The sequence below is a fragment of the Brienomyrus brachyistius genome, chromosome 20 (genome assembly GCF_023856365.1).
Source record: "Brienomyrus brachyistius isolate T26 chromosome 20, BBRACH_0.4, whole genome shotgun sequence".
Classification (NCBI taxonomy): domain Eukaryota; kingdom Metazoa; phylum Chordata; class Actinopteri; order Osteoglossiformes; family Mormyridae; genus Brienomyrus; species Brienomyrus brachyistius.
Genome location: NC_064552.1, coordinates 1,481,845 through 1,590,090, shown reverse-complemented (window position 1 = coordinate 1,590,090; position 108,246 = coordinate 1,481,845). Strand labels below are relative to the sequence as shown.

General features: G+C 46.7%; 9 protein-coding genes and 1 long non-coding RNA gene across 26 annotated transcripts; 7 read left to right on the top strand and 3 right to left on the bottom strand.

Moving 5' to 3' along the window:
* Nucleotides 1-32,703: 32,703 nt before the first annotated feature.
* On the top strand, nt 32,704-48,101 carry LOC125716035 (sodium/potassium/calcium exchanger 1-like). 4 transcript variants are annotated; one of them, XM_048988265.1, is made up of 12 exons: nt 34,758-35,392; nt 36,672-36,708; nt 37,661-37,789; nt 37,882-37,959; nt 38,194-38,270; nt 38,418-38,516; nt 38,606-38,653; nt 38,839-38,919; nt 39,107-39,232; nt 39,406-39,465; nt 39,635-39,715; nt 47,971-48,101. In XM_048988265.1, exons 5-12 carry the CDS (start codon nt 38,265-38,267, stop codon nt 48,004-48,006), a joined length of 537 nt encoding a protein of 178 aa, XP_048844222.1. In that variant the 5' UTR covers nt 34,758-35,392; nt 36,672-36,708; nt 37,661-37,789; nt 37,882-37,959; nt 38,194-38,264; the 3' UTR covers nt 48,007-48,101. The 4 variants fall into 4 exon arrangements, with proteins under 4 accessions (XP_048844219.1, XP_048844221.1, XP_048844220.1 ...); XM_048988262.1 differs by lacking the exons at nt 34,758-35,392; nt 36,672-36,708; nt 37,661-37,789; ... (6 more) ...; nt 39,406-39,465; nt 39,635-39,715 and adding exons at nt 32,704-32,785; nt 33,191-33,460; nt 43,683-43,988; nt 44,074-44,151; nt 47,796-47,876; XM_048988264.1 differs by lacking the exons at nt 34,758-35,392; nt 36,672-36,708; nt 37,661-37,789; ... (6 more) ...; nt 39,406-39,465; nt 39,635-39,715 and adding exons at nt 32,704-32,785; nt 33,191-33,460; nt 43,683-43,988; nt 44,074-44,151; nt 44,510-44,590.
* On the top strand, nt 46,268-47,640 carry LOC125716037 (involucrin-like). Its single transcript, XM_048988266.1, has 2 exons — nt 46,268-46,478; nt 46,845-47,640. The coding sequence occupies exons 1-2, from the start codon at nt 46,349-46,351 to the stop codon at nt 47,303-47,305; spliced, it is 591 nt and encodes a 196-aa protein (XP_048844223.1). The 5' UTR covers nt 46,268-46,348; the 3' UTR covers nt 47,306-47,640.
* Nucleotides 48,102-49,553: 1,452 nt separating the features above from the next.
* Nucleotides 49,554-51,030, top strand: LOC125716032 (involucrin-like). Of its 2 annotated transcripts, XM_048988256.1 has the most exons (3): nt 49,554-49,764; nt 50,131-50,543; nt 50,646-51,030. In XM_048988256.1, the coding sequence occupies exons 1-3, from the start codon at nt 49,635-49,637 to the stop codon at nt 50,994-50,996; spliced, it is 894 nt and encodes a 297-aa protein (XP_048844213.1). In that variant the 5' UTR covers nt 49,554-49,634; the 3' UTR covers nt 50,997-51,030. The 2 variants fall into 2 exon arrangements, with proteins under 2 accessions (XP_048844213.1, XP_048844214.1); XM_048988257.1 differs by having other exon boundaries at nt 50,131-51,030.
* Nucleotides 51,031-52,848: 1,818 nt separating this feature from the next.
* LOC125716065 (uncharacterized) lies at nt 52,849-54,581 on the top strand. The gene is made up of 5 exons (XM_048988299.1): nt 52,849-53,051; nt 53,418-53,830; nt 53,933-54,010; nt 54,371-54,451; nt 54,546-54,581. Exons 1-5 carry the CDS (start codon nt 52,922-52,924, stop codon nt 54,579-54,581), a joined length of 738 nt encoding a protein of 245 aa, XP_048844256.1. The 5' UTR covers nt 52,849-52,921.
* Nucleotides 54,582-56,128: 1,547 nt separating this feature from the next.
* Nucleotides 56,129-57,605, top strand: LOC125716034 (involucrin-like). Of its 2 annotated transcripts, XM_048988260.1 has the most exons (3): nt 56,129-56,339; nt 56,706-57,118; nt 57,221-57,605. In XM_048988260.1, the coding sequence occupies exons 1-3, from the start codon at nt 56,210-56,212 to the stop codon at nt 57,569-57,571; spliced, it is 894 nt and encodes a 297-aa protein (XP_048844217.1). In that variant the 5' UTR covers nt 56,129-56,209; the 3' UTR covers nt 57,572-57,605. The 2 variants fall into 2 exon arrangements, with proteins under 2 accessions (XP_048844217.1, XP_048844218.1); XM_048988261.1 differs by having other exon boundaries at nt 56,706-57,605.
* A 1,809-nt stretch (nt 57,606-59,414) lies between these two features.
* LOC125716033 (involucrin-like) lies at nt 59,415-60,891 on the top strand. Of its 2 annotated transcripts, XM_048988258.1 has the most exons (3): nt 59,415-59,625; nt 59,992-60,404; nt 60,507-60,891. In XM_048988258.1, the coding sequence occupies exons 1-3, from the start codon at nt 59,496-59,498 to the stop codon at nt 60,855-60,857; spliced, it is 894 nt and encodes a 297-aa protein (XP_048844215.1). In that variant the 5' UTR covers nt 59,415-59,495; the 3' UTR covers nt 60,858-60,891. The 2 variants fall into 2 exon arrangements, with proteins under 2 accessions (XP_048844215.1, XP_048844216.1); XM_048988259.1 differs by having other exon boundaries at nt 59,992-60,891.
* A 4,845-nt stretch (nt 60,892-65,736) lies between these two features.
* On the bottom strand, nt 65,737-76,822 carry LOC125715916 (vertebrate ancient opsin-like). The gene is made up of 6 exons (XM_048987987.1): nt 76,444-76,822; nt 75,196-75,388; nt 74,927-74,974; nt 67,830-67,899; nt 67,003-67,242; nt 65,737-66,401 (listed from the first exon to the last, which is right to left on the bottom strand). Exons 1-6 carry the CDS (start codon nt 76,796-76,798, stop codon nt 66,165-66,167), a joined length of 1,143 nt encoding a protein of 380 aa, XP_048843944.1. The 5' UTR covers nt 76,799-76,822; the 3' UTR covers nt 65,737-66,164.
* On the bottom strand, nt 67,985-73,853 carry LOC125715915 (uncharacterized). Of its 11 annotated transcripts, none has more exons than XR_007384220.1 (3): nt 73,488-73,853; nt 73,138-73,217; nt 67,985-68,869 (listed from the first exon to the last, which is right to left on the bottom strand). XR_007384220.1 is itself a non-coding variant. In XM_048987984.1 (3 exons), the coding sequence occupies exons 1-3, from the start codon at nt 73,762-73,764 to the stop codon at nt 68,484-68,486; spliced, it is 1,071 nt and encodes a 356-aa protein (XP_048843941.1). In that variant the 5' UTR covers nt 73,765-73,853; the 3' UTR covers nt 67,985-68,483. The 11 variants fall into 11 exon arrangements, 4 of the variants coding, with proteins under 4 accessions (XP_048843941.1, XP_048843939.1, XP_048843942.1 ...); XR_007384219.1 differs by lacking the exon at nt 73,138-73,217 and adding an exon at nt 69,892-69,971; XM_048987984.1 differs by having other exon boundaries at nt 72,810-73,217.
* LOC125715917 (uncharacterized) lies at nt 67,985-74,926 on the bottom strand. The gene is made up of 2 exons (XR_007384221.1): nt 74,603-74,926; nt 67,985-68,109 (listed from the first exon to the last, which is right to left on the bottom strand). It is a non-coding gene; the product is annotated as an uncharacterized LOC125715917 (long non-coding RNA).
* A 9,630-nt stretch (nt 76,823-86,452) lies between the features above and the next one.
* On the top strand, nt 86,453-107,127 carry LOC125716021 (serine/threonine-protein kinase 32C-like). The gene is made up of 12 exons (XM_048988237.1): nt 86,453-86,993; nt 94,372-94,427; nt 98,224-98,375; nt 100,092-100,265; nt 100,998-101,035; nt 101,562-101,651; nt 101,934-102,037; nt 102,196-102,312; nt 102,799-102,924; nt 104,232-104,360; nt 104,738-104,805; nt 105,105-107,127. Exons 1-12 carry the CDS (start codon nt 86,912-86,914, stop codon nt 105,256-105,258), a joined length of 1,290 nt encoding a protein of 429 aa, XP_048844194.1. The 5' UTR covers nt 86,453-86,911; the 3' UTR covers nt 105,259-107,127.
* Nucleotides 107,128-108,246: the final 1,119 nt, after the last annotated feature.

The window sequence follows — 108,246 nt, the reverse complement described above, 5'->3', positions numbered from 1 at the left end:
TTTGGGACATACTGAGTAGGCTGAGTTCCTCCATGAAGCCTCAGAACGCTGCACACTGTCCTGGGCGTGTCAGGCATGGCGCCGGTATAGGGCAGTTACTGGGACTTTCTTATACCTTGATTGCCGGTATGGGAAGCGCAGCTAAGCGATCCAGCCGGTCATGTTCAGGGAGACCTGCACGCATGCACACACGCGTGTGACGCCGCTTCTTCAGCGTGAGCTGCGCACCTTGCATGGCAGGTCTCCACAGCGATGCATTGCGTCATACATGTTCATGTGTATGACGCAGCTGCAGTAAAGGGTTACCTTCCTTGATTGTCTCCATGGTAACCTGCTTATTAGGTCGTGTGACTTGGCAGCCAGTGCCATTAGTTAAATGCTTGTGAAGAGGTGTCAAATTGGGGGGGGGGGGGGGGGGGGGGGAGAGCGTGCACTCTGAGTGCGAAATCATCAAAAAAAACTAAATATATTTGTTTCTTTTATCACGTTGCTGTATTTTTAACTGCAGTGCTGCACCACTGATACAGTCAGTAGAAGAAGATTACTGCACATACACTATATAAGTCAGTTCATGATATTTCTTCCATGCTAGATGTTCCATGGTCAACTGGAAGTGGTATTATTGCAAAGTGGAAGCATTTAGGAGCAATAGAAACTCACATGAAGCGGCAGAGCAGGTCACCGAGTGCTGAACACATGGTGTGTAAAAGTCGTCGCTCCATTGAGTCCATAACTGCAGAGTTCCAACATTCCTCCGGCGTTAAATCCAGCACAAACACTGTGCACTGGCAGCTTCATGGAATGGGCTTCCATGGCCGAGCAGCTGCATGCAAGCCTCACATCACCAAGCGCAGTGCCAAATGTCGGATGGAGTGGCGTAAAGCAGTGTTTCCCAACCTTTTTTGAATTGTGTACCCCCTGAGAGATTTTCTCATACCACAAGTACCCCCTTTGTCAAATGTGTTGATGATTCAATAAAAGTAGAACGTACAACTGATTATCAAATTTAAAACATTTTATTAAATCTCCATAACTTGAACATTTAATTCATTAAGCAACACATCCCAGATAGATTTTCTTTCTATACCAGGGCACAGCTAATGGAATGGCTGATAATATTTACCCATCATCAGGGAAATTAAATATAAAATTTTTTTCCACGTACCCCCTGTAATGTGCTCGCGTACCACTAGGGGTACGCGTACCCCCGGTTGGGAATCACTGGCGTAAAGCACGCTGCCACTGGATTCTGAAGCAGTGGATATGTGTTTTGCGGAGTGATGAATCACGCTTCTCTGTCTGGCGTTCTGATGGATGAGTCTGGGTTTGGTGGTTGCCAGGAGAACGTTACCTGCCTGACTGCATTGTGCCGACTGTAAAGTTTGATGGAGGAGGGATAATGGTATGGGGGTGTTTTTCAGGGGTTGGACTGGGCCCCTTCCAGTGAAGGGGAGCCTTAATGCTTCAGCATACTAAGACATTTTTGACAATACAATGCTTCCAACTTTGTGGACCAGTTTGAGGAAGGTCCTTTCTGTTCCAGTATGACTGTACCCCAGTACACAAAGCAAGGTCCATAAAGACATGGTTGGGTGAGTTTGGTGTGAAAGAGCTTGGCCGGTCCACACAGAGCCCAGACTTCAACCCCATCGAACACCTGTGGGATGAACTGGAATGGAGACTGCGAACCTTTACATCCCACATCAGTGCCTGACCTCACAAACGCTCTTCTGGATGAATGGGCAAAAAATCCAACACACTCCAAAATCTTGTGGAAAGCCTCTCCAGGAGAGCGACAGCTGTTATAACTGCAATGCGAGGACCAATGGGATGTCATACAAATTTCTGTGGGTGTAATGGCCTGGTGTCGCAAATCTTTTGTCCATATAGTATTTAAAAGAACTGATATAGGCTTCATGCTGCCCTCATTCAAGAGTTCCATTTGTATTCATTCAAGATAGATACAGGACACATGACGTACTCAATCAGGACTCATACAGGGCTCATGGCGTACTCAATCAGGACTCATACAGGGCTCATGGCGTACTCAATCAGGACTCATACAGGGCTCATGGCGTACTCAATCAGGACTCATACAGGACACATGGCGTACTCAATCAGGACTCATACAGGGCTCATGGCGTACTCAATCAGGACTCATACAGGGCTCATCCTGTACTCAATCAGGACTCATACAGGACACATGGCGTACTCAATCAGGACTCATACAGGGCTCATGGCGTACTCAATCAGGACTCATACAGGACACATGGCGTACTCAATCAGGACTCATACAGGGCTCATGGCGTACTCAATCAGGACTCATACAGGGCTCATCCTGTACTCAATCAGGACTCATACAGGGCTCATGCTGTACTCAATCAGGACTCATATAGTGCTCATACACTCTGTTCATTCAGGATTCATACAGGTGTCATGTTGTAGTGATTTCACTCAATCTGAGTGCTACCCAGTACATCCTGCCAGTGGCGAATATTCATTCCTACTTACAAGGATGCTTAAGATACTTGTATGAACGATACATTAATCCTCCAGACAGTTGGAGCACTTTAACAATTGTGCTAAATTTAAAAATGTCCGACTTATGGACAACTCATACTGAATCAGATGTATTGATCCCAGCTCCCCCAGTCGCTGGGACCCACCCCCTCTACAATCATTCTTCGTTCTGGCCCCAGAACATGTTAGTGTACAGCTTCAGCGATTCATCGGTTCGAGGTACAGTACTGCATTGTAGGTAGTTATTTTTATTATTACAGTATAGTAATTATTTTTATTATGTAGTACATTATTATTTTTCCAGTCTACCTAGAAATTTAACTTCAATACAGACAGGCAACGCATCTTGTCCGTAACCCGAGGGCTGCCTGTCTATTGACTACGATGTCACTATTACGATGAATTATAGGTTGAATTTTAACAAGTGGGGTCACAAAGGGAGCCGGTTTACTGAGAAATGAGTCACACTGAGTAAAAAATAAATAAATGGAAAGAGCCTCATTCGGGCGCCTTAGAATAACTCACTGTGTGGAGGTGCCGTGATGGGGGGGTGTGGCTTTATAGCTGCACTAAATGTGTCTTCAAAACTGAACACATGCAATAACATTTTCAGCACAATTTTCTTCACTGTTTGACAATTTAATTGTTCTCTTGCTTTTATAAATTTCAGGTAAATGTGGGAATATCTGTTGAATGTCTGAAGGGTATTCCGGCGGGCATCTTAATCATGTTTGATAGCTCACTGTCTCTATTCTCATGAGCTGGGTCATGATGTCATGAATAGAAACGCTGGTGTTTCTAAGAAGAAGGAGGTTACAGCTCATCCACATGGGCAACGATGGCATTTTGAAGGTTAGCAGACCTGCTTTTATTTGTGCTGTGTCAGTAAGATAGCCTGCCTGGCCTACAATGGATGTTTAGATTAGGAAGAGTGTTTGAGTAGGGAGGTGTTGTGGCTCTCTGGTCATTGGTTTGATTCCCAGGGTCAGCAGAGTGATGTCACTGGTGGGCCCCTTGACCCCCAGCCTGGTGACCCTGCTTCCTTAAATACGCATGTCACTCTGGATAAAAGTGTCTGCTAAGCCTATGGACACAGAAGCAATGGGGCGACGTTAGCTTCAGCGCTAACAGGCACTGCACCGCCTCTGTCAGCATGTCCCGATTGGGACGTTATGCAACAGTAACAAACGGCTGAGTTATCCAATCATGCTAGTTACCTGGCTTAACACAGCTGAGTGCTTATATATCCCGATTTTTTGTGCTGCTGCCTTTGGCAGCATGTGTTAGGCTGGCTGGCTGGGTGGCTGGGTGGCTGGCTGGGTGGCTGGCTGGGTGGCTGGCTGGGTGGCTGGCTGGCTGGCTGGGTGGCTGGCTGGGTGGCTGGCTGGCTGGCTGGCTGGCTGGCTGGGTGGCTGGCTGGGTGGCTGGGTGGCTGGCTGGGTGGCTGGCTGGCTGGCTGGGTGGCTGGGTGGCTGGGTGGCTGGCTGGCTGGGTGGCTGGCTGGCTGGCTGGGTGGCTGGCTGGCTGGGTGGCTGGCTGGCTGGATGGCTGGGTGGGTGGCTGGGTGGGTGGCTGGCTGGCTGGCTGGCTGGCTGGCTGGGTGGCTGGCTGGCTGGCTGGTTGGCTGGCTGGCTGGTTGGCTGGCTGGCTGGGTGGCTGGCTGGCTGGGTGGCTGGGTGGGTGGCTGGCTGGGTGGCTGGCTGGCTGGCTGGCTGGCTGGCTGGCTGGGTGGCTGGCTGGCTGGGTGGCTGGTTGGCTGGCTGGCTGGCTGGCTGGCTGGCTGGGTGGCTGGCTGGCTGGGTGGGTGGCTGGCTGGCTGGCTGGCTGGGTGGGTGGCTGGCTGGCTGGGTGGCTGGGTGGCTGGCTGGCTGGCTGGCTGGGTGGCTGGCTGGCTGGCTGGCTGGGTGCGTGGCTGGCTGGCTGGCTGGGTGGCTGGGTGGCTGGCTGGCTGGCTGGGTGGCTGGCTGGCTGGCTGGGTGGCTGGCTGGCTGGCTGGCTGGGTGGCTGGCTGGCTGGCTGGCTGAGTGGCTGGCTGGGTGGCTGGCTGGGTGGGTGGCTGGCTGGCTGGCTGGCTGGGTGGCTGGCTGGCTCGCTGGGTGGCTGGCTGGCTGGCTGGCTGGCTGGCTGGGTGGCTGGGTGGCTGGCTGGGTGGCTGGCTGGCTGGCTGGCTGGGTGACTGGCTGGCTGGCTGGGTGGCTGGCTGGCTGGCTGGGTGGCTGGGTGACTGGCTGGCTGGCTGGCTGGGTGGCTGGGTGACTGGCTGGCTGGCTGGGTGGCTGGCTGGCTGGCTCATGAAAGTGAGAGGGGAAGATATACTAAGGTGTCTTTTTGTTTATGTAGCCAAATTTGTTTTAAGTCACTGAAGCCACTGTTCAGCTCACGCATTAAAATCGAATCATAATTTTCCAGATTCATGAATTATCAGGCCTGCCGGCCTAGCTGGCCATTGCATTCCCATATCATTCTGGAGCTTTGTGTCACTCCGCCCCCCGCAGGTGACATCTGGAGAGTACGGCCCGAACTCTCCAAAGCCTGAGCTCTCAGTTTCTGCCAAGACAGCAGGGTGATTTCTATCGAATGGTTAACAGCCAAACCGAACATCTCTGCGAGTCACTCAGGCTATTTATTAGCAGTTTAGACAGACTGCAAAATCGAAGGCTGCCATCAATAGTGTTACTTCATTTAGCTAATCTTTCCGAGCGCAACGCGCACGATACTTTGGACAACGCTTATCTCATCAGGTGTTAACCTTCCCCAGAGCAGCAAGTGTGACTCCCTGCATCCGCCACGATGCCCCGGTTCCGCACATGCTCAGTGGCTCCCACTCTGATGTCACATGGCTGTGAACCAGGGTTGGTATGATGTCACCAGTAATGACATGATGCACAATTTTTGCAATGATGTTTGCCTTCGTTATGCCTCAGGACGCAAAGAGACCACATGTTGCAGTGGACCAACCCTTTGTGGTGGGGGGGGGGGGGGTGGGGGATCAGATAGGGAAAATGAAAGATGCCCCACCCAACCCCCTGCGCAATGGAGCCAAGTATTCACCTTATTTGCTCAGCTCTGTGTGTGTAGAATACAAGTGTTGAATGTGGTCCTGACGAACCCTTCTCATTGGTGTATCTAAGCCACGCCCCAGGCTTCTCCCCTCCCATTTGGGTCAGCCTGAAGCATGGTAAATCACAACAGGCCTCAAACCGCCGGCACACTAATTGTCATTCAATGTTCTGTTAATACTTTCCCATTTACATTATGCTCAGCAGAACACAGAAGGCTGTCCGTCGTCATGGTGACAAAGCAGCAACTTAATTGTGCTAAGCTAATCTCGCAAAAACAGGATGCTACATTGTGCCGGTGAAAGGCAGAGGCCTGCGGTGTTGAGCTCTGGAACAGGATTTGGGCAAGATAATTAGCCCACTTGGTGGAACCTTACGTCAAGCATAGCATCATGGAAGCACACGCACAGATCAGCTAGCGTACAACAGAACTAGCCAGCTGCAGACACTGAGCGCTGATGACTCCCCTAACTCACAGAGGACAGCAAGTCAAATGCGTCTGCAGTCACATAAGGGAACATCTGCTTCTTTAATACCTGTATCCTGCATGAGATGCCCAGACCTCTTTGAACGCTACACAATATGCATACCCAATGAGGAATACGTGTAACCTTAAAAGATTTGCGATGTATAATTCATTCAATCAACAGCTCAATCAAGGCTAATTAATTAAGAGCCCCGCAGGAACAAAAGGCTGGGGGGAGAGAGAGCAGGCTCCCGTGGCCAGAGAGCCCAGCACTGGTTTGCTCGCACGCAGTGAAAGGTGTGTGTGTGTTTTTGTGTGTGTTTGTGCGCTGGAAGCGCACGGCTTTGGTGTAACTAGCCATGTGTAGCACGTAGTGTACTTCCTCCCCCAGGCAGCAAAAGGAGATCAGTTGCTCGCCAGAGATTTCATTTTCAAACGAAATGCCATCGGCTTAGTATGTAAACGATAAACGATCTGTGGTTTATTAAGGAGGATTATCAGGACAAACAGGCTATGACTAGTAACCCCCCCCCCTCCCCCCACCAAAGGCAGCCAGTAGGAGAGGATTTTGAGTAAACAAGAGGCCAGAAGTACACACTGTTCATTCTTACCACTCGCCCTCATTCATGTCCCTTTGAAACATTAAATTTATGTTTCAATGGCCTATGAGGAGGTGCAGACTATAATGAGGTTGGGAAGATCAGGAGGCACAGACATTAATGATGTTGAGGATGAGAGCAGCAGGAGGTGCAGACATTGATGGCACTGAGGACTGGAGCAGCAAGAGGTGCAGACATTAATGACATTGAAGATATAACTAGCAGGTGCAGACAATATTGATGTTGCACACAGAAGTAGCAGGAGGTGCAGGCATTAGCAACACTGAGGATGGGAGCAGCAGGAGGTGCAGATACTAACGACACTGAGGACAGGAGCACCAGGAGGTGCAGGCATTAACGATGCTGTGAACAGGAGGATCAGGAAGTGCAGACATTAACGATGCTGTGGACAGGAGCATCAGGAGGTGCAGACATTAACGATGCTGTGAACAGGAGGATCAGGAAGTGCAGACATTAACAATGCTGTGGACAGGAGCATCAGGAGGTGCAGACATTAACGATGCTGTGGACAGGAGCATCAGGAGGTGCAGACATTAACGATGCTGTGGACAGGAGCATCAGGAGTTGCAGACATTAACGATGCTGAGGTAATGTGCCTGCAGTCACGTGCCTTACTGTTGGAAGATGACACGCTCACACACAGATGTCACGCTCACACACACACACACACACACACACACACACACACATGTGTGTTCAGTCAGAGCGCATTAACACATGGAAGGAGAAATGAGTCAGGACCTGCTGTTTGCTTCATTCCCCTCATCACTCAATCTCCTTACATATTCAGCACTTATATTCTGCAGTTATATGTTCTACATTAATAAATGCACCCCCTTTTACTGGGACACTTTTTTGTTGCTCACCCTCTTCCCTCTTCTCTCTGTTCCAGACATTTATATTCTGCAGTTAAATGTTCTACATTGACAAATGCCCCCTCTTATCTGTCGCCCACCCTCCTCTGCTCCTCTCCGCCTCCTCCAGGGTGGAAAAACCATGCCGGTAATTACAAAGGATCATAAAAACAATAAAATGCTGAAACACTATGGCACCAGAATGGTGTATGGAATGTAAATTGCAAAACTACAATCAAAGGGAAAAACTCAAGCAAAAACTGACAAATGTGACCCATCACCATGAAATGAGTCTTATGGGTGCAGTTCTACCAGTGCGACTTAAGACTCATTTCATGGGGATGGGTCACAAATAGGTTGATGATGGAATAATGGTGAAAGCTGCTCCAGCCAGCCTGATCCCCGGAGCTCCTTCAGCGCTGGCTTCCTCCTCGACCGATGGGCAGCTCTCCCATGTCTGTCACAGCAGCAGTGAGAGATTCCCAGCATCCGTCTGTCATTCAGGGTGAAACCGTGAAGGAGATTCGCTGAAGGCGTGTGCCAAACCCCCAGGGGCCTGTTTGCTCCTCACAGATAGAGGGGGGTGCTGTGAGGTCACATGGGGGAAAGATTCGAGGATTTCATGAGGTTTTCTCAGTATCTCGGAGGATCTGCGCAGATGTGGAGTGCTGTGGGGCTGTGTGAGGTTACAGTGTAGTGTGCGGGAGCATGTTGTCATATGGGGGAACATGCTGTCACGTGGGGGAACATGCTGTCACGTGGGGGAACATGCTGTCACATGGGGGAACATGCTGTCACGTGGGGGAACATGCTGTCACGTGGGGGAACATGCTGTCACGTGGGGGAACATGCTGTCGCATGTGGGAGCATGCTGTCACATGGGGGAACATGCTGTCACATGGGGGAACATGCTGTCACGTGGGGGAACATGCTGTCACGTGGGGGAACATGCTGTCACATGGGGGAACATGCTGTCATATGGGGGAACATGCTGTCACGTGGGGGAACATGCTGTCACATGGGGGAACATGCTGTCACGTGGGGGAACATGCTGTCACGTGGGGGAACATGCTGTCACATGGGGGAACATGCTGTCACGTGGGGGAACATGCTGTCACGTGGGGGAACATGCTGTCACGTGGGGGAACATGCTGTTGCATGTGGGAGCATGCTGTCACATGGGGGAACATGCTGTCACGTGGGGGAACATGCTGTCACATGAGGGAGCATGCTGTAACATGGGGGAACATGCTGTCGCATGTGGGAGCATGCAGTCACATGGGGGAATATGCTGTCGCATGAGGGAGCATGCTGTCACGTGGGGGAACATGCTGTCGCATGAGGGAGCATGCTGTAACATGGGGGAACATGCTGTCGCATGTGGGAGCATGCAGTCACATGGGGGAACATGCTGTCGCATGTGGGAGCATGCAGTCACATGGGGGAACATGCTGTCGCATGTGGGAGCATGCTGTGTGACTGATGATCTACCTGATCACATAAGGGCCATACTAGAGTCTGGGGACAATCAATCAATCGAAATTTCATTTGTCACATACAGGGTTATGCTCAGTACAGTGTGCAGTGGAATGCATGGCTGTCTAGACTGTGAAATTGGAGAAGTAACATGAAACATGACATAACATGAATCAGTAATGATAAATATCCACAATGTGCGGTAAAGTAACAGGCAGTACTGCAAACAGCATAAAGACTTAATAGGTATTTCCGTAAGAAAGCTGAACATGTGTAAACTGAGGATGTGTAACATGAGCGTGTGTCAGATGAGTGTAAGATGAGTGTGTGTAAGCTGACCTTGTGTAGTGTGAGTGTATGTAAGCTGACCTTGTGTAGTGTGAGTGTATGTAAGATAAGCTTCCCATCATTGGAGCCCAGCGAGATGCCATGTGGGTTATTTGGGAGAAAAGACTTTTGTGTTCTGGCACCTAGTAATGACTGTGGGGAGGGACGGTGGGCAGTGGGACCAGCGTGGGGACGTCACCGAGCATGACTGTGGGGAGGGACGGTGGGCAGTGGGACCAGCGTGGGGACGTCACCGAGCATGACTGTGGGGAGGGACGGTGGGCAGTGGGACCAGCGTGGGGACGTCACCGAGCATGACTGTCCTTGGCCACGCTATTGTTCGGCCAGCAGCCATAATCTAGTCCTCCTTCCTGCTGCTCAGCTTCCAGCTATGCTGGTGGAACAGGGACGGGTGGGGGGGGGTCTGCTACTGCCCCCCCAGTTCATCTGAACCGGAATGCCACACCCCCCCGGCACTGTGTATACTGCCGCTTCCGATCAATAATGTTCTGTTAGTCTGTCCCATTTATTCTGGCTTCCTCTCTGCCCTACATGGACCGTACTGCCTTCTCCATCTTCTGCCTGCTTCTGACGTGGATTCTGGGTCCAGTTCCGCCCCATGATATTCTTCTTATTCAGCTTCAGTGTCACCAGCAGGCTGAAGATGCCCTTGAGTAGACATAATGACCTGCTACACGCTTAAACACTCTCCCACACACAGTTGGAGGCCATCAATAGTTCCCTTTTAACACATATTCTGGTTCAATTCACACCCAGAGTAGGCAGGAGATGTAACTCTCCACACCCCCGGCTTTGTGCTTGAACTTGCATACCTCAGCCTCCGAATGAGGGAAGATTTCCTGATCCCAGAAAAACCATCTTGTTCTCCTTTATTACTGGCCGTCTCTAAGGAAAGGGGTTCAAAGTACTGGGTGAGATGTTTTCCAAGAACGGTCCATCCGAGCACTGGCCAGCTCCCAGGTCACATGACCCAGTCCCAGCCCACCTGACACCTTGCTGCTCCCATGTGACACCACACAGGTCCAGCTGTTCTATGAATGTCCTGCCTCAAGCATGTTGAAGACCCACATAATTTTTCATGTGTGATGCTATCTGTACAAAAGAGGAATCGGACACCCTTTCTCTCAAGAACTAGAAAAGTAAAACAAAGCACACTGTGCTTCATTAGTCTTTATTATTTATCGTTTTCCTTTTCCTCACATGTCAGCTGTAGACTGATGCTGGGCCAGAGGAAGGACGTGGTCCGTCCCCACTGAGGAACAGCCCAGTTCCAGTGTGATCAAAACATTCAAAGGTGCAGTGAGGATTTGACTGACTGGGACTGGGCATCTAGGGCTCGGTGGGCGTCTGGGGAGAGCAGCGGTTATCCTCCCCCCCAGCCCCCAATAGGTCTGCCCCCTGCAGGAGACAGGCATCAGCAAGAACCATCAGGTGACCCCAGCACCGGCAGGTGGCACAATCCACCATCGTCCCCAGCAGGCTGCCTGGCGTGTTCCTGCTCTGCTTTTTGGCTTCCCCCACAAAGCACTTAAATGTTAATAATACTAATAATAATTCTGGGTGCTAATTTCCTGGCCTGCCAGCTGAATGGGAACAAGCCGGCAATTAATCTCAGGTCTGACGGGCTTCTCCTCTCGAAGGGCACCCCCTACTGCAGCACCGTCGGGGATGAGTCATGGGGTCCTCCCTGCTTGCCTATTGGTCCGAGCCGAACTGAGCTGAACTCCGATTGGCCAGACCGATGCTGGAGGAGTCCACTGTTCAGCATGTAAAAGCAGTGGACAGCGGCTCAGCAGAGGGATCCTGGAGCACATTAGCGAGCTTTCCCTGACGGGCAAAGACATCATAAACAGTTCATTACCATCACCCAGATGATAATGAAGTAAAAAGCTTATTGTATGGGATCAGAACAGAATGAAAATAAGCACCTCAATAAGAACTTGGAAATTAATGCAAGTATTACTGAACAGCAACGCTATCACTAAATCATCAAAGATTTGTCATGATGCCACATTGCTATATAATGACGAAACAAACATGTATGTTGTCGAAGTCTCCTCTTCTGCATATCTGGGCATGTTAGGGGTCACAGGGAGGAGGCTGACCTGCTTCCAGGCTCTGGCCTGGGCTCTGGCTGTCAGCGTGAGTAGTCAGTGGCCTGGACATTCAACTGGCCGGCCCAGGAAAACGGCGTGTGCTTCTCAGTGATTACAGCCTCTCATTCTCCCTTTCGGCGTGGATAAGGATTTTCAAGTTTTCAAGATCAGTCTCAGACCTGATTTTATAGCGCCACCTGGTGTCGAGTCGGAACACTGCTTATGTTGACATTAATAACTACCCATGTTTACAGCTTGGCAAACCATTCATTGCTGTGGTCAAGGATTGGTTTAACACGTCTCCATGGTGATCTCTGCACCGGTGACATGGAGCTAACCAACCACTGAGTGACTCAGACAACAGTTCGTAAAACACAGACTCTTAGTCTTTCTGCTGGCTGCGAGTCAGAGACGTAGAGACACAATTAACAGGCCGTTTCCATGGCAGCTGTCCATGGTTCATTGTGCTTCCCTTTGCTCTATTGATTTTGCTTTATTTTGGCATTTACTCTTGTTTTTACTCTGTAAGTGCTTTGTACAGATGACAGCACTGCATTACAGCATAATAAGGTGATAATAGTGATGACTGATCCTGAAACGTCACTCATAGGATCGGTGAATGCAAAGACACATCCAGGCAATCCCACGATGCCACTGGGCGTGGATACTGTCTGCAAGACAAACCGGGAAAGTCCTGGTCATTCACAGGGATGCTTTAATTTCTGCGCATTTGATATCCGAGGAGTTCACGTTTATTCAAGTTTCAGGCAAATAAAATAACTATTACAGGCAACTGAGATATACAAACCTAAAAAAAACAAACTTAAAGCAAAACAAAAAAAAACATACAACATTAAAACACAGTTTTAAAAGTACAAACAACCAAAATATCAGCACGATAAATTTCACAAAGGCTACTGGAGTGTTACAGTGGTTCTGAGTATACAGGCTTATCGACCTCTGGGAGTATGGGTCATACCTCTCACTCTGAGCAGGACCAGCAGCTGGAAGATGGATGGATGGATGGATGGATAGTACTGGAAGAGAAATGGCCATTGCAGGAACAGGAATCATGTCCTTATGCTGTATTTGCTGCACCCTTTTGGAGGACACGCCCCCCTAAGACAGCCCCCAGTCCTTCAAAGGGGGGATACCTTGAGGCCCAACACTCACAACATTAAAGAGGAGACTCCAGTGCAGTGTCATTTGAAGCCAGAAGGACTGGGAAGGATGAGACCTTGGCAGTGTACACTGGCTTTGGAGAACTGGAGCATTACCAGTTTGCCTATAGAGAGAACTGATATGTCACTGATGGAGAAAGTACCAATACAAATATAAAGGAAGAGTGGGTACTCAGGTGAGTACCTTCAGAGTACATACAGAAAGTAACCCCTATAGCACCACATGAGTATCTCTGCAGCAGCAAATGAACACAAATCGATTCAGAGATTCTCTGGAAAGTGTCACATGCGGGATGTGTGTCCAGGTTAACGGACAGAGTGCTTCTCTTCAGTTCAAAGTGGAGATTTGTCTGGCATGTGTACCTGGGAGAGGTGGGGGTATGTCCACCCCCGCGCCCTGGTACCACAGCAGCGCTCAGCAGCACAGCACCAGCGGCATCTTCAGGAAGCTCTGCTTCTCTGTCCTGGGCTCATCGTCTCCATCATCCTGCTTTCCATGCCTGTCACGCCGCGGCTTCACCTTACGCAGCTGCGGCTTCACCTTACGCAGCTGCGGCTTCAGCTTACGCAGCTGCGGCTTCACCTTACGCAGCTGCGGCTTCAGCTTCACCTTACGCAGCTGCGGCTTTTAGCACGCTTTTGAAGCTGGCTGTAGAGAACAGAAGAGCGACACTTTCTCGATCTCTGTGGGAAAGTTCTCTTTTGCATACCCTGTCTTGCCCTGTATATGAGACACAGACTCATACACAGGGCAGCGTAAGCTTGGGGGGGGGTCACAATACAGGGTCAGCCAGTGTGCAGCGCACCAGGGGCTGGGGGTTAAGGGCCTCGCCCCGGGGGCCAGCGGTGGGATCGATCTTCCAGCTGCAGGATTTCAATTGGCAATTCTGGTCCTAACCTGCTGAAACTGTAGTTTATTAGCAACACCGCACACTTCATCCATGCATTGTAAGGTACGCCCACAGTCATTTTCATACATGTATATGAACTAGCAAACTTCCAAGAATGATTTCCTTTTACACTTCAGCGTCCTGCTGAACCATCGCCGTCAGAAGCAGAAGCTTACAGCCGTCAAGCAGATTCTTATTACTGCAGCTATTATGGGATGCGGGAAGTCCGTGCCAGCTGCTTATTTACAGGATCATTTTTAAAATCGCTTTATATAACAATGGATGGATTTCAAACGCAACCTCCTCCCTCACACTTCCCATCCCCTGCTCTCTCTATAAACAGCAACACAGGCAGAAAGACATCAGCATGGACTAACTCAGAAAGGCTGTACTTACAGCTCTCCATCTGCTGGGTGCAGCTCTGCTTGGTGATGTTAAATCGCAGGCTGCCATCGTGGTGACACGCAGGGCACACACCTTCAGCTCATGGGTGAAACTGCTGGACACATACATCACAGTGCACAGACAGCAGTCCCACTGCAAAATATTCAAATGAGGCAATTCTGAACCATGATATCCCTGAGGAACAGATTCAAGATATCAAGCTGCATGGTGCTCAGAGCAGATCCACAAGTCTTCCCTCCATACAGACAGAAATAAAAAATGTCGCAAAGCAGTCTGACAATCAGATGTCTACAAAATCACTGTGCATACCTACACATACATCAGAAGTCTGCAAAGTCATTGTACAGACCTACAAGCACATAAATTACACATCTGCAAAGTCATTGTACAGACCTACAAGCACATAAATCAGAAGTATGCAAAGTCACTGTACAGACCTATAAGCACATAAATAAATCAGGCATCTGTAAAGTCACTGTACAGACCTACATGCACGTAAATAAATCAGACGTCTGCAAAGTCACTGTACAGACCTACATGCACATAAATAAATCAGACGTCTGAAAAATCACTATGCAGCCCCACATGCACGCACACACACACACACTCTCTGCACACACTGGGTGTGTGAACTGCATGCTAAGCGCTTTGGCTGCGCACTGCCTTGATTTCAGAGATGGTGTCAATGCTGGCAGCATCCAGGCTCCTTCCCACTGTGACCGGGCTGCCTGACAAGGCGACCACTAGCAGGCAAGGCAGCTCCTGGGCCGCTACAGCGGCTCGCTTTGTAGCTGTAATGCTGTTCATTACATAAGCAGCACCACGGGCAGCCAGGAGAGTAACATGTCAGGAAGCTAATCATGAAGAGCAACCGCTACAGCACTGACTCCGAGGGTCACTGTGTGTATTATTATGGGGCTCTGCTATTGTCATCACTGTTGTAGTCATTAGGGGGCGCACTCTCAATGCCCTCTGTCCCATCCCCGTTAGATGATGTTTCCCCTCTGGAGAAAACAGAAGCATCAAGTGGTTTCTCATCTAATGGAGATTAAAAGAGGTCCTCCTCCACACTGCACCAACAACAGACACCTTCACGCTGGCCAAATGGCGCCGTGTCCACATGTACAGATGAGTCAGTCTTTAAGGAGATAATGTCTCATCACTTCCCTCAGATAATGTGAAGTGGCAGGCAGTGCAGCAACTCATTTATATTGTGTTTTATGGTTCTGAAGAGCTGAGGAGCGCGTGTCGGTGCCGGAAGGGGGGGTAGGTAGGGGAACAGTGCAGCACATGGAGTCGTGGATGCGGACAGAAGGATCAGCAGTTCAAACAATGCATACGGGTGCTTACTGTGAACCTCACAATAAAATGGCTTATAGAACAGCAGCTACAGGCAAACAGCACTGGGAAATGAAAGACAGCAACAAGCAAAACATCACTATGAATTATGTAACACCTAATTAACATATACTGGCAAACAAACAGCACTGAAATTAAACACCACTGACAAACAAACATCAATGGGAATCAAATAACACCTAATAAACAGACGCTGGCAAATGAACAGCAGTGAAATTAAACACCAGCAACAAATTAACACCAGCGGGAGTCAAATAACACCTAATAAACAGACACTGGCAAACGAACAGCAGTGAAATGAAATACCACTGACAAACAAACATCATTGGGAACCAGACAACACCTAATAAACAGACACTGGCAAACGAACAGCAATGAAATGAAATACCACTGACAAACAAACATCACTGGGAACCAGACAACACCTACTAAACAGACACTGGCAAACAGCACTTAATTTAAATACCAGCAACAAGTATCACTGGGAATCAACAGCATGGACCATGTTTGTGCAAGACTGCACAAAAAACAGCACTGCGATTAAAACACTGGCAAGCAGGCCGTGCTGATGATGATACCTCCTGGTGTCGGTAATTTGAGGAGGACACGCTGCCATCTAATGCTCATACCCAGAGCTGCAGAGAGCACGTGGGAGGTGAGGTAGATGGCCACGCGGCGTTTGCTCCTTCACTCCAGCACTGGACAGGAAACGCACAAGACCCTCCCCGCCAAGTCTCCGCACTTGACCTTACTCACCAATCTCTCGCTCGTACCAGCAGACCAGAGAAGAAGCCAAGTCGCTACACTGAGTGAAAGCAAAGTAAGAGCTCTTCTGGGAATCATTCTGAAATCACTCTGCTTTGCAAAGCACAGCTAGCTGTTGTTGGGTAGAGGGTCATGCAATCTGTTTGTTTGCGTACGTGTTACATAAAGCCCAGAAAATATATACTTCTACCATAACGAGTTCCGGCTGCATTTACCTGTCTATATTCACTTTCAAAGACCAATATGTAATTCTGAGCGTGCAGTCAGTCACCTCAGGTCTCGCTACGCCTACCACACATCCATCTCTCTACACTCTTTGTTTTTCACCACATTACTTATAAATAAAGTGACTTAATACAACCATGAGTATCACAGGTTTTGGTCTTAAATGTCTGCTTAATGTTCTGCTTTCTGCAGAAGATGCTTCAATTAAATAATAATAATAAAAAAAACTTTTGTCAGAAATCTGTACAGTCAGACACACACCTCCTGCCTTAGCCGGGCTTATATAACACCCAGCATATAACCTGCCACCCCAAAAACACACGTCATGTCGTGCAGGTCTGTGTTTCACGGGAGAAACATGGTTACTGAGGTAATGTCAAAATGTAGACTTTTTTCAGAAATTTTTGTGTACTCTGCAGGATCATTGCAGAAACTTGTGAAAAAAGCTGTGGGACAGTGATTCTCCACAATGCCATGATTAAATGTATACTCAGAATAGTGGTCCTACACAATGCCTGATTAAATGGTCACTTAGAATAGTGGTCCTACACAATGCCTGATTAAATGGTCACTTAGAATAGTGGCCCTACACAATGCTTGATTAAATGGCCATTTAGAATAGTGGCCCTACACAATGCCTGATTAAATGTATACTCAGAATAGTGGCCCTACACAATGCCTGATTAAATGTATACTCAGAATAGTGGCCCTACACAATGCCTGATTAAATGTATACTCAGAATAGTGGCCCTACACAATGCCTGATTAAATGTATACTCAGAATAGTGACCCTACACAATGCCTGATTAAATGTATACTCAGAATAGTGGTCCTACACAATGCCCGATTAAATGTATACTCAGAATAGTGGTCCTACACAATGCCCGATTAAATGTATACTCAGAATAGTGGTCCTACACAATGCCTGATTAAATGTATACTCAGAATAGTGGTCCTACACAATGCCTGATTAAATGTATACTCAGAATAGTGGCCCTACACAATGCCTGATTAAATGTATACTCAGAATAGTGGCCCTACACAATGCCTGATTAAATGTATACTCAGAATAGTGGCCCTACACAATGCCTGATTAAATGTATACTCAGAATAGTGGTCCTACACAATGCCTGATTAAATGTTCACTCAGAACACGAGTGCAAACTTGCAAAGCCAAAAAAATGCATTTTAACTATCTATGTGGCTATTAATGAAATGAATAATAGAAATGAAGATAAATAATGAACCCGGTGAACCCATACAGACAGTCAAATGGACTGCATTTAATCGGTAGTCCCTCTAGATTCTTACTACAAATCTCATACCACCGGCAATTTCCCTCCAAGGTCACACATTCAGTACAATGCCGACTAAGCTAGCTGCACACTGATATTGACACAAGGTCATCTGTTTTCACAGACTAGCTCAGTTGTGGCTGCTAATCCACTGACACAGGCTAACGCACTGACACAGTCTAACGCACTAACACAGGCTAATCCACTGACACAGGCTAATCCACTGACACAGGCTAACGCACTGACACAGGCTTACCCAGTCTATATAATCATCCTCTGCATGTTGCTACATGCAGCATAGCATAAATGCTAGACTCTAGATACGGAGGGACTTTGAGACTATGCTTAAAGGCCAAAGGTCAGGTCTGATACGACATCCCTCGGCTCAGTCATCCCTGTGGTGATGTGTAGCAGAGCACTGGCCTGACGAGGGTCCAGACACGCCGCCATCTTAACAGAACCCAGAAATTCTGCCGAATCACTGATCTATTGCAGGAGGAGAGGACACCCAGCTCCCCATCTGCTGCCTCGCCCCCACTCGGCCCCGCCCCAAGGCCTGCCTCAGAGAAGCTCCTGGCCCAGTTGGCGTGTTACTCCCAAGATGTCCGCTGGATAATGGGACAGATAATGGGCCCCAGATGATGCATTAAGAGCTGAGCTAGTGACCCCACCCTGCCCCCCTCCCCTTCAGAAGGGGGACATTCACAAACCACCCAACCCACACGCCCTTGAAAATGACAGCACAGGGTCTAAAAGCAGGGGCTACATGAAGTGCAAGTGTGTAAAAAGTGTGAATATTGCAAAAACAGTGTGACACGAGGAGAAATGATAGCAGATAAATTTGGAGGAGCACTCGCCTAACGTCGGGTCACAGCCTGTGCTGGGACATGCAGGAGATGAGGTGCCAGAGGAGGGCAGGAAATCTGCACACAGAGCTGAGAAGGGATGTGAACCCACAACCCATTAGCAGTGAGGCCGCAGCTCTGAGCTAATCCTCCTCCCTGCTAGTCAGCCACCCTTTTGTCTCCTTTTCGTCTGCTCCGCTGGCGCCGTTCGGCCCGGCCAGAGCCTTGTCAGCTGAGTCGCCTGGCTGGCCTGAGAGTGTCAATCAAACGGTTGTGGGTGTCATTGGCTGTTAACATGCTCTAATCTTTCCTAAGATAGTGCAGAGATCTCCAGATGACTCATTTGTCCTGTTACTGGGCTGCGCTCATCAGAGCTGAGTGAGGACGATGTGATCACAGCCTGAGAGGGGTGGCTGCACTCATACCCTGCACTGTAAAACTTTGATATTTGATGTACAGGAAAATCTGAACAGTATTTTGCTGTATTAATGTTATGCAGTATCATACTGTAAACTGCATTGCAATCTGGGAAAAAAAATGTGATTACAGCACCTTAAGGGAAGGGCTTTGTGTACAGGAATTTGCTGTAAACTTTCCTGCAAACAGCTGAGCATCTTGGGTAGGTGAAATAAGAGTGTCTAGATCTTCACGAGCCTGACAACCTGCTCAACCTTTTTCATTCACACAAAACTGCCTCGATAAGATTAAGGCAACCATCATAAAGTAACGTACGTCACCATTTTATACTAATTAATAGCGTTAAAATGTTTAATTTCACTTTTTAGAATCAGAATCAGAATCGCGTTTATTGGCCAAGTATGTGAGCGAACACATACAAGGAATTAGATTCCGGTCGATGGTGCCTCTCAAACACAACAGTGTGAAAGCAACAACCATCTGTAAAGTCACAATGAACATACATACATACACATATACACAGAAAGTGTATAAATGAACAATACAATATAGTAAGCAATGTAAATCTTATATACAGAAAATACAAAGATTATGGAAATATGTACCACAGACTGTACACAGAGTGCAGTTGCAGTGCTGTAGGTGTTTAGCAGTGTGACAGTTCAGCTGTTTAGGAGGGAGATGGCGAGGGGAGAGAAGCTGTTCCTGTGTCGGGTGTCCTGGTCTGCAGGCTTCTATATCGTCTGCCAGAGGGCAGCAGGTCAGAAAGTCTGTGTCCAGGTTCTGTGGGATCTGTGATGATTCTCCTGCCATTTTCCTGGATGGCATTTAGAACAGTGGTACAGCAAACCCATCGGAAAGCAGGGCTTGTGTTCAGTGTCCCAGCGAACTAAAATAAGAACATGTGAGCATTTTGTCAAAAGAAAACCACGTTTGTTGCTTTTGTGAGAAGATAATTATGCTAGAATGTTTAGTGTCGTGGGAAAGTAAGTGTCCTGCTTTGTTATCCATATTGGCAAAACTAACCATGAAAAGCATCACGTTCATTAAAGTGCTAATTAAGCAACGTTAGGTAAAATTAGCGCATGATAGCATTTTATATCAGTTTACATGAATAATAAAATTAGGCTGCTGCTTTTGCTAGAAGATACTTTAATGTAGTGAGAAGTCTAACTTTTTTCACCTGAAATGACCTTTATCATTACTTAACTTTTTTTTTTGTTGCAAAATTCTCGCTTTTCTTTTAGTTATCCAGAATGTTTTATTGTGAATGTTGTAGTCATAACTGTGAAACAAAATTTGCATTTGTGAGACATATGAAAATTCATAAGAATGTCCGAAACTTGACCTTCAAATGTGCTTCACCCGATTGCAACCGCATCTTCCAAAAAATAAGTGTTTTCAAAACACATGTGTACAGAGATCACCCATCTAAAGGCCACAGAGCATCAGATAATCTTGGCTTTTCAGGTTCAATGACACGGATGAATCAGTGATGGGTGGCGCAGTGCGAAGGAACAGCCTTTGTGCTTGGACTTACTGTACTGCTCTCCTCCTACAATCCCAACCTTCAGTACTAACATGATGCAGCATGCACACTGGACTTCATTCAGAGGTACGAGCTTTCCACACATATTCTTTCACACCTATTGACTTGATAGACTGTCCTTCACACATCACTGTACCTAGTACAGTGTTTCCCAGCTCTGGTTCCTGCGACTCAAGGCTCAGCACAGATTCAGGTTTTACCAGCCAGTGCACAACTGAAGCAAATTATTATCTGATTAACACTGTAGAACCAGGGTGTGCTGAGACAGGAAATACCCAAAAGTGATAAAAACTGGTATCCGATTATGTTTTGCTCAAGACACTGAGAAAGAGTTGCATATATTTTTGTTTACTTTATACGGTAATATTCTCTTCTTGTTTTGTAGCAGGTTACTTAGTTTTATGTTCTTTTTTCACAAGACATAAATTGTCAGTGAGCTTACGAATATTGTAAGCAAAGTCATTTAATTAAAAAATCTTCAATCTTTTAAAAGAACAAAACAAAGAAACAAAGTGTTGCATGGGTGATGTTTTTAGTTTAATAAATATTCGAAAAGGAACTGCATAATGGATATTGTCACTGTTTCATTGTATTATAGTTGTTATTATAGTATTAGTAGTACAGTAACATTCTTTAATTATTAGTAAATACAAGATACATTTTGCAGTTAAAGAGTTAGCTATAAATATACAGAAATTTACTGAAAACAGTGAGCAGTATTTAACTGTACATTTACACAAATACAGTAAAGATCTGTATATTTATTTCTTGTAATACGCTGTAATTTCAAAATACAGTAAACAACTGTAAAAAATGCAGTACATTGCAGGCAAAGCTGCTGCCACTTAATTACTGTAAATTTACAGTGCAAAGATTTACAGTGTGTGTCTTACAGTATTACTCCCTATACTTCTGTAAAACTAAAACACTTTCAAATTTTCACAACCTCTGCAAATGCTGTACATATTATCCACGATTTCAGATGATTTTTCTTTGATCTCCCTCAGATTTAGTTTAGCTAACCTTGTTTAGATAAATAGCGATATATTAGAATTTCCCTCCTTCCCCTCCTGCATATCAGCACATCTCTCCGTGCGAAATCCTACCCTGAAGAGTGCAGCTATCCGCAGACTAACAGCCGGATCAGGGCTCCGCGGGGTCGCCTCGGACCCCGGCCGCTTTGTCAGCAGCGTGCCGCCGCAGCTGCCGCTTCGCCTTTCGCGCACTGATGCCCGAGGCGTCCTCGGTGGACTTTGGCGGACCTCAGACAGCTGGCGAAGCTGCCGGGGAACCGAAATAGCCGCCTGCACCATGAAAGACCGGGTGCTGTTGGTGATCTGAATTAGCGCCAGATCTGCTCAGAATAAGGGCGCCGGGCGCAGTAAAGCACTCGGCGGCACATTTTCCTTTATGGTCCTTGTTGGCTTATAAAGGAGTCGTAATTAAGGACAGAACATAACGGCTGTCAGTAGCTGCTGAAACATAATAGCGGTCGGACAGAGTGACACAACTGACAAAACGCGCAGTGTCGTTTTTGCTGAGCTGCAGCTGATCCTGAGTGACGTAACGGCAGTGACGTGACTCAGCATACGAGGACGAGACGACATTTTAAGGGAAACTTCAAAGAATAAATATATTACTGGAAAGCAGTATTTTATTTTATTTATTTGAAAGATAAAAAAAATGCTAAATAATGCAGATGTATGGTGAAATGTTTTAAATAATCGCCATCATCATATGCAGTAAAGAACAAAACAAATATCTAGCACTATAAAATATTTCACCACAAACTCAAATGACAGGCTTCTCTCGTATTTGACTACTCAACTGAACATAAAATAGAATACAAGAAAACTTTGGGTGCGTTCGACTTGGGTTTAAGTCTGTCTGCGACTGATTTGACGTGGAGCGCCATCTGCCGGCGGCTGTAGGGGTGGAGTATAAATTCACTGCAGTTAAGTCGGACTTCTCCTCGAATTGTGCGAGACCTGACTGTAATGGCAGCACCGCCAGAAGGATGTAGATAAATCTACTGCACCACCATGCCACCCCTTGTGCTTTGATGTTTTTGTTTAATTAATTATTTAATGGAAGCACAGTCAAAAAGAGAGGTTCACTATACATTTCACTGCATGTTGTAAATGTATGACTATGCGTGTGACAAATAAAGAATCTTGAATCACTTTCCTTCACTCTGACTGCTCTCTATATCTGTGTGTGCCGATAGAGCTGAAGTGGGCATACGTGTTATATACAGTATAAAACGTGAGCAAAATGCTATGACATAGCGATGATGAAGGGGTTGACTTACTGGTTTATGAATTAAAAGAAAACATGTTTTTTTTTTGTTTATTAAATAGACAGCTGATGACATGTACAAACATTTATAATATTAAAAAAATATTTTCAAATATTTTCCCCTCCTGTTGACAGGCTGTCCCCAGGAATAACTGGGTACTGCACCTTGCTCATGACTGCTACCAGCACACTGCTTGTCAGCTGCTCCTGCTCCTTCACAGATGGGTCACATGCAGAGGTCACATTTAGTTGTGATGCACTGTGCTGTGGTGACAAATAATTACTCACTTTAATAATAATAAGAGTAATAAAAATTGTTAAATACAACTACTAGTAGCAACAAGAATCATAATTAAGAATATTAATAATATACGCATACATGCACATATTTTATTATATTTTAAAATAATTAAGTGTATGTCCTAATTTAAAAAGAGAGAAATACCGCCCGTTTTTGATGTCTTAAGGTGTAAAAACATTATGCCTTTAGGCCAGAAAAATCGGCATGTTGATTTTTTGCATCTGAAGGCGCGCAAATTTGACATCTCTGGCCGTTAATATTTGGCATAAAGTTTTAAGACGTTTTGGCCCTGTTGGCCTTCCATAGATTTGCAGCGCCTTCGCGAGATCGCTTTTCACCTTGACGAGAAATCTCGTCATGTTGTAATATCGCGAGATCTCGTGACGCCTGCTTGGCGCAGCTACGCAGGGTGTTGTCAGATCGGCTGTGCGTGGAGAACGGCCTCGGAAACTGGTTTAGTTCTTGAGGTTTGCCTTAAGACCCCTTTACCTTAAGGCTCGGAATGTCATTAACTTTTTTCCTTTTATTGTTTGAGATGACTCTATTATCCTAAGCAAGAGAGTCACATGCAGCCTTCCCATTGCACTGGTGTCGGTGCCATTCAGTGCTAGTCACCAATTTGGAACCAGTGCCACATTTTACCACTGAAAACACTGGTGTAAATGCCGCAAATTCGGCTCAGAACCTACAAAATGTGTGTAAATGAATTAAGTCCATTCCAGACCACCAAACGAATGCCTATTTAATCTTATCTAACTTCCTAACTAATAATAGAAAACATTAAAAATCAGTATAACAGTAATACAGACATGAAAAAACACATACAAAAGCAATAAACATGAAATAAATGACAATCCCATAGTCCAAAGAGAGAGCAGACACACGTGCAGCACCTTCAAGTCTGACTATAATTTCCTTTTTAAGGTCTGCAGTTACTCTTGTGGAATTAAAATTGGACATCGGTAGGCCCGGGAGGTTGGCATATTGGGACTGTGTGTGTCTTTAGGCCTTAGGCAAGAACAGATTGTTTTGAATACTGTGTGACCTCGCTTCGAGATAGCTGCCTGCAGTAAGTTCCGCAGACCCTGAGGAAAGCTCGGGCCTTGGAGAGGCAGACAGCGGAACTAAGGGGGGGGAGAAACCACCTGCAGGGAGAGATTCGAAGCTGCCCCAACTGGTGCACAGCGAGTTATAGCTTTATAGAATAGTTGTGGCAAACAATATATAGCAAGCTATGCGGTAGTGCAAATGTATAAGTAATTGTTAATCATACAAATCATATGTTAACCATGTATTGGCAGTGATTCAATGACAATACGTCAATACGTTAATCATTAATCAAAGGACAACTGAGTATTTACAGTGATTCAATGTCATGTAATCAATATCTATATTCATATCTCCAGTAGGAGCCTAGCAGTCGAGACATGTTCTGGTAGACTGAGTAGAATGGGTGGACTTTACCTTGCCACCAAGGTGAACCAATAGAATTCGAAAATTGTGTTTGTTATACGTTTAAGCTTGGTTCATTGGTGTGTTGTGACCAATCAGGATTTAGACACCCTTACTGTGAAGTGGGAGTTATGGTATATCAACTGGTTGCTCGGAGAGCTAAAAGAGATTTGGTACCGAATGCCAGAGTGTGATGAGAGCGCTTTGCTGAGTTGCTAGAATAAAAGAGATTTCCTTTACCTCATCAAACTGAGAGGTCCGACTTTTATTCTAAGTGTTATATTTTAAAATTTTCTACCACAGTTTGGCGCCCAACGTGGGGCAGCTGAGTTCTTTGTTTGTTCCAGACGATGGGGTCCTGCGATAGAAGTAGGTAAGGCGTAGAGCCTGATGGGACCAGATCCAGATGAGATTGAGGATTGGCCCAGTCCCTCGTCAAGGAACAACGGAGATCACGCTGTCCCAGAGCTGAACATTCCTGAGACTGATTTGGCCGGACCTGTGTTGGTGAGGTAAAGACTTCTCTGTTTATTCATTTTTGCTGCTGCTTTGCTTGATGCTGAAGGTTATGTTGTGATAGTGTGTGAGTGTGTGAGAGTCCGCCGTGACTGTGGGATCCAAGCACGGGGAAGCGCTGAACGCGGACGGAAGGGCCGTGGAGGGAGCGCTCATCCACCTGTAATAGGGAAAAGGTGCGGTCCAAGGGGAAACCTGAGTGACCTATTACGTGGGTTAGGTGGATGCACGAGACCTTGGGAAAGTCCGTGATTTTGAGTGGCGCCACTGTGTATTTGTGTGACGGGGCACAAGACGGCAGGGAAGCCGTCAGACAGCAGGGAAGCTGTCACCCGCGGAGGGCCAGACACGACAGTGAAGGCTTGGTGCATCAGGGGCAGAGGACAGGGCGGTGTGTGTACTGCGTGGCGTGGCATTGTATGGCGGAGGCTGGACAGTGAATGCATTGCATGCAGTAGCCCAGCACTGCGTAACAGGCCAAAGACGGGTAAGATTCCTGTGTGTGGACAGGGACAACCTAAGACAGGCGCTGTCGTAGACCCCTGACTCCAGGCTGAGGGACTGTTCGGGGTTTGGTCCACTCTCGGTCCCACGGGAGTATAAAGGGTGTATGATTTTGGAGAATGTGTATGTGGTAAAGGGTGTGCAGTACCCTCCCAGGTGCAGTATCCTCATTGAGATAAATTGATACATGGAATTTTGCTCCACACTGACGCATGCAGGTGTCAAAAGTAAAGAAAGAATTGTGTTTTTAGAACATCTAATGTTTAGAATTACACTTGGTTCTTTTAGGGTTTCGTCACCCAGTAACAAGTTGTCTTGTTTAGTTTAGTGGTCACCCAGTAGCTGCGTGCTTTGTACAGACGGCAGCTACCTTGCAAACATTCGCACTCCCCTGAAAGGGACTCAGAGATCGAGAGGGAGATAATGAGGGAATGTAAAAAAAAAAAAAAAAAAAAAGGGGGGGGGATAAGGGAAAACCATCCCCAAGGCAAATGATGGAACGGGTGGCCTGAGACTAAAGAAGGCTTGTAAAAATTGGAATCTTCAGACTGGGGGTAGATGACCAAAGGAGGGCACTCTAAACATATTGGAGATAGAATGTTGTGAAACGTTATTCGAAAGGAGAGGGAATGTTTGTTGTAGTATGGGACTGTACAAGCCAGAATATTATTTTCGGTGGAAGTCTGTGGCCTTGATGAGGATTGATGATTGATAAGGAAAGTCGTGTAATGGTTAGCAGAGAGGAAAGGGGGGCCGATCCGACTGCTGCTGTTTCTCCACCTGTGGCTGATGCTGATGCTGAGAAGAGGAAAAAGCCTAATGCAGATCTCCTGTATCCGGTCCTGCCTGAAGTGTCCCCTCTTCCATCGCTGCCACCTGCACCTTGCCCTCCTGTCCAGGTCCCTCCTCCTCCAGGAAGAGGTGAGCACTCTGCCCCTGCTGCAGAAGGGGGGCAGTGGGTCTGATGCCATATCCTTCTGTAAAGCAGGAAGAGTCTTCCCATGATGAGGAGGATGAGGACAATGACCAAGAGAATGATGATGAGGAAGAAGAACATGTACCCAAAGGCCGGGACAGAGGCTTTGGGACTGTTCTGCTCATTGGAGAAAGAAAACTTCGCGGCCTGGTGGCTAGCAGATGACACAATTCTGAGAGATCGTATCCCTGAAGGTCAAGAACAGCCTAAAAGATTGCATTGCACTGCTCAGCCTCCTGAAACGGGAGGGGCTGAGTGGATAAAGGATTTCGAAGCTGCAGGAAAACTGGGAGAGACTGTTGTGCTTGATTACCTCTATGTGGCAGAAGACATGCATGCCGTTTGTCAGCCCGGCCAGGAGAAGTGGTATGTGGGAGGTTCGGTCCCCCATATATCATATGGGGAAAGGGGCAAACCGGTTGCATACTACTCAAAGCGTTTGGACTCGGTGGCTCGAGCATTACCCCTTTGTCTTCGAGCGGTAGCTGCGGCCGCAGAGGCAGTGATGGCAAGCGCAGATCTAGTCCAGTTACATCCACTGAAACTTCGAGTTCCCCATGCAGTGCACGCAATCCTGACACAGGTCAGGACATCTCATTTGACGCCTGCGCGATCGGTGCATTATCAGAATGTTTTGTTAACACTGGCAAATGTGACTGTGGAAAGATGCTCTGCTTTGAATCCGGCGACCCTCCTTCCCACGGAGGCGGACGGAGAACCGCATGATTGTTTGCAGGTCATCGACTGTGTGTGCAGGCCTAGGCCGGATCTGACCGACATCCCACTGGAAGGAGGCGACATCCTGTTTGTCGATGGGAGTTCTTTGAGGCTGGAGGACGGATCTCCAGCGACCTCCTATGCCGTGGTGATGCAAGACGGATTACTTGTGGACGGAGGGCCTCTACCCAGACATTGGTCCGCACAAGCGGCTGAGCTGTTTGCACTGCGACAGGCCTGCAAATTGGCTGAGGGACAAAAAGTCACAATCTACACAGACTCAAGATACGCCTTCGGGGTGTGTCATGATCATGGTGCATTGTGGAAGCAGAGAGGTTTTCGCACCAGCACTGGAAAACCCATTCAGCATCATGAGTTAGTGGAACAATTACTGGACGCTCTCATGCTACCTAAACAGGTGGCAATAGTGAAGTGCCAGGCCCACACTAAGCGGACTGATGAAATCAGTCAGGGAAATGACCTCGCAGACCAGTGGGCTAAAAGTTTAGCCAAGAACTCCACTGGGTTTGGGAATAAGGTTTTACTGGCAAAGAATGTCGATAAACCAGGCGCTGAAAATGACCTTGTTTTGATTCAAACAAGTGCAACGGAGGCTGAGCTCCACGGCTGGAAACGGAGCGGGGCATGGAGTGATAGAGAAGGCGTGTGGCGACATTCTGGGACTAACAAACCTTATCTCCCTAGATCTACGTATCCAGGGATGGCCAAAGCCGTTCATGGCCTGGATCATGTGTCTCGGGACGGGATGGTGGCAGCTGTGACTCGGGTGTGGCATGCCCCTGGGTTTGCCACAGCTGCTGCCCAATTCTGCGGGAAGTGTATGGTGTGCATGAAATTCAATGTGGGAAAGGGCATCCCAACCGGCCCTGCAGTGACCCTGAGTCCCCAAAGCCCATTCGATCACCTGCAGATGGATTTCATTGAGCTAACGCCGTGCAGGGGATATAAGTATTGCTTGGTGATTGTAGATCTGTTTTCCAGATGGGTGGAGGCATTTCCTTGCCGTCGCCCTGATGCTCTGAGTATGGCTAAATGTCTGTTAAAGGAGGTGATTCCACGATGGGGCATTCCATCTAAAATCACCACAGACAACGGTCCTGCGTTCATCGCAGAGATCCTGGCTAAATTGTCCCATTGGATGCAAATTGATTTGAAGCATTATTGTGCATATCACCCCTCGAGTGGGGGGATAGTGGAGAGAGCAAATCAGACACTTAAACTGAAATTGGCGAAAATTTCAGAGACGACGGGCCTGCCCTGGGTGGATGCCCTGCCCCTGGCTTTGTTATTCATGCGAGCAAGGACACACTGCCAGACAGGGTTGGCTCCTTTCGAAGTGTTGACGGGAAGGCCGATGCGTGTTTTGTCTCCCTCGCGATATGTCACACTGGAGACCGTGGAAGGGGATTTGCTGACTTATCTTACAGGTTTGCGGCAGGCGATAGGTGCAGCCTGGGACCAGGTTCATGCCAATTGAAGGAATCCAGAGGGAGAGCTGCCACGAGCTGTGACACCGCTCGAGCCAGGGAGCTGGGTGTTGGTTCGCGACCTGAGGAGGAAAAGATGGAACACGCCGAGATGGAGGGGACCCCACCAGGTCTTGATGGTGACCCCTCACGCCGTGAAAGTGGAGGGAATCGACGCCTGGATCCATCAAGTCCACTGCAGACGTGTGCCCAACCCTGGTGGTTCTTTCGAGACTGGCCCCTGAAAGGGCCACAACTGTGTTGCCTTGCCCTGATAGCCATTTTTATTGTCACAGTTACATTTGGGATTGATGGCATATTGTGGTGGAGAACTGCTTATTCCGGTTGTGTCACCCGCTGTACTCCAACAGAGCCCAACCCACGACAAGTTTTGAACCGAGGGAAAAGGGAGGTGATGAATGCCAATGCCGATGCTAATGCTGTGGAGCTTTTGGCCCGAGCTGTGACTGCTGAGCTGAGGCGCAGATGTCGTTAGCTGTGCGGGCATATACACGCAGCAGACTGTCTCTTAGTCGGACTGAACAATGGTTTGGGGTATTTATTCCATCCCTTGGGGTGGCAGACCTTCAGACAGAGGTGACTGCCCTGCAGACTGCAGTTGAAAAGGTGGCCAATCAAATGCTTGACACCGTGAAGGCCGTCTCGGGTGAATTGTCGGCGGTTAGGCAGGTAGCTCTGCAAAACCGCATGGCATTGGATCTCCTGTTGGCTGAGAAAGGTGGAGTTTGTGCTATTGTGGGAAGAGAATGTTGCACGTACATCCCTGATTCCACTCAGGCTGTGCAGGATCTAGAGGACGTGGTGCACAAGCAGATGTCTGAGGTACACAAAGAGCATGGCCTGTTTGAGTACAGCTGGGACTACTGGTTCTCCTCACTGATCCCGGGTTTATCAGGGGTGTTCAGACCCTTAGTTTTTAGTGTAGTGTTACTGCTAGTAGTGTTGCTGCTAATCTTTTTGCTGTTTAGGTGTTGTTCTAGTATTCTGTCTTCCCAGGCAAATTCTGTTATGCTCCTACGGGCTCCCCCTCTTCCCTATGCGGATGATCCTCTTCTTCCCGCCTGGCTCTACGACTCTCAGCCCCGGGTTGTCGTCCATGCGACCGGCAACGCCGACACCGTTGGTGACTCCTGTTCCATCCAGCTGCCACCGGCCCGCTTCGACCCGCTGCGCAATGGTCCGGCGTTTTACTACACTGCGGACTCTGATTGTTTGTGAACTATGCGGATTTCGCATGTTCAAAAGGGGGGAATGTGGAATTAAAATTGGACATCGGTAGGCCCGGGAGGTTGGCATATTGGGACTGTGTGTGTCTTTAGGCCTTAGGCAAGAACAGATTGTTTTGAATACTGTGTGACCTCGCTTCGAGATAGCTGCCTGCAGTAAGTTCCGCAGACCCTGAGGAAAGCTCGGGCCTTGGAGAGGCAGACAGCGGAACTAAGGGGGGGGAGAAACCACCTGCAGGGAGAGATTCGAAGCTGCCCCAACTGGTGCACAGCGAGTTATAGCTTTATAGAATAGTTGTGGCAAACAATATATAGCAAGCTATGCGGTAGTGCAAATGTATAAGTAATTGTTAATCATACAAATCATATGTTAACCATGTATTGGCAGTGATTCAATGACAATACGTCAATACGTTAATCATTAATCAAAGGACAACTGAGTATTTACAGTGATTCAATGTCATGTAATCAATATCTATATTCATATCTCCAGTAGGAGCCTAGCAGTCGAGATGTACAAATGGCGGGAATTATAAAGTATCCCCTTTAAAATGATAAAATTGTTTTAAAAGTTCTCGTCATTTTGAAATGATGTATTTAAGAGATGCAACGCTTGAGTAATAGAAATAAACAATGATAATGACACCACGACGTTACAGTGATCATTTCGTCTTGGTTAGTGCGGGAGAAAGAGCTCAATGGCGATCGCGAACCTCTTTAAAAACTTCAGATCCACTCATTTATTCGGCGCAACCGGACTGGTGGTTGCGGCCGCCGGTACGGTATACCTCGTCTGGCGGCTTCGAGAACGGGAGGAGCCGGAGGAAGGTACCCGAATAGTTACTTTCCTATTATGTGCAAAATACTTCTAATACTAGGATAATGCTTACGGATCAACGTTTAATTATCTTATCTCATGATATGATTAAATGTATGTGTTTATATTAATTGTGAAGCATTTTTACATACTAGGGTACTCTTTGTACATGCAGTTTTGCGCCAGTCCATCCATCCATCCATTTTCCAAACCGCTTATCCTATTGGGTCGCGGGGGGTCCGGAGCCTATCCCGGAAGCAATGGGCACGAGGCTGGGAACAACCCAGGATGGGGGGCCAGCCCATCGCAGGGCACACTCACACACCATTCACTCACACATACACACCTATGGGCAATTTTGCAACTCCAATTAGCCTCAGCATGTTTTTGGACTGTGGGGGGAAACCGGAGTACCCGGAGGAAACCCCACGACGACATGGGGAGAACATGCAAACTCCACACACATGTGACCCAGGCGGAGATTCGAACCCAGGTACCAGAGGTGTGAGGCAACAGTGCTAACCACTGTGCCACCATGCCGCCCCCTGCGCCAGTCCTATTCATTTAATTTGATATTTCAAACAGGGTCCAACAGCTTAGAATAAAGCAATTCTGTAAAGAATTAACAGCATCATGAGCTGACATGACATTTAATGTCACTGAGCAATAATAACACCTAAGTGTTAAGAAAAGCCTGAATACAACTGAATCCATACATGAAATATTCTGTTCCAGACCAACAGCAGGAGTCTCCAGTTGACCCTGATTTGGATGGAGACCAAGAACGTCTGGAGTGTCCAGTTGACCCTGATGTGGATGGAGACCAAGAACATCTGGAGTCTCCAGTTGACCCTGATGTGGATGGAGACCAACAATATCTAAAGTCTCTAGTTGATCCTGAAGCTCATGGAGACCAACAGCATCTGGAGTCTCCAGTTGACCCTGAAGCTCAAGGAGATTAACAGCATATGGTGTCTCCAGTTGACCCTGAAGTTCATGGAGACCAACAGCATCTGAAGTCTGCACTTAATAACTGATTTTGGTCTATTTCTAAAGATTGTTGATGATGACGACAGACACGTCACTGCCTAAGACTGCAGTCCGCTGCCCTGTCACCCTCTTGTTGCTACCACAGTAAGAATAAAGCAATTCTGTAAAGATTTAGCAACAGCATCATTAGCTGACATGACATTTAATATCACTGAGCAATACTAAAACCTAAGTGTTAATTTAGAAAAGCCTGAATACAACTGAATCCATACAGGAAATATTCTGCTCCAGACCAACAGCATCTGGAGTCTCCAGTTAACCCTGATAATGAAGGAGACCAGCAACATCTGGAGACTCCAGTTGACGATGTTGCTGAAGGAGACCAACAGCAGCTGGAGTCTCCTGCTGATGGCGACCAGCATCCTATCTTGGATGAGGTACAGTTGCATTGTGTTTTATTAGCTATTAGCATTTTATCCCGCTGAAGGAAAAATAGATGAAAATATTGCTTAATAACTGATTTTGGTCTATGTCTAAAGATTGTTGAGGATGACAACCGACACCTCACTGCCTCAGAGTGCCATCCGCTGCCTGGTCATCCTCTTCTTGGTGCCAGAGTAAGAATAAAGCAATTTTGTAAAGATTTAGCAACAGCATCATTAGCTGACATGAAATTTTATATCACTGAGCAATACTAAAACCTAAGTGTTAAGAAAAGCCTGAATACAACTGAATCCATACAGGAAATATTCTGTTCCAGACCAACAGCACCTGGAGTCTCCAGTTCACCCTGAGGTGGATGGAGACGAAGGACATATAGAGTCTCCAGTTCACCCTGAGGTGGATGGTGACGAAGGAGATATGGAGTCTCCAGTTGACCCTGAGGTGGATGGTGACGAAGGAGATATGGAGTCTCCAGTTGACCCTGAGGTGGATGGTGACGAAGGAGATATGGAGTCTCCAGTTGACCCTGAGGTAGATGGTGACGAAGGACAAATGGAGTCTCCAGTTGACCCTGAGGTGGATGGTGACGAAGGAGATATGGAGTCTCCAGTTGACCCTGAGGTGGATGGTGACGAAGGACAAATGGAGTCTCCAGTTGACCCTGAGGTGCATGGTGACGAAGGAGATATGGAGTCTCCAGTTGACCCTGAGGTGGATGGTGACGAAGGAGATATGGAGTCTCCAGTTCACCCTGAGGTGCATGGTGACGAAGGAGATATGGAGTCTCCAGTTGACCCTGAGGTGCATGGTGACGAAGGAGATATGGAGTCTCCAGTTGACCCTGAGGTGGATGGTGACGAAGGAGATATGGAGTCTCCAGTTGACCCTGAGGTGCATGGTGACGAAGGAGATATTGAGTCTCCAGTTCACCCTGAGGTGCATGGTGACGAAGGAGATATGGAGTCTCCAGTTGACCCTGAGGTGCATGGTGACGAAGGAAATATGGAGTCTCCAGTTGGCCCTGAGGTGGATGGAGACGAAGGACATATAGAGTCTCCAGTTCATCCTGAGGTGGATGGTGACGAAGGAGATATGGAGTCTCCAGTTGACCCTGAGGTGGATGGTGACGAAGGACAAATGGAGTCTCCAGTTGACCCTGAGGTGGATGGTGACGAAGGAGATATGGAGTCTCCAGTTGACCCTGAGGTGGATGGTGACGAAGGAGATATGGAGTCTCCAGTTGACCCTGAGGTGGATGGTGACGAAGGACAAATGGAGTCTCCAGTTGACCCTGAGGTGGATGGTGACGAAGGAGATATGGAGTCTCCAGTTCACCCTGAGGTGCATGGTGACGAAGGAGATATGGAGTCTCCAGTTGACCCTGAGGTGCATGGTGACGAAGGAGATATGGAGTCTCCAGTTGACCCTGAGGTGGATGGTGACGAAGGAGATATGGAGTCTCCAGTTCACCCTGAGGTGCATGGTGACGAAGGAGATATGGAGTCTCCAGTTGACCCTGAGGTGCATGGTGACGAAGGAGATATGGAGTCTCCAGTTGACCCTGAGGTGGATGGTGACGAAGGAGATATGGAGTCTCCAGTTGACCCTGAGGTGCATGGTGACGAAGGAGATATTGAGTCTCCAGTTCACCCTGAGGTGCATGGTGACGAAGGAGATATGGAGTCTCCAGTTGACCCTGAGGTGCATGGTGACGAAGGAGATATGGAGTCTCCAGTTGGCCCTGAGGTGGATGGAGACGAAGGACATATAGAGTCTCCAGTTCATCCTGAGGTGGATGGTGACGAAGGAGATATGGAGTCTCCAGTTGACCCTGAGGTGCATGGTGACGAAGGAGATATGGAGTCTCCAGTTGACCCTAAGGTGCATGGTGACGAAGGAGATATGGAGTCTCCAGTTCACCCTGAGGTGGATGGAAACAAGTTGGTATCAGTGGAGTCTTAATTGGACCCTCATGATAATGTAGACCAGCATCCCATCTTGGATGAGGTACAGTTGCATTCTGTTTTATTAGCAATTAGCATTTTATCCCGCTGAAGGAAAAATAGATGAAAATATTGCTTATGAACTGATTCTGGTCTATGTTTACAGATCATTGTTGAAGAAGATAGACACCTCACTGCCTCAGAGTGCCGTCCGCTGCCCGGTCATCCTCTTGTTGTTGCCAGAGTAAGATCTGCCAGACACTCCCCTCTCCTCTTCTGTTTGCTTAAAATGTTTGATTTATTGGAATGTCGTCAATCTCAATATGCTGTGACACCAAGAATGAGGGCAAAGCACACATGTGGCTTTCCTTACTCTATACTGTCAGTTTTACTGTCATTATATATCTGCATTTCATGTAAAAACCTACAGTATACCCGTTTTGCATCATTATTTTTTCTTTATTGCTTAGTGTTTTTGGTTTCTTGCAGGTTTGCACATATTGTGAATTTGTCTTAGCCAGTTATTTGTGTTATGGCATAATATTCCTGTAATTCAGTGTCAAATTGATAAATACTCCTGACAAATACTCTTTTCTTTCCACAGACGCTCATAAGCCGAGGAAAGAAACGATTAAAACAAGTTTGTGCCATAATCCTCGGCCGATTACGCATCGTCAACAAAAGGGTAACTATCATTAATTATAAGGAGGTAATTGGCACCATCCATGAGCTTTTCTCTGCCATTATTTTAACCAATAATTCTTTTCTTTATGGCAAAGGACATCCGTGCGCCCAGCCACTTATGGTTTTCCATTGCCGCGGCTGACTCGCAACGTCTGTCCTCATATCCTGGCTGTTGGAAACATAACCCCCAGTACTTATAAATAAAACTTGTCTTAGAAAAAAGAATGTGGTTTGTCATTTAAGCTCTTTATGCTTTGACACGAGGAGAGCTAAAGATCGAACAAGACAACTCACTCTGCAGTATAGCGACACCTGACTGTTCATAGGTTAAATGTGCAGAAGATACCACGCTGAAAAAATTATTCTTGACCTTAATAATCTTTGCTGTTCAGGATGAGAAGATTTCGTGTAAAATGCCGCGTTTTTAAATGTATTTAATTAAAAGAGCGTGTGTGGCCCAATATTTGGGATTTTTATTACACTCAAAATTTTGTGTAAACGCTAATAAATTTGAGAAAACGCCAACATTCGCTACAAGTGAGCACATATAACTACATGTTGTAAGACTTCTTGGGATTAGACGTGACAGAAAGTTCGGGCGAAGAAAACGTTTGGAGGACATGCTTACCAACGAATTATTTTACAGGTAAGAACAGACTGACTGTTCATTTTGACGTGTTTAAGGTAAAGAGTGCATTTTTAGTTTAAAACACAACCATGCATATTATCTGTTAGTGTACATCTACACTAAAAAGGCATTTTCATACAGAATTTGTCTGCGGTTGGCTGACTCGGCGGGAAATATAAGGTAGCTTGGGTTACTGCGTGGCTTGGAAATTACAATGACTTTAGCTGTAAATTCACTAACTAATTCAAAGTCAGATGAGTTTTTAGAATTCATTTAATTATTTGCTATAACTGGTGTATACCGCGCTGATAAAAAAGCTGTGCCAAGCAAGATTTAATAGCAACATAAACCCGCCGCGACCTAAATCACTAAAATTAATAAAGACAGAATAGTGCCCGAATTGTTTAATAGTCTTGAGTTGAGATTTGAATAGTATTTGAACTGACCTTCTAGCTACTACACGAATATCGTTAATATGTTTTAATTTTAATCATAAGCATTAGTTGTGCGTGCCAGTCATTGGTAACCTGCACTTACTCGACGTGTCTGTTAGTTAGCTGGCTAGTTACTTTAACACTCACATCAGAAGGCTAATGATAATTTTAGCAGTTTTGTAGAGAAACTACGAGTGTCTTGGAAGTAGGTGTCAAATGTAGTAAATTAAATTCTCCTTGTGATACATTAAATGCCTCAGACTAATTCGTATTTAATAAAGGAAAACTGCGTAGTGTTTTTCCACGCGGGGGTGGCTGCAGCAGCTATTCGTCAATGTATTTTGGCGGTCGCGAATAGGCGCTGCGTGATACACACACAGCTTACGCTCCGCGGCCGCAGCACCTGCGAAATATGCCTCCGCTCCGCCATCTAGAATCGGGCCAGCTGTGTGGTGAGACAATTCATCGTACTTAAGAAATGCAATATTTAAAAGGACTTATCCAAACCCAGCACCTCACTCCAAACGAGGCAGGTAAAGAGGCCTGTACACGGCGCACCCATTAATTACATGTATAAGATTGTTATATTATTAAATATATGACATTTCTATTTTTATTTTACATTGAAGTGTATGAAAAGACGATTGGTAGATTGTAATTAGCTATATCCAGTCACTGTGCATTTCCGAGTATTCCCGCTTTAAACACTTGTTTTCTAATTATTAGTTGAGAAACAACAAAAATTCCATGGTAATGTATTATTATCATCATTAATGATAATAATGAGGATTTTCATCTCGTACTATACTGTGTACTTCAATCTATTTGATTTAACTTGTGTTTATTTTTCTGTTATGATTCAGGGGATCTTTGGTTCAAGGACATTTCATCCAAGTGACAGTAAGAACATCAGCACTTTTATGTTTATGCTCAGTATTTAGCATTTGGTAGTAATTTGTCTAAATATGTATTACATATTTCAATAGCATATTATAATATTACCTTTAGTCACATAGAAAGATTGTTTGTCCTCATTTAGAATTGTATAAAGTGGATCTGTAAACTTTGCCCAAAAGAAGTTTCAAGGAGACATTACAAACTTGATCAGGACAGTTTAGGGCTCCACCTGTCACAGCCATATCCATACTCTGAGTGCCTCTGCACCTTCAAAACTCACAATTCTCTGCGCTCACATTTGACAAGACATCATCGCCCTGATGTGTCAATAAGTGGACTGGTCACTTTTTTCTGTTCTCAGAATTGTGGATCAAACAAATTCACATCAGAAAAGGAATTTGTTGCTCATCTAAGACGCCATCTGAGTCAGCAAGAAACAATTGACTGTGTTTTCAGTGGTTGTGACTTTAAGACAGATGTCTATGGGACATTCACAGCTCACAAAAGCAGAAGACAAACTTCTCATTCAGCTACTGATTTTAAATGTGCAGTTCTGCAGAGAAACTCGGACACTGGCAATTCTGTCATAAGCATAACTGATACAGAACAAATAGCCGAAAACAGAGTATTGACTTTTGATGAACGTGAAACTTTGCGAAATATGGTTGTGGAAAAAGCTTGGTTTGTTGCCAAGCAGAGAGGTTAATGACACATGCACATGTCATTGTGAGTACCCGCCCCCCCGCCCCACCCGTGAATTTGCAGCCATCAGCAGCCTTTCAGACTGTTAGCCAGACAGAAAGACAAGTCAAGGTCCCACCCAGAACCCAGCAGAGACCTGTCATGGACCAGCTAAGAACCAGCCACGGCCCCATCATGGACACAAGGGAACATTCAAGTGGCTACATCTGTAACTGAATACAACATAATCAATACATGAAATATTCTGTTCCAGACCAACAGCAGCTGGAGACTCCAGTTGACGATGATGCTGAAGGAGATCAAAAGCATCTGGAGTCTCCTGCTGACCCAGCTGAAGGAGACCAACAGCATCTGATGCTGATGGAGACCAGCATTCCATCTTGTATGAGTTACAGTTGCATTCTGTTTTATTAGCTATTAGCATAAAATAGATGAAAATATTGCTTATGAACTGATTCTGGTCTATGTCTACAGATCATTGTTGAAGAAGATAGACACCTCACTGCCTCAGAGTGCCGTCCGCTGCCCGGTCATCCTCTTGTTGTTGCCAGAGTAAGATCTGCCAGACACTCCCCTCTCCTCTTCTGTTTGCTTAAAATATTTGATTTATTGGAATATCGTCAATCTCAATATGCTGTGACACCAAGAATGAGGGCAAAGCACACATGTGGCTTTCCTTACTCTATACTGTCAGTTTTACTGTCATTATATATCTGCATTTTTTATCTTTATTTCACTGAAAACAAACTTAAGTTTCTTACTTAATTCTACTTTCTTCTGTTGCAGCATCATTCTCAAAATGTCAGGCAGCATCTAGAAGCTCCACCTTCCACAGCCAAGAGAAGACGAGCCGAGACATGCTGGTTCGTGTTTTTTTTTTTTAACTGCAGATGCTACACTGACCGATATGTGAAATGTGTCTGTCATGTGTGAAATTAAAAAAGTAATTATGCCTGTGCCAATTCTCAGCAGGTTTTTATTTACTTTACAAATATTTTGTGTCTTCTTAGGTGTTTGAAGTCTCACTAGAGCACAGCGTCAGCATCTCCGGCAATGAAGTCCTGCTCTTGGCAAAGACAAAAGAGGAGATGACTGAGCTGAGCCCTAATGTGAGTGTTCCCTCCTCAGTGCTCTTTCAGGCTCATATAGAAACTAACATGTCCATTCACTCAGGACCTCGGTCTGTTTTGTTCTGAAGGGTTTTCCCCTGAACACGAGACTAACCCGGGAAAGCACAACCATCAAGGTGAGGCTTCGGTGCTGCTCATTTTGTTGACTTACACTGGGTTCACACCAGTTTTGGCAGCCTTCAACATTGCAAACTGGTAGCAGAAAATATAGCATTACTGTCCTTACTGTGCATTGTGAGATTCTGGGCATTCTGGGGCTTGTGAGATTAAGTGAAAAGCCATTGTTTGTCTGTGTCTGCAGCTGTTAGCGGGGAAGGTGGTGTGCTATGCATCCACATGCGTCGTGGACATCACTGAGCACACCCCATTCTACAATCGCGTGGTGAATAGTCACTTTTGCTCTGTTCCCTTATGCTGTTTGCTCCACTTTTCAACAGTTACTTCAAACAGCTCGCACTGTAATTTTTAAAACGTTGGTGGATAGCGATGTACTAAGGCATAGGATTGAGTAGGACGGCTATCTCCTTCAGCTGCTGAACTCATGGGTCTCAATGTTACCTTTTGCACAGCAAACGGACTTGGCAGCTTGGGCCTTTGTCATGGGCCTGGGGCTGGATGGAGTCCTGGTGACCGATCACTGGGCTGACATCAGAACTAAGATTCAGCCCAAGGAGTGTAACCCGGACGACTCTCAGGTAAAGGTCTGATACCGTCCAGCACATTCCCTAATTATGACACTCTGAGTGACTTGGTCAGATAAGAATGTGCAGGAGACTACAGCTACGACATGAATAGGTTACAGTTAACGCAGCGGGTGCCACACTGAGCGCCCATATCTCCTTCTTGATGTCTGACTCCTGTTTTGCAGGGTGACAGAGCGACCAAGCGCTCTCGCCCAAAATTAAAGGCCCTAGTCCAGGATTTCTCAGTGAGTACATTAACTGACATGTCAGCCGCCTTCAGCGTTTTTGGCTTCTTGCAGGCTTGCACATATTGTGAATTTGTCTTAGCCAGTTATTTGTGTTATGCCATAATATTCCTGTAAATCAGAGTCAAATTGATAAGTACTCCTGACAAATACTCTTTTCTTTCCACAGACACTCATTAACCGAGGAAAGAAGCGGTTAAAAGAAGTTCGTGCCATAATCCTCGGCAGATTAAGAATAGCCAACAAAAGGGTAACTATCATTCATTATAAGAAGGCAATTGGCACCATCCATGAGCTTTTCTTTGCCATTATTTTAACCAATAATTCTTTTCTTTATGGCAAAGGACATCCGTTCACCCAGCCACTTATGATTTTCCATTGCCGCGGCTGACACGCAACGTCTGTCCTCGTATCCTGGCTGTTGGAAACATAACCTCCAGTCCTTATAAATAAAACTTGTCTGGGAAAAAAGAATGTGGTTTGTCATTTATTTAAGCTCTTCACGCTTTGACACGAGGAGAGCTAAAGACATCTGAAATGTGCAGAAGATACCACACTGAAAAAATTATTCTTGACCTTAATAATCTTTGCTGTTTAGAATGAGAAGATTTCGTGTAAAATGCCGCGTTTCTAAAAGTATTTAATTAAAAGAGTATGTGTAGCCCAATATTTGGGATTTTTATTTTACTCAAAATTTTGTGTAAACGCTAATAAATTTGAGAAACGCCAACATTCGCTACAAGTGAGCACATATAACTAAATGTTGTAAGACTTCTTGGGATTAGACGTGACAGAAAGTTCGGGCGAAGAAAACGTTTGGAGGACATGCTTACCAACGAATTATTTTACAGGTAAGAACAGACTGACTGTTCATTTTGACGTGTTTAAGGCAAAGAGTGGATTTTTAGTTTAAAACACAAGTATGCATATTATCTGTTAGTGTACATCTACACTAAAAAGGTATTTTCACGGCACAGAATTTGTCTGCGTTTGGCTGACTCGGCGGGAAATATATGGTAGCTTGGGCTATTGCATGGCTTGTAAATTAAAATGGCTTTAGCTGTAAATTCACTAACTAATTCAAAGTCAGATGAGTTTTTAGAATTCATTTAATTATTTGCTGTAACTGATGTATACCGCGAGGATAAAAATGCTGTGCCGAGCAAGATTTAATAGCAACATAAACCCGCCGCGACCTGAATCACTAAAATTAATAAAGACAGAATAGTGCCCGAATTGTTTAATAGTCTTGAGTTGAGATTTGAATAGTATTTAAACTGACCTTCCAGCTACTGACACGAATATCGTTAATATGTTTTAATTTTAATCATAAGCATTAGCTGTGCGTGCTAGTCATTGGTAACCTGCACTTGCTCGACGTGTCCGTTAGTTAGCTGGCTAGTTAGTTTAACACTCACATCAGAAGGCTAATGATAATTTTAGCAGTTTTGTAGAGAAACTACGAGTGTCTTGGAAGTAGGTGTCAAATGTAGTAAATTAAATTCTCCTTGTGATACATTAAATGCCTCAGACTAATTCGTATTTAATAGAGGAAAACTGCGTAGTGTTTCTCCACGCGGGGGTGGCTGCAGCAGCTATTCGTCAATGTATTTTGGCGGTCGCGAATAGGCGCTGCGTGATACACACACAGCTTACGCTCCGCGGCCGCAGCACCTGCGAAATATGCCTCCGCTCCGCCATCTAGAATCGGGCCAGCTGTGTGGTGAGACAATTCATCGTACTTATGAAATGCAATATTTAAAAGGACTTATCCAAACCCAGCACCTCACTCCAAACGAGGCAGGTAAAGAGGCCTGTACACGGCGCACCCATTAATTACATGTATAAGATTGTTATATTATTAAATATATGACATTTCTATTTTTATTTTACATTGAAGTGTATGAAAAGACGATTGGTAGATTGTAATTAGCTATATCCAGTCACTGTGCATTTCCGAGTATTCCCGCTTTAAACACTTGTTTTCTAATTATTAGTTGAGAAACAACAAAAATTCCATGGTAATGTATTATTATCATCATTAATGATAATAATGAGGATTTTCATCTCGTACTATACTGTGTACTTCAATCTATTTGATTTAACTTGTGTTTATTTTTCTGTTATGATTCAGGGGATCTTTGGTTCAAGGACATTTCATCCAAGTGACAGTAAGAACATCAGCACTTTTATGTTTATGCTCAGTATTTAGCATTTGGTAGTAATTTGTCTAAATATGTATTACATATTTCAATAGCATATTATAATATTACCTTTAGTCACATAGAAAGATTGTTTGTCCACATTTAGAATTGTATAAAGTGGATCTGTAAACTTTGCCCAAAAGAAGTTTCAAGGAGACATGACAAACTTGATCAGGACAGTTTAGGGCTCCACCTGTCACAGCCATATCCATACTCTGAGTGCCTCTGCACCTTCAAAACTCACAATTCTCTGCGCTCACATTTGACAAGACATCATCGCCCTGATGTGTCAATAAGTGGACTGGTCACTTTTTTCTGTTCTCAGAATTGTGGATCAAACAAATTCACATCAGAAAAGGAATTTGTTGCTCATCTAAGATGCCATCTGAGTCAGCAAGAAACAATTGACTGTGTTTTCAGTGGTTGTGACTTTAAGACAGATGTCTATGGGACATTCACAGCTCACAAAAGCAGAAGACAAACTTCTCATTCAGCTACTGATTTTAAATGTGCAGTTCTGCGGAGAAACTCGGACACTGGCAATTCTGTCATAAGCATAACTGATAAAGAACAAATAGCCGAAAACAGAGTATTGACTTTTGATGAACGTGAAACTTTGCAAAATATGGTTGTGGAAAAAGCTTGGTTTGTTGCCAAGCAGAGAGGTTAATGACACATGCACATGTCATTGTGAGTACCCGCCCCACCCGTGAATTTGCAGCCATCAGCAGCCTTTCAGACTGTTAGCCAGACAGAAAGACAAGTCAAGGTCCCACCCAGAACCCAGCAGAGACCTGTCATGGACCAGCTAAGAACCAGCCACGGCCCCATCATGGAAACAAGGGAACATTCAAGTGGCTACATCTGTAACTGAATACAACATAATCAGTACATGAAATATTCTGTTCCAGACCAACAGCAGCTGGAGACTCCAGTTGACGATGATGCTGAAGGAGATCAAAAGCATCTGGAGTCTCCTGCTGACCCAGCTGAAGGAGACCAACAGCATCTGATGCTGATGGAGACCAGCATTCCATCTTGTATGAGTTACAGTTGCATTCTGTTTTATTAGCTATTAGCATTTAATCCTGCTGAAGGAAAAATAGATGAAAATATTGCTTATTACCTGATTTTGGTCTATGTCTAAAGATCATTGATGATGACGACAGACACGTCACTGCCTAAGACTGCAGTCCGCTGCCCTGTCACCCTCTTGTTGCTGCCACAGTAAGAATAAAGCAATTCTGTAAAGATTTAGCAACAGCATCATTAGCTGACATGACATTTAATATCACTGAGCAATACTAAAACCTAAGTGTTAATTAAGAAAAGCCTGAATACAACTGAATCCATACAGGAAATATTCTGCTCCAGACCAACAGCATCTGGAGTCTCCAGTTAACCCTGATAATGAAGGAGATCAACAACAGCTGAAGGCTCCAGTTGATGATGATAATGAAGGAGACCAGCAACATCTGGAGACTCCAGTTGACGATGTTGCTGAAGGAGACCAACAGCAGCTGGAGTCTCCTGCTGATGGCGACCAGCATCCTATCTTGGATGAGGTACAGTTGCATTGTGTTTTATTAGCTATTAGCATTTTATCCCGCTGAAGGAAAAATAAATGAAAATATTGCTTAATAACTGATTTTGGTCTATGTCTAAAGATCGTTGATGATGACGACAGACACGTCACTGCCTAAGACTGCAGTCCGCTGCCCTGTCACCCTCTTGTTGCTACCACAGTAAGAATAAAGCAATTCTGTAAAGATTTAGCAACAGCATCATTAGCTGACATGAAATTTTATATCACTGAGCAATACTAAAACCTAAGTGTTAAGAAAAGCCTGAATACAACTGAATCCATACAGGAAATATTCTGTTCCAGACCAACAGCACCTGGAGTCTCCAGTTCACCCTGAGGTGGATGGAGACGAAGGACATATAGAGTCTCCAGTTCACCCTGAGGTGGATGGTGACGAAGGACATATGGAGTCTCCAGTTGACCCTGAGGTGGATGGTGACGAAGGAGATATGGAGTCTCCAGTTCACCCTGAGGTGGATGGTGATGAAGGAGATATGGAGTCTCCAGTTCACCCTGAGGTGGATGGTGACGAAGGACAAATGGAGTCTCCAGTTGACCCTGAGGTGGATGGTGACGAAGGAGATATGGAGTCTCCAGTTCACCCTGAGGTGGATGGTGACGAAGGAGATATGGAGTCTCCAGTTGACCCTGAGGTGGATGGAAACAAGTTGGTAACAGTGGAGTCTTTATTGGACCCTCATGATAATGTAGACCAGTATCCCATCTTGGATGAGGTACAGTTGCATTCTGTTTTATTAGCAATTAGCATAAAATAGATGAAAATATTGCTTATGAACTGATTCTGGTCTATGTCTACAGATCATTGTTGAAGAAGATAGACACCTCACTGCCTCAGAGTGCCGTCCGCTGCCCGGTCATCCTCTTGTTGTTGCCAGAGTAAGATCTGCCAGACACTCCCCTCTCCTCTTCTGTTTGCTTAAAATATTTGATTTATTGGAATATCGTCAATCTCAATATGCTGTGACACCAAGAATGAGGGCAAAGCACACATGTGGCTTTCCTTACTCTATACTGTCAGTTTTACTGTCATTGTATATCTGCATTTTATGTAAAGACATACAGTATACACGTTTCCTATCGATAGTTTTCCTTTACTGTTTAGTGTTTTTCGTTTCTTGCAGGCTTGCACATATTGTGAATTTGTCTTAGCCAGTTATTTGTGTTATGCCATAATATTCCTGTAAATCAGTCAAATTGATAAGTACTCCTAACAAATACTCTTTTCTTTCCACAGACGCTCATCAGCCGAGGAAAGAAGCACTTAAAACAAGTTCGTGCCATAATCCTCGGCCGATTACGCATCGTCAACAAAAGGGTAACTATCATTAATTATAAGGAGGTAATTGGCACCATCCATGAGCTTTTCTCTGCCATTATTTTAACCAATAATTCTTTTCTTTATGGTAAAGGCCATCCGTGCACCCAGCACCGGGAACCCCAAGTGATGTTCCACTGCCGCGGCTGACAGGCGACGTCTGTCCTCTTATGTTGGCTGTTCAATTAACCTGCAGTCCTTGTAAATAAAACCTGTCTTAGAAAAAAAGAATGTGGTTTGTCATTTATTTAAGCTCTTCATGCTTTGACACGAGGAGAGCTAAAGACCTAACAAGACAACTCACTCTGCCGCATAGCGACACCTGACTGTTTATAGGTTAAATGTGCAGAAGATACCAGTGATCCACTGCACCAGCTGTGAACCTCCAGCTAATGAAGAGCGTGAACCCAGGAACAAGGAAGTGGGTAACCAGGACCACAAAACCGGTATTCATACTGGGAACGCGCTTCCTAAGAAACATCTGAGCTAAATTAACCATTCAGGGCTCATTTATATTCATTCGAGGCTTCAGTGTTTCATAATTCAAGATTCTTTATTGTCACATACATAGTTATATGAGTAAAATGTAGTGAAATGCAGACGTGGGTGTAGAGCAGGGGGCTAAGCTCCCAACCTTATGAAGGTCCTGTACTTAGTGTGGTAGTGTTGGAAACACAGCTACCCACTCCAACCAGCTGTGGTCTGTCTGTGAGGGAGTGAAGGACCCTCACACACAGATGGCTGTTCAGTCCCAGGTCCCCCAGCTTGGTGAACAGTCTATAGGGGACTATTGTATTGAACGCTGAACTGTAGCCAATAAACAGCAATCGCAAATAGTTCCCAATTTTCATAACCACAAAACTCAGACTGGAGTACAGGATGGGGGAGATGGCATCTTCTGTCGATCTCTTAGGGAGGTAGGTAGAGAAAGTTCAATTGGACATTTGGATCGGCATCAGCGTCGATCCAGTCCTATCTGAGGATTCAGGTATCGGCCATACGCGACCAATTCACAGACTGTTCGATGTCCGAGATGGTCAAGTAAAACATTAAAAAGTGGTTGAGTTTCAAGCATCTGTATTATGGTATGAAGAGAAGCACCATGCGGCCGGGAATGAACACAGCATGGTGGTTTACCCACTAATGAATGTAAGCCAATATATGAGCGGTTTCCCTAATAATGAATGTAAGCCTATATATGGGTCGTATACCTAATAATGAATGTAAGTCTATATATGGGTTGTATGCCTAATAAGGAATGCAAGTCTATATATGGTTGTTTGCCTTATAATGAATGTAAGCCAATAGATGGGTGATCTGCCTTATAATGAATGTAAGTCTATATATGGGTGGTATGCGGAGGGGCACGATACACAGGGCATTTCATCCTGGGGTCTATACAGCGGTTTCATGGTCTCCACAGAATCCTGTGTTAATTTCACTACATGTCGTATAATCATTATATAATCGTTCACTCAGCGTATAAGGATCCCATCGCTTCTGCAACGTGTCGTAAAGAGTTCTGCATGTCTAAAATACAGTGTACAAATGGTGGCAATTTAAAGCATGCAAAGGAAATTATTTATATCAATGACATTTAGCCCCTTTAATCTGATAAAATTGTTTTAAAAGTTGTCGTCATTTTGAAATGACGTATTTAAAAGATGCAACGCTTGAGTTCTAGAACTCAGTAATGATAAGCGCACCACGACGTTACAGTGATCATTTCGTCTTGGTTAGTGCGGGAGAAAGAGCTCGATGGCGATCGCGAACTTCTTTAAAAATTTCAGGTCCACTCACTTGCTCGGCGCAACCGGACTGGTGGTTGCGGCCGCCGGTACGGCATACCTCGTCTGGCGGCTTCGAGAACGGGCGGAGCCAGAGGAAGGTACCCGAATAGTTACTTTCTTATTATGTGCAAAATACTTCCAATACTAAGAAAATGCTTACGGATCAACATTTAATTATCTCATCTCGTGATTTAATTAAACATATGCGACTATGTTAAATATGTGAAGCATTTTTGCATACTATAGGGTACTCCTTGTACATGTAGATTTTTGCGCCAGTCAAATTCAGTTAAATTTGATATTTCATATAGGGTCCAAGAGCTTAGAATAAAGCAATTCTGTAAAGAATTAGCAACAGCATAATGAGCTGACATGACATTTAATGTCACTGAGCAATACTAAAACCTAAGTGTTAAGAAAAGCCTGAATACAACTAAATCCATACATGAAATATTCTGTTGCAGACCAACAGCAGCTGGAGGCTCCAATGGACGATGTTGCTGGTGAAGACCAACAGCAGCTGGAGACTCCAATGGACAATGCTGCTGACAAAGACCAACAGCAGCAGGAGGCTCCAGTGGACAATGTTGCTGGTGATGACCAACAGCAGCTGGAGACTCCAATGGACAATGCTGCTGACAAAGACCAACAGCAGCTGGAGGCTCCAGTGGACAATGTTGCTGTTGAAGACCAACAGCAGCTGGAGACTCCAATGGACAATGCTGCTGACAAAGACCAACAGCAGCTGGAGTCTCCAGTTGATTATGATAATGGAGACCAACAACATCTGGAGACTCCAGAAGACGATGTTGCTGACAAAAACCAACAGCAGCTGGAGTCTCCTGCTGATGGCGACCAGCATCCTATCTTGGATGAGGTACAGTTGCATTGTGTTTTATTAGCTATTAGCATTTTATCCCGCTGAAGGAAAAATAGATGAAAATATTGCTTAATAACTGATTTTGGTCTATGTCTAAAGATTGTTGAGGATGACAACCGACACCTCACTGCCTCAGAGTGCCATCCGCTGCCTGGTCATCCTCTTCTTGGTGCCAGAGTAAGATCTGCCAGACACTCCCCTCTCCTCTTCTGTTTGCTTAAAATGTTTGATTTATTGGAATGTCGTCAATCTCAATATGCTGTGACACCAAGAATGAGGGCAAAGCACACATGTGGCTTTCCTTACTCTATACTGTCAGTTTTACTGTCATTGTATATCTGCATTTTATGTAAAGACATACAGTATACCCGTTTCCTATCGATAGTTTTCCTTTACTGTTTAGTGTTTTTGGTTTCTTGCAGGTTTGCACATATTGTGAATTTGTCTTAGCCAGTTATTTGTGTTATGCCATAATATTCCTGTAAATCAGTCAAATTGATAAGTACTACTGACAAATACTCTTTTCTTTCCACAGACGCTCATCAGCCGAGGAAAGAAGCACTTAAAACAAGTTCGTGCCATAATCCTCGGCCGATTACGCATCGTCAACAAAAGGGTAACTATCATTAATTATAAGGAGGCAATTGGCACCATCCATGAGCTTTTCTCTGCCATTATTTTAACCAATTCTTCTTTTCTTTATGGTAAAGGCCATCCGTGCACCCAGCACCGGGAACCCCAAGTGATGTTCCACTGCCGCGGCTGACAGGCGACGTCTGTCCTCTTATGTTGGCTGTTCAATTAACCTGCAGTCCTTGTAAATAAAACCTGTCTTAGAAAAAAAGAATGTGGTTTGTCATTTATTTAAGCTCTTCATGCTTTGACACGAGGAGAGCTAAAGACCTAACAAGACAACTCACTCTGCCGCATAGCGACACCTGACTGTTTATAGGTTAAATGTGCAGAAGATACCAGTGATCCACTGCACCAGCTGTGAACCTCCAGCTAATGAGGAGCGTGAACCCAGGAACAAGGAAGTGGGTAACCAGGACCACAAAACCGGTATTCATACTGGGAACGCGCTTCCTAAGAAACATCTGAGCTAAATTAACCATTCAGGGCTCATTTAGATTCATTCGAGGCTTCAGTGTTTCATAATTCAAGATTCTTTATTGTCACATACATAGTTATATGAGTAAAATGTAGTGAAATGCAGACGTGGGTGTAGAGCAGGGGGCTAAGCTCCCAACCTTATGAAGGTCCTGTACTTAGTGTGGTAGTGTTGGAAACACAGCTACCCACTCCAACCAGCTGTGGTCTGTCTGTGAGGGAGTGAAGGACCCTCACACACAGATGGCTGTTCAGTCCCAGGTCCCCCAGCTTGGTGAACAGTCTATAGGGGACTATTGTATTGAACGCTGAACTGTAGCCAATAAACAGCAATCGCAAATAGTTCCCAATTTTCATAACCACAAAACTCAGACTGGAGTACAGGATGGGGGAGATGGCATCTTCTGTCGATCTCTTAGGGAGGTAGGTAGAGAAAGTTCAATTGGACATTTGGATCGGCATCAGCGTCGATCCAGTCCTATCTGAGGATTCAGGTATCGGCCATACGCGACCAATTCACAGACTGTTCGATGTCCGAGATGGTCAAGTAAAACATTAAAAAGTGGTTGAGTTTCAAGCATCTGTATTATGGTATGAAGAGAAGCACCATGCGGCCGGGAATGAACACAGCATGGTGGTTTACCCACTAATGAATGTAAGCCAATATATGAGCGGTTTCCCTAATAATGAATGTAAGCCTATATATGGGTCGTATACCTAATAATGAATGTAAGTCTATATATGGGTTGTATGCCTAATAAGGAATGCAAGTCTATATATGGTTGTTTGCCTTATAATGAATGTAAGCCAATAGATGGGTGATCTGCCTTATAATGAATGTAAGTCTATATATGGGTGGTATGCGGAGGGGCACGATACACAGGGCATTTCATCCTGGGGTCTATACAGCGGTTTCATGGTCTCCACAGAATCCTGTGTTAATTTCACTACATGTCGTATAATCATTATATAATCGTTCACTCAGCGTATAAGGATCCCATCGCTTCTGCAACGTGTCGTAAAGAGTTCTGCATGTCTAAAATACAGTGTACAAATGGTGGCAATTTAAAGCATGCAAAGGAAATTATTTATATCAATGACATTTAGCCCCTTTAATCTGATAAAATTGTTTTAAAAGTTGTCGTCATTTTGAAATGACGTATTTAAAAGATGCAACGCTTGAGTTCTAGAACTCAGTAATGATAAGCGCACCACGACGTTACAGTGATCATTTCGTCTTGGTTAGTGCGGGAGAAAGAGCTCGATGGCGATCGCGAACTTCTTTAAAAATTTCAGGTCCACTCACTTGCTCGGCGCAACCGGACTGGTGGTTGCGGCCGCCGGTACGGCATACCTCGTCTGGCGGCTTCGAGAACGGGCGGAGCCAGAGGAAGGTACCCGAATAGTTACTTTCTTATTATGTGCAAAATACTTCCAATACTAAGAAAATGCTTACGGATCAACATTTAATTATCTCATCTCGTGATTTAATTAAACATATGCGACTATGTTAAATATGTGAAGCATTTTTGCATACTATAGGGTACTCCTTGTACATGTAGATTTTTGCGCCAGTCAAATTCAGTTAAATTTGATATTTCATATAGGGTCCAAGAGCTTAGAATAAAGCAATTCTGTAAAGAATTAGCAACAGCATAATGAGCTGACATGACATTTAATGTCACTGAGCAATACTAAAACCTAAGTGTTAAGAAAAGCCTGAATACAACTAAATCCATACATGAAATATTCTGTTGCAGACCAACAGCAGCTGGAGGCTCCAATGGACGATGTTGCTGGTGAAGACCAACAGCAGCTGGAGACTCCAATGGACAATGCTGCTGACAAAGACCAACAGCAGCAGGAGGCTCCAGTGGACAATGTTGCTGGTGATGACCAACAGCAGCTGGAGACTCCAATGGACAATGCTGCTGACAAAGACCAACAGCAGCTGGAGGCTCCAGTGGACAATGTTGCTGTTGAAGACCAACAGCAGCTGGAGACTCCAATGGACAATGCTGCTGACAAAGACCAACAGCAGCTGGAGTCTCCAGTTGATTATGATAATGGAGACCAACAACATCTGGAGACTCCAGAAGACGATGTTGCTGACAAAAACCAACAGCAGCTGGAGTCTCCTGCTGATGGCGACCAGCATCCTATCTTGGATGAGGTACAGTTGCATTGTGTTTTATTAGCTATTAGCATTTTATCCCGCTGAAGGAAAAATAGATGAAAATATTGCTTAATAACTGATTTTGGTCTATGTCTAAAGATTGTTGAGGATGACAACCGACACCTCACTGCCTCAGAGTGCCATCCGCTGCCTGGTCATCCTCTTCTTGGTGCCAGAGTAAGATCTGCCAGACACTCCCCTCTCCTCTTCTGTTTGCTTAAAATGTTTGATTTATTGGAATGTCGTCAATCTCAATATGCTGTGACACCAAGAATGAGGGCAAAGCACACATGTGGCTTTCCTTACTCTATACTGTCAGTTTTACTGTCATTGTATATCTGCATTTTATGTAAAGACATACAGTATACCCGTTTCCTATCGATAGTTTTCCTTTACTGTTTAGTGTTTTTCGTTTCTTGCAGGCTTGCACATATTGTGAATTTGTCTTAGCCAGTTATTTGTGTTATGCCATAATATTCCTGTAAATCAGTCAAATTGATAAGTACTACTGACATATACTCTTTTCTTTCCACAGACGCTCATCAGCCGAGGAAAGAAGCACTTAAAACAAGTTCGTGCCATAATCCTCGGCCGATTACGCATCGTCAACAAAAGGGTAACTATCATTAATTATAAGGAGGTAATTGGCACCATCCATGAGCTTTTCTCTGCCATTATTTTAACCAATTCTTCTTTTCTTTATGGTAAAGGCCATCCGTGCACCCAGCACCGGGAACCCCAAGTGATGTTCCACTGCCGCGGCTGACAGGCGACGTCTGTCCTCTTATGCTGGCTGTTCAATTAACCTGCAGTCCTTGTAAATAAAACCTGTCTTAGAAAAAAAGAATGTGGTTTGTCATTTATTTAAGCTCTTCATGCTTTGACACGAGGAGAGCTAAAGACCTAACAAGACAACTCACTCTGCAGCATAGCGACACCTGACTGTTTATAGGTTAAATGTGCAGAAGATACCAGTGATCCACTGCACCAGCTGTGAACCTCCAGCTAATGAGATGCGTGAACCCAGGAACAAGGAAGTGGGTAACCAAGACCACAAAACCGGTATTCAAACTGGGAACGCGCTTCCTAAGAAACATCTAAGCTAAATTAACCATTCAGGGCTCATTTAGATTCATTCGAGGCTTCAGTGTTTTATAATTTAATATTCATTATTTGTCACATACATGGTTATATGAGTAAAATGTAGTGAAATGCAGACGTGGGTGTAGAGCAGGGGGCTAAGCTCCCAACCTTATGAAGGTCCTGTACTGAGTGTGATAGTGTTGGAAACACAGCTACCCACTCCAACCAGCTGTGGTCTGTCTGTGAGGGAGTGAAGGACCCTCACACACAGATGGCTGTTCAGTCCCAGGTCCCCCAGCTTGGTGAACAGTCTATAGGGGACTATTGTATTGAACGCTGAACTGTAGCCAATAAACAGCAATCGCAAATAGTTCCCAATTTTTATAACCACAAAACTCAGACTGGAGTACAGGATGGGGGAGATGGCATCTTCTGTCGATCTCTTAGGGAGATAGGTAGAGAAAGTTCAATTGGACATTTGGATCGGCATCAGCGTCGATCCAGTCCTATCTGAGGATTCAGGTATCGGCCATACGCGACCAATTCACAGACTGTTCGATGTCCGAGATGGTCAAGTAAAACATTAAAAAGTGGTTGAGTTTCAAGCATCTGTATTATGGTATGAAGAGAGGCACCATGCGGCCGGGAATGAACACAGCATGGTGGTTTACCCACTAATGAATGTAAGCCAATATATGAGCGGTTTCCCTAATAATGAATGTAAGCCTATATATGGGTCGTATACCTAATAATGAATTTAAGTCTATATATGGGTTGTATGCCTAATAAGGAATGCAAGTCTATATATGGTTGTTTGCCTTATAATGAATGTAAGCCAATAGACGGGTGATCTGCCTTATAATGAATGTAAGTCTATATATGGGTGGTATGCGGAGGGGCACGATACACAGGGCATTTCATCCTGGGGTCTATACAGCGGTTTCATGGTCTCCACAGAATCCTGTGTTAATTTCACTACATGTCGTATAATCATTATATAATCGTTCACTCAGCGTATAAGGATCCCATCGCTTCTGCAACGTGTCGTAAAGAGTTCTGCATGTCTAAAATACAGTGTACAAATGGTGGCAATTTAAAGCATGCAAAGGAAATTATTGATATCAATGACATTTAGCCCCTTTAATCTGATAAAATTGTTTTAAAAGTTGTCGTCATTTTGAAATGACGTATTTGAAAGATGCAACGCTTGAGTTCTAGAACTCAGTAATGATAAGCGCACCACGACGTTACAGTGATCATTTCGTCTTGGTTAGTGCGGGAGAAAGAGCTCGATGGCGATCGCGAACTTCTTTAAAAACTTCAGATCCACTCATTTGCTCGGCGCAACCGGACTGGTGGTTGCGGCCGCCGGTACGGCATACCTCGTCTGGCGGCTTCGAGAACGGGCGGAGCCAGAGGAAGGTACCCGAATAGTTACTTTCTTATTATGTGCAAAATACTTCCAATACTAAGAAAATGCTTACGGATCAACATTTAATTATCTCATCTCGTGATTTAATTAAACATATGCGACTATGTTAAATATGTGAAGCATTTTTGCATACTATAGGGTACTCCTTGTACATGTAGATTTTTGCGCCAGTCAAATTCAGTTAAATTTGATATTTCATATAGGGTCCAAGAGCTTAGAATAAAGCAATTCTGTAAAGAATTAGCAACAGCATAATGAGCTGACATGACTTTTAATGTCACTGAGCAATACTAAAACCTAAGTGTTAAGAAAAGCCTGAATACAACAGAATCCATAAATGAAATATTTTGTTCCAGACCAACAGCACCTGGAGGCTCCAATTGACGATGTTGCTGGTGAAGACCAACAGCAGCTGGAGACTCCAATGGACAATGCTGCTGACAAAGACCAACAGCAGCTGGAGGCTCCAGTGGACAATGTTGCTGGTGATGACCAACAGCAGCTGGAGACTCCAATGGACAATGCTGCTGACAAAGACCAACAGCAGCTGGAGGCTCCAGTGGACAATGTTGCTGGTGAAGACCAACAGCAGCTGGAGACTCCAGTTGACGATGTCGCTGATGAAGACCAACAGCAGCTGGAGTCTCCAGTTGATTATGATAATGGAGACCAGCAACATCTGGAGACTCCAGAAGACGATGTTGCTGACAAAAACCAACAGCAGCTGGAGTCTCCTGCTGATGGCGACCAGCATCCTATCTTGGATGAGGTACAGTTGCATTGTGTTTTATTAGCTATTAGCATTTTATCCCGCTGAAGGAAAAATAGATGAAAATATTGCTTAATAACTGATTTTGGTCTATGTCTAAAGATTGTTGAGGATTACAGCAGACACCTCACTGCCTCAGACTGCCATCCGCTGCCCGGTCATCCTCTTCTTGGTGCCAGAGTAAGATCTGCCAGATACTCCCCTCTCCTCTTCTGTTTGCTTAAAATGTTTGATTTATTGGAATATCGTCAATCTCAATATGCCGTGACACCAAGAATGAGGGCAAAGCACACATGTGGCTTTCCTTACTCTATACTGTCAGTTTTACTGTCATTGTATATCTGCATTTTATGTAAAGACATACAGTATACCCGTTTCCTATCGATAGTTTTCCTTTACTGTTTAGTGTTTTTCGTTTCTTGCAGGTTTGCACATATTGTGAATTTGTCTTAGCCAGTTATTTGTGTTATGCCATAATATTCCTGTAAATCAGAGTCAAATTGATAAGTACTCCTGACAAATACTCTTTTCTTTCCACAGACGCTCATCAGCCGAGGAAAGAAGCACTTAAAACAAGTTCGTGCCATAATCCTCGGCCGATTACGCATCGTCAACAAAAGGGTAACTATCATTAATTATAAGGAGGTAATTGGCACCATCCATGAGCTTTTCTCTGCCATTATTTTAACCAATAATTCTTTTCTTTATGGTAAAGGCCATCCGTGCACCCAGCACCGGGAACCCCAAATGATGTTCCATTGCTGTGGCTGACAGGCGACGTCTGTCCTCGTATCCTGGCTGTTCAATTAACCTGCAGTCCTTGTAAATAAAACCTGTCTTAGAAAAAAAGAATGTGGTTTGTCATTTATTTAAGCTCTTCATGCTTTGACACGAGGAGAGCTAAAGACCTAACAAGACAACTCACTCTGCAGCATAGCGACACCTGACTGTTTATAGGTTAAATGTGCAGAAGATACCAGTGATCCACTGCACCAGCTGTGAACCTCCAGCTAATGAGATGCGTGAACCCAGGAACAAGGAAGTGGGTAACCAAGACCACAAAACCGGTATTCAAACTGGGAACGCGCTTCCTAAGAAACATCTGAGCTAAATTAACCATTCAGGGCTCATTTATATTCATTCGAGGCTTCAGTGTTTCATAATTCAAGATTCTTTATTGTCACATACATAGTTATATGAGTAAAATGTAGTGAAATGCAGACGTGGGTGTAGAGCAGGGGGCTAAGCTCCCAACCTTATGAAGGTCCTGTACTTAGTGTGGTAGTGTTGGAAACACAGCTACCCACTCCAACCAGCTGTGGTCTGTCTGTGAGGGAGTGAAGGACCCTCACACACAGATGGCTGTTCAGTCCCAGGTCCCCCAGCTTGGTGAACAGTCTATAGGGGACTATTGTATTGAACGCTGAACTGTAGCCAATAAACAGCAATCGCAAATAGTTCCCAATTTTCATAACCACAAAACTCAGACTGGAGTACAGGATGGGGGAGATGGCATCTTCTGTCGATCTCTTAGGGAGGTAGGTAGAGAAAGTTCAATTGGACATTTGGATCGGCATCAGCGTCGATCCAGTCCTATCTGAGGATTCAGGTATCGGCCATACGCGACCAATTCACAGACTGTTCGATGTCCGAGATGGTCAAGTAAAACATTAAAAAGTGGTTGAGTTTCAAGCATCTGTATTATGGTATGAAGAGAAGCACCATGCGGCCGGGAATGAACACAGCATGGTGGTTTACCCACTAATGAATGTAAGCCAATATATGAGCGGTTTCCCTAATAATGAATGTAAGCCTATATATGGGTCGTATACCTAATAATGAATGTAAGTCTATATATGGGTTGTATGCCTAATAAGGAATGCAAGTCTATATATGGTTGTTTGCCTTATAATGAATGTAAGCCAATAGATGGGTGATCTGCCTTATAATGAATGTAAGTCTATATATGGGTGGTATGCGGAGGGGCACGATACACAGGGCATTTCATCCTGGGGTCTATACAGCGGTTTCATGGTCTCCACAGAATCCTGTGTTAATTTCACTACATGTCGTATAATCATTATATAATCGTTCACTCAGCGTATAAGGATCCCATCGCTTCTGCAACGTGTCGTAAAGAGTTCTGCATGTCTAAAATACAGTGTACAAATGGTGGCAATTTAAAGCATGCAAAGGAAATTATTTATATCAATGACATTTAGCCCCTTTAATCTGATAAAATTGTTTTAAAAGTTGTCGTCATTTTGAAATGACGTATTTAAAAGATGCAACGCTTGAGTTCTAGAACTCAGTAATGATAAGCGCACCACGACGTTACAGTGATCATTTCGTCTTGGTTAGTGCGGGAGAAAGAGCTCGATGGCGATCGCGAACTTCTTTAAAAATTTCAGGTCCACTCACTTGCTCGGCGCAACCGGACTGGTGGTTGCGGCCGCCGGTACGGCATACCTCGTCTGGCGGCTTCGAGAACGGGCGGAGCCAGAGGAAGGTACCCGAATAGTTACTTTCTTATTATGTGCAAAATACTTCCAATACTAAGAAAATGCTTACGGATCAACATTTAATTATCTCATCTCGTGATTTAATTAAACATATGCGACTATGTTAAATATGTGAAGCATTTTTGCATACTATAGGGTACTCCTTGTACATGTAGATTTTTGCGCCAGTCAAATTCAGTTAAATTTGATATTTCATATAGGGTCCAAGAGCTTAGAATAAAGCAATTCTGTAAAGAATTAGCAACAGCATAATGAGCTGACATGACATTTAATGTCACTGAGCAATACTAAAACCTAAGTGTTAAGAAAAGCCTGAATACAACTAAATCCATACATGAAATATTCTGTTGCAGACCAACAGCAGCTGGAGGCTCCAATGGACGATGTTGCTGGTGAAGACCAACAGCAGCTGGAGACTCCAATGGACAATGCTGCTGACAAAGACCAACAGCAGCAGGAGGCTCCAGTGGACAATGTTGCTGGTGATGACCAACAGCAGCTGGAGACTCCAATGGACAATGCTGCTGACAAAGACCAACAGCAGCTGGAGGCTCCAGTGGACAATGTTGCTGTTGAAGACCAACAGCAGCTGGAGACTCCAATGGACAATGCTGCTGACAAAGACCAACAGCAGCTGGAGTCTCCAGTTGATTATGATAATGGAGACCAACAACATCTGGAGACTCCAGAAGACGATGTTGCTGACAAAAACCAACAGCAGCTGGAGTCTCCTGCTGATGGCGACCAGCATCCTATCTTGGATGAGGTACAGTTGCATTGTGTTTTATTAGCTATTAGCATTTTATCCCGCTGAAGGAAAAATAGATGAAAATATTGCTTAATAACTGATTTTGGTCTATGTCTAAAGATTGTTGAGGATGACAACCGACACCTCACTGCCTCAGAGTGCCATCCGCTGCCTGGTCATCCTCTTCTTGGTGCCAGAGTAAGATCTGCCAGACACTCCCCTCTCCTCTTCTGTTTGCTTAAAATGTTTGATTTATTGGAATGTCGTCAATCTCAATATGCTGTGACACCAAGAATGAGGGCAAAGCACACATGTGGCTTTCCTTACTCTATACTGTCAGTTTTACTGTCATTGTATATCTGCATTTTATGTAAAGACATACAGTATACCCGTTTCCTATCGATAGTTTTCCTTTACTGTTTAGTGTTTTTCGTTTCTTGCAGGCTTGCACATATTGTGAATTTGTCTTAGCCAGTTATTTGTGTTATGCCATAATATTCCTGTAAATCAGTCAAATTGATAAGTACTCCTAACAAATACTCTTTTCTTTCCACAGACGCTCATCAGCCGAGGAAAGAAGCACTTAAAACAAGTTCGTGCCATAATCCTCGGCCGATTACGCATCGTCAACAAAAGGGTAACTATCATTAATTATAAGGAGGTAATTGGCACCATCCATGAGCTTTTCTCTGCCATTATTTTAACCAATAATTCTTTTCTTTATGGTAAAGGCCATCCGTGCACCCAGCACCGGGAACCCCAAATGATGTTCCATTGCTGTGGCTGACAGGCGACGTCTGTCCTCGTATCCTGGCTGTTCAATTAACCTGCAGTCCTTGTAAATAAAACCTGTCTTAGAAAAAAAGAATGTGGTTTGTCATTTATTTAAGCTCTTCATGCTTTGACACGAGGAGAGCTAAAGACCTAACAAGACAACTCACTCTGCAGCATAGCGACACCTGACTGTTTATAGGTTAAATGTGCAGAAGATACCAGTGATCCACTGCACCAGCTGTGAACCTCCAGCTAATGAGATGCGTGAACCCAGGAACAAGGAAGTGGGTAACCAAGACCACAAAACCGGTATTCAAACTGGGAACGCGCTTCCTAAGAAACATCTGAGCTAAATTAACCATTCAGGGCTCATTTATATTCATTCGAGGCTTCAGTGTTTCATAATTCAAGATTCTTTATTGTCACATACATAGTTATATGAGTAAAATGTAGTGAAATGCAGACGTGGGTGTAGAGCAGGGGGCTAAGCTCCCAACCTTATGAAGGTCCTGTACTTAGTGTGGTAGTGTTGGAAACACAGCTACCCACTCCAACCAGCTGTGGTCTGTCTGTGAGGGAGTGAAGGACCCTCACACACAGATGGCTGTTCAGTCCCAGGTCCCCCAGCTTGGTGAACAGTCTATAGGGGACTATTGTATTGAACGCTGAACTGTAGCCAATAAACAGCAATCGCAAATAGTTCCCAATTTTCATAACCACAAAACTCAGACTGGAGTACAGGATGGGGGAGATGGCATCTTCTGTCGATCTCTTAGGGAGGTAGGTAGAGAAAGTTCAATTGGACATTTGGATCGGCATCAGCGTCGATCCAGTCCTATCTGAGGATTCAGGTATCGGCCATACGCGACCAATTCACAGACTGTTCGATGTCCGAGATGGTCAAGTAAAACATTAAAAAGTGGTTGAGTTTCAAGCATCTGTATTATGGTATGAAGAGAAGCACCATGCGGCCGGGAATGAACACAGCATGGTGGTTTACCCACTAATGAATGTAAGCCAATATATGAGCGGTTTCCCTAATAATGAATGTAAGCCTATATATGGGTCGTATACCTAATAATGAATGTAAGTCTATATATGGGTTGTATGCCTAATAAGGAATGCAAGTCTATATATGGTTGTTTGCCTTATAATGAATGTAAGCCAATAGATGGGTGATCTGCCTTATAATGAATGTAAGTCTATATATGGGTGGTATGCGGAGGGGCACGATACACAGGGCATTTCATCCTGGGGTCTATACAGCGGTTTCATGGTCTCCACAGAATCCTGTGTTAATTTCACTACATGTCGTATAATCATTATATAATCGTTCACTCAGCGTATAAGGATCCCATCGCTTCTGCAACGTGTCGTAAAGAGTTCTGCATGTCTAAAATACAGTGTACAAATGGTGGCAATTTAAAGCATGCAAAGGAAATTATTTATATCAATGACATTTAGCCCCTTTAATCTGATAAAATTGTTTTAAAAGTTGTCGTCATTTTGAAATGACGTATTTAAAAGATGCAACGCTTGAGTTCTAGAACTCAGTAATGATAAGCGCACCACGACGTTACAGTGATCATTTCGTCTTGGTTAGTGCGGGAGAAAGAGCTCGATGGCGATCGCGAACTTCTTTAAAAATTTCAGGTCCACTCACTTGCTCGGCGCAACCGGACTGGTGGTTGCGGCCGCCGGTACGGCATACCTCGTCTGGCGGCTTCGAGAACGGGCGGAGCCAGAGGAAGGTACCCGAATAGTTACTTTCTTATTATGTGCAAAATACTTCCAATACTAAGAAAATGCTTACGGATCAACATTTAATTATCTCATCTCGTGATTTAATTAAACATATGCGACTATGTTAAATATGTGAAGCATTTTTGCATACTATAGGGTACTCCTTGTACATGTAGATTTTTGCGCCAGTCAAATTCAGTTAAATTTGATATTTCATATAGGGTCCAAGAGCTTAGAATAAAGCAATTCTGTAAAGAATTAGCAACAGCATAATGAGCTGACATGACATTTAATGTCACTGAGCAATACTAAAACCTAAGTGTTAAGAAAAGCCTGAATACAACTAAATCCATACATGAAATATTCTGTTGCAGACCAACAGCAGCTGGAGGCTCCAATGGACGATGTTGCTGGTGAAGACCAACAGCAGCTGGAGACTCCAATGGACAATGCTGCTGACAAAGACCAACAGCAGCAGGAGGCTCCAGTGGACAATGTTGCTGGTGATGACCAACAGCAGCTGGAGACTCCAATGGACAATGCTGCTGACAAAGACCAACAGCAGCTGGAGGCTCCAGTGGACAATGTTGCTGTTGAAGACCAACAGCAGCTGGAGACTCCAATGGACAATGCTGCTGACAAAGACCAACAGCAGCTGGAGTCTCCAGTTGATTATGATAATGGAGACCAACAACATCTGGAGACTCCAGAAGACGATGTTGCTGACAAAAACCAACAGCAGCTGGAGTCTCCTGCTGATGGCGACCAGCATCCTATCTTGGATGAGGTACAGTTGCATTGTGTTTTATTAGCTATTAGCATTTTATCCCGCTGAAGGAAAAATAGATGAAAATATTGCTTAATAACTGATTTTGGTCTATGTCTAAAGATTGTTGAGGATGACAACCGACACCTCACTGCCTCAGAGTGCCATCCGCTGCCTGGTCATCCTCTTCTTGGTGCCAGAGTAAGATCTGCCAGACACTCCCCTCTCCTCTTCTGTTTGCTTAAAATGTTTGATTTATTGGAATGTCGTCAATCTCAATATGCTGTGACACCAAGAATGAGGGCAAAGCACACATGTGGCTTTCCTTACTCTATACTGTCAGTTTTACTGTCATTGTATATCTGCATTTTATGTAAAGACATACAGTATACCCGTTTCCTATCGATAGTTTTCCTTTACTGTTTAGTGTTTTTCGTTTCTTGCAGGCTTGCACATATTGTGAATTTGTCTTAGCCAGTTATTTGTGTTATGCCATAATATTCCTGTAAATCAGTCAAATTGATAAGTACTCCTAACAAATACTCTTTTCTTTCCACAGACGCTCATCAGCCGAGGAAAGAAGCACTTAAAACAAGTTCGTGCCATAATCCTCGGCCGATTACGCATCGTCAACAAAAGGGTAACTATCATTAATTATAAGGAGGTAATTGGCACCATCCATGAGCTTTTCTCTGCCATTATTTTAACCAATAATTCTTTTCTTTATGGTAAAGGCCATCCGTGCACCCAGCACCGGGAACCCCAAATGATGTTCCATTGCTGTGGCTGACAGGCGACGTCTGTCCTCGTATCCTGGCTGTTCAATTAACCTGCAGTCCTTGTAAATAAAACCTGTCTTAGAAAAAAAGAATGTGGTTTGTCATTTATTTAAGCTCTTCATGCTTTGACACGAGGAGAGCTAAAGACCTAACAAGACAACTCACTCTGCAGCATAGCGACACCTGACTGTTTATAGGTTAAATGTGCAGAAGATACCAGTGATCCACTGCACCAGCTGTGAACCTCCAGCTAATGAGATGCGTGAACCCAGGAACAAGGAAGTGGGTAACCAAGACCACAAAACCGGTATTCAAACTGGGAACGCGCTTCCTAAGAAACATCTGAGCTAAATTAACCATTCAGGGCTCATTTATATTCATTCGAGGCTTCAGTGTTTCATAATTCAAGATTCTTTATTGTCACATACATAGTTATATGAGTAAAATGTAGTGAAATGCAGACGTGGGTGTAGAGCAGGGGGCTAAGCTCCCAACCTTATGAAGGTCCTGTACTTAGTGTGGTAGTGTTGGAAACACAGCTACCCACTCCAACCAGCTGTGGTCTGTCTGTGAGGGAGTGAAGGACCCTCACACACAGATGGCTGTTCAGTCCCAGGTCCCCCAGCTTGGTGAACAGTCTATAGGGGACTATTGTATTGAACGCTGAACTGTAGCCAATAAATGTAGAAGGCATCTTCTGTCGATCTATTAGGGAGGTAGATGGAGAAACTTCAATCGGACATTTCGATCGGCATCGGCTCTGATGCAGACAAATTTGGCAAATGGGGTATTGGCTAAACCTGACCAATTCACAGACGAGTCGGTCAAGATAATAGGTGTTTGACTTCCAAACTTCTGTATTACGGTACGAGGAGGGGCGCCATGCGGCCGGGCATGAGCGCAGCACGAACACTGTGTGGTGTGAGCCTGGTCCGGGACCCTCCCGTCAGGGCACTTTGTGTAGTGTTTGGTATGTTGGTGATGTGACATGGCGTGTTGTGGGAGGGGTAGGCCTGACCCAGCACCCTCCTGTCGAGAGACAGTTGTGTTTCAGTGAACCTTTTCATACCTAATTCTGAGTATATCACGGTTTCTGAGTCATGGATTAGATCATTTTTCGTATCAGCAAAAAAGGTAGAGAAATATAACTTTTCTTTCCATTTATTCCATAAAAACACTTAAAGCAGGGAACACATAACATGCTCTGTTCACATGAGCTTTGTCTGCATCTTTTCACTCTAACTCCGCATTATACGGAAATTCACAGAGGACATCCATCATTATCTTTTTCCGTCTTTTATTTCAAGATCACAATTTATTCTTTTTTTATGAACATAGCCAATGTTTTTTTTGACAGCACAAGTAATTTTCTTGAGAGCACAAAATAACAAAAGGTATCTCGAGACAACAAAAGTTGTAATTAGGCATAAAAAGCATCTGTGAGGGAAGCAGAATCCACTGAAAATGCCATGGTTAATGCAATTCAATCTGTATATATACATTTTCATGTATATCCTCAGTGTGATGTAGAACCTCATTTTCATGTAGATGCTCAGCGTGATGTAGAACCTCATTTTCATGTAGATCCTCAGCGTGATGTAGAACCTCATTTTCATGTAGATCCTCAATGTGATGTAGACCCTCATTTTTATGTAGTTTCTCGGTGTGCTGTAGAACCTCGTTTTCATGTAGATCCTCAGCGTGATGTAGAACCTCATTTTCATGTAGATCCTCAGCGTGATGTAGAACCTCATTTTCATGTAGGTTCTCAGTGTGCTGTAGAATTATATTTTCATGTAGATCCTCAATGTGATGTAGACCCTCATTTGTATGTAGGTTCTCGGTGTGCTGTAGAACCTCGTTTTCATGTAGGTCCTCGGTGTGCCGTAGAACGACATTTCCATGTAAGTCCTCGTTGTGCTGTAGAACCTCATTTTCATGTAGATCCTCAGCGTGATGTAGACCCTCATTTTCATGTAGATCCTCAAAGTGATGTAGACCCTCATTTGTATGTAGGTTCTCGGTGTGCTGTAGAACCTCGTTTTCATGTAGGTCCTCGGTGTGCCGTAGAACCACATTTCCATGTAAGTCCTCATTGTGCTGTAGAACCTCATTTTCATGTAGACCATCATGATTAACTGAGTATTTGTAACATTTGAACAATTTAGTTGAGATTCGACAATTCAGCTGTTTCACTGTCTGTGGGTGTTTATTTTCAATTAAGCCCACGCTTTTGCTCCTCTGCCACCCTGACAAGCTCATGGACCTTCAGATGGTCCAGCTCCTGGGATCCTGGGGGCCGATGGTCGAGGAGCACATTACAAGGGAACAGAATGATAATATCCCCTGCCAGCTTCTTCATAAGCAAGCTGGCCCAGCATGACTCAAACCGGTCTCCACCAGCTTTGAGTGTGACTGAATTTTCCCCGAATAGTCTAATCTAATCAGCAGCCTCCATGTAATTACCGTTCAGATTTTTCTGCAGTCTTGCTATAGTTCAGCATGTCACCAGGTGAAGTAAAGCTGGCCTGAGGTTAAAGATCATATTCAAGCCTGGAGAATGGAGCAGAGGCAGGTTTTGTTTCACTGTTTCCATAGAAACGTCACGGAGGCCTACTCAGGCTCATTTTCACTTCATTATTGCTCACTTAGCCCAAGGATGTGGAATCATACCTCACTACAGCTTTATTTCTTTTTTAACTGATTTTAAATTTATACAATTTATATTTAGCCAAAATGACTGGTCTGCTTGCTGTAACTGTACAATGTTAAAGCACAGATTCCTGAACCATGATTGAAAAGGCTTCCATACTGACGGTGACTCACTGCTGTGACCCTAATGATGGGGCGTTCCTCTCTGACTCACTACTGTGACCCTAATGATGGGGCGTTCCTCTCTGACTCACTACTGTGACCCTAATGATGGGGCGTTCCTCTCTGACTCACTACTGTGACCCTAATGATGGGGCGTTCCTAAATGACTCACTGCTGTGACCCTAATGACAGAGAGTTCCTAAAAGACTTACTGCTGTGACCCTTGTGACAGCGACAGTTCCTAAATGACTCACTGCTGTGACCCTAATGATGGGGCGTTCCTAAATGACTCACTGCTGTGACCCTAATGATGGGGCGTTCCTAAATGACTCACTGCTGTGACCCTAATGATGGGGCGTTCCTCTCTGACTCACTACTGTGACCCTAATGATGGGGCGTTCCTAAATGACTCACTGCTGTGACCCTAATGATGGGGCGTTCCTAAATGATTCATTGCTATGACACGAATGACAGAGAGTTCCTAAAAGACTTACTGCTGTGACCCTTGTGACAGCGACAGTTCCTAAATGACTCACTGCTGTGACCCTAATGATGGGGCGTTCCTAAATGACTTGTAAGGCAGGACTCCTGACCTTTTAGTCTAAGTACTACTATGTTACCAGAACATTATTTTATTGGTGCCATATCTAACCTAGTAAAGATCCAGCAGATCTTTTAAGATCTTCAGCTGAAGTAAGTATAATGACAGAACATTGAATGTGCTAAACATTCAAATCCTTCGTATACATATAAGATTCTGATCTGTAAATATGAGTTTGGTGATACTACTCCTCCCAGTAGCTGGGTAAAGACAAAGCAAACCACTGACCTCTGACAGTATTGAATAAGCGCAGGACTTACATGCATGCCAATGTAGCCGATTGCGTATACAAGGAGCCAGACCTACTGCAGTATTAATGCACCGGTAATTATGCGGCACTCTCGGGGATATTAGCCCTGACAAATGCGAGCCCACAGGCCAAGCGGCAGCTTCTCATGCGATGCTGCACAGTTGTATATCCTGCATCTGGTAGGGTGTCCAGCATCGCTTCTGCATGTCATGCTATGGACAGATTTTATAAGCTGGACATCGAGGAAAATTGATGTTTGGGACGACATAGAGAATCAGGAGAAGCACAACAAAATCTACGAGGGAAAGCCTGTCCTGGCAGGAATGCCCTCTGCTCAAGGCCGTGCCACAGGGATTATGGGCTCATTAACACCGTCAATGCTGGCTACACAGTCAAGGCTTTGAATGGGATTATTCCTTAACTGAGCCACAGTATTTCATGCTGTTAGTTGTTTCGAGCTGCGACACCTGCAGATTCACCGAGGTGCCAAGATAAAGATTAATGCTGTCAGGATAAACTGAGCCAGCTGTGATCCCGCCCCTTTGCCTTGTTCTATCACTCTATCTCACCACTGAGTCTGTCTCTACTGATGAATCTGTTTACTCGAACATTAATCACTCAGTATGCCCTCTTTAAAGTGATGTTTTTGCCAATATTACTCATTTTTTTCCCTCAAATTATCCTAGAGCCATATACCACAGTTGTTAAAACGTTAAGCTTGTGTTAAAAGGCTTGTGAGAAATCTGTATTTAATAACTGATTAATGTCAATGATAATAACTGATGATGTCGTGGTGCTTCAGAGCCTGTGCCGGTCAGGATGTTAAACTCTTTCACGTATTTAACGCAAGCATGCAGGAAATATTAATCTGCTTTTTAGAAGTGATTTTTATTTCTAAGATGTGTCCACCCTGCTGTGAAATGAGTACGATGATTTGTTAGGGGGCCGAGAGTGGCAGACCAGACAAGTTAAGGAACGTTCTGGAACATACAACAAACGCACACCAGGCTGCAGGTATGCAATACAGGCAAGACAAGATTATACAATGAAAGAAGTTGAAGATAAGACATACAGGTCTTTAAAGTAAGTAAATCACAGTTACAAACTTACAGTTACAAACGTCATGTTAGGTTGCCAAGTGAAAATGCATGTCAGCTTTAAAAGCCGAATCACAGTCAGCCGCTGACCGAGCTCCTAAAAGGCCAAGCGTCTGGCGTTGGAATTGCAGGTTGTAGATATCACAGGAAATGGTTTTGAAAAACACGACGGAAAATTCGGAAGTAGGGGAGCGTCTGTATACTGTTAGGTTCAAGTCGCTGCTGGGAGGGACCTCCATCCTAGACAGGATATATTCTGCTGCCGAGGCCCGACTGTGAGGTGTTGCTGCTGCCCTCGCTCTGCTCCTCCTCAGGCCTCTTCGCCCCACTGCCAGATATCGGGACCCGCGCTGTGATGGTGAACATTTCGCCCAGTTTGCTATCTGCAGTTCCAGCTGCTTGATCTGAAGTGGGGTTCAAGTGCGATTCGAGGGCAGCGCTGTTGCCCTTAAAGAGCTGGAGCAGACATTTTCTGAACTAAAGAAAGTGATGTGTCAGATATCAACAGAACCTCTTAAGTCAGCCACACAGATCATTAAACTGCAATAACCTCCCTCACTACTCCACAGAATACTTTACAGTACAGTTTACAGTACTCTGTCCTCTATGGTACAGTTACTCTGTAGGGCATTCCTACAGTACTCCACAGCATACTTTACAGTACAGTTTACAGTACTCTGTCCTCTATGGTACAGTTACTCTGTAGGGCATTCCTACAGTACTCCACAGCATACTTTACAGTACAGTTTACAGTACTCTGTCCTCTATGGTACAGTTACTCTGTAGGGCATTCCTACAGTACTGCACAGCATACTTTACAGTACAGTTTACAGTACTCTGTCCTCTATGGTACAGTTACTCTGTAGGGCATTCCTACAGTACTCCACAGCATACTTTACATTACAGTTTACAGTACTCTGTCCTCTATGCTACAGTTACTTTGTAGGGCATCCCTACAGTACGTTGCAGCATATTCTACAGTAAGGTTTACAGTATTCTCTCTATGCTGCAGTTACTCTTGTCAGCAGCCCCTCAGTAAGCGACTGTGTAACTTTACGGTATGCTTTTTGGAGGTTACCTGCCTGTTCATGAAGACATAAATGATGGGGTTGTAGACTGTAGCGGTCTTGGAGAAGAAGGCAGGAACAGCAGCCAGGCATGGATCCAGGTGGATGCTGGGACATGCTGTGACAACAATGGAGAATGCGGCATACGGAGTCCAACCCACCATGAAGGCAGCGATCGTGACGATGACCCTGCGGCCCACCTCACTGTCAGGCTTCCGCGCGCTTCCTAGCCCCCCGTGTGCGTTTGACACCTGAGGAACAAGGCTGCACATGCCATACACACATGTGTTGTGCCCATGTAGAAGCTACATGGAAAAGCCCTAACTCTGCTACCAGAAGAACATCACCAATGAAAGAAGCAGCTCCTCCAAAAGAGGTTCTGCTGTCCTTGCCACTCTTCTCCTGTCCCTGCCAAGTTGGTCAGGTTCCCAAATAGCTGGGGGACCCTCTGGGAGCCATTGCTTAGACAGATTACCAGGAGGCCCCTTAGAACTCCGATGGATTGGGTGCTTCAACCAGCACTTTATAGCCTCCCTGCTGCTCCCCCGGCAAACTTCACAGCCGATCTCCTCGCACCGCAGGAGAAGACGACTCCCTATACGCTTAAGTCAGTATTCCGAAGATATCTTTGTTGGTCTCATTCTGATTTTCAGTCACACGTGACCCAAAGATCTGTCACTTTTCAAGCCTGTGCTGGATGTTGCAACGCTGTTGTCGATTCAACTCTCTGCAAATTTAAGTATTTGCCAATGTTCTAGTCAACCGCAGCAGTGTCCCGTGACTGTTGATAGGATAGGTTAGAAAAATGGCATCAAGAGAACATGGAGAGAAAGCTCACCCTCCTCAGCTTCTGCATGAGTTTGCCATATGAGCCGATGATGACGCCAAGAGGCAGAATGAAGCAGGTGGTGAAGAAGGTGTTACGTCCCCTGGCTAGTCTAGGGGGTTGAAGGGACGAACATAAAGATAGACATTGAAGGAGGAGCCAGGATGGTAAATCTAAAAGGTTTATTTAATGCAGGTGATGAGATTTGGGTTCAGACTGAGGTATAACTTCAGGGAGAGCCAAGGCCAACATAACAAACAAAACATCCCTAATGTAAAAATAAAATACACACCTAACTCCAAAGAAAACAAAATATGCAACCTATAACCATAACCTACCTAACCACACATAAACAGGAGAAAACAGGATGTCAAAACAAAAGGCAGCTCTCCCCTACAAGCAGTCAGAACAAGCACCTACAAGTCACATACTGTCAGCACAGGTATGGCAACCAAAATGGCCTGAGGGCCCAGAAACACAGCAACCTAGGCCTTAAGTAGTGCTCTGCTAATTAACAATTAGCTGGACTCCGAGCAGCATCCAATCAGGACAGAGGAGGTGGAGCCTAGACAAAACAAAGGTCAGTAGGGAGAAGAGACATCCTCCTGGGGGATGTAACACCCCCACCCAGAAGAACAAACGTATAAGTTTGTTAACCTTACACCATCACGTTCTTGAAAGGGCATCTGCCACAATGTTGTCACATCCTCTCTTATGCTTTATGTCAATGTTGTAATTTTGTAAAATTAAAGCCCACCTCATCAGTCGCTGATTGTTGTTATACATACGAGAGAGGAACACGAGAGGATTGTGATCAGTATAGACCTCTACAGGTTGGGAAGTAGATCCCACATACACGTCAAAATGTTGAAGAGCCAGAAGCATGGCCAGAGTCTCCTTCTCAATTGTTGAGTACCGTCTTTGATGAGCATCGAACTTCTTGCCAAAGAAGCAGATAGGATGACTCACTCCTTGTCCATCATCCTGAAGAAGAACAGCTCCAGCCCCCAACTCACTGGCATCCACTTCAAGCTTGAACGGTTTCAAAAAATCTGGAGCAACAAGAACAGGTGAACTCGATAGAAGACCTTTTGCACAGTCAAAAGCATGTTGACACTCAGGACTCCAAATGAATGGTACCTTCGGGCTGCACAGGTTTGTCAGGGGTGTTACGACTTCAGAAAAATTCCTACAGAAACACCTGTAGTAACCAACCATCCCCAAAAAATCTGCGCAGCTCACGGCGTGTTATTGGCACAGGAAAGTTGAGGATGGCATTAACCTTTGCACTAATAGGGCGAACCTTGCCCTGCCCAACTTCCTTTCCAAGATAAATAACTGTAGCCTTACCGAACTCACATTTAGCCAAGTTAAGGGTCAAGGAAGCATCAGCTAAACGCTTGAACACAGTGGCTAAAGTGTCGACATGCTCTGACCAGTTGGCAGAATATATGACCACATCATCAAGATAAACATTACAGTTTGCCACACCAGATAATACAGTTGACATTAACCTCTGGAAGGTAGCAGGAGCATTTCTCATTCCAAATGCCATGACTGTATATTGTAAAAAGTGATCAGATGTTACGAAAGCTGAGATTTCTGACGCTCTTTTTGTCAAAGGAACTTGCCAATAACCTTTAAGAAGGTCAAGCTTACTCACATAAGCAGCAGATCCGACGCTGTCAATACAGTCCTCAATACGGGGCAGTGGGTAGGAATCAGGCACTGTTACTGCATTTACCTTGCGGAAATCGGTGCAAAAACGGGGTGTTCCATCTGATTTTGGTATTACCAGGCACGGAGAGCTCCATGGACTGTAGCTTGGAATAGCTAATCCATGCTTCAAAAGGTAGTCTACTTCTTTGTTTATCATTTCTCTTTTTGCCATATTCACCCGATAAGCATGCTGCTTAATAGGCACTGCATTCCCAACATCAATGTCGTGCTCTATTACAGTAGTCTGGGAAGGCATGTCCCCAAAGAGTCTTAAATGAATGTTGACAAGCCTTTCAATGTCTAACTGTTGCTCACGGGTCACGTGAGAAAGATATGTAGACAACTGGGACAGTACCTCAGAATTAAGCATTCTGGCACTCTGGTAGCTGGCATCACAAAGCTTGAGCCCATCTTCATCTAAACTCAATCTCAGTCCTGAGAAAGAGTTCAACAAGAGTGTTTCTGGAGATGAGATTGGCTCTGACAGAAAGGCCACAGACTTATCTACAGGACCACAGAGGGAATCAGCTCTAGAATGAAAGGATTTGAGCATATTGAGATGGCACAAGCGTGTTTTACGCTTCCTGTCTGGCGTTTTAAGCACATAGTCAGTGTCATTTACTTTCCTATCCACTTGATATGGTCCACAGAAGCGGGCAGACAATGCAGAGCCAGCAGTTGGTAGAAGAACCAAAACCTTGTCACCTGGATTGAAAGATCGAGGAACGGCTTTCTTATCATACCAACTCTTCATCTTCCCCTGAGCAGAGGAGAGGGCTTCTGCAGCAGCCAACCTGGCCTTATAGAGGCGCTCTCTGAACTGTGAAACATAATCCAGAACATTAGTTTTCCCAACAGGGTCTGTTGACAAGAACTGTTCTTTCAACAACTTTAAAGGTCCCCGAACAGAATGACCAAACACTAGTTCATTTGGGCTAAACCCAAGAGATTCTTGCTTAGCTTCGCGTATGGCAAACACCATCAGGGGTACTCCCTCATCCCACTCTTTTCCAGTATCCAAGCAGTATTTCTGCAGCGTTGCTTTAAGTGTCTGATGCCAGCGCTCTAATGCTCCTTAACTCCGCCTGACGAGCTTTATCCTGAGCCTCCAATTGTAATTTAGCCAGACGTACCTTGAGTAATACTTCTTGTCTTGAACGAGGAGAAGATGGAGTAGCAAAAGAAGGCGAGCCATTAGTACTTAAATTTTCCACCGTTTGCTGCTCCACAGCAGCAGGGTGTTGCCCTTCTCCTTTTAACACAGCAGGCTTCACTCCTTCCTTAGGGGTCCTGTCAAGAGGAACTGGCAGACGAGGCGATTTAAAAACAGGAAGCAAGCCTTCTTCCACAAGTTTGTCTAAAACAACGGTTTTCAAGTCCTCTTTCACCATTTGTCTTGTTACGTTTAACTCAAAATGGGCTGCTATAGCAAACAAATCTTGTTTTCTACACAAAGTTAACTCCTCCCAGGAAGGACTACTCAAAAATGCACTCAAATTGAAAACACCAGTTGCCATACTAACTACCTCTGCCAAATACACCAGCAGGAACAAACAACTCCAAACCTTCACCATCTAAAAATGGATCGAACAGGATAATATCCCGGATGAGCCCCCAATTTATGTTACGTCCCCTGGCTAGTCTAGGGGGTTGAAGGGACGAACATAAAGATAGACATTGAAGGAGGAGCCAGGATGGTAAATCTAAAAGGTTTATTTAATGCAGGTGATGAGATTTGGGTTCAGACTGAGGTATAACTTCAGGGAGAGCCAAGGCCAACATAACAAACAAAACATCCCTAATGTAAAAATAAAATACACACCTAACTCCAAAGAAAACAAAATATGCAACCTATAACCATAACCTACCTAACCACACATAAACAGGAGAAAACAGGATGTCAAAACAAAAGGCAGCTCTCCCCTACAAGCAGTCAGAACAAGCACCTACAAGTCACATACTGTCAGCACAGGTATGGCAACCAAAATGGCCTGAGGGCCCAGAAACACAGCAACCTAGGCCTTAAGTAGTGCTCTGCTAATTAACAATTAGCTGGACTCCGAGCAGCATCCAATCAGGACAGAGGAGGTGGAGCCTAGACAAAACAAAGGTCAGTAGGGAGAAGAGACATCCTCCTGGGGGATGTAACACCCCCACCCAGAAGAACAAACGTATAAGTTTGTTAACCTTACACCATCACATTCTTGAAAGGGCATCTGCCACAATGTTGTCACATCCTCTCTTATGCTTTATGTCAATGTTGTAATTTTGTAAAATTAAAGCCCACCTCATCAGTCGCTGATTGTTGTTATACATACGAGAGAGGAACACGAGAGGATTGTGATCAGTATAGACCTCTACAGGTTGGGAAGTAGATCCCACATACACGTCAAAATGTTGAAGAGCCAGAAGCATGGCCAGAGTCTCCTTCTCAATTGTTGAGTACCGTCTTTGATGAGCATCGAACTTCTTGCCAAAGAAGCAGATAGGATGACTCACTCCTTGTCCATCATCCTGAAGAAGAACAGCTCCAGCCCCCAACTCACTGGCATCCACTTCAAGCTTGAACGGTTTCAAAAAATCTGGAGCAACAAGAACAGGTGAACTCGATAGAAGACCTTTTGCACAGTCAAAAGCATGTTGACACTCAGGACTCCAAATGAATGGTACCTTCGGGCTGCACAGGTTTGTCAGGGGTGTTACGACTTCAGAAAAATTCCTACAGAAACACCTGTAGTAACCAACCATCCCCAAAAATCTGCGCAGCTCACGGCGTGTTATTGGCACAGGAAAGTTGAGGATGGCATTAACCTTTGCACTAATAGGGCGAACCTTGCCCTGCCCAACTTCCTTTCCAAGATAAATAACTGTAGCCTTACCGAACTCACATTTAGCCAAGTTAAGGGTCAAGGAAGCATCAGCTAAACGCTTGAACACAGTGGCTAAAGTGTCGACATGCTCTGACCAGTTGGCAGAATATATGACCACATCATCAAGATAAACATTACAGTTTGCCACACCAGATAATACAGTTGACATTAACCTCTGGAAGGTAGCAGGAGCATTTCTCATTCCAAATGCCATGACTGTATATTGTAAAAAGTGATCAGATGTTACGAAAGCTGAGATTTCTGACGCTCTTTTTGTCAAAGGAACTTGCCAATAACCTTTAAGAAGGTCAAGCTTACTCACATAAGCAGCAGATCCGACGCTGTCAATACAGTCCTCAATACGGGGCAGTGGGTAGGAATCAGGCACTGTTACTGCATTTACCTTGCGGAAATCGGTGCAAAAACGGGGTGTTCCATCTGATTTTGGTATTACCAGGCACGGAGAGCTCCATGGACTGTAGCTTGGAATAGCTAATCCATGCTTCAAAAGGTAGTCTACTTCTTTGTTTATCATCTCTTTTTGCCATATTCACCCGATAAGCATGCTGCTTAATAGGCACTGCATTCCCAACATCAATGTCGTGCTCTATTACAGTAGTCTGGGAAGGCATGTCCCCAAAGAGTCTTAAATGAATGTTGACAAGCCTTTCAATGTCTAACTGTTGCTCACGGGTCACGTGAGAAAGATATGTAGACAACTGGGACAGTACCTCAGAATTAAGCATTCTGGCACTCTGGTAGCTGGCATCACAAAGCTTGAGCCCATCTTCATCTAAACTCAATCTCAGTCCTGAGAAAGAGTTCAACAAGAGTGTTTCTGGAGATGAGATTGGCTCTGACAGAAAGGCCACAGACTTATCTACAGGACCACAGAGGGAATCAGCTCTAGAATGAAAGGATTTGAGCATATTGAGATGGCACAAGCGTGTTTTACGCTTCCTGTCTGGCGTTTTAAGCACATAGTCAGTGTCATTTACTTTCCTATCCACTTGATATGGTCCACAGAAGCGGGCAGACAATGCAGAGCCAGCAGTTGGTAGAAGAACCAAAACCTTGTCACCTGGATTGAAAGATCGAGGAACGGCTTTCTTATCATACCAACTCTTCATCTTCCCCTGAGCAGAGGAGAGGGCTTCTGCAGCAGCCAACCTGGCCTTATAGAGGCGCTCTCTGAACTGTGAAACATAATCCAGAACATTAGTTTTCCCAACAGGGTCTGTTGACAAGAACTGTTCTTTCAACAACTTTAAAGGTCCCCGAACAGAATGACCAAACACTAGTTCATTTGGGCTAAACCCAAGAGATTCTTGCTTAGCTTCGCGTATGGCAAACACCATCAGGGGTACTCCCTCATCCCACTCTTTTCCAGTATCCAAGCAGTATTTCTGCAGCGTTGCTTTAAGTGTCTGATGCCAGCGCTCTAATGCTCCTTAACTCCGCCTGACGAGCTTTATCCTGAGCCTCCAATTGTAATTTAGCCAGACGTACCTTGAGTAATACTTCTTGTCTTGAACGAGGAGAAGATGGAGTAGCAAAAGAAGGCGAGCCATTAGTACTTAAATTTTCCACCGTTTGCTGCTCCACAGCAGCAGGGTGTTGCCCTTCTCCTTTTAACACAGCAGGCTTCACTCCTTCCTTAGGGGTCCTGTCAAGAGGAACTGGCAGACGAGGCGATTTAAAAACAGGAAGCAAGCCTTCTTCCACAAGTTTGTCTAAAACAACGGTTTTCAAGTCCTCTTTCACCATTTGTCTTGTTACGTTTAACTCAAAATGGGCTGCTATAGCAAACAAATCTTGTTTTCTACACAAAGTTAACTCCTCCCAGGAAGGACTACTCAAAAATGCACTCAAATTGAAAACACCAGTTGCCATACTAACTACCTCTGCCAAATACACCAGCAGGAACAAACAACTCCAAACCTTCACCATCTAAAAATGGATCGAACAGGATAATATCCCGGATGAGCCCCCAATTTATGTTACGTCCCCTGGCTAGTCTAGGGGGTTGAAGGGACGAACATAAAGATAGACATTGAAGGAGGAGCCAGGATGGTAAATCTAAAAGGTTTATTTAATGCAGGTGATGAGATTTGGGTTCAGACTGAGGTATAACTTCAGGGAGAGCCAAGGCCAACATAACAAACAAAACATCCCTAATGTAAAAATAAAATACACACCTAACTCCAAAGAAAACAAAATATGCAACCTATAACCATAACCTACCTAACCACACATAAACAGGAGAAAACAGGATGTCAAAACAAAAGGCAGCTCTCCCCTACAAGCAGTCAGAACAAGCACCTACAAGTCACATACTGTCAGCACAGGTATGGCAACCAAAATGGCCTGAGGGCCCAGAAACACAGCAACCTAGGCCTTAAGTAGTGCTCTGCTAATTAACAATTAGCTGGACTCCGAGCAGCATCCAATCAGGACAGAGGAGGTGGAGCCTAGACAAAACAAAGGTCAGTAGGGAGAAGAGACATCCTCCTGGGGGATGTAACAAAGGTGATGATGTAGGTGTGGTCAGAACATTCTGTGGAATACCTAGAGAGAGGAAGAAAAGGGCACAACCACACTTACCCAGAATGCACATGGACAAATTCCAAGAATGCAAAGACCTTTTTGTCTACAGCTCCATTTGCTTCAAAATGCTAAAAGTATCAAAACACTTTTGTTTGTGTAATACTTTCCATCTCTTTTTGAGTTTTGGTGTTTTGGCATTAAATGTCAGAGCCAATGGCCATGTGTGCGTACTGCCCCCTCACCAATTAGGCTCGCAGGTGGTGCCAATCTTGCTGACGGTGTAGCTGCTCCAGCTGAACACAGGGGGTATGGTCCAGACGAACAGCAGACCCATGGCAGCATGCCTGTTGTCCAAGCGTACGTCCTTCAGCGCATGGCAGATAACAAAGTAGCGTTCAAAGGCAAGGACGGCCAAGGACCAGAGCACCACAATGCCTGCAGAATGGGGAAAGGGCACAGTCACCCCCACACAGGGGCGTACCAAGCACACTGGGGGCAGACAGGGCACAGTCACCCCCACACAGGGGCGTACCAAGTACACAGGGGGCAGACAGGGCACAGTCACCCCCACACAGGGGCGTACCAAGCACACTGGGGGCAGACAGGGCACAGTCACCCCCACACAGGGGCGTACCAAGCACACTGGGGGCAGACAGGGCACAGTCACCCCCACACAGGGGCGTACCAAGCACACAGGGGGCAGACAGGGCACAGTCACCCCCACACAGGGGCGTACCAAGCACACAGGGGGCAGACAGGGCACAGTCACCCCCACACAGGGGCGTACCAAGCACACAGGGGGCAGACAGGACACAGTCACCCCCACACAGGGGCGTACCAAGCACACAGGGGGCAGACAGGACACAGTCACCCCCACACAGAGGCGTACCAAGTACACTGGAGGCAGACAGGGCACAGTCACCCCCACACAGGGGCGTACCAAGCACACAGGGGGCAGACAGGGCACAGTCACCCCCACACAGGGGCGTACCAAGCACACTGGGGGCAGACAGCTAAAATAGTATTTTTTACTTTTTAGTAAGAACTGGCATAATAACTAATTATACCTGAATTTCTGATATCAGGAATTTACATTCTGAATAGTTATAATTGAATCTGTGATATCCTCTAGAAACGCATTAAAGCTAAACGACTTGCCATAGCCTCTCACTGCCCGTCGAGTCCATCTTTACATTAAGTCTGTTTTTAAAGTAGATATAAACACAGCTTTAAAGTGGAACATACATGACTGACATTCAACAATGCTTACAGTATAAATATCAATGAAATACACATGATTATTTCATTTGTTTTTTACGTTTACTTATTTTAATTGGCTTTTCACCTGTCGTTGTAAAACATATTTAACGAATTTACTATATACGTAATGCAATGATATTTATCCGGATCTAAGCAGTATGTTTCAGGTACCGCGCCGTATATCTCCGTGCCGTGCGCCCCGCCTGACAACGCCGGAAGCGGGTACTCACCGAAAAGAGTGACGGCGAAGTCCTCTAGCACGCAAGCCCACCTGCCCAGGAAGAAGTAGCCGCTGGCGTTGGTCAGGAAGCTGATGGTCCCCCCGATGAGGCACACGAGGAAATCCGCCACGGCCAGATTGACGATAATGTAATTCAGCGGCTGGCGCAGCTGCTTGAACCTGAAGGTGACCAGCATGACGGTGAAGTTCTCGGTCAGGGACAGGGACGTCACGGTGAACATCAGGCACGCCAGGACGATGTGATCCCCGGGCGCGATGGAGCTGAGCGGACCGGCGAAGGGGTCCCGGGGCTGCGGGGCTTCAGTGTGCGAAATCCCGTTAACGGATGTCACGAAGGGATCCATCACTCAGCACTTAACGGAGCCTGACTGAAGTCTCATTAAAGTCAGTCTCACCTAGATCGCTATCCTAAAAACAAACATGAACTTGCGAGGAAAACCGTTTCGGCATGATGCCGGCTCTGCATTGATAATAATGTTTTAAGATTAATTTAGCTCAGTTCTGACTGTCGGCCGATTTGAGATTAATTTCTAATTAAAATTAATGTGACAAACATTACATTCCGCTAATCAAAAGTGTTTTGACTAAACTTTTTTCTGCTGAGTTCTGGGGGTTTGTGTAGCCCCGCGCGCCGCTTTGCCTCCTGCCCCTTTATGTATTATCCGTGTAGCCGCGAATTTGAGTCACACGCAAATTTTCTATTTTATACTAGTGCAGTGACAACATGACATGTTATTAGACCACTAAAAATAGAGATTAATGAGCTGACAGAAAAGTACGGCAGTTTGTTGGCTTGTGAGGTGCCCCCCCCCCCCACCGGGTGACAAGCTTTCATAACCCTTGGTGAATTTTACCCTCCTGTCCCACCAATGAGACAAATGGCAGAATAGGAGTGACTGTGAACGGTGTCCATCTGCGTATATATCTGCCTCCGCTGTTCTGCATAGTTCAGGTCGCTTGGTAGAAGCAGGAAGGGAACTTAAAGCCAACAGGACACCCAAAGTGTCACAGTCGAACATACAAAGATAAATTTCAGTGCGTATCACCCTGTAGTTTCATATTCAGATTGACAAGCTCATCTCTGCCTAGTTTTCAGCTGCATTCAACCTCAAATGTCATGTGAACCACACATTAAATGGTTTTTAAGTGCATGGTTTGCTGGAGACCTGCTTCATCTCCTTTGATGTATTTCCCTAATTTTACACATCAGGGATGTTAAGGGGCATCAGTCAGAACTGATAAAATGTGAATACAGGGAAAATTCCCATTTCTAATAATTTACAGTCACTTCGCTTTGCCTTGATGCCCCTCGCTGGAGCTGTGGTGACCGTCGATGTCCGCATCTCAGCTCTGGAAGCTACTTCAACCCAGCCAATGGCAGCGTTTCTAGAAAGAATGTTTTTTCATTGTGCGCTCAGATGTCACTGCAGCTGCACGCGTCCTGCTTCTCTCCATATTCAGGCACTTCCCCTTTTCCTCATTGTTCATCTGTTATTCTGTTTGTTTACAGCAGCTAAAAGAAATTCTTTTGCTGGTGGTACGCTGTAAAAAAACACGATTAATTACTGGATTTATTCATGGTTATGCACATTTATGCGTCATGCATCGCCCTCATATGCTGCTGGCAGATGTCCTTCACTGCTTCTCAGCTGTCTGCTGGTATTACATGCGGGATGCAAACACAGACGTCAGACACAACAGTGACACGCAGAAACAGAGACACGCAACATCTGGATAGTTCTGGATCCAATGTCATTGTCACATACAGACATACACAGAACGTAAGAATGACTGTCAGCAAAGCAGTGGTGCCATGGAAGCGAGACTAGGGAGCTGTGAAGCGGACTAGCAAGTCGAGAGGAGCAGAGATCCCAGTGAGGGTCCAGTCGCATCAGGGATCCGACAGCCAGCGTAGTGCAGAGCTGCCGGGCGGCCGAAAAGGGAAAGTCGGTTACTTGTTTTGGCTCTGGGTTAGTCTGCGGTGCCTCTGATCAGAAGGTACCCTGTAATCTGCTTATTATGAGTGAAATGCTTGTCACGTTGGGCTGAAACATCAGCTAAGTAAATATATGGGAGTAAGTGTATTGATCAGGTGTAGCTGTGGGTGGGGTGTGTGACTGGGGGGTGGGGGCATGGAGTTCTTGTTGGCTGGAATAGTTTATGGGACAGATGAAAATGTCAGTGCTGCAGCTTGGTGATGAAATGAAAATGCCGTTAGCTGAAATACACCTCAGTTCACGCGCGAGCAGAACAGTTTGCATTTCAACTCCAAACAGCCTGCAATTGTGACACCAAAGGTCATTTGCTGCGTTTAATTACTCAGCCAGGCAGCGCTGAGATCAGCCTTAGCAGGCGGCATCTGATTGGCTCCGGCTTAATCCCCCGCCTCGGGTCCAGGCTTGGAGCGGAGTGCTGCATCGATCCTTTGAGGATGAATCCGCGATGGATGCGATTGTGGCGCATTCATGTGGCAGAAGCGATGACCTGTAGCAAACAAGGAAGCTGTGAGATTCTGAGAATGGCGTCGGGATAACAGCCACCTTCCTCTCGACGATGACTCACCCACCCCCAGCTTCCCCTGGCCTGTTTAACATAATAACCATCAGACAGAGACACCTAACATGGCCTCCCCCCCCCAAGGCATTAAGCCACCTCCGCCTTCCTTTCATTCACAGATGCCGCCCTTATCTCCCACATGAAAGATGCAGAAACGGCAAGCACAGGACATCCAGAAGGACAATTAGCCGTGTGGGCCCAGGCCCCCCCGGAGAGCGCCGAGGAGCAGAAGCAGGTCTGGCACCAACGGGGTCCATCTGGGAACAGAAGCAAACATTTGTGGTGCATTTTGGGCTTCAGTGGGCCCTCAGCACCACCAGGATAGCGGGCCCTGAGAAAGTTCTGCATCATCCTTCTTGCATTTTCATTGCGAGTGACCCCAGGCCGACGCCCGGCTCTAACCACACTCAGGGTATTATAATTGTCAGTGACATTTGCAGGACAAGCACCAAAATGCAGTGGCAGACCAGGGGCTGCACGCTGACTGGAACGTGACCTTCCACCATATGAATACAGAAGGACTGAGCCCATGCCGTGGTGTAACCCTCAAAGGGAATGGAACCGACAGGAAATGTCAGCCCCCTTTCCTGGAAGTCAGTCTACGGACAGCAGCGGGCTGTACGCAGGAGATACTCCCATAATATCTGTCATTAATGTCTGCAACGGACCTGTGACATACCACATTACTCTATATCTGGAAGATGAATTGGACCCCTGACACGTCAGGATGAATTATACCTGACATGTTAAAAGAAAACAAAGTGGTTGCAACAAAAAATCCTTGACCAACCAGCTGATGAGCTCATGGGTCACCAGTCGTAGATCACATCTAATTCAAGAAGAATCTCACTTATTGTTATGGGATATCAAAGAGAAGGAGTGGGACAGAACTTTGGCCAGAACATGGAAAGGACCCTGCAGGGACCTCAGCTGTGGGCTGGAAACTCCCTGAGGAAATGTGACAGCAGGCGTGGGAACCACCCAAAGCCACATGGGAGCCTCGTGTAACTAGGCTTAGGGAAATCTTGGCACATGCGAGTATTACGGCTGAAGCAGGGAGATCTTGGCACATGCGAGTATTACAGCTGAAGCAGGGAGCATGGAGATCTTGGCACATGCGAGTATTACGGCTGAAGCAGGGAGCATGGAGATCTTGGCACATGCGAGTACTATGGCTGAAGCAGTGAGCATGGAGATCTTGGCACATGCGAGTACTATGGCTGAAGCAGGGAGCATGGAGATCTTGGCACATGCGAGTACTATGGCTGAAGCAGTGAGCATGGAGATCTTGGCACAGGCGAGTACTATGGCTGAAGCAGGGAGCATGGAGATCTTGGCACATGCGAGTACTATGGCTGAAGCAGGGAGCATGGAGATCTTGGCACATGCGAGTACTATGGCTGAAGCAGTGAGCATGGAGATCTTGGCACAGGCGAGTACTATGGCTGCCTCTTCAGGTTTTTGATATTATCACTAACCTGAAAGTCATTTTCATTCCATAGCTTCTGAGGAGGCTTACAAAAGTATACATGGACCAAATGTCTGTCTGTACGCATATTTTTTTTATTTTATTGTTGTAAATTATTGACTTTGTACAGCAACTTGGTCAACAAAGTTTGTTTTTGAGTGCTTTTTAAGGAACATTTGCTGGCTCGCTTATGTATAGGTTCATGTAGCTACCTTGTTCTATGTGATGTGTATTGTTTGACAACTCAGCAAAATCATCTGTGAGGGTGAACATGAGTGTAAAGAGAGAAGAATAGATAAAGAAAGGGATGGGAGGAAGAACAAAAGAAAAAGAAAGAAGGGAGATCTGCTGCTGCAAGCTAAACACGCTGCTTACATATCCATAACCTACTCTCAGCAGTGGGGCTGATTGTCATGTTTGACCTAACCACCAGAGGGAGCCTGAGTGCAATATCAGACTTGCCTGGTCCAAGTCGCTAATTATTGTTTAGTGCCTGCACCAGTGCTAGCCACGCTACAGATACGCCCAGTATTACAGTTGAATGTATGTAATTACTTTTGAGTATTTTGTAATTTGTATTTTGCTGGACATAATCATATGTAATTTCTAACAAAATACTTTGACAGGTTGTATTTTATGTATTTAAAATACAATAATTTTATTTGACGTTATTTCAAGCGCATTCATCGACAGGCTTACAGACTCTAATTTAGAGTATCATGCCTAGATGCAAGTAAATCACATGACGCACGCTGGGCCCAGCTTTGTACTTTATACATATTACACATTACTAGATCTGTGACGGTACACGTTTTATGTGCACGCTTCCGTTTTTGCATGCATTTCGGTATTTTCAAATTACAAACTACTTGTATTTTAATGAAATGCATTTTCTTAAACCAGTATTTTGTGTTTTACTTTGTTACATCTGATGAGCAAGTATTTGTAATTTGCAACAAAATTCTTTTTGATGTATTAGCGCCCCTCTTTGCTAGGCGCCCTCTCCATCCCGGGACGCAGCCAGATCTGTCTGTTTGAAAAGGATCGCCAAAGCCTCGAGTGCATTCGGACGATAACAGTCAGGGGTGCCGCTAGCAATTTTGGGCCCTATGACAAAATATGAGGTTGGGCCCCCCTACCACACCCATTCAGATCTCTGGGGGCCTCTAAAGGGCGTGGGCCCTTAGAATTGTCCCAACTTTCCCCCCCTTAGCGGCGCCCCTGATAACAGTCAATCAGAATACCGTGTGTGTACTTTACTTTTATGAGATTTTAGTAGTCAATTGTTCCTCAAACTGGATAAAACTATTTTGGCCGGTCTGAGGTTTTGTTAAAAAATGTCTGCTGTTTAGTTAAAAAAAAAAAAAAAACTAAAAAAACACCAGCAATACATCTGCAGAATCTGGATTTTGTGGTAAGTTCTGTAAACTTTGCCCCAGCATCCCAGACAGGGTGGGCAAGTATAAACTAAACAAAAAATCATAAGAGAAAACCCAAGAGAGCCTCAGTTTAACCAATGAAAAGCAGCCCGATAAACTGGGAAATGGATCTTCTCAAAGAAGGCGGACATAGCCTTACATCTGTAGCATCAAAGTCACCCACTGTTGTTTGTGCTTCGGGCGTTAATTACTTCCGCTACATCCTGCTATTCACTATTGTCATGCTATACAGTTTTTAAAATAGCCTTGTGAGTGCGCACATTAGCAGTACATTTGTGAGTGCGCGCATCAGTGATATACTAATTAACTTATTGATTCATTGATTAATGTATCTGAGGTGCATTTTAAAGAGTAACTGGATATTTTTGTTCTAGGTAAATGGACAGAACAGGTGAAGAGGTGTTAAATATCTGGCAGTGGGTTAGTCTTTACCCACACTGTGGATCAAAGGTCGATCTTTTTGTGACGTTAGACATTAAGCAGGTCGTCGTCCTTTGTGGGTGCTGCTGCCTTCGGGCTCGCATCGCCACCTAGTGGTCGCTGAGTAAAGTTCGCGTAAAAGAGCCCCTTCAGCCAGCACGCGCAGCGGCCATCATTCAGAGCGAGGCTGCAACTACGCGACACGTGAAAAACTTGGTGTTCACGACATAAGCAGGGTGATGAATCACTGCAGAATAAATCTACAATGCTATACTTTAAAAACTATACTGAATGATTAAATTCACTGTGCATCATGTGCGTGAAATGCTTCGCCAAGTAATATTTCACCAACATACGTAATAATGAATTCCTTCTGATTATAGAGAAGATTCTAAGACTCATTAAGTTATGATTTTGGTCATAAAAAGAAACCCTCATGATAGTAACCTTTAGTGTGCCGTTTTTTTAGAACTGGAACGTTTAGTTTGGTTTCACACGACGGAATTTCACCGAAACAAGAAAAGGCTTTTGGGATTATTGGGATCCGTTCAACAATTAATCCTCGTTTTGGGTAATCCCAGAATAAACACTGTTCATATAGACCTCCAGGTGAAATGAAATGGGTCGCGAGATTTAAGAAGCGCTTAGGATCAGGCGGATCCTCCCGCGTCCCTGACAGCCTGTGGCTTTTCTACACCCAGTGAGGGCGGTGAAGTCATTACGGCGCACGTTAATGCACCGATGACCGCGATTTACTCACGTACACCGGCGGGACCGAACAGTACAGCCCAGAACAGAAGCGCGATCCTGAAATGTCACTATTCCCACCCGCCCCTCAGCCAGCTGAATAATGCATGGAAGTGGAAATATCAGGTTTTTTCACACGCTTTTTAGATATCAGTGGGATGGTATACTGTTGATCTTTGGAATGAGGGTAACTGTGATTATTTAGTTTGTAAGGCACTAAATCGAAAGGTACCAAAACGTGACAGTGACTTTGGAGCCTTGGTGAGGATTTCACGGGTGCAAGGCAAAGAATCATTTGTTAGGTTTAAAACCCGCCTGTTCCTCACTGGCCCGTTAACAGGCACTCTGGCCCGGTTCGGGTCGGCATTTGCCGAAGATTTAGCCGAGCTTGTTTTCCCAACTGCGGGAGAGCATCATCAACGTGAGGCGCTATGCACCCTTAGGCACCCTTTGCAGACCGGAGTCTGATAGCGGCTCATGTGGAAATGTGGGTCACGGCAGTGTTTTCTGCTACAGCTCCCTCTCGTGGTGCTGCACGTATACGCGCTCACACACTGTCATGACAGTGCCAAATAATCAATAAGATAAAATAAAAATATAAGGTTCCGAACGCACTTCCTAGCTGGATGATTGGCAGGTAGCGGATATCCTGAGTAAGCCAAGCTCTGCATTGTAACAGTGTAAGACCACATGGTCTCTCCTGTCCAGCTACACTTGTTCCCCAATGAAAAAAGACCCCCGCGTGCCTTTAGCCTTCAGTCTGCGTATGTGGGGTCTGTAGGGTGGTCTCACCCCGGTCACCCACGTCCGTCTCCCTTTGCGAACACGGGCCGTTTGCTACCCTGGTAATTACAGCGACAGTCCACAAGATGGCAGAAATAAGACATGCAGTGACACTGGAACTGGGTAAACGAAAGATCGGTCACGTTTCGTTCAGGTTGCATGCTAATTCTAGTAGAAAATGACAGCAGACGGCAGCTTCCTTGCTTTTAATGAAGAAGTCAAAAACGTAGCCGTCTGGAGCCGCGGGCCCAGCCAGCGGGCCACCTGAACATGCACCCGGGCTTCATCTCTGCTGCTTGCCACCGTTTGGAAGCTCCAGGAAATGAGAGCACAGAGGGTGGCTTTCAGTTATTGACAGAAGATGAACAGCAGCATTGCTGTCTTCTGGGGGTGGGTGTTAAATTGCCCTCTCACAGGCATACAGCCCCAGTGGATCAATGGGTACTTCCTGCACGCTCCAGCAAAGTGCATGGTCACTTTTAGAAGCATGTGAGGTCACCAGGACGTTATGAGAAACCTACAGCAAAGAATGACAATCATGACATCACTTTGTTTAAAAATGTTAAAGCTTTCAAGCTGATCTCATCTCATTAATGGGATCCGCACCACAGCCTGAACTCATTATTCATACAATCACATGTGTTCACTCTGAGCAGAAATATTTAATGCTGGGTCACATGCCTGACCTGAGCCAATAGCAAACAAGACCTGTGTGGACAGGATGGTCACATGTCCATGCTAAGCCAATAGCAAACAAAATCTGGAAGTGCTTGAGTGGGCAGGATGGACATGCATCCATTAGTGTTGACTGTTAAATTATATATTTGATGGGGGGGGGGGGGGGGGGGTAAATGAGTATCTGTGTAAAGCAATGTTCAGGGTGGACATATATGACTATGTAAGCAAATCTACACACACCCAGAGAATAGAATGTACTTGAATGTACACACATTACACGCAGAGTAATACTGCTGTGGGTGATTATTCCCTTACAAACCTCATCAGAGTCACCAGGCCGTGACTTTCATGCTGCCTTTGAGCTGAATCCTAAGTTCTCCAGTTTCCTGTAATTAACCACCATGCTAGACTCTGAAACAGGGCCACTATTTCACATCTGCATCACAGGTGAACACTGGGGGAAATGATACGTTCTATCTAAATCAGAAGTAACTATTTGGCATAATGTCTATTCACTGCCGAGACACAAGAAAATTGTGAGTGCAAACTCTCCACGGATGACGATGCAGCTGGGTGTAGGCAGACTTTACAGAGACGGGCACATGCACACAGGCACAGGCTGACACAGGCTGGCACAAGCTGACACAGGCTGACACAGGCACAGGCTGACACAGGCAGATGCAGGTAGCCACAAGCAGTCACAGGTGGATACAGGCAGAGCTGACTGGCTTAGACAGACCTGGCTGACGCAGGCAGACCTGGCAGACACAGACAGACCTGGCTGACGCAGACAGACCTGGCAGATGCAGGCAGGCCTGATAGACACAGGCAAATGCAGGCAGATGCAGGCAGACCTGGCAGACACAGGCCGACCTGATTGACGCAGACAGATGCAAGCAGACACAGACAGACCTGATTGACGCAGACAGATGCAGGCAGACACAGGCAGACCTGATTGATGCAGACAGACGCAGGCAGACCTGGCAGACACAGGCAGACCTGATTGACGCAGACAGACGCAGGCAGACACAGGCAGACCTGATTGATGCAGACAGATGCAGGCAGACCTGGCAGACAGAGGCAGACCTAATTGACACAGACAGATGCAGGCAGACCTGATTGCACAGGCTCTATGTTCTGAGTTTCTGCACAGACACAGAGAGCCTGAGAGACACTGAGTATGGACTGACGCAGCGGTGAGACAGAACTGGTGTGGACAGAGATGTGCTTTATGTTACTGTGTAAAAAATACCCCAGACAGGAGGCAGAGAACATAAGAAACAGGCCATTCAGCCCATCAAGCTCGTTTGGAGAAAACTTAACTAATAGCTCAGAGTTGTTAAAACCTTTTCTAGCTCTGATTTAAAGGAACCCAGGGTTTTAGCTTGCGCTACACTAGCAGGAAGACTATTCCATACTCTCTAACTACACGCTGTGTAAAGAAGGGCTCCCTCAAATCCAGATTAAAATGTTCTCCTGCTAATTTCCACCCATGGTCACGAATTCTTGTGTTTGAACTAATATTGAGGTAACTATTTGGTTGAACAGCATCCAGACCTGTTACAATCTTATATCCGTTTACATCAAATCAGTGACAGTCACTGGGAGGGACACTAATAATACATACACAAACATGCACGCGCACGCACGCAAGCATACAAGACTTTTTTTTTTTTCATTGCATTCACACACAAAAATGGACCCCACAACGTCAAAATAGCAGGTTTTATCACATTGTGGGGACATAATTTTATTTTTATATATATACGTGTACTATTAACTATTATTTAAATTCAGTGTCCTGGCAGTTAAATCCCTGAAATTAATTGCGCTTTGTATATAAATATATTCCCAAAACAATTTGCCTATTGAAGCTGGTAGTTTCACAGCTAGTAGGACAGCAAATTCACGGCGTTTGCCACTTCCGAAATGAAAGGTATAATGCTGATGGCGACGCTGCGTTTAATACGAATTCGCCATCAAAAAGCAGCACAAGGCTATTTACACTTATTGTCTGAAACCCTAACCTTCGCAAACAGTCATTTAACGGCCGCATTGTCGCGGTCACACACTGCGTCTGTCCCCATAACGCGGCGCAGGTCCCCAAGCTCGCATCCAGGCGTCATCTGACCAGCGCTGATCTCGGTCACGGATGACAGACAGCGAGGGAGCAGCTCGCTGATGCACACCGCGCCGTGAGGGTGTGCAGGAGCAGGAGTATCTCCACACGGCACAAAGGCAGGTCCTCCCCAGTCCAGGGAGAAGGAGCACAAAGGCAGGAGCGACATGCATGGGCAGGAGCGCCGCTTCTGAAACCCCCGTCTGTTTCTCCCCGAAACGGGAATGATCCCTGATCTCCGGCAGAAATGTTTCACTGGAGCAAGTGGAAGAAACGGATAGGGGCGAATTCTTCTTCGAAGAGACCGGTGTTTGACGAGAAGGAGGATGGTGAGTGATCCTCCCCGCCCGATGCTGCCCCAGCCGCGTCCATTCAGGCAGCTGATGCAGCGGCTTCTGTGACCCGGTCCGGAGAACCTGGGTTGGGTTCGGGTAGCTTTTTTTGAGAACTTATGAGGAACTGAATGAAGAGTCCCTCGATAGTCCCGAAACGAAACCTTACCTCTTACCGAAGCTGCCGTATGTTTTACTAATATGTAGATAATGTGGAGCGGGCTTAGCTAAATCAAACTCAGCGGGGCATTTAAAACCTCCAATGGCCTTCACATGGGATTTTACATGACAAAACATGAGATAAAAGTGTTTCATTATTTTTTGAGCAAACGAACTTATACAATTCTCCTATTAAATTCATTTCGTTTGGAAAATGCGATTTTGTTTAGATGAAAAGGAACTACATGAAGTCAGAGGAAACGTGGCCAAGTGCATGTACACTGCTGCGTGGGTAAACAGCAGTGTTATGAGCAAAGTGAAATTATTATTATTATCGTTTGTTGGGACAGTGGCCCCATACTGCCAGTGCCAAACTCTGTAGGTGGAGTTTGCATGCTGTCCTGGTCTCCTATGGCTTCTCTGCTTTCTTCCTGAAGTTCAAAGACATGCAGTTTGGTTAACTGGTGTCTCTGAATTTGCCACAGAGCATGATTGTGTCTGTGTGTGTGTGGATGTGTGTATATGTGTGTATATGTGTGTGCCCTGTGATGGACTGGGAACCTGTGCCAGGTGTGCCCTGCCTGGTGCCCTGTGATAGACTGGCATCCTGAGCAGCATGTGCCCTGCCTGGTGCCCTGTGATATACTGGCATCCTGAGCAGCGTGTGCCCTGCCTGGTGCCCTGTGATAGGCTGGCATCCTGAGCAGCGTGTGCCCTGCCTGGTGCCCTGTGATAGACTGGCATCCTGAGCAGCGTGTGCCCTGCCTGGTGCCCTGTGATATACTGGCATCCTGAGCAGCGTGTGCCCTGCCTGGTGCCCTGTGATAGACTGGCATCCTGAGCAGCGTGTGCCCTGCCTGGTGCCCTGTGATAGGCTGGCATCCTGAGCAGCGTGTGCCCTGCCTGGTGCCCTGTGATAGGCTGGCATCCTGAGCAGGGTGTGCCCTGCCTGGTGCCCTGTGATAGACTGGCATCCTGAGCAGCGTGTGCCCTGCCTGGTGCCCTGTGATAGGCTGGCATCCTGAGCAGGGTGTGCCCTGCCTGGTGCCCTGTGATAGACTGGCATCCTGAGCAGCGTGTGCCCTGCCTGGTGCCCTGTGATATACTGGCATCCTGAGCAGCGTGTGCCCTGCCTGGTGCCCTGTGATAGACTGGCATCCTGAGCAGCGTGTGCCCTGCCTGGTGCCCTGTGATAGACTGGCATCCTGAGCAGCGTGTGCCCTGCCTGGTGCCCTGTGATAGACTGGCATCCTGAGCATTGTGTGCCCTGCCTGGTGCCCTGTGATAGACTGGCATCCTGAGCAGCGTGTGCCCTGCCTGGTGCCCTGTGATAGACTGGCATCCTGAGCAGCGTGTGCCCTGCCTGGTGCCCTGTGATAGACTGGCATCCTGAGCAGCGTGTGCCCTGCCTGGTGCCCTGTGATCGACTGGCATCCTGAGCAGCATGTGCCCTGCCTGGTGCCCTGTGATAGGCTGGCATCCTGAGCAGCGTGTGCCCTGCCTGGTGCCCTGTGATAGACTGGCATCCTGAGCAGCGTGTGCCCTGCCTGGTGCCCTGTGATAGACTGGCATCCTGAGCAGCGCGTGCCCTGCCTGGTGCCCTGTGATAGACTGGCATCCTGAGCAGCATGTGCCCTGCCTGGTGCCCTGTGATAGGCTGGCATCCTGAGCAGCGTGTGCCCTGCCTGGTGCCCTGTGATAGACTGGCATCCTGAGCAGCGTGTGCCCTGCCTGAGATTTTTCCAGCCCCTTCCCCAATCCTGGCCTCACCAGGATAAACCATGTGAAAATGCCCAAATTTATTATAGAATTATACAGCTGGGTGGTCAGTCACTTTCATCCAAAGTGATCTACAGCCAAGAATGCAGGGTCAGCCGGTCCCTGGGGTAACTGGGGGTTAAGGGCCTTACTTAGGGGCCCAACTGTGACATCACTCTGCCAAGCCTGAGACCTGAACTGGCGACCTTCTGATCACAAGCACTGTATCCTCACCTGCTGAGCTACAGACAGCATAGAGCGTAATTGCTTTGACTGACAGACACTTGGTATCAGGTTTGTGCCCTTAATTACTGCACCCCCTGCTGGCTTATTGAACTATTTCACATTTAAAAGGCACAAATTATGAATAATGGCTCGGCCTATAAGCAGCAAGACAAATGTCCGTATTCAGCTGTTAGTTGTAGTGATTTGATGGTTATTTTTGATCTAAATTGAACTTTTTTGACACTTTATTTGCACGCACTATGCTCTACCTGAAGACCTGCACTGGCGGCTTCTTTCAAAGCCACAAGCCCACGGGGTGCGTTTGGCATGACGGGCAAGTTCACAAGGTTAACATCGATAGATGTGACTGGAGAAGAAACAGACTGAAAGTTGGTTAGTGGCAGTTCATTAGTGTCTGTTAGCATGATGCTGTGATTCCTCATTGCGTTTGTTGAGAGAGAATGTATATCCTGCATGAGTATGTTATGTGTGCAAGAGTGAGAGTGTTTTTCCATGCAAATGTGTGTTATGAAGAGTGTGCCTCAGAATGAGTGTTTTTGTTCACCTTTTGTAGGATCCCACCTTCTGGGTGTGTGTGTTGTGTGTGTGTGGAATTGGCATAGTTATGTCCGTGTCTAAGTGTGTGGTCATATACTGTATGTGTCAGTATGTTTTACTGACTGTGTGCGTCTGTGTGATTATATATGTATGGTACACGTGTCTCTATGGGTTACTGGGCTTCTGTGTATGTGTGATTTTACAAGCTGCTTCATGCACCCACACATTATCTCACACACTGTAGCGCGAGCACCCTGCCATCAACACAGTCAGGCATTTCACACCGCGTGCACTGACACAGGCGACCCTGTGCCTTGGCAGCAATCCCCACACCTCGTGCACTGTCACAGGCGACCCTGTGCCTTGGCAGCAATCCCCACATTGCGTGCACTGTCACAGGCGACCCTGTGCCTTGGCAGCAATCCCCACACCTCGTGCACTGTCACAGGCGACCCTGTGCCTTGGCAGCAATCCCCACACCTCGTGCACTGTCACAGGCTACCCTGTGCCTTGGCAGCAATCCCCACACCTCGTGCACTGTCACAGGCGACCCTGTGCCTTGGCAGCAATCCCCACATTGCGTGCACTGTCACAGGCGACCCTGTGCCTTGGCAGCAATCCCCACACCGCGTGCACTGACACAGGCGACCCTGTGCCTTGGCAGCAATCCCCACACCTCGTGCACTGTCACAGTCGACCCTGTGCCTTGGCAGCAATCCCCACACCGCGTGCACTGACACAGGCGACCCTGTGCCTTGGCAGCAATCCCCACACCTCGTGCACTGTCACAGGCGACCCTGTGCCTTGGCAGCAATCCCCACACCTCGTGCACTGTCACAGGCGACCCTGTGCCTTGGCAGCAATCCCCACATTGCGTGCACTGTCACAGGCGACCCTGTGCCTTGGCAGCAATCCCCACACCGCGTGCACCGACACAGGCGACCCTGTGCTTTGGCAGCAATCCCCACACCGCGTGCACTGACACAGGCGACCCTGTGCCTTGGCAGCAATCCCCACACCGCGTGCACCGTCACAGGCGACCCTGTGCCTTGGCAGCAATCCCCACACCGCGTGCACCGTCACAGGCGACCCTGTGCCTTGGCAGCAATCCCCACACCTCGTGCACTGTCACAGGCGACCCTGTGCCTTGGCAGCAATCCCCACACCGCGTGCACTGACACAGGCGACCCTGTGCCTTGGCAGCAATCCCCACACCACGTGCACCATCACAGGCGACCCTGTGCCTTGGCAGCAATCCCCACACCGCGTGCACCGACACAGGCGACCCTGTGCCTTGGCAGCAATCCCCACACCGCGTGCACCGTCACAGGCGACCCTGTGCCTTGGCAGCAATCCCCACACCGCGTGCACCGTCACAGGCGACCCTGTGCCTTGGCAGCAATCCCCACACCGCGTGCACCGTCACAGGCGACCCTGTGCTTTGGCAGCAATCCCCACACCGCGTGCACCGACACAGGCGACCCTGTGCCTTGGCAGCAATCCCCACACCGCGTGTACCGTCACAGGTGACCCTGTGCCTTGGCAGCAATCCCCACACCTCGTGCACTGACACAGGCGACCCTGTGCCTTGGCAGCAATCCCCCACACCGCGTGCACTGTCACAGGCGACCCTGTGCCTTGGCAACAATCCCCACACCACGTGCACTGACACAGGCGACCCTGTGCCTTGGCAGCAATCCTCACACCGCGTGCTACGCCTCTGTCTCAGGGCAGGTGTGATCTGGGGGAGGCCTTTTCCAAATCGCTGTGTTGCTTTGTGGTTCCAGACCTCCAACTATCTCAGGGGATTCTGAGCACTGCATGTGTCTGTACATTCAGCACTGCACAGGGCATAGGTCAGAGTGTGCTCAGTACTGCACATGGCTGACGTCACTGCGTACTCAGCACCGCACATGGTGAAGGTCAGAATGTTCTCAGCACTGCACATGCCAGAGGACAGAGTATGCTCAGCACTGCACATGGCAGAGATAAAAGCATGCTCAGCACTATACACAGAGAAAGCAGAGCACTGCACACGGTGTAGGTGTGCACTCAGCACTGTACTTATAGGCTTTCTTTTGTAAATGTGGAAATGGGCAATGTCAGACTATAGTCATGTGTCATCAGTTTTGTGCAGTAAAATGAGGTCATCAGTTTAGCACAGTGATATGAGGTCATCAGTTTAGAGCAGGGAAATGAGATCATCAGACTGTAGCAGTGATATGAGGTCACCATGCAAACTGTAATCATGTGTCAGTCAATTTCGTGCAGGCATAAAGTCATCATGTTTAGCACAGTAATGTGAGGTCTTCGGTTTAAAGTAGTAATGTAGAGTATAGGTCAGTAAGATGAGCTCATCAGTAAAAGACAGTAACGTGGGGTAATCACTCTGAAGCAGTAATATGAACTCATCAGTTTAGGACAGTAATGTGAGCTCATTGATTTAGGATAGTAACATGAGCATATCAGGGAAGTAATATAAGATCTTCGGTCTGTTGCAGCCATGTGAGGTCACCAATCAAACTGTTATCACGTATCACCAATTTTGCGAGTAACATGAGGTCATCAGATTAGCACAGCAATTTGAGGTCTCCAGTTTAGAGCAGTAATATGGGGAAATCAGTTTTGGTAAATAATATGAGCTCATCAGATTACCACACCAATATGAGATCAACAGTCTGCAGCAGTAATATGAGGTCATCAGTCTGCAGCAATAATATGAGGTCATTAGTCTGCAACAGTTATATGAGGTTATCAGTTTGCGGCATTAATACAAGATTATCAGTTTAGGACAGTAATATGCGATCATCAGTCTGCAGCTGTAATATGAGGTCTTAAGTGCGCCACTGTGATGATAATTGCTTGATCTACTACTGTCATGTTAGGTCTATATCAGCCTATAACAGTATATAACAGTAGCAATATGATGTCATCAGGTTGCAGTAGCAATGTGAGGTCATCACTCTTTCAGAAAATGAAATGGGTATAAATAGTGAAGAATCAGCTAATTAAATATGTGCCATGATAAAATGTGAAATTATCATTCTGCCCTGTAGCGATAGGGGTGCAATACTATAAAGATATAAAGGCTCCATTCCCTCCACTCCTGTCCTGCGTTCTGCTATGGCTTCTCCTTCATTTCTGTGGTGTTTACACACTCCTGTGAGGTGCCTATACACATCTCTCCGTCAGCTTCTCTGTGTGGTGTTTACACACTCCTCTGTTTGGTATCTTGTGTGAGGTGCCTGTACACATCTCCCTGTCAGCTCCTCTGTGTGGCATTTACACACTCCTCTGTTTGGTGTCTTCTGTGAGGTGCCTGTACACATCTCCCTGTCAGCTCCTCTGTGTGGTGTTTACACACTCCTCTGTTTGGTCTGCTGTGTGGGGTGCCTATACACATCTCCCTGTCAGCTCCTCTGTGTGGTGTTTACACACTCCTCTGTTTGGTCTGCTGTGTGAGGTGCCTATACACATCTCCCTGTCAGCTCCTCTGTGTGGTGTTTACACACTTTTCTGTTTGGTCTCCTGTGTGAGGTGCCTATACACATCTCCCCGCCAGCTCACTGTGTGGTGTTTACACACTCCTCTGTTTGGTCTGCTGTGTGAGGTGCCTATACACATCTCCCTGTCAGCTCCTCTGTGTGGTGTTTACACACTCCTCTGTTTGGTCTGCGGTGTGAGGTGCCTATACACATCTCCCTGTCAGCTCCTCTGTGTGGTGTTTACACACTTCTCTGTTTGGTCTCCTGTGTGAGGTGCCTATACACATCTCCCCGCCAGCTCACTGTGTGGTGTTTACACACTCCTCTGTTTGGTCTGCTGTGTGAGGTGCCTATACACATCTCCCTGTCAGCTCCTCTGTGTGGTGTTTACACACTCCTCTGTTTGGTCTGCTGTGTGAGGTGCCTACGCACTTCTCCCTGTCAGCTTGTCTCTGTGGCATTTATTCACTCTCCTGTGTTGGTCTCCTCTGTGCAGTATAATGTTTAATGTCTCTTTGCCAGAGTGTGAAGTCAAAGACTTCATTGAGGTCAGGGTAACTCTCAGAGGGAGCCTTCAGCTCTGGAAGAAGCGTGTTAGCATCCCAGCCGCCATGCAGAGGGGAGGGAGAGCCTGTCTTACCATCTGCGGCAGTGGCCCAGTCTTCCAGGCTCTCCTGCCCCAGTGGAATATTTATAGCTAACTGTTGCCCCCTGCAGGGGGGTGCTGATGGATGGAGGCCCCGTTTTGCCCGCCCTGCCTGGCACTGAGGCCAGTTTGGCTCCTTTACCCATGGTGTCACTGGGCAGAGCTGGGTGCTTATGGAGTTTGGTCATCGGTCTGTCCCATGAGCCACTGGTCATGCTGCTAGTTTGGTACCACTTGCAGCTGTAATCATTTCTACAGCAATAGTGTCCCTGAGCCCCTAGTGGAGTCGTCGGCAGAGTTTTGTGTTGATGGTGGAAATATTCTTAGTTGAAGCACCTCCCAGTTTTACCAGTAGACCAGCATTGTATATTTCAGCTTGCCATTGTGCTGGACTATAGTCATTCGGGTCTTACGAGGGGCTGGATGTGTCCATTCTGGTGCAGGTTGCAGCAGCCGAAAGTAGTTTCCCATCATGCACCTGGAGTGTCCATGACATAGGTGTTGCTGTGTCTCACCGCGCTTCTGCTCTCTTTTTGTCTTGCAGTGAATTTTGACCATTTCCAGATCCTCAGAGCCATCGGGAAAGGAAGCTTCGGCAAGGTACTCCAGCACAGCCCACTGTCTGTCATGTTTATGTTTATATGTATGTGTGTGTGCGGCTGCCTGTGTGTGTGTGTGCGGGTGCCCATGTGTGTGTGTATGCAGATGCCAATGTGTGTGTGCGGGTGCCCATGTGTGTGTGTGTGTGCAGGTGTCAATGTGTGTGTGCGGGTGCCCATGTGTGTGTGTGTGTGCAGGTGTCAATGTGTGTGTGCGGGTGCCCGTGTGTGTGTGTGTGCCCGTGTGTGTGTGCCTGTGCGAGTGCCCATGTGTGTGCGTGCAGGTGCCAATGTGTGTGTGTGTGCGAGTGCCCATGTGTGTGCGTGCAGGTGCCAATGTGTGTGTGTGTGCGAGTGCCCATGTGTGTGCGTGCAGGTGCCAATGTGTGTGTGTGTGCGAGTGCCCATGTGTTTGCATGTGTGTGTGTGCCCGTGTGTGTGTGCCTGTGCGAGTGCCCATGTGTGTGTGTGTGTGCGGGTGCCCGTGTGTTTGCATGTGTGTGTGTGCCCGTGTGTGTGTGCCTGTGCGAGTGCCCATGTGTGTGTGTGTGTGTGTGTGCCCGTGTGTGTGCGTGTGCCCGTGTGTGTGTGCCTGTGCGAGTGCCCATGTGTTTGTGTGTGTGCGGATGCCCATATGTGTGTGTGTGTGTGTGTTCAGAGAGATCAGCCACCGGGGGGCCCTAGGTAATTAAATTTCACTAATAGCTTTGTAGACGGATTCGCACAAGGCAGCAGAGTGAGCGAGGGGGGGCTTCCACTAATTACAGTTCAATTTGAGCTCCTCTTAAGCACAGTTATGGAGCGGCGACAGCCCCGTCCAGCTGGGATCTGGGCCGATGGGGGGCCCGGCGTGCGTGGAGGGGGGCAGGAACGCGTGTGCAGAACATTGGCTACCCAATGTGTGACTCGCTGGCAGAGCTTTGCTGACGCCTTTACAGGGCGGCCCGTCTGGGTGTTAAGGAGACAGAAGGGTGCTGCTCGCTGGGTTAAGTCACTGAATGACGGCCATGTGACAGCGGGGGGGGGACCTAAGGGCCATAGGTGCATAGAAACAAGGGCCCCCAAATGGCCAGGGTGCAGGGTTCCCCTTTTTGGGGGACGGCGGTCCGTGGGCCCGGCAGGGGGGCAAGTGGCCTATGAGCGACCAGGAAGGCAGATCACAACCTGTCTGCTCAGCCTCTATTAAAGTATGTGTGTGTCTGTGTGAATGTAAGGTACAGTATGTGTGTGTGTCTGTGTGTGTCTGTGTGTAAGGTACAGTATGTGTGTGTGTATGTCTGTGTGTAAGGTACAGTATGTGTGTGTGTGTATGTCTGTGTGTAAGGTACAGTATGTGTGTGTGTCTGTGTGTGTCTGTGTGTAAGGTACAGTATGTGTGTGTGTGTCTGTGTGTAAGGTACAGTATGTGTGTGTGTGTGTATGTCTGTGTGTAAGGCACAGTATGTGTGTTTGTGCTGTCTGTGTGTAAGGTACAGTATGTGTATGTATGTGTGTGTACTAAACAGTATGTGTGGCATACAGTGTGGGGGTGTGTGTGTGGCATGCAGTATATGTGTGTGGTATACATTGTGTGAGTAAGGATGTGGTATAGAGTGCATGTGAGTGTGTGAGTGTGGGTGTGATATACAGTGTACGTGTGTGGTATACAGTGTGGGGGCATGACATGCAGTGTATGTGTGTGGTATACAGTGTGGGGGCTTGACATGCAGTGTATGGGTGTGGTAAACAGTGTGGGGATGTGGTATACAGTATGTGTGTATGTGTGGGTGTGATATACAGTGTATGTGTGTGGTATACAGTGTGGGGGCATGACATGCAGTGTATGTGTGTGGTAAACAGTGTGGGGGTGTGGTATACAGCAACAGTGTGTGGTATACAGTATGTGTGTGTGTGTGGCCTGCAGTACTTCTTCTGGCATCTGGTAGCATATCTGGAGATATGACGCTTCATCCTGATGTTCATGAATATGAGAAATTGCTGAATTTTCACCCACGATAAAATGCCTTCATAAAACTTTGAGTAAGATGAGACGTCGTCAGCGAGCCCCAACTACTCGCCCATTCGCTGTCGGCTCAGAGCCCCAACTACTCGCCCATTAGCTGTCGGCTCAGAGCCCCAACTACTCGCTCATTAGCTGGCAGCTCAGAGCCCCAACTACTCGCCCATTAGCTGTCGGCTCAGAGCCCCAACTACTCGCCCATTCGCTGTCGGCTCAGAGCCCCAACTACTCGCCCATTCGCTGTCGGCTCAGAGCCCCAACTACTCGCCCATTCGCTGTCGGCTCAGAGCCCCAACTACTCGCCCATTAGCTGTCGGCTCAGAGCCCCAACTACTCGCCCATTCGCTGTCGGTTCAGAGCCCCAACTACTCGCCCATTAGCTGTCGGCTCAGAGCCCCAACTACTCGCCCATTCGCTGTCGGTTCAGAGCCCCAACTACTCGCCCATTAGCTGTCGGCTCAGAGCCCCAACTACTCGCCCATTCGCTGTCGGCTCAGAGCCCCAACTACTCGCCCATTCGCTGTCGGTTCAGAGCCCCAACTACTCACCCATTAGCTGTCGGCTCAGAGCCCCAACTACTCGCCCATTCGCTGTCGGCTCAGAGCCCCAACTACTCGCCCATTCGCTGTCGGTTCAGAGCCCCAACTACTCGCCCATTAGCTGTCGGCTCAGAGCCCCAACTACTCGCCCATTCGCTGTCGGCTCAGAGCCCCAACTACTCGCCCATTCGCTGTCGGCTCAGAGCCCCAACTACACGCCCATTAGCTGTCGGCTCAGAGCTCCATTTTGAGCCTTTTTCACAGGTTCAGTGAGAGCAGTACGGCTCATCAGGCCCTTCACTAAAAACCAGGCAGAATAATATTATTATATGGTGGGACCATGGGGGGCGGAGCCAGGCCTGACCTATAATAAGCAGGCTGGCCGTGGGGGCCATTTGGACTTGGGACACGCAATGCCAAACACCCACGCTGATGTAATCACACCTGCCGGTCCGCCTGTCCACAACCGTGTTACTGTGAAATTCTCATTAGCGCTCTGCTGACAGCATCGCGGTGACTCTTCCTGGAGGCTCCGATGCGTCCAGCTGCAGGCAGGCCGGTTGCATGTGAGGCCTCGGCCTCCTCCTTCCTCCCCTCCTCTCTGGGCCAGCGAGGCTCCGGCGGTAAAGCAGGCTACTGCGGCAGGGAAAGTGGGTCTGCTATCCAGCAGGGACTGAGCCCAGGGGCACGGCAGGGCGCAGAATCGCAGCCGAGTGGCAGGACGCGGAACCGAAATAAACCGGGCGAAGCTTTGTCCTGAAATTCCTGCTCATGTGACGCCCAGCAAGGACGAGGGAGGCCCGACAGCGCGGAGGAGCGCAGCGCCGCACACAGCACCTCATGCTCGTGAACATAGACCTCACCGCTTCCAGTCTCAGTTTCAATTGGTCATCTTTGGGCCAATAGGACATCTGTCCTCAGTGACAGAAGGAATAATGATTATTTCCCCTCTGGTGATCTGTTATGTGTTGATACATTTCATGTTTCTTTTGAAGTTTATCATTAAAAACGCCCGACACCTAGCTATCTGCTGGTTTCTTGGGTATGGCCATGAAGCCCTGGGACAATGAAAAGGTCTGCTGAACATCTGTGTTATGACAAAATGCTCCCTGTGAATGCCATGCCATCTGTTAACATGGCGATTGTAACTCACAAGCCTGAAAACGGGGTCATGTGACACTTACAGAAATGGAAGGAGTGCTATTTGGTGTAGAAGTTGACGTGGACTGCATGGTCACAGGTGCTCTCTCTCGGCTCAGGTGTGCATCGTGCAGAAGAGGGATACAGAGAAGATGTATGCTATGAAATACATGAACAAGCAGCAGTGCATAGAGAGAGACGAGGTCCCCAATGTCTTCCGGGAGCTGGAGATCCTGCAGGACATTGAGCATGTGTTCCTGGTGAACCTCTGGTGACTATTACACCGGTGCTGATCCCTGAGGGCACGGCTGCCTCAAGTTGCCAAACACTGCCTCATACTGCCTCATGCTGCTTCATTTTGTTTCATATTGCTTAACTTTGCCTCACCCTGCCTCATACTGCCTCACCCTGCCTCATACTGCCTCACCCTGCCTCATACTGCCTCACACGGCCTCATGGTGCCTCATACTGCCTCACCCTGCCTCATAGTGCCTCACCCTGCCTCATACTGCCTCACATAGCCTCATGGTGCCTCGCTCTGCCTCATACTGCCTCACACGGCCTCATGCTTCCTCATGCATCCTGGGGCCTAAGCAGTTCTCTCCATTTCCATCCCCTTTCCTCCTAACATCAACATCTTGAGATACTTTTATGCTTATTTTTAATGTTCATTGAATAGCAATATTCACAGCTCCTGTAAATGCCTCTTTTTTCACAGGTTTACACATGATAATAAGTATATAGTATATCTAAAATTTGAACCCCCCCTCCCCACACTGAAAAGAGCCCAAGACGAATGTGTTGTTTAAACCTTTACAGATATAACCCTAAGTAACCAAAGCTCTACAGGGCTTGTTGAATATGGGCGACAGTGTTTTCTGAGAAGCAATGGAGCAAGGATGTAGTCTGAGGACCTCGCGGGACTGGCTCGCGTCTCGGTTAAAACGCACGCTTTTGGAAAGTTGCAGACTCTCGGAAAGTTCCGGGCTTGGTGGGAGCGCGCTGTTTTTATAATTTGCTGCATCAGCTATAGCGGCTCGCTCATTAGTTTTCACGGTACACTGGCGTCTCTGCGCTGCTGCTGAGAAAGCGGGCAGCTGGGGGGACAGATGCCCCCTTTTGCTTGTTTATCATGAAGCGGGCAGCTGAAGCCCCCGTCCTCATCCTCACAGACCGAGTCTGTCCTCCACAAAGACGCTCGCAGTTGCAGTCCACAGGGTTCAGCCCAAGAGTTCCTCATGGTCTAGAAGAGCTGCACCTCTGACCCCGGCACCTGTGCCCTCTTTGGCGGAGCATGCTGGGCCATCACAAGCCTGCCACGTGGCCAGTCGTGGCGCGGCAGTCGCCCACTATGGGCCGCGCCCGAGCCAGGGTGCAGGGGCTGTTTTAAATAGCTCAGCGGCGCCCGCTTCAATCACACTGGCCTCATTGTGTTACCGAGGCAGTCGCTGTGACTCTCTCTGCGGCGAAACCTGTGTGTGTCCCGGCTGTGCCGACCTCGTTAGAACTCGCACCTGCACAGTGCCGCAGAGACGCGTTAACCCATTACGCCCTGGTCCGGCCCCGGCTTCCCAACCTGCCGTATCCCATGTGCCTCTGTCCCGCCGTTCAGAATGCGCAGCAAACCTCGCCGTCATGGCGGTGGGACCCGGGGCACAGCTGACAGTCACACATACATCGCTTAGTTAGGATCCTTTTGGAGGATAATGCTGATCTTTTAGCTTTTCTGCCCAAAATGGGACAGAGTTGTAAAAGGGAGCACAGAACCTGTGGCGGGGATGGAGTCGGAGTGGGGACAGGTGGCACATTCCGGTGTCATCTTTGGTGAGACAGCATGGCTGAACGCAACATGAAACAGCCCATCTTTGGCTTTCGTTTGGAATCTGTCTTAGCATTTTTCGTAGGCATTTTATCTAATTATCTCACGATGTTGAAGACCATTCGTCAAAACTCAAGTGACTTTGGGTCCCCTTCCTGACCCTCCCAGGTACTCCTTCCAGGATGAGGAGGACATGTTTATGGTGGTGGACCTGCTGCTTGGCGGAGACCTTCGCTACCACCTGCAGCAGAACGTGCAATTCAGCGACGAGGCTGTCAAGTTGTATCTCTGCGAGATGGCCCTTGGCCTGGACTACCTGCAGAGCCAGCACATCATCCACAGGTACGAACCTCTCCTACGGACCCTCTGCAGTCCCTGACGCCGCCACGCGGGCGGAAAGGAGAGCCGGCGAGGGGGGTGAGTGCGGAGTGGGCCCACCGGGTACGACGTGGCTTTTGGTATCCTGCTCTCCTAACTACCAAGTTTAAAATAGCTCCCTGCTCACCACCGGGGAAGGCAGACTGAGTGACTGTGCAGCAGAGAGGTGACCCTATGCCTGCCGCCTGTACCCTGCTCTTCTGCCTCCCAACACGCTAGTTGTGACAAGAGAATTCTACATAATTGTAGTGTTGCGAGAAACTCTGATGATGGGTCTCCTAGCAACCGTGCTTCAGACAGAGCCAGGGGGGGAAAAATTAGCGGGCAGTAATCCCAGGACTCACGCGCTTCGCAGCTCTTCCCAGCAGCGCGCTAACAAAGGCGGTTAGCCCGCTCCCTCTCACACATGGGCTGTGTAATCACACCAGCGGAGGCCTGGCGGAGGACTCCTCCGACGCTCCGCAGGGACGCTGTGCTGAAGGTTTCTCACAGCCAGCGGGAGCTGCCGTGGAAACTCAGCTTTCATGCGTGGATCTCCTTCAGCAGCGGAATGTGACACTGTAATGGTGGCCGCGTGGGCTGTGGGGAGGGGGGGGGGAGATGGTTGCTGTCAGCAAGTGTGACAGAAAGACCTGCCCTGTAGGGGGCGCCAGCCCGGGCTGCTCGCTAATGCCCTGGCTTCTCCCCATTTTGCAGGGACATCAAGCCTGACAACATTCTCCTGGACGAGCAAGGTGAGCCCCCAGCAGCGAGTGGCCGCAGTGGGCTGCCCAGCTCCGGTCTCTGCTCACCACAGAGACGCATCTCCTGTTTCCCAGCATAAACTCGGGTTTCTCATCTTACAGCTTTGGGGGTCTTTCTGATTTTGGAAAATGTGCAAATGTCTCTTCTAAAGTCACCTGCATACTGCTACTTATCTGGCATGTTAAGCAGCATGAAAGTGTAAGGAGTTTTAGCTCCCAGAGCGAAGGATAACATACCAGCGAGATGCAGAGCAGGTAACTTAGTAACCCAACGCTTACCTGAGCCATGGAACCAGGCTGGAAGATTGGGCTTCGAGCTGCAGAGACCGCAGACATGGGTGATGTAATCGGCACTAGAGGCAGATCGGGACCCCAGGGGAACTCAGCTGCGTAGCTCAGCCTTCAGTTTTCTAGCTGCGTTTTGGACGCTTTACCCAGGTTGTAGTTTTCATGTCGGTGCAATTCTGAGTTATGTCACATATATTTGAGGCCTATCTATGTCTATACGTCTATGCAGGCCACGCTCACCTCACGGACTTTAACATCGCCACGGTGATAAAGGATGGCGAGAGAGCCACTGCGCTAGCAGGAACCAAGCCGTATATGGGTAAGACAGAAGCAGTCTGAGGAAGACTCTAGATTACTGAGGGCACCACAGCCTATATGAGGGTATATAAGGGAAGAAGAAGCTTGTGTTTGGTTGTGTTTGCTGTTGTGCTGCCCCGAATGCTCACAGTAAAACAGGCATTAAAGCCTGGATGAATTTGCATGAGATTAAATAACAACCTCAGCACCTCATAATTAGCCTGCCTCCCATGCGCGACGTTCCGGAGGCAGCTCCAGATCCGCTTCCGCTCGGCTCCAACGGCGCTCCTGCCTCTGCCAACAGCCCCCGAAATCTTCCAGTCCTTTGTGAGCGGCGGTACTGGCTACGCCTTCGAGGTGGACTGGTGGTCGCTCGGCGTGACGGCGTACGAGGTGCTGCGGGGCCTGGTAAGCTCACCATATGGATCACGCCCTGCAATTTGCCACACTGACAGTGGGGGGTGCACTCTCCCCAGCTCTGCTTTCATTTCCTGCTTTTATCCTTCTCCCACTCATCTCCTCTCCCTTTCCATCTCTGGTTTGCCTCACTCTTTGCACCCCTCCAGAGGCCGTACGAGATCCACTCCACAGACCCCCTGGAGGACCTGATGCAGGTGTTCAGCACTGTCAGCGTGCACTACGTCCCTACGTGGCCGAAGGATCTGGTCACCCTGCTGAGGAAGGTGAGGAAGACGAGCTCTCCAGAGTGTGCTCGTCACACTGAGTGCCCCTAATGCTTTGTACTGTCCAATAAATCTGGTCATTTTTCAGTTTTTACCGCAGTATCTGGGGAGAAGAGGGAGCTCAGTAAAAAAAAACAACCAAAGGGAAATAAAAGTAAAGGAGATTTTGTAAACTAGGACGGGACTGTAAAGTCACTCATATTGGGTCATCGGTGTAGACAAACTGCTCAGAGTGGTTGTGAAAATTAGATCTGCAGTGCCCCCTTGTGGACAGTACATTGACTGACTGGTTGCTTTCTGGAGCATAACTACCCAGGCAAGGTCGTGGCCTTACCCCATTTCCATGAACATGCATCATTTGTCTCATTCTCCTTGAGAAAGTTACATTTCAGAAGAGCTTTCCTTCCCTCACCTGCTATTCGACCAATTGCAGCGCATGCCGTATCTGGGGCTGGTCATGTGACTGGGTGCCTCTGTGTCCCACAGCTGCTAACGGTTAACCCGGAGCACCGTTGTTCCTCACTGGCCCAGATGCAGGCCTCTGCCTGCATGAGCGACGTAGACTGGGAGGCAGTGTACGAGAAGCGGGCAGAGGCAGGGTTTGTACCCAATGTGAGTGAGCTACTCCCACTGCACCCTGGACGACCACACTGTCACAGCACCCTGGGCTAAGGCACTGCCACTACACCCTGAATTATCGCATTACCACTGCACCCTGGGCCACTGCACTGCCACAGCGCCCAGGGCTAGTGCACTGTCATGACACCCTGGGCTACCACACTACTACCAGACCCTGGGGTACTACACTGTCACCACACCCTGGGCTACTACACTACTACCACACCCTTGGACACTGCACTGTCACCACACCTTGGGCTACCACACTACTACCAGACCCTGGGGTACTACACTGTCACCACACCCTGGGCTACCTCACTACTACCAGACCCTGGGGTACTACACTGTCACCACACCCTGGGCTACCACACTACTACCAGACCCTTGGGTACTACACTGTCACCACACCCTGGGCTACCTCACTACTACCAGACCCTGGGGTACTACACTGTCACCACACCCTGGGCTACCTCACTACTAGCACACCCTGGAGTACTGCACTGTCACCACACCCTGGGCTACCTCACTACTACTACACCCTGGAGTACTGCACTGTCACCACACCCTGGGCTACCTCACTACTACTACACCCTGGAGTACTGCACTGTCACCACACCCTGGGGTACTACACTGTCACCACACCATGGGCTACCTCACTACTACTACACCCTGGAGTACTACACTGTCACCACACCATGGGCTAGTGCACTTCCACATCACCCTGGGTTTTCACTCTGCCACCACACTCTGGGTTAGCACTGTCACTGCACCCTGGGTTTTCACTCTGCCACCACACTCTGGGTTAGCATTGTCACTGCACCCTGGATTTTCACTCTGCCACCACACTCTGCGTTAGCACTGTCACTGCACCCTGGGTTTTCACTCTGCCACCACACTCTGGGTTAGCACTGTCACTGCACCCTGGGTTTTCACTCTGCCACCACACTCTGGGTTAGCACTGTCACTGCACCCTGGGTTTTCACTCTGCCACCGCACTCTGGGTTAGCACTGTCACTGCACCCTGGGCCATGGTACTGGCATTGTGTGATTTTGATTTGATTTGTTCATTAGCACGTTCAAAAGTCTAAAATTGTGACAGAAGCCTCATTTCTTCATATTTAACATTATGCTATTTCTGTCAGATATTTCTGACTTTTTAATATCTTAAAACTGCTACATGATGACACACACACACAATCCACACCCAAGCTGCTATGTTGAATAACATGAGGTGTCCTCTCCCTGTCAGCTGACATGGTCACACTTGAGTGTGAGTCTGTGCATGGGCGTGTCTCTCTCAGAAAGGTCGTCTCCACTGTGACCCCACCTTCGAGCTGGAGGAGATGATCCTGGAGTCCCGTCCTCTGCATAAGAAGAAGAAGCGTCTGGCGAAGAGTCGATCGCGAGATAACAGCAAGGAGTCCCAGTCGGTGAGGAGGCCGTGCACACACATGTGCACAGGCACACATGTGCACAGGCACACATGTACACAGGCACACATGTGCACAGGTGCACACAGACACAGGTGCACACAGGCAGGGTAAACATAGAGGAGGTGGGTTCAAGTCCCAGGAATGCTTATGCAGCTTTGAGTTTATAAAAGATCCCATGTTTTAGAATATTGGCGTTTGTTTTTGGTGTTTTTCTGCCCTCCGCACTGGATTATATCCTAGTGGCAACAGATGTGCATGACAGTTGAAATCAGAGCAGGTTAATCATTCTAAAATCAGAACACCTTCTCACCTTTGGCTGAAGAAGCACATCTTTGGCATTTTAGCCTTTGACATCTGACCTCTCTCTTCCTCAGGAGAATGATTACTTACAGGAGTGCCTTGAGGTTGTGCAGCAAGAGTTTGTGATCTTCAACCGAGAGAAGTGAGAGAAGGGCCCAGTCGCTACCGACCGTCATGTGACCATTAACTCCACCCACTTTACATTCCTTAGCTTGTAAATCCATCCATCCATCTTCCAGATGTTTGTGTTAGTTAGTGTTGTAGAACTTCCAAACATAGCACCCCCATTCACAGACCCCATCAGTGCTCATTCATTCCCATTCTATTAAGTGATGCTGAATTTGTATGATATCAGATGGACCGTGAATCCCTGCCTTGTCTGCATGTGTGTGCTCGGTTTTAGGCATGTGTATGAATGTGTGTTTAAACCATGCGTTTCAGACTGAAAAAGAGGCAGGAGGAAGCCTCCCACTTGGACACACCCACCGAGGCTGAGGGCGACGACGGAGGCTCCGAGGACGAGGCAGCCCAGGGGGCAGAGTCCTCTGACCCCAACACCTGCGACTCCATGGGCTCCTCCGCGAGCAGCTGCTGACACCGCTGATGCTGCTAACTGTGCTAGCACGGCTAATGACGCTAACTTTACTAGTGTGGCTAATGCTAACGACTCTGCTAGCACATCCCAGCTGCAGACGCTGTCGTGCCATGTCTCCCAGCCTCCGCTTGCTGCCAGGACTGGAACCTTTCAGAGCAGCAAGCTTCATCCACGTCAACCACCTCAACTAGAAGCATGCAGGACTGGTGGCCTGAAGGAGCCTCTCACTCAGTTAGCATCACTAGTGCAGTTAGCATCACCAGTGCAGTTAGCGTCGCCAGTGCAGTTAATGTCATTGCGACAGACTGTTCCAGGACAAGCCTACAAGCACGATGCCTGTGTCAAGGACAACATCCTCAGCCTCTGCTGGCCCACCTGTTGCTTTCTCCCTAGCCAGCGACCTAAATGCTAATGCAGGTTCTGGCAAAGGAGGTGAGGGCAGGTGATTGTCAAAGTAAGAGGGCTGCCCTTGTCTTCCTGAAGGAACATAACACAAGTTAAATCCATAGGTTTGCTCCTCATCCCCAAGACCCATAGTTTTGCCGAGGTCCTTTTAGCTGCTAAGTTGTGGTGTCCCCGCGTAGGATCATGGTCACTCCCCATCGCTGGTGTTTCATTTCACACCAGCAAACGACCCTTCCCAGTACAGACGGGGGCGTCGGCCCCGCTGACTTCGGACAGGACCATTTATAGTAGCATAGGCCTGTTTAAATAGCATTAGCAGAACGTTAGCACGGCATAGCGCCTGCTCGTGGACGCCTGCGCGACGCTCTTCCTCCACTTAGCGCCTGGTTAGCGTGATGTGTGGATGTGGTCGTCGGCACTGGCCCTGCTCCACAGTTTTATGTGGGCCATTAGCTGAGCACGTTTGCCAGGCAAGCGACATTCACGCCCTGCTGTATAAATGCGTGTGGGCGCCCCCTGCAGGCCACGCCATCCCTGCTTTTTCGAACCCCTGGCGATGCCTTTTCCGATGGGAGCCGCGCTCTCTCACGTAGCATGCGGCGCGGAAGCGTCTGTCCTGCAGCAAGTGCTTTTTTGCATCCCGTTATCCTGCGTTTACTCACGGTATTTATTGACTAAGGCCATAGGAATGTTACTAAGGCTGGCGGTATCTAACTGCAGCAGTGACGCCACAAGGTTTTACACTGGCAGCGCTAAATTAGTCACCTGCACGCACCGTAGCCTGCTCAAATGCATGCAGTACCATATATAAGCACAAGGGGGCCTTATTATACAATCTTTGACTTTGCCCCTTGTGTGGATTACATTAGGTGGGGTGCAAACCCAGCCCTTGTCTGCCCCCCCAGCCTGCCCACACTTTTGTTCTGCACGCCTAATTCTGCTAGACAGGTAATTATCGGCCTCTGGATCAGGTGTGCAGGTTGGTTTGCGTGAGCTTGGGGGCTGAGACCTGGGCTGTCTGGCACCCACTGTTATCTTTGATTAAAGGCTTTGGCACTCGTGCTGAGTTCCTGTCGTAAGAGAGTAAGGCTTCTTTTTCAGCTTTTGCATTGTGCTGTTGCCTGCTGAGGCCATACTTTCAACGGGGCTACATACGAAACAGAAGTGTAGGACTCCATTAGTCGCACTGCTGCCTCGCTGGAATGCAGTGGGCAGGAGTTTCTAGGACGCCTCCATAGGTATCAGAATGCTCATACAAGTCCTGTGTCCATGCACCAGCATTTTTAAAAAAAAGGACATCCAGACCAGCAGGTGGCGACTTTAATGTGGCTGTAATCTGATGTGGTTCTCGGGATCACAGTGGGCATGCGGCCATTCAGTTCACCGTGCCTGTTCTCGAGGGCCCTGTCTGTACATATGTTTTGCTTTTACTGCTCGGATAAGGGAATAAAGTGCTTTCCGTCATGTTGGCTGAGGCTGTTTTTTAAATAACCCCTTTCCTGTACAATCTGACAGGACTAAGAAATGGGAGTGGGAAGGCGGTTTGTATAAATGTGACACCAACCTCACACGCAGAGTGTCATCAATGCCATGCTTACCCACCTCACACGCAGAGTGTCATCCCTGCCACGCTTACCCACCTCACACGCAGAGTGTCATCCCTGCCACGCTTACCCACCTCACACGCAGAGTGTCATCCCTGCCACGCTTACCCACCTCACACGCAGTGTCATCCCTGCCACGCTTACCCACCTCACACGCAGAGTGTCATCCCTGCCACGCTTACCCACCTCACACGCAGTGTCATCCCTGCCACGCTTACCCACCTCACACGCAGAGTGTCATCCCTGCCACGCTTACCCACCTCACACGCAGAGTGTCATCCCTGCCACGCTTACCCACCTCACACGCAGTGTCATCCCTGCCACGCTTACCCACCTCACACGCAGAGTGTCAGTTGGAAGTTCAATGTAACGAAATATTGCGGGTATGACTGTCATGGACAGCATGTGGGACCTCATACTGGCGGTTAGGTGTACTCAACCCAGCAGGAGATGAAAGGAATGCGTGTTTCTCTATGAAGTGTGAATAAAAATGAATCATGCTTTATTTTCATATTTCTTTAGCATTTATTTAGTAAAAAACAAAAAAACACTGCATCCGATTTGGTGCCAGTGTTCGCAGTGCTGGTTGCCCTTCCGTAATCCACTGCGCAAATGTCAGATTTTACGTAAGTTAGATTCTCCCTCATAATATTCAAAACACCTCAGAGCAAAAACCATATAAGTCAAAAATGTACTAGCAATATGTATAAAAGAAAACTTATTAAAGAAATGCAAAGATAAAGTGTATGTTACCTTACAGGCATATGTTGCCTTTTTGCTTTTGTAAATTCTGCACCTCATATATTTTTTGCGTGAGTCTCGGTAAATTAATGTCGGCTTGACATGAGCGGAGCAGCCTGCACACTCATTACTACTACAGACAAGTTTATGCAGACGCCCTGAAGGCAGGAATATCCTGCTGTATCTAATGGTAACATGGCCGACTGCCACCCTCGACTCCCACTTTGCTCGTCAGACG

What these genes read in the sequence shown, in the direction of transcription:
- LOC125716035 (XM_048988262.1), top strand. Translation starts at nt 32,717, where the DNA reads ATGGAGTCTCCAGTTGACCCTGAGGTGGATGGTGACGAAGGACAAATG. An exon ending in AGTCTCCAGTTGACCCTGAG is followed by an intron (nt 32,786 to 33,190) that starts GTGCATGGTGAC and finishes GTTCATCCTGAG; the next exon opens with GTGGATGGTGACGAAGGAGA. An exon ending in ATCCTCTTGTTGTTGCCAGA is followed by an intron (nt 44,152 to 47,795) that starts GTAAGATCTGCC and finishes TTCTTTCCACAG; the next exon opens with ACGCTCATCAGCCGAGGAAA.
- LOC125716037 (XM_048988266.1), top strand. Translation starts at nt 46,349, where the DNA reads ATGGCGATCGCGAACTTCTTTAAAAATTTCAGGTCCACTCACTTGCTC. An exon ending in ACGGGCGGAGCCAGAGGAAG is followed by an intron (nt 46,479 to 46,844) that starts GTACCCGAATAG and finishes ATTCTGTTGCAG; the next exon opens with ACCAACAGCAGCTGGAGGCT.
- LOC125716032 (XM_048988256.1), top strand. Translation starts at nt 49,635, where the DNA reads ATGGCGATCGCGAACTTCTTTAAAAATTTCAGGTCCACTCACTTGCTC. An exon ending in ACGGGCGGAGCCAGAGGAAG is followed by an intron (nt 49,765 to 50,130) that starts GTACCCGAATAG and finishes ATTCTGTTGCAG; the next exon opens with ACCAACAGCAGCTGGAGGCT. An exon ending in AGCATCCTATCTTGGATGAG is followed by an intron (nt 50,544 to 50,645) that starts GTACAGTTGCAT and finishes CTATGTCTAAAG; the next exon opens with ATTGTTGAGGATGACAACCG.
- LOC125716065 (XM_048988299.1), top strand. Translation starts at nt 52,922, where the DNA reads ATGGCGATCGCGAACTTCTTTAAAAACTTCAGATCCACTCATTTGCTC. An exon ending in ACGGGCGGAGCCAGAGGAAG is followed by an intron (nt 53,052 to 53,417) that starts GTACCCGAATAG and finishes ATTTTGTTCCAG; the next exon opens with ACCAACAGCACCTGGAGGCT. An exon ending in TACGCATCGTCAACAAAAGG is followed by an intron (nt 54,452 to 54,545) that starts GTAACTATCATT and finishes TTTATGGTAAAG; the next exon opens with GCCATCCGTGCACCCAGCAC.
- LOC125716034 (XM_048988260.1), top strand. Translation starts at nt 56,210, where the DNA reads ATGGCGATCGCGAACTTCTTTAAAAATTTCAGGTCCACTCACTTGCTC. An exon ending in ACGGGCGGAGCCAGAGGAAG is followed by an intron (nt 56,340 to 56,705) that starts GTACCCGAATAG and finishes ATTCTGTTGCAG; the next exon opens with ACCAACAGCAGCTGGAGGCT. An exon ending in AGCATCCTATCTTGGATGAG is followed by an intron (nt 57,119 to 57,220) that starts GTACAGTTGCAT and finishes CTATGTCTAAAG; the next exon opens with ATTGTTGAGGATGACAACCG.
- LOC125716033 (XM_048988258.1), top strand. Translation starts at nt 59,496, where the DNA reads ATGGCGATCGCGAACTTCTTTAAAAATTTCAGGTCCACTCACTTGCTC. An exon ending in ACGGGCGGAGCCAGAGGAAG is followed by an intron (nt 59,626 to 59,991) that starts GTACCCGAATAG and finishes ATTCTGTTGCAG; the next exon opens with ACCAACAGCAGCTGGAGGCT. An exon ending in AGCATCCTATCTTGGATGAG is followed by an intron (nt 60,405 to 60,506) that starts GTACAGTTGCAT and finishes CTATGTCTAAAG; the next exon opens with ATTGTTGAGGATGACAACCG.
- LOC125715915 (XM_048987982.1), bottom strand. Translation starts at nt 73,764, where the DNA reads ATGGTGTTTGCCATACGCGAAGCTAAGCAAGAATCTCTTGGGTTTAGC. An exon ending in TTTGCACCGATTTCCGCAAG is followed by an intron (nt 68,870 to 72,809) that starts GTAAATGCAGTA and finishes TTGTTGCTCCAG; the next exon opens with ATTTTTTGAAACCGTTCAAG.
- LOC125715916 (XM_048987987.1), bottom strand. Translation starts at nt 76,798, where the DNA reads ATGGATCCCTTCGTGACATCCGTTAACGGGATTTCGCACACTGAAGCC. An exon ending in ACCACCTGCGAGCCTAATTG is followed by an intron (nt 74,975 to 75,195) that starts GTGAGGGGGCAG and finishes TCCTCTCTCTAG; the next exon opens with GTATTCCACAGAATGTTCTG. An exon ending in TACATCATCACCTTTGTTAC is followed by an intron (nt 67,900 to 74,926) that starts ATCCCCCAGGAG and finishes CACCTTCTTCAC; the next exon opens with CACCTGCTTCATTCTGCCTC.
- LOC125716021 (XM_048988237.1), top strand. Translation starts at nt 86,912, where the DNA reads ATGTTTCACTGGAGCAAGTGGAAGAAACGGATAGGGGCGAATTCTTCT. An exon ending in CATTCTCCTGGACGAGCAAG is followed by an intron (nt 101,036 to 101,561) that starts GTGAGCCCCCAG and finishes ACGTCTATGCAG; the next exon opens with GCCACGCTCACCTCACGGAC. An exon ending in GTGATCTTCAACCGAGAGAA is followed by an intron (nt 104,806 to 105,104) that starts GTGAGAGAAGGG and finishes CATGCGTTTCAG; the next exon opens with ACTGAAAAAGAGGCAGGAGG.